We start from the raw sequence: 139,011 nt of genomic DNA on the forward strand, positions 1-139,011 counted from the left end.
ATGCTTCCTGTGTTTCTTTAACAGCTATATAAGAGACAGAACTTCAACAGGTTGACTTAAAGTGTGACTGTCTGGAAATGACATAAGAGCTCTGCCCAGGAAAGGTAGCAATCTTCAATAACCAGCCAGGGATGGCCAAACTATGGCTCAGGAGCCACGTGTGGCTCTTCCACACATATCGTGTAGCTCTTGAAGCCCCCACCGCCCCATCAGCCAGCTTGGAGAATGCATTTGTCTCTAAATCACTTCAGCATGCCAGCCAACAGCTTGAAGGAAAGGAGAATGCATTTAAAATTGCTTTCTTTCCACCTCTCTCTTCCTCCTCCCTCCCCTGTCTGTCTATCTGTCTGTCTATATCTTCCTTCCTTCCTTGTCTTGCGGCTTTCAAACATCGGATGTTCATGTCTTGCAGCTCTCGAACATCTGACATTTATTCTATGTGACTCTTTGGCTACCCCTGGACTATATGGCTGCTTGGCATATAAAAACTTTGGTTTTTTAGCATTAAGTTGCTATTGAAACCAAAGGAGCAGGCAGTTTTGAAAAAAGATGGCAGCTGGGAAAACCAGGGGGCTTAATGAGGAAAAAGCTGTTCCCATTATCTTCTTTTCAAAACTAAATACTCTGGGAAAATAACTGATTGTCTTAAATGTTTCTCCCACATGAAAAACTTAAGAGTCAACACATTCCTTACATGGCAGGTAAGAAGGGAAGTTGGACTTGAATCAGAGGAATCAGATCTTTTAAAGATCTTGTCTGAACTAGCAGACGTATCTGTAAAGATAGTGCGATTGCATGTTCCTCCTTCATTTAGTCTCCCAGTGGGCTAAGCACTCCAGAAATGCAGCACCCCTTAAATAGCTGAAAAGCAATGAAGTGGACTGTTCGAGAGGGAATTTACTCAGCTTTGGCATGAAACTGAAGCACGAACTTTAAGCTCCAGTACTGAATAAGACATGTGCCTGTACTGACTTTAATAAACAATAGTGAATCTTAATCTTCTGGCAAATGTTTGCTGTTACTCCAGTAGAATTTCCCCCCTTAGTTTGCAAAGGTGACTTTATGCAAAATAAAAGTAAACCATTCAAATCTGAACAGACCCAAACTTCTTACAGAATAAATAAATAGTAAAACACATAACACATATCTTTCTCCCTCCAAAGAGTTCAGCGTTCTGCTTCCATCCTCCATTTTAACCCCCTAAATGTTTAAAATGGAAGACTCTGCATTGGTCCTTTGCACAGAGCACACTGGTGCTTTACATAGGGCAGTGGAGCGAGCAAGGCTAGATAGGTCACTTCCTGTGCTCTTCACTTCATAACTGTCTTTGCTGCTCTCTCTTTATTTACCCAGAATGCTACTTTTAGGGGTTTGCTCTGGCTAAGTCCTGTCCCTGACCATTGTGAGGGTAAAAAGTACTGGGTTCGATGCATGAGGAGACTTGGTTGCAGTTGATCAAAGCTCTTTATTAACTATTACAGCATGGCAACAGTTAAACTAAGATTGACTAACTGGACCAATGGGGCCAACTATATACACTCAAAGTTCCCAAGCTAGAATGCCATTGGATAATTTGAACCAGCAGGAGCTATCTATTGGTCAGGGAAGCAGAGATTTGGATCCCGCTTCCCATAGTTTGAGTGTCCCCAAAGATTTGGATCCCGCTTCCCATAGTTTGAGTGTCCCCAAATATTTGGATCCCACTTCCCATAGTTTCAGCGTCCTAAAAGGCTCCAATGAGCCAGGCAGGAACTAGCAACCCACATTAAACACAGAATCCAATACACAATGGAAGGCAAGTAGGGTTACCAACCTCCAGGTGGTGGCTGGAGATTCCCTGGGATTACAACTGATCTCCAGGCAACAGAGGTCAGTTTGTCTGGAGAAAATGGCTGCTTTGGAGGGTTGCCAATCCCCAGGTGGGAGCAGGGGATCCCCCGGTTTGGAGGCCCTCCCCCCGCTTCAGGGTCATCAGAAAGCGGGGGGAGGGGAGGGAAATGTCTGCTGGGAACTCTGTTATTCCCTATGGAGATTTATCCCCATAGAAAATCATGGAGAATTGATAGGTGGGTATCTGGGGCTCTGGGGGGGGGCTGTGTTTTGTGGTAGAGGCACCATATTTTCAGTATAACATCTAGTGCCTCTCCCCAGAATACCCCCCAAGTTTCAAAAAGATTGGGCCAGGGGGCCCAATTCTATGAGCCCCAAAAGAAGGTGCCCCTATCCTTCATTATTTCCTATGGAAGGAAGGAATTGAAAAGGTGTGCTGTCCCTTTAAATGTGATGGCCAGAACTCCCTTGGAGTTCAATTATGCTTGTCACAGCCTTGCTCTTGGCCCCACCCCTAATGTCTCCTGGCTCCGCCCCCAAAGTCTCCTGGCTCCACCCCCAAAGTCCCCAGATATTTCTTAAATTGGACTTGGCAACCCTAACTCAATGGCACTGTATCTTGTCACCGACGTTTCTCCCCAAACCCCACCCTCTTCAGACTCTACCCCCAAAATCTCCATGCATTTCCCAACCTGGAACTGGCAACACCAAGGGCAAGACATGTTCTCTGAAGTCTCTCTCCAGTCCAGCTTACATAGCTAGAACCTTTTTCCTACCATTCCTAACAGGGTTGCCAAGTCTGTGTTGGAAAAGACTTTGGAGGTGGAGCTGGGAGAGGGTGGAGTTTGGGGAGAGGAGAAGCCTCAGCATGATACTATGCCATAGAGCAGGGGTGTTGAACATGCAGTTTGGGGGCCGAATCAGGCTCCTGGAGGGCTCCTATCAGGCTCCCAAACAGCTGGCTGTCATCTGCTTCCTTCTCCCTCTCTCTTGCTTCCTTCTGCATAGCAGCTTGCTTTTCAAGGCTTGCTCAATTGCACAGCAGAGCTAGGGTTGCCAAGTCCAATTCAAGAAATATCTGGGGACTTTGAAAGTGGAGCCAGGAGACTTTGGGGGTGGAGCCAGGAGACATTAGGGGTGGAGCCAAGATCAAGACTGTGACAAGCATAATTGAACTCCAAAGGGAGTTCTGGCCATCACATTTAAAGGGACGGCACACCTTTTCAATTCCTTCCTTCCATAGGAAATAATGAAGGATAGGGGCACCTTCTTTTGGGGCTCATAGAATTGGATCCCCCAGTCCAATCTTTTGAAACTTTAGAGGTATTTTTGGGAGAGGCACTAGATGCTATACTGAAAATTTGGTGCCTCTACCCCAAAAAACAGCTCCCCCCCCCCCCAGAGCCCCAGATACCCGTGGATCAATTCTCCATGATTTTCTATGGAAATAAATCTCCATAGGGAATAATAGCATTCCCAGTAGACATTTCCCTCCCCTCCCCCCGCTTTCTGATGACCCTGAAGCGGGGGGAGGGCCTCCAAACTGGGGGATCCCGTGCCCCCACCTGGGGATTGGTAACCCTAAGCAGAGCTACTGAGCCAAGCCTTTCTTCCTTCTATTGGCTGAGGCTCCTCCCCCCTCCAGTTCCCTGGAAGGAGAGAAGGAAGAAGCCAGAGCTTCCTTTGCCCAATTCCCTGGATCCCATGGGAGAAATACAAAGAAAGCATCTTTAAGACCAATGAGTGCTAACATTTTAAGCATATTTTAAGTTTTTTAAAAATATAAATTTGTGTTTGTCTGTGTTCTTTATAAAATTTATATCTCTGCTACCTGATCTTAAATAGGTACACACATGGCCCAGCCCGACATGGTCGAGCCCAACCCTACATGGCCCGGCCCAACAAGGTCTCATATATGTCAGATCCGGCTCTCATAACAAATGAGTTTGATATCTTTGGCTTAAAGTCCACCCTTCCAAGCAGCCATTTTATCCAGGGGAGCTGATCTCTGCCAGCTGGAGATCAGTCAAAAAAGCAGGAGATCTCCAGGCCCCACCTGGAGGCTGGCAACCCTAGGTTCCTTCCACAATAAAGAAAGCCAATACCAGCCTGGACTGAAAAGATGAGGGGAAGGATGGTGGCTCAGTGGTAGAGCATCTGCTTGGGAAGCAGAAGGTCCCAGGTTCAATCCCTGGCATCTCCAAAAAAGGGTCCAGGCAAAGAGGTGTGAAAAACCTCAGCTTGAGACCCTGGAGAGCCGCTGCCAGTCTGAGAAGACAATACTGACTTTGATGGGTCTGATTCAGTATAAGGCAGCTTCATACGTACGTTCAGATGTGTGATACAGATACTCATCCTTCAACCCTGTTCCTTCCTTCCGAAGGAACTGTGATGGACTCTTACAACTGTCAGGTTGGGTTGGGGGACAAGTTTATTGCATCAGAGAATGCATTTGCATGAGTGACTGGCTACACAAGCCTCTACAGTCTCCCATCTGTTCAGTTCCAATATAAACAACTTTAAAAAAAAAATCTAAATGCAAAATGGAGAAAATGAGATAGATAGGTTTCAGCTGCATGGCTGTAACTAGTCTAGCTAAAAGGAGCTGTGTGAGATAAGGTAACTAGTTGCACAGTAGGAAAGGGCCCCTGCACTTTTAACAGCTGTGTTGAAGAGAAATTCCAGCAGACGCTACTTTCCTCACCTCTGCAAACTCAAATTACTCATGCAAGCTATTAATAGCTCAGGAGACCTTGCCTTCCCTTGCCTCTGGTCAGTGTTGAATTATAAGATGTTTCCTCTGTGTACCCAAAATGTAATTTATCTTAAGGAATAATTAATGCTGGAAGGAACCCATAATCTTATTTGTATGTGTTATGTCTTGCATTTCAGTCTTGATGTTACAACACAGCGAACGCTACAGAGGCGACCAGTGGAAACCCACTGGTCCCCAGATGTAGCTCGCTAATACGCTCCGCCAATCAGGATCTGTGACGGGAAGTTTAACTGGCCAGGATTGGACCTGGCCAGACGGAGGGTTGTTCCGGGGTATGTATATAATCGGGACCCGGCCTGCGTTTCTCTCTCTTGTGATGTACTCGCCAATAAAGTACGTTGCCTTCAACACGTCTCGTCACTCAGTACATTACAGTATGCTTAGCATACGGGGGTGAAAGACATCTCTGTTTTCTAAGGGAAAGCTGAGGTTTTTTAAGAGCACTGGACCTGGGACATGCCTTCAAAGTCCACCAGAAGATGCAGAGGAGAACGCAGTGCATAGAGGTGTGGAGGTGGTTTGAAAGTGTTCCTATTATGGTGCCTTCCCCCCCCTTTCCTGAGGCAAGTGTTCAGCAAGGTTAAGTAGCTGAAAGTTCGCTGTTAAAAATGCTCCAAATATCATTAACCCTCTTCCGTGTGCCCAGAGCAATTTTGGGATTTTGTTGAAATGTTGTCGCATAGATGAATAGTCATGCATAATTCCCCTTATAACTTTTTAAGGGCTTGCAGTCCTGATGCACATAGGAAGAGAGAGACTGGCTGATTCAGGATAGACTGCATGGTATGTAATGTCTGTAATGTTCATCGTGGGGTTAGACCCCTGTTGTAAGCTAGCTAGCTGCTTTTAAAGATTTTGCCTGTCTCCAACCTTACAGTGTGCTACAAACCCCACAGCTTCTCACAGAAACCTCTTTCTATATTATTTCTTTACACAGAGAGTGATTGAAATTGTGAGATTCACTGCCCGAGGTTGTAGTGAAGTCCACAGAAATAAATAGCTTTAAAAGGGGATTAGAGAATAGGGCATGGAGAATAGGTCAGTGGCTACTAGCCAGGGCTGGATTTGGTGGGGGGGGGGAGCAGAGGGGGCTCTTGCCCCAGGCGCCTCCGGAGGGGGGCGCCAAATTGGAGTCCATTCTAGTCTATGGGCTCATAAAATAGATTGAGCCCATAAGGGGGAGTAATTTTTTAATTTCCCCCCTCAAAAACATGTAGATCCGGTCCTGCTACTGACTGTGGTGGTTGAGGGGAACCTTCACATTCAGAGGCACTAAACCTCTGAACCTCAGAGGCAGGAGGCAACGTCAGGGGAAGGTCTCAGCCTCTGTGTCTTGTTGTTGGCCATCCAGAGGAACTGGTTGGCCACTGTGTGAGACAGGATACTGAATTAGAAGGACCACTGGCCTGATCCAGCAGGGTTCTTCTTATATTTTATACCTATCCCTCCAGCCTGGAGGAGCCCTTACACCTCCTTTCTTTCAGCATCTCAGTTGCCAAAACCCAATTATCAGCTACAGGCAGATAATTTCATTAAGAATGTCCCCCCCCCATGCAAAGTTTTATCGAGACTCTCCTCAAATGAAGCAAAGCCACTACAAAGTTCCAGGCACAGGCGTGCCCCGAGCTATGTTAGTTACTGCAGAAAAGGCTGCTGCCTAAGCATTTTTGGATGCCACTGGATAAACTGGAACAGCAGCACTGAAGAGCTTGGATATCTGTCAAAGGCGTATCCTGTACCAGACCCATCATGCAATTGTGGATAGTCAGGTTTGGGGGTGGGGGGGTGGGTGGGAGAGTTATTTCAAGCTATGTTCTAATATATTACGTCAATCCCTCGGAGTCTGAGTGGAGCCAGAAACAGCTATCCGTATCCTACCACGATGTTCCCACTCTCCAAAATACTAAGCTAAGACTTTTAATATGGAACAGCTTATCAGATTTTATTTATAGTGACAGCTAAATGAAACCTCTGTGTACAGGTAAAGTACTGAGGACAAAGAATAGGAACTATGCATCCCATCCATTCCCTGCTTTTAAACATCTGGTTAGTAGCTACTGGAAACCAAATGCTGGTCCATTTTGTATGGACTGTCGAAGCAGTTCTGAGGGTCTAACATTCTTTCATGTCATATCTGTTACCTGTTACCACTTTGCAGGGGGTTTTTTGTAGCAGGAACTTCTTTGCATATTAGGCCACACACCCTTGATGTTGCCAATCCTCCAAGAGCTTAAAGGGCTCTTAGTACAGGGCATACTGTAAGCTCCAGGAGGATTGGCTACATAAGAGGCGTGTGGCCTAATATGCAAAGGAGTTCCTGCTACAAAAAAAGCCCTGCCACTTTGCATTTACTATATGAATTCCAAAAAGCAGAGGTCTTTGTGTACAGCAGCGGCCTTTGTACATAGAACTGCAGGCAAGCACCTCTCCCACCAAACGCAATTTTATTGATGTTGACTATTCTTGAGTGGAGATGGCTAAGTAGGCAACAGAAATCAGGCTCGTCACCAGAACCAAGCTCTGACCATGCACAGATTATCCCGTTTCAAATGTAAACACAAGGGCTTTTTTGGTAGAAAAAGCCCAGCAGGAACTCATTTGCATATTAGGCCACACCCCTGGCACCAAGCCAGCCAGAACTGTGTTCCTGTGTGCTCTTGCTAAAAAAAGCTCTGGTAAACACTGTTGTGTTTATTCATCCAAAAGGTCAACCTCACAATTAAAATAGTTGTTGAGAACCCAAGCTTAGGATCTTAAGAATATGTGGAGGCTCTTGTCACATCATAGACTTGAAAATAGGACCTGATCAGCCCCCAATGCCATCATATGCCAAGTCATACCACGGCAGGCACTAGAGAATATACGCCAGAGCCCTGAGGGCAGCAGAGAGGAACAGTTACAGAGCCTTGAGAAGGAGTCAGGAAAGTGGGTGAAACCTATGCAACTAGGGCATCCCACCACAGTTTACTTTCCCTGAGATGTAATAAAGCATGCTGTTAACTGTGTTCTTGTAACCCATTGGATGCATGCGTCAATATGGTGCGGGGGTTTGAGCATCACTGAAGCTAAGAACAGTAATTTAGACTCTGGGCTCTTCTGCATTCTCATTTTCCTTGCTTGCAAGTTCCTGTTTCTTTGGGGGGGGGGTGGAGGGAGGTTTGTGTTCCACATGTGTTTTGTACCCTCTAGTGGTGATTTGATATTACAATGTTTTATTTGATATGTGATATTAAAGTGTTACTGAATGGAGTTATGCTAGACATAAACCAATATAATATAGAATTAGCCACTAGAGGAAGCAAACCATGTGCAGAACAGAACTCCCCTCCCCCAAAGAAACAAGAACTTACAATAAGAATGTGGAAAAGCTCAATAATTTGCATGGGGCTTTGCTTACTTGCCAGTTTGGTGTAGTAGCTAAGTGTGTGGAGTCTTATCTGGGAGAATCGGGTTTGATTCCCCACTCCTCCACTTGCAGTTGCTGGAATGGCCTTGGGTCAGCCATAGCTCTGGCAGAGGTTGTCCTTGAAAGGGCAGCTGCTGTAAAAGCTCTCTCAGCCCCACCTACCTCACAGGGTGTCTGTTGTGGGGAGGGGGGAAGGTAAAGGAGATTGTGACCGCTCTGAGACTCTGAGATTCAGAGTGTAGGGCAGGATATAAATCTAATGTCTTCAATATCTTCTTGAGTCATGCCAGCAGCAGACTCATGGAAGCTCTGTGCACCCTGTTCATTGCTGTTTAAAGGGGCCTCCTGAAACTCAGAACTGACCCCATATAGCTTAATTAGCAGCCATGATTAGCTGGCTCCTTCAGCCCACACTGATTATCACCCTGAGCTTGTAACTATTTCCTCGTAAAGAATCTCCTTTTAAGGCACAGAAAAAGAATTTTTGCTTTCTAACAAGCTCTCACTGCTACCTTCACATTAAGACGTGCATTTTGCAGATTCCATTTCACATGCTAAACTCGATGCTGTTGCTTAAATTGGCTTGAGCAGAGTCACAGGCTTATCACAAAAGTCAGTGTGAAAATATTTGGAGGATGAGTTCATAGAGCAACAAGCCTGATTCACCATCATGGTTAATGTAAGACACTGCAATCATGCAGGAAGACGCGGATGGCCTTTTTAATAAACATATAACAACTTTATCCCGGAGAAAAAGAGGTTTGCCAGTCTCCAGGTGGTTAAACAGGAGAGATGTCACTTCAGGAAGATATATACAAACACAACCAAAGGTTAGAGCGACCAATACAACTAGGATATAATTTGTGCATTATCAAACATAACAAAAGGCAAAGTTTAAAGACATATCATTCGAAGAATAATTCTTTCAACAAGGAGTCCCGATGTGCTGGCAGTTGACTCAAAGGGTCCTGCTTCGATTACTCTTCCAGCATCCTAGTTATATTGGTTACTATAACCTTTGGTTGTGTTTGTATATATAGTCTCCAGGTGGTGACTGGAGATCTCCTGGGCTTTTGCAACTAATCTCCAGGCGACAGAGATCAGTTCATCTGCAGAAAATAGCTGCTTTGGAAGGCAGAATCTTCATTATGCCCTGAAGTCCCTCCCCTTCCCAAACTGCACCCGCCCCTCGTTCCACCCCCCAAATTGCCAAGGTATTTCCCAAACAGGAGCTGGCAACACAGGAACCCAAGACTTGCAAGAGTCCTTCATAGTTCTTTGACTTGCCAACTTATCCAGAGATAAGAGCCAGTTTGGTGTAGTGGTTAAGTGTGCAGACTCTTATCTGGGAGAACCGGGTTTGATTCCCCACTCCTCCACTTGCACCTGCTGGAATGGCCTTGGGTCAGCCATAGCTCTGGCAGAGGTTGTCCTTGAAAGGGCAGCTGCTGTGAGAGCCCTCTCAGCCTCACCCACCTCACGGGGTGTTTGTTGTGGGGGAGGAAGGTAAAGGAGATTGTGAGCCGCTCTGAGACTCTTTGGAGTGGAGGGCAGGATATAAATCCAATATCTTCTTCTTCTATCAATATGAGTAAAACCTGGACTGGAATTATTCCAGATATTCTAGTATCTGATAATAAAATAAAACATGAAACGGACTGATAAAATTACAGTTAACTGTGCAGCAAGGGTCCTGGAGAAAATGGTCTGTATACTGTTTTGCCACTCCTTTGACCATCATATGTGTTCAAGATGGTGGCAAGAGTGGACCTTGAACCTGCGAAGATCTTGAGCTACATCCATGGAGACTGGAGGTTCCATGGCAGGGTTATTCCATCCTCGGTCTGAGTAACTTGTTTTCTTATAAAGGCCTCTAGAAATTGTTGGATGAGCCCCATGGCACAGAGTGGTAAAGCTGCAATACCGCAGTCCGAGCTCTCTGCTCACGACCTGAGTTCGATCCCGGCAGAAGCTGGGTTCAGGTAGCCTGCTCAAGGTTGACTCAGCCTTCCATCCTTCCGAGGTCGGTAAAATGAGTACCCAGCTTGCTGGGGGGGAAGTGTAGATGACTGGGGAAGGCAATGGCAAACCACCCCGTTAAAAAAAAAGTCTGCCGCGAAAACGTTATGATGTGATGTCACTCTAGAGTCGGAAACAACTGGTGCTTGCACAGGGGACTGCCTTTACCTTATTTAGAAACTGTTGACTGCTAATTAGACTGTTAAAATGTTCAAGTTAATAAAAGTGCTGAAAATGTAGTTTCTTCATAGTTATTTTTGTATATACTTATTATAGGAATATTTGAAAAAGGAGGTTTTGGGTTGGTCGGTTGGCAGAGTACTCCCAGGCTATTTGAGCCCATGGGGATAATCTTAAACTCAAAATCCTCCTCTAGTCTGTTCACTTCTCCCAGGAAAATGTTCTTTGAATTGGACTCCCTGTTTCTTTAAACTGTTCTTGAGAATGGCATGATTACATTGGAAAACAAATGTCACTGATTCGGGAAGTAGATAGAAGATGTTTACTATGTTATGCTTAAACCACCCGAATTTCCAGCAATGATAATTTCCAGCTATTTCTAATGACAGGTCTCTGCAATAATGGCCTCCTCCAGGGGAGGGAAGCTGTCTAGTTGCTGATAATTCTCATTCTTTTAAAAAACAACTTCATTCCATTCCCAATTTGTAATTGCAAACTTTGCAGTTTTGTGCTTCTGCGATCCTCTAGAAGGAACATATATCAGCAGGACTTATCCATTGGCAGCGAGACAAAGTTGAACACAGTGAATGTTTTCCTTTCAAGAAAGGGCAGCAAGTCTACAGCCATGGGAACCGAGCCACATAGTAAAAAAGAAATAGCAAACAAATAGGTCAAAGCATCCAGTGGCTGATTTAGCGCTAACTGTGTTGGCTTTAAAAAAATAATAAAGGAGATAAGATGCTAAGTAACCTCTATATGTCTCCATAGTTACAGCCAGGGGTCGTTTTGTAGAAAAATAGGGGGTGGAGCTCATCCAGGGATTGTTATGCAGCTGCACCTACTATTCGATGGACAAAGTAGGTAGGTGGGGAGGTGGAGGGGGAACCCTCAGGAAGGTTCAGGACCTGCACTCCTGAGAGCTCCCGCTGAATTCAAGGCCTGGTTTTAGTACAGATTTGTTTATTTCTGCCCCATTTCTTCTTCCCAATAGGGATCCAAAGTGGCTAACAATATTACTGCCTTCTTTCTGTGTGCATTCACACTACACTAAATAATGCATTTTGCAACTGAATTTCTGCTGTTCTTACACAATAAAATTTCTGCTGTTCTTACACAATAAAAATCCAGTTGCAAAACGCATTATTTAGTGCAGCACGAACGCACCCTCAGTGAGGCAGGTTACGCTAAGAAAGGATGACTGTCTCAAGGCCACCCAGTGAGCTTCCATGGCAAAGTCCGCGTCTCACACAGTCTAGCCTGGTCCTATAACCACTGTTGTTGTTGTTGTTATGTTGCCCGCCAGCTAATTACATTTCTTTATTATGTAGCCTACATATGAATGTTGTAACATTGCCTCCTTGATGTATTGAGACCTGGGGACTGGAAAACTTTAGAGTTTTAGAACTCGGAAGCAATCACTAGCATAGCAGTGTACAGGGCTTTTTTTGTAGCAGGAACTCCTTTGCATATTAGGTCATCCCCCCCACCCCGATGTAGCCAGTCCTCCTGGAGCTTACAGAAGGCCCTGTACTAAGAGCCCTGAAAGCTCCAGAAGGATTGGCATCAGTGGGGTGTGGCCTAATATGCAAAGAAGTTCCTGCTACAAAAAAAGCCCCAGCAGTGTACATACTTTTTTGGCTGAAATTTGGACTGCAGAAGAAGAAGATATTGGATTTATATCCCACCCTCCACTCCGAAGAGTCCCAGAGAGGCTCACAATCTCCTTTACCTTCTTCCCCCACAACAGACACTCTGTGAGGTGGGTGGGGCTGGAGAGGGCTCTCACAGCAGCTGCCCTTTCAAGGACAACCTCTGCCAGAGCTATGGCTGACCGAAGGCCATTCCAGCAGGTGCAAGTGGAGGAGTGGGGAATCAAACCTGGTTCTCCCAGATAAGAGTCCGCACACTTAACCACTACACCAAACTGCAGGTAGAGTTGTCAACCTTCAGGACGTGGCTGGAGTTCTCCCGCTATTACAAGTGATCTCCAGGCAAGAGGGATCATCTTACATGGAGAAAATGGCTACTTTGGAATGTGGACTCTATGGTATTATACCCTACTGAAGTCATAAGAACATAAGAGAAGCCATGTTAGATCAGGCCAATGGCCCATCCAGTCCAACATTCTGTGTCACACAGTGGCAAATTTTTTTTTTAATATATATATATATATACACACACACACACACACTGTGGCTAATAGCCACTGATGGACCTCTGCTCCATATTTTTATCTAAACCCCTCTTGAAGGTGGCTATGCTTGTGGCCACCACCACCTCCTGTGGCAGTGAATTCCACATGTTAATCACCCTTTGGGTGAAGAAGTACTTCCTTTTATCCGTTTTAACCTGTCTGCTCAGCAATTTCATCGAATGCCCACGAGTTCTTGTATTGTGAGAAAGGGAGAAAAGTACTTCTTTCCCAAACCCAAACCCTTTCCAAACCCCACCCTCACCAGGTTCCACCCTCAAAATCTCCAGGTATTTCCCAACACGGCGGTGGCAGCCCTAACTGCAGAGGTGGTAGCTTTTAGGCAAGCACTTTGTGAATGACTGAGATTTACATGGAGAGACAAAACTGTAGGACCAGTCATTTATGGTGCCATAGGTCAAAAACATACAAAACTATGCTTGCTGCTTGTGTTTATCTTGATCAGGGCAATTTGAAAAATAAAATAAACTGATACCCACTTTTGACCGCTGAAGGGGGAATTATTTCTAAATAACATGCAAAAAAGGAAGCAAACAAGCTCAGAGATTAGTTAGGAAACAAGCTCAGAGATTCCTTCATCGTGTGGTGAAGGAATCATACCAAAATGGAGTTTAAGATAGCTTCTGAAGTTCTGCACTAGCCATTTAGTGTGGAATTGACATGATTAATTACTGAGGGTTTAACCAAGACTCCAGATGATGTAACTGACAATCTGTTACATTCTGGCACTTCCCTCTTTGTTCTCCTGTCTTTTTCCAGACCAGGTCACTTTGCAGGCAAAGCCACTTGCATTTTTAAAGACTCTTTATGAAAGTGAAGATGCTTTAGGATGTAACCAGAATAAATATGACGCTGCCGGATAAACAGAGATTGTAGCACCACTGTATTGTTTTAACTTTTTAAATTAATTTATATTTGTACTTATATTGTTATTGATTTTATCTGTCATTTGCGATACCATGATTTCGTATTATGTTCTGTAAGCCGCCCTGAGCCTGCCTTGGCAGGGAGGGCGGGGTATAAATAAAAATTTACTTACTTACTTACTTTATAAAATTGCTGGGACAAAAATTAGCAATGACTTTCCCTGCCAATGGAAAACCAATGTTTTACCATCTCCCTATAGAAGAATGGGTGAATAATGATTGGTTGCTAAATATAATGGCTGGCTGTGAAGGGAACAAGAAGTATTGAGGAGGAGCGGGCTGAAATTGAATCCAGCGAAGACAGAAGTCCTTTGTCTAGGTCGGGGTGCTCGGGGAGGGGAAATACCTCTCCCTGTCTTCGACGGGGCGCCGCTAAAAGCGGCGCACCGGGTTAGGAGCCTGGGAGTTTTACTGGAGCCTGCACTGTCAATGGAGGCCCAGATTGCAGCCACTGCCAAGTCAGCCTTTTTCCATCTAAGGTGGGCAAAGCAGTTGGCTCCCTTCCTAGAGCGCCAAGATCTGGCAATGGTGCTTCATGTAACGGTCACCTCGAGACTGGATTACTGTAATGCCCTCTACATGGGGCTGCCTCTGTACCGAACCCGGAAGCTGCAGCTGGTGCAGAATGCAGCGGCCAGACTGTTGCTAGGGCTTCCTAAATGGGAACACATACAACCTGGGCTGCGCGAACTGCACTGGCTGCCAGTTATATACCGGGTTCGTTACAAAGTGCTGGTCATTACCTTTAAAGCCCTATATGGTCGAGGACCTGTCTACCTTAGGGACCGTCTCTCTCCATATGAACCCCAGAGAGCACTGAGGTCAGCCGGGAAAAACTTGTTGACTATTCCCGGACCAAGAAAGGTGAAGCTGCAATGTACCCGTAACCGGGCCTTCTCCTCTATAGCTCCGAGCCTATGGAACCAACTTCCAGAGGAAATGCGGGCCCTGCGGGACCTCGAACAGTTCCGCAGGGCCTGCAAGACCTTCCTCTTCCGACTTTCGCTGATGAAAATGGAAATTGCTAAGGAAACCGCCATCATAAAGCAAACATAGCATTAGCACTTTTACTAATTTAATTTAATTTAATTTTAAAACTTAAGCAGATTTTTAATTAAATGTTCATGTTGTTTAAATGTAATTTTATCTATTTGTATAGTTAAACTTGAATTGTGTTGTTAGCCGCCCTGAGCCTGCTCCGGCGGGGAGGGCGGGATACAAATAAAATTTTGTTGTTGTTGTTGTTGTAGTTAGGCTGCACTAATTTCCATCAATTGCCCCCTCAGGAGTCTCTCTCCTCAAAAAAAAAAATGGCTGGATAAACTCTATTGCAGGGGTGTCGAATTCATTTGTTATGAGGGCCGGATCTGACATATATGAGACCTTGTCAGGCTGGGACAGGCTATGTTGGGCTGGGCCACGTGTGTACCGATTTAAGATTAGGAAGCAGAGATATAAACTTTTTAAAGGACACAGACAAACACAACTAAAGATTTAAAAAAAAACTTAAAATAAAACATGCTTAAAACATTAGCATTTGTTGGTTTTAAAGGTGCTTTCTTTGTATTTCTCCCATGGGATCCAAGGAAATGGGCAAAGAAAACTCCGGCTCTTTCCCTCCCTCCCCAAGGGACCAGGAGGGGGAGGAGCCTCAACCACTGGAGAAAATCGATGTTTAGCTCCATAGTTTCCGTGCAATTGAGTAAGCCTTGCAAAGCAAGTTGAGATGCAGAAGGAAGCAAGAGAGAGGAAGAAGGAAGCAGGCAAGAGCCAGTTGCTTGGGGGCCCGATAGGAGCCCTCCGGGGGTCTGATATGTAGGCCCTTGGGCTGCATGTTTGACACCCCTGCTCTATGGCATCATACCCTGCTGATATCCTTGTCCTCCCCAGGCTCCATCCCCAACTGAGTTTCCCAACCTGGACTCAGTTGTAGCCAGGGTTGCCAAATCCACCCTGGTCACTAGTGGGGGATGGCCAGGGCTTTTTCGTGTGGCAGGAACTCCTTTGCATATTAGGCCACACCTCCTGATGTAGCCAGTCCTCCTGGAGCTTACAGTAGGCCCTCTATGAAGAGCCCTGAAAGCTCTTGGAAGATTGGCTACATCAGAGGGTGTGGCCTAATATGCAAAGGAGTTCCTGCTACAAAAAAAGCCCAGGGGCTAGGGGTGAAAAATGCCACCAAAGAAAAGCCTTGAAAGCAGGGGTAGAATTCTAGAAGGGGCACCTTTTCATATTAGGCCACACCCCCTGACATAGCCGCTCCTCCAAAAGCTTACAAGACTCTTTTTTTTGTAAGCTCTTGGAGGATTGGCTACATCAGGGTGTGTGATCTAATATGCAAAGAAGTTCCTGCTACAAAAAAAGCACTGAGGCTGGGGGAGAACAACGCCACACACACAAAAAGCCTTGAGTAAATGTATCGGGAGAGGCATAGCTGGATTTGGGGGGGGGGCATGGAAAGGGGCTATAGCATTATTAAGTTCTCTGTGAAATCTTAATTTCATTTCTGCAGCAGCTGAATATGGAGTACAACTGAATGGGCAAAGCAAAAGCATTCCAGTGAAGAAGCAGAGAAACTAAAATGCAATACCTCACTGCAGCTTTTCATTTAAGTCTGCAGATAAACTGTTTATAAACATAAACATGTGATATTTCCCTAGTGGCTGGCTTATGTTTTGAAGAGAGAAAGTGACACACACCCCTCCCCGTGAACCCAGGGCCTCCCATATGACCTCTGTAAACTTCACATTTTTTAATCCTGAGTACGTGTTGTTATGCTTTCATTTGGCAATTTAACTCAAATGGGTGATTCTTTCACTGTCTGACTTTTCCTGCTGCGTTTCTGTGGAAAAGGGTGTAGGAAGTGGGCTGCACTGAGGGCAGAGATAAGGCAAACTTGCTTAGGGGTGAATCAAAGGAAGTTCCAGCAGTGTGTTTGTTTTACAGTCATATATTACTCATGTTGGCTGTAGCTGCTCCCAGTGGTGACCATAGAGCATTGTCCCTGGTACAATCACTGATAGGTATACCAGTGCTCTCTGCATTGGTCTATGTATGACTGCAAAATATCATTGCACTGTTTTCTTGCTGGTTTTTTAAGTGCTCATTTTCTGTTTTGCATAGATGGTTGACAGTAGGGTGGCAGCTCTGGGTTGAGAAATACCTGGAGATTTGAGGGGTGGAGCTTGGGGAGGAGAAAGAAGAAGAAGGAGGAGGAAGAGGACGAGATTGGATTTATACCTGCCCTTTGCTAGCCAATGGAGTCTCAAAGCGGCTTAGAAATCTCCTTTCCCTTCCCCTCCTCACAACAGACATGCTATGAGGTAGGTGTGGCAGAGAGAGCTAGCTCTCCCAGAACAGCTTCTGAGTAGAACAGCCTTGAGAGAACTTGTGGCAGACTCAAGATCACATAAGCAGGTGTATCTGGAGGAGTGAGAAATCAAACCCAGTTCTCTCAGACCGTTTTCGCACACAGCTTATCACGCAGTCATGTCCCTGTTCTCTCTGCAGCGTCCGTCGGATTTCCCACCATCTGCGCCGAAGTTACAGGAAGTGCCGCGGCTTTTGCGTAGCAAACGTAAACTGCTAAAACCTAGTTTAGTTTGTATGTGGAGTGCAGAGTTCTGTTCCTTCCTCCTGATTCCCATTTGAGCAGAGCCTGAAAACCCACTTGGCTGTAACTCCGGCGCAGATGGTGGGAAATCCAACAGACTCTGCGGAGAGAACAGGGACGTGACCGCGTGGTAAGCTGTGTGCGAAAACGGTCTCAGATATGAATCCACACACTTAACCACTACACCAAACTGTCTCCTGGAGATCAGTTGTAATCCCAGGAGATATCCAGCCACTACCTGGCAACTCTAGTTGAAGGTAAGGACTGAATAGCTCTTCACAGGGCCTTGTTTTGAGCAGGAACGCACAGGAAAGCAGTTCCGCCTGGCTTTGTCAGGGGGTGTGGCCTAATATGCAAATTATTTCTGATGGTTCTTTTTCTACAAAAACACCTGGGTGAAACAATGGTGACATCAGGGAGTGTGGCTTAATATGGAAATGAATTCCTGCTGGGCTTTCTACGAAAAAAGCCCTGGCTCTTAAAGAGCGCATGCCATTAAGACCACCAGAGAAATACTGGGGGGCTGATGATCTGGGGGACTGCTGTCCTCATCAGGGCCACCCCTGCCCTGCATGGGGTGGGGAGGAGCCTGCTCTTTCTTCCTCCCCTCCTGTCAGGGGGTGGGGCCCTTTTGTAGGGCTGTTTTTGCCAGTCTGCCCCATGCCTTCTATTAATGTTCGCTGTGCTGCACACAAACACTCACACAGGAATTCTGCAAGCCAAGTGGGTTTTCAGGCTCTGCTCAAATGGGAATCAGGAGGAAGGAACAGAACTCTGCACTCCACATACAAACTAAAGTAGCTTTTAATCAGATGCTCAAAAAAAAAAATCCATGGATAGCCCAGATCTCAAAAGCTATGCAGGGTCAGCCCTGGCGAGTATTTGAACGGGAGACCACCAAGAAGCCCAAGGTCCATGACATGGAGGCAACCCAATGGCAAACCACCTCTGAATATCTCTTGCCTTTAAAACCCTGCAGGGTTGCCATAACTCAGCTGTGACTTGGCAGCAATAAATAAATTCCAAAGTTAATTGCTTCTGAGAGGGACAAAAGGCATCGCCTCAATCTAATTGTGGTTTGGGGGGAAACTTAAGGAGAATCATTCTGGCGAGCCTTGCAGAAACCCTCTTAAAACGAGCAGCACATCGAACAAGAGCGAGCAGACTTAGTTGCAAGAAGCAAGCTGCTACATGCGCCGGCCCATGTGTGCTTCTTTTAATTTTTACTGCCGGTGAAGGGAGGGGTAGAAGCTGCCTGCCTCCTTTCCACACCCACTGCTAAACTGTGAGAAAGGCAGCGCTCAGGAGGCGGCTGAAGGTTATGCAAGGCAGACAAAGAGAAGTTCCCGGCAGCTCCTGCCCCAGAAGGAAGGGGCGTGCCTGTGTTCCTAGAAGGGCTCTGCCGTTTTGCGAGAATAAAGGCGAGATTCTTTGCCCAGGAGGAATTTCAGGTCGACCCTAAGTGTGTGATCCGCTGTGTCAGAGGCTGATGCTGTTGCAGTTTTCCTGCTTGTGGACTTCCTTTAGAGGCAGCTGGTTGGCTGCTCTCTGAACAGAATGCTGGACTCGATGGGCAGGGCTGGATTAACAATTAGGCCAAATAGGCACTGGCCTATGGACCCCCACACCTGTAGGGGGCCCAGGACAGCTTCCCCCCACAGTTTCCCCCCTGCTTGCAGCCCTCCCAGCCTGCACACACAGCCAGCAACTGAGCCACTCTTTGCCCAATTTGCCTGGTGCAGCTGCTGCTGGCATCATTGCCAAGTTTGCCTCTCTTTGCCTCTCCCCCACAGCTTTTTCAGAGGGGCTTTTGAGAAGGTGCCTGCAGGCCGTAGTGGGGGCTGTGGGTGGCAGGGTGGGCACTTCAACTCTGAGATAATTTGCGAGGGGTTCCCCAATATTTCAACTGCCTAGGGGCCTCCACAGGGTTTAATCTGGCCTGTCGATGGGCCTCAGGTCTGACCTTATGAGCATATGAAGCTGCCTTACACTAAATCAGACCCTCAGTCCATCAAAGTCAGTCTTGTCTACTCAAACTGGCAGCGGCTCTCCAGGGTCTCAAGCTGAGGTTTTTCACGCCTACTTGCCTGGATCCTTTTTAGTTGGAGATGCCAGGGATTGAACCTGGGACAAGCAGATGCTCTGCCACTGAGCCACCGTCCCTCACTGTTCCACCCACCTTGCATGGTTCTTCTTAAGTACTTTATATCTGGAGATGCTTAGCAGTTCTTCACTTCTAATCCAAACGAAGTGCTTGACCAAATACATAAAGAAGCAGCTCTAGACCTATTAGGAGGTTGTAGGGATGCCAGCCTCCAGGTGGTACCTTGGGATCCCCTGGAAACACAGCTCATCCCCAGACCACAGAGATCAGTTCCCCTGGAGAAAATGGCTGCTGTGGAGGGTAAATTCTATGGCAGGGGTGGCCAAACTGGCTCGGGAGCCACGTGTGGCTCTTTCACACATATTGTGTGGCTCTCAAAGTCCCCACCACCCTGTCAATTGGCTTGGAGAAGGCATTTCTCTCTTGAAATCACTTTTCCAAGCCAGGCCAGCTGGTGGCTTGGAGAATGCATTTGAAATTGCTTTCCTTCCACCTTCCTTACCACCCTTCCTTTCTTGCGGCTCTCAAGCATCTGACATTCATGTCTTGCAGCTCTCAAACATCTGATGTTTGTTCTATGTGCTCTTACACTAAGCAAGTTTGGTCACCCCTGCTCTAGGGCATTATACCCTGCTGATACCCTTGTTTTCCTCAGGCTCCATCCCCAAATATCCAGGAGTTTCCCAACCTGGACCTGACAACCCTAGGGCAATGCCACCCAGGGCCGGATTAACAATTAGGCCAACTAGGTTCCGGCCTATGGGCCCCCACACCTTTAGGGGCCCTGGGCCAGTTTCCCCCCTCAGTTTCCCCCGTTTGCAGCCCTTCTGCCTCTCCCCTCCAGCTTAGTAAGAGGGGTTTTTGAGAAGGTGTCTGCAGGCTGCAGTGGGAGCCACGGGCGGCGGGGCAGGCACTCCGACTCAGAGATAATTTGCAAGGGGCCCTCTGAGATTTTGACTGCCTAGGGGCCTCCACAGGGTTTAATCCGGCACTGATGGCCACCTGTTCCTTAATAAACAATGTCCGCAAAGTACAGCCAGTTTTCTTTCTGTAGGCAAAGGTGCACTGAGGGTTAGCTATGCCTGGCCTTGAAAGGGGCTCTTGAGTCTTCAAATATCTATGAAGATATCAGGATGGGGCAACTCTCTCTGCAGGGTTGTGTATATTCCTTTGCAGCCGGGTTCCTTGGCTCTTAACCAATGCCCAGACTAGCACACATTTCAGGGTTGCTTTTTCCCATCTGAGCATCCCATCTGCTTGCTAAGAAATTCTTGACCTGCTGGAACGGGAGGACTATTATTTTTACAAGCTGGCAATCCCTCTTCAATGAGATCAGAAGTCGGAGTAAAAGAATGTACAGTGGTTTCTGTGTGCTCCCTGCTTTTTGCAAGGAGCTCTATGAAAGAAAACAACAGCCTCAAGGCTGTTTTACACAGTGCAACAGCTTAGGAGCAACCACTGTGCAATAGCCAGGAGTACACCCCTGGCACTAGCCAAGGTACTAATTCCAGAGGGGCAGCGGTGTTAGTTTACTGGAGCAAAATACCACAGAACTCCCATCAGTTGGTATCAGACTCCTCTTGGCTCCAGCTCTTCCCCACCCCCGTTTTATGATTTTTGTTATAAAAATTTGGAGGGGGAGGTTCTTGCCATTTGCATCTGAAGGAGTGAACTTTGCTTCATGCTGGAATAAAATTGATTAGCCCAGGGGTGGCCAAACTGTGGCTCAGGAGCCGCATGTGACTCTTTCACACATATCATGTGGCTCTATGGCCACAATGGCCAACTCGGAGAAGGGATTTGTCTCTTTAAATTACTTCTCCAAGCCAAGCCAGCCAGCATTTAAAATTAAAGTTGATTTCTTTCTACCTCTCCCTCCCACCAATCGATTTCCTTCCTTCCTTCCTTCCTTCCTTCCTTCCTTCCTTCCTTCCTTCCTTCCTTCCTTCCTGTCTTATGGCTCTCAAACATCTGGCATTCATGTCTTGCAGCTCTCAAACACAGGACATTTATTCTATGTGGCTCTTACATTAAGCAAGTTTGACCACCCCTGAGTTAGTTGATTAAGATGCAACTAGACTTCTGATTTATTTGCCAAGGAGAACATGTAAAACCTGAAGGGAGACCCATATCTTCAGACACTCAATAGACATTTCCCCTTAAATCTTTGCAATGAAAAGGTCTAGAGAGTTGCTTTTCTTAAATAAAAAGCTGGGAATTCAGATAATCTGACTTATAACACTGTAATGTCTTCAGACATTCAGTAGACAATTACCAGTAGGCAATTCAGTAGACAATTCCAGGAGCCTTTGACCTCTTAGAGTTCCTGGTGTGTCCTGAGGCTTTGCCGATGCCTGTCTCCTGAGCCAAGTTATTGCTGAACATGTAGCTGGAGCATTGGTGGGCCTGACTCGCCATTTAATAGGATGCTGAAGAAGCTACTGGATTTAGCTCTTGGAAGGCTCCAGAAATGCTTCCTGAAGCTCTTTCACAGCACAGCTGTGTGATCCATATGGCCAGAAAATGGGGGGTGGGGGGAGGAGAGAAGCCCAGCTGTACCAAGAACAGCTGTTTCTTCCGCTCTGAGGCTAGGGTGTGGTCTGCTCATTAATTTCTAAAACCAGAGGTGCTGGGGCTTCAAGCATTCTTGGAATGAATGCCCCCTACTTTGATAGCTGTTCCTCCAGTTCCAGATGTGTGTGGGCTGGTGGTGTTTACAGAACAGGGAGAAAAGATTGTGCAGGCTCACAGATACCCTGTGTGTGCATTTTTTAAATATATATATATTATTATTTGCTGTTTCAGGATTGTGTTCAGGTGCTGAAATAAATTCTGAAACAAATATCTACTGAAAGAAACATCTGGGCAGACATGAGCCTCAGCTGGTATTCTTACCCTTGAGTTGGCATTCGGAAATTTTAATTGGAGTGCAGAACCACAGTGAGATGGAAAGGGGGAGATTGCTTATCTCTGATGCAACATCAAAGTATAGCCTCACAGTCTGGGCGAGAAGTTTGTTTAAATAACTTTTAACAGCAAACCATCATGATTTATAGGATGGGAACTATTTAAATAATACCCATCGTCTTGGATCCCACCAAAACATCTTTGTGAATTAGATTTATGCCTGTGGGGTGCAACTCTGGAGTTGCACACATGGGGACATGCTTATGTGGTTTCCTCATTGCTGCTGTTTTCGTGCAGCAGAAGGGGACTTCGAAACGGCATTCCCCTACATTTTCCCTGCCCTAGCCCCCCCCCCTGCCAGTAGCAACCCCCATCCCTATGCCACTGAGGGCTTTTTCTTTAAGGCAATGGACATATGATTATAGTGTTATAAGTCAAGTTGTCTGAATTCCCAGCTTTCATTTAAGAAAAGCAACTCTCTAGACCTTTTCATTGCAAAGATTTAAGGGGAAAGGTATGTCTTTACAAAACTGGGAAACCTTGTAAACAGATTGTTACAAAGATATAATCAGGGCTTTTTTTGAGTGGGAACGCACAAGAACGCAGTTCCGGTTGGCTTGGTGTCGGGGGTGTGGCCTAATATGCAAATGAGTTCATGCGGGGGGGGGGTTCCTACAAAAAAGCCCTACATAGAAGAATCAGACTTTGGGTAATTTATAATCTTCTTCCAGAGAACAGCAGCATGTGTCAAGCATTTATTGAGCTGTCTTCTCTGAGTTAAACTATGGTAAATAAGTAAATCAAGGAAGGAAGGAAACAATAAAACAATCAGTGTTGTATATCTGGCTCATTGTGTTCCAATATATTTCTGTAACTAGTTTTAGGGAGGGTATTGTCAGGACAGGATGGTAAGATCAGGCTCAGAGTGGGTGGCTAACAAGTCTCACAACCACCATTATTTCCACACACTTTTCTACTGCCACTGGGGGGGCAACTGGAATGCGAGGTAGTAGGAAATTCTTAGGAGTCTACATTTGCCACACATTTAGCCCTTAGTAAAACAGAGTCATGATTATTATGGAACTTTAAAAGGGGGGGGGGGTGCTCCTCAGGCTGTGTTTAGGCCGCATTTCTGTCAGAGTAGAATCTGACAGACTCACATTTGAATCCCTGCTCCGCTGTGGAATCTTGCCAAGTAACTTTGAGACAGTCACACACTCTCAACTTAAGCTACTTCACAGGGTTATCATGAGAGTGAAATGGAGGAGGGGAGAAATGGAGGAGGCCACTTTGGGTCCCTGCTGAGGAGTAAAGGAAGTTTAGGCAATTTAATTATTTTGGGCACATTTTTAAAAAAAAAAAAACAATTCATTTTTAAATAGCTGAGAAGAAGAAATTGGATTTATATCCCGCCCTCCACTCCGAAGAGTCTCAGAGCGGCTCACAATCTCCTTTACCTTCCTCCCCCACAACAGACACCCTGTGAGGTGGGTGGGGCTGAGAGGGCTCTCACAGCAGCTGCCCTTTCAAGGACAACCTCTGCCAGAGCTATGGCTGACCCAAGGCTTAAGAATTGCTCTGAGGGAGGGGTGTGTGACATCACAAGCTCTGGCCCATCACTGCCATGCACAGCCAGTTTATTTTCCAGGAGTACAGAACTGGTTTTCCCCAAACCTAATCCTGGTGAGGAGAATGCATGCATGAACAACAACAACAACACACACACACAAAATTCCACCACTGGAAATATGTATGTTTCGACACACCTTTGTATCATCATGACAACACTTTACCTCAGAGTCTCAGGGAAAAGCTGCTTTCTGGCTGTGTGGTCTCTTCTAATCTTTACTACAATTAATTTACAAGACAGACTTTTTGCTCTAAAACTGGTGTAATTTGAATCATATCACTCCCTTTCTGTGAGCCCCTTTACTACATTATTCCTTACCTTCTACTTAAGTTGCAGAATCAAAGCCCAAAGGCTTTTTGGCCGTCCTCACTTTTGATGTCTATGGAAAGCTCCACCCTGCATAACTCTTGGGAGTCTCATTTCTTCCTTTTCTTTCCTGTGAGTTCCCCAAGGGGTTTTGCTTTCTTGACACACTGCACTTTTTATTTTCAATTTTTATACTCCTGCCTCCCTAATTTGATCTTTATCTTCTAACCCGTGAACACTTTCTGTCTTTAAATTCACCATTTAAATCTTTAGGCTTTTCAGACTTTGCTTCAGAAGTATTAAAGCATCATGAGGGTTATTCTACACAAACAGGGTTGCCAGCTCTCACTTGGGAAACACCTGGAGTTTTGGGAGGTGGAGCCTGAGGGGGGGCTAGGTTTAGGAAGAGGAGGGACTTCAATGTGGTATAACATCATAGAGTCCAAAGCAGTCATTTTCCCCACGTTAGTTTACCACTGTCATCTGCAGAATTTTTGTAATCCCAGGAGATCTCTGAAGGCTAGACAATAGGACAGCTGTCACTAGTGAAGGAGCAAACCACAACCGACAGGTTATAGTGACATAAATAACTAAGAAACTTATACAAATCTAATCACACTTTTTATAACTTGTGTACAATGCACTTGCAGGACCCCCTGACCCCAAACAGCGACATGCCCGCGTGACATTGCCAATGTGATGATGTCACATGGAAGTGATGTCATCACACCGGGGGGGTGTCCCATGATGTCCCTGACATGATGATGTCACTTCCTCATGACAAAATTGCATCAATGATGTTGCTATTTGGGGCAGATCCCCGCCCCCCTCATAGAAGACTCCCTCCCATTGCTGATAAAGATAAGGACTTGGCAACCGTACATGTGCCCGCAGACTCAAAAAGCTCGGGAACCTCTCCTTTTCCCTTTTAAACTAAGGCACATGTTAGAACACTTTTCTCAGTGGTGTCCCAGTGAGCACTTTACTTTCTCCTGTGTACATGGCTCTCTCCAGTGAAACTGGGTGTGCTGGCTCTCATTATTCAGGATTGTGCATATGTGTTTCTATAGCAGGGGTGGCCAAACTTGCTTAACATAAGAGCCACACAGAATAAACATCTGATGTTTGAGAGCCGCAAGACACGAATGTCAGATCTTAGAGAGCTGCAAGCAGGGCCGGCTCGCCCACTAGGCAAACTAGGCGGTTGCCTAGGGCCCCGAGAGGCAGGGGGCGGCAAATTGGGCTCTTGCCCCCCCTCCAGTGCCCCAGGCAAGCGCTCAGCTCCCTCCCCCCTCCCCGCCACTGCTGCCGCTAGCCCCCTCTGGGCCGCCACTGCTGCCTGCCCACCCCCCCCGGTGCGGCGTCTCACCCGCCCCCACGCTCTGCTCGCCTGCCTGCCACTGCTAAAAGCGGCAGTGCTCCACTCGTTCGCTCCCTTCCCCCTGCTCACCGGCTAAAAGTAAGCTTAGCCAGCTTCGCAGCTCGCGCCTGTGTGTTTTGTCTCTTAACAAAACACGCAGGCATGGGCTGCAAAGCCAGCAAAGCTTACTTTTAGCCGGCGAGCAGGGGGAAGGGAGTGAGCGAACGGAGCGCCACCGCTTTTAGCAGCGGCGGGCAGGTGAGCGGAGCACCGGGGGGGGCAGGCGGGACACCGTGCGGGGGTGGAGAGTGGGTGGGGAGGGAAGGGGGCGTGAAGTCATAGGGGGGGAGCTGTGGGGGAGGGGCACCAGGCAGCAAGTCTGGCTAGGGCGTCCCAAGGAGTCAGGCTGCCCTGGCTGCAAGAAGGAAGGAAAATAGATGGGGGAGAGGGAGGTTTAAAGAAAGCAACTTTAACTTTACATGCATTCTCCAAGCTGCTGGCTGCCTTAACTTGGAGAAGTTATTTAAAGAGACAAATGCCTTCTCCAAGCCAGCCAGTGGGTCAGTGGGGGCTTTGAGAGCCACACAATACGTGTGAAAGAGCCACGTGTGACTGACGAGCCACAGTTTGGCCACCCCTGTTCTATAGTGTGTCTCTGTGAGTCCCATATATAAAAGTCCACCCTCCACACAACCCTGCCCATCATAATGACAGGAATTTTTGCTACTGGATGAATGAACAAATCAAAAGATTAATTGATATTAGCTTCCTAATGCACAGAAAAGCAGATGTATGCACTGATTCAACAACTCCCATGTACACGTAGAAAGTGTGTGGTCAGGAATTGCACCATTCCTTTCAGTGTTGAGCAACTTTCAACATACATGATGGGCACACTCGCTTAAAGAAGAAGCTCTGATACTGAGAGAAGAGAATAATGCCAGCATCAGAAGCCAGTAAACATTAGAACTCAAGGGAATTTTGGATTATGATTCTTATTTGTTTACATACTGCATTTTTATTCTGACCTTCCTCCAAGCTCATTTGACCCTGCGAGGTAGGTTAGACTCAGTGAGCGTGATTGGGCCAAGATCACCCAGCAAATTTCATGGCAGAGGGGGGAATTTGAACCTGGCTCTCTCAGATCCTAGTGCAGCCCCTTAACCACTACACCAGGGATAGCCAAACCTGCTTAACGTAAGAGCCACACAGAATAAATGTCACATGTTTGAGAGCTGCAAGACATGAATGTCAGATGTTTGAGAGCTGGAAGGAAGAAAGATAGATTGGGAGGGGAGAGGTGGAAAGAAAGCAGCTTTATCTTTAAATGTATTCTTCAAGCCGGCCAATGGTGCAGTGGGGACTTCGAGAGCCACACAGTATGTGTGAAAGAGCCACATGTGGCTCCCGAGCTGCAGTTTGGCCACCCCTGCACTACACCAAGCTATTCAGCTGTGCTTTACATATTCATTCTGAACATGTTGCAAGACGTTTTATGCTGCTGTGACACAAGCAGATTAAACTGTTGCTCATGAAAAGGGCATGAATGCAGAATGAATAAACACCCCATTTTTTTAAAAAAAGAGAGATTGGCTGTATAATTGAGCCTCTCTCTGCACAAAGCTTCAAAAGGTATTCATTCAATGTGACAGAATCCTATGCTTTAGAACAGAGACGCACATTATTTTAAAGAATTTATTGCAGCAACACACACCCAGCAGTGCTTCAGCACCAGGCATTTAATGTTGCAAGCAAGCAGGGTGGACACCCAGCTAGCTTTAAACTGTCCCAAATACTTCTCTTCCTCAGATCTTTCAGTTTATTACAACAGAATAGAAAAGGCTGTGATACTTGGAAGCATAACGGAATTTTCTAAGTAAAAAAAAATTGTGCTTTGTGTGCTGGGAAAAGATTATATCCAATGGTGCCTGGACCTCAGGCAACAAAGAAATCACAACTGTCCATTTATATGCATGAATTTAAACAAATCTATAAATGCAAAGGACGTATGCAGTTGTTTTTTTGGGAGGTTGCATTAGAGGAAGATGGCAAAAACTCTTATACAATTTATATATATGCAGGGCTTTTTTGTAGAAAAAGTCCTGCAGGAACTGATTCGCATATTAGGCCACACCCCTGACATCACCATTGTTTCTTTTTGTAGAAAAAGCCCAGCAGGAACTCATTTGCATATTAGTCCACACCTCAGGGCTGGATTAAACCCTGTGGAGACCCCTAGGCAGTCAAAATCTTGAGGGGGGGGTCCTCACAGATCATCTCAGAGTTGGAGCACGTGCCCCGCCACCCGTGGTCACTGCTGCAGCCTGGAGACACCTTCTCAAAAGCCCCTTTGACAAAGCTGAGGGGGAGAGGCAGAGAGAGGCAAACTGCACCAGGCAGGTCGGGCAAAGAGTGGCTCAGTTGCTGACTGCACATGCAGGCTGGGAGGATTGCAAACGGGGGGAAAACTAGGGCCCTGAAGGATGGGGGCCCATAGGTCAGTGCCTACTTGGTCTAATTGTTAACTCAGCCCTGCCACACCTCCTGATACCAGGCCAGCTGGAATTGCGTTCCTGTGTGTTCCTGCTCAAGAAAAGCCCTGCTTATATGCAGGGCCGGTGCTCGGCTTTCTGGCGCCCTAGGAGAATTACCCACTACTGCCCCCTCCATTATTAAAAAATATAGGGAAACTGACGAGCGCCAAACTTGAAACTGTTCACTTTTTTAATTTACTGATTTTTTTTTTTAACAAATGTGATGTTATAAAAAAAAATTCTGAGAATAAGTACTTGCCGGCCATGTTAGGAAGGAGGGTGGCAGGATAGGATGAGGTGGGAGGCCAAGTCACACATCGGGGAGAGGGGGGTGGCATCACTTTGTTGAGGGCAGCTTGGTGATGGGAGAGGACAAGGTGACAGTGGTCAGGAGCCAGAGTCATGCGTCTGGGAGACGGCACCCTGTGGTGCCCCCTAGGCCAGGTGGCACCCTAGGCGACTGAACATATGAACATATATGAACATATGAAGCTGACTTATACTGAATCAGACCCTTGGTCCATCAAAGTCAGTATTGTCTTCTCAGACTGGCAGCGGCTCTCCAGGGTCTCAAGCTGAGGTTTTTCACACCTCTTTGCCTGGACCCTTTTTTGGAGATGCCAGGGATTGAACCTGGGACCTTCTGCTTCCCAAGCAGATGCTCTACCACTGAGCCACCGTCCCTCCCCACTGCCTACTCCCACGCACCAGCCCTACTTATATGATACTGGAATTATATCTGGACAGAATTGCATTTTGGATATTAGCCGCATTCACTCTTTGCCAGTGGCTACTCAATCCTAAATCTGGAAGAAAAGGCAGGGAGGAATTAATTCTGATTCAGTATCTTTAGGGAATATCATAGCACTTTGCTTGGGACAACAATATAAGTGATCAACTGATTCATAGAAAGGGTAGCTCCATAGCAAAATCCAAAACAAAAGAAGTGTGATGCTTTCTATTATAACTGGACAAAATAGCACAGCGCTTCACAAAGTGATGTATTTATCTTGCTGTTGGTCTTTGAACACTGAGGCTGCATTCCACACAGGGAAAGCAGAGAGTTCCCGGATTATATGTAGTTAAAGCAAAAATGCCACCAGTCTCCAGTGCTCTTTCCTCCAAAGGGGGCCAACGGACGTAAGTGACGGCCTTGGTTTCTCACTGCATGAAGTAGAGATTGTGTAACAATGTGAATGTGTGCACATGTACACACCTACCTTCTTGGAATGAAGTTGTTCAAGACCTCATGTCAACCGGGAACTAAATTTGGTGATGGATGGAAGATTCTACTTCTGTGACGGTTTTTATCAGACTTCAAACGCCATGAGATTTATCAATATTAAATAGGCACACCTGATGTCTGATGAAAGCTTTAATCAATTGGCACACCCACATTGCTCAAGACTGGACATTACCTCACCCTTCTTCGTAGCTACGCTCAGAGTGCATCACTTTGAACTTGTGATGAAATCCTCTGGGCCCTAGAAACAGACGTAGAGGATAGTCATGCCTCAAATGAGAACAATAAAGGCAGCTATGAAGCTATATGTATCTACAGGCGTATATCTATAAAGATATATGTTAAATTGTGCCCTCAGGGGTCGTTTCTTAGCCAAAAGAGATAAGGCCTGAGAAAGGCAAGGAGAAGAGGGAAAATAGAACTGCACTCCTTGAGGACCGAGAGCTTAAGAATTAATATGGTGGTAAGGTTGCCAGCCTCCAGGTGGGGTCTGGAGATCTCCAGTTTAGGGTTGCCAAGTCCAATTCAAGAAATATCTGGGGAGTTTGTGGCTGGAGCCAGGAGCAAGGTTTTGAGAAGCATAACTGAACTCCAAAGGGAGTTCTGGCCATCACATTTAAAGGGACTGCACGCCTTTTAAATGCCTTCCTTCCATTGGAAATAATGAAGGACATGGGCATCTTCTTTTGTGGCTCATAGAGTTGGACCCTCTGGTCCAACCCTTTTGAAAGTTGGAGGGTGTTAGGATGCTGTGCTGCAACTTTGGTGCCCCTACCACAAAAAACACCCCTCCCAGAGCCCCAGATACCCACAGATCAATTCTCCATTATAACCTATGGGAATCAGCCTCCATAGGGAATAATGGAGTGCCCTGCAGACATTTCCCTCCCCCTCCTGCTTTCTAATGACCCTGAAGCAGGGGGAGGGCCTTCAACCCAGGGGATCACCTGTCCCCAACTGTGGATTGGGAACTCTACTCCAGCTTTGACAACTGATTTCCATTTGGCAGAGATCAGCTCCCCTGGAGAAAATGGCTGTTTTGAAGAGTGGACTCTGGCATTGTACCATGCGGAGGCCCCTCCCTTCCCCAAACCCTATCATCTCACAGATCCACCCCCAAAGCCTCCAGGTATTTTCCAGCACAGACCTGGCAACCCTAGGGGTGACTCATTCATGTATTTTTGTCCTAGAAGAAGCCACGCCTCTTGAAATAGTTCAGTGTGCCAGACAGAAAACTGCTGGCGCAAAAGCTACATGGTTTCAAGTTAGAACAAGTCCTCCTGTGGTTTTCTGCCACCATTCGCTTATTGAGATGCCTGAGGACAGTCAGAGCCTTTGACCAAAGAACATTAATGTTTCTTAATTACTGTGGTCATTTCCCAAATGGGCCGTTCATCTTAATGACAGGGCAAAAGAACAGGACCCAGGAGATGAATGAATGAGAAACAGAAATGTTTACAGCTGGAATTAGCATGTGCATGTGCATGCGCACACACACACACACACACAGAGAGAATGCGTTGTGTGAGTAAGCTGAATGCGAAGCACTTTGCTTCTCTTTCTGTGAATCTGATAGAGTAGCGCATCTGCTGTCTTTCAGTTTTTTCTTTCTACACATTCTGCTTTTATACTGAGGAATAAAACAAATAAGTCTCCAGTGCTCTCTTGTTCTAATGGAACTAGGGTTGCCAAGTCCCCTGCGTTCTCCAGTGGGGGACATTGTACCATAGAGTTTTCCCTCCCAAATGGCTAGAGTGGTCGGGAAAACCATAGAGTTTTCCTGGAAATGCCTAGAGCGGCTGTACGTGATGTTGGCGGCGCAATGATATCACTTCCAGGTGCTGTCATCACACCGGCGACATAAGGGGAGGTTCCCCCCACCATCCCAATGTGGGCCAGTGGGTTGGGAACCTCCTGGGTGGTTCCCTGATATGTATAAGCCTAGAGAACCACAGAATAAGTGCCTATAACAAAAAACAAAAACCCTGTGGAAAAATAATGAAACAATATTTTACAGAATGAGCACTCTAAGTATCAAAATACTCTTTATAACATTAAATACCAACTTTACATATCATAGCAAGGAATTCATCACAATCATGCAAAAAATTACAATATCTAGGAAGAGAAATAGCGAAAGTTCATAGATTTATTCATGTGTGTCAATTTCTGTTCAAGCTGGGAAGTCAGAAATCGACACACATGAATAAATCTATGACCTTTCACTATTTCTCTTCCTAGATATTGTAATTTTTGCATGATTGTGATGAATTCCTAGCTATAATATGTAAAGTTGGTATTTTAAAATGTTATAAAGAGTATTTTGATACTCAGAGAGCTCATTCTGTAAAATATTGTTTCATTATTTTTCCACAGGTTTTTTTGGTTGGTTATAAACCTGATATGAGCAGTAAACACTGAAAGAAGCAAGCTGTTGTCTTCTTGCCCTGCTTGTAGCGTCTTGGATGTATCTGGCTGGTGGTGCTGGAAGCAGAATACTGGTCCTTTTGGTCAGTCTTCCTACATACATAATTTATTTCTACAGTCATTGACCAAATACATAAAAGAGAAGTAAAAGATCTCATATCAGCCAATACATTATCAAAATTAATACAGACATTATCAGCAATATCAGTCAGTAAAGTATTAAAAGTGAAATACTATTAAATAATTAAAATAATTAAAATCTCTGTTTGGGCTGACGGTTGATGGCTTGTTACTAGATTTTAATGGCCTGCATAGCAAATTTTGCCATGTGTAAAGTAATTATCTGCTCTTAGTCAGCTAACAACTTGTCTAAATAAAATCCTTCATTTCTCCCAGGGAATTGAGAGCAGATCAGAGTTATATAACTGGTTCTTATGAGACCTGGAAGCAAAGTTCTCAGCGGTGACCCCCCAAACTGGAAGTTCCTGACTGAAGAAAGCAATAATGTTAAAAAGACAATTGTAACAACTTGCTGTTTGTAAAAACAATCAATTTTTCACATTTATCTAGCAGTATCTCCCTTAGCAAGCAACTTGTCTCCATACCTTCCCACAGAAATATATCTTTAATCATAAGTAGCGGGAAAGCAGAGGGGAGTATAATCGAGCGCCAAACAGGTCTTTGATCTTACTGAAGACAGAGTTCTCCAGCTAATAATTCTTGAAAGCTTTTAGGGAATCTTTGCTACAGCTGCAGGCACCAGCACGGTTCTGTCAGGCAAGCGTGACAGATGGTTGACTCTCCACGGAACACCCTTTCTCAGCTTGATCTACCTCTCTAGGAACTTTATCCAAGACACACTCTTTGGTAGTTACAGTGTTCATAAAGAAGGTGCTGCTGCTAGTACATTGCTCCTCTCACACAATCATATTAATCTCTACAATCACAGGCCCAAATGGGCATTATGTCCCTGTAGCATTGTTTCGGATGGGACAGAACAGGCCCACTGTGGCCTACAGGCCCTGTTCTACCCTGCCCACCAAGGTTTCCCCAAACACCTGCAGAGGCTTTTCTTTCTCTCTTTATCGCCACTTGACCTTTGTAAGGAATTGTTCTTGCATGTCCTGCGGAACTGCTTTAAGTTCTTCTGGGCACAGATGTGGTCTGGCAGAGAGTTCCACCAAGTTGAAACCGGGATAGAAAATGCCCTGGCCCTGGCCAAGGACAGCCAGATATCTTTCGAGCTGGAGACCTCCAGCAGGTTCTGGTCTAGGGTTGCCAGGTCCTTCCTGGCGGCAGTGTTCTCTCTAAGCTGAGTTAGTGCGAGCCAGCTCACAGTTTTTTTAGCCTCTGCCTCACACATTTTTGTCTTAGCTCAGTGAAAATGACCTCAGAGCAAACTAATTTATGCAGTAGCTCCCAACTGTAATGCCAGTAGGGTTCCCAAGTCCAACCCCAGAAATATCTGGGGACTTTGGGGGTGGAGCCAGGAGACTTTGGGGTGGAGCTAGGGGGAGGGGGGAAACGGCGCCGGGGAGCGGGGGCAGCTGCCCTGTCTCGGAGCGGGCGACGCCGCTGTGCAGCTGCCGCCTCTTCTCCGCTCACCGTGGCTGTTCCTCCAAGATGGGCTCAGCCTGAGCCCATCTCGAAGGAGCAGCCACGGTGAGTGGAGAAGAGGCGGCAGCGGCGCGGCGGCCTCACCCGCTCCGCCTCTGGGGTGGAATCAGAGGGGGAGGGTGGAGGCGGGCTGGGGGCGTGGCGAGCCGCGAGTCCGGGTCCTAGAAGGGCCCGGATTCATGGCTCGCCATGCTCCTGGCCTGCCTCGCCCTCCCCTGCGCTGCTGCCGCCTCTTGGCTGCTCCTCCAAGATGGGCTCAGCCTGGGCCCATCTCGGAGGAGCAGCTGTGGTGGGCGGGGATGGGGCGGCTCGCCATGCTCCCCGGCTCCGTTTCCCCCCTTTCCCCGCTTCCATTTTTTGGGGAGCGGGAGAAGAGGGTGGAAATCCTGGGGTCCCCCGCCAGGGCGGGAGGGTTGGGAAGCCTAAATGCCAGTAGCTCACAAAGTAGAATTTTTGCTCACAAGACTCTACAGCTTAGAGGGAACACTGCCTGGCTGGTGGTGGGTTGCATGTGTGGTGCGATGACATCACGCAGAAGTGACATAATTGCACCAGGCATGTTGCACGGGGCATGCTCTAGGATATGGGTTTAAAACTCTATAATGCCATAGAGTTTTTAACCAAATGCTAGAGTGTCCCCCACATGACATGTATGTGTGAAAGCAACCAGGGAAAAGGAAGCACTTTGAATACCCTGAAGTGCTATGTATATTTGTAGTTTTGGTTTCTCCTTCCATGGCTTTTAAACTAAAAGGTTTTGTCAGGCAGGCTTGGCTGAGAGAGCTGGTGACTCACCCAGGACTAACTAGAGAGTCTCATAGCTGAGCAAAGACTGGAGACTAAGTTTCCCACACCCTAACTACTCCACCACAGTGGCGGCTCCTCTCAGCTGGTACTTTGCATCCTCTTTACAATCCTCACTCAGCCAAGCTATACCTGGGAGGCATCTCAAATGCCTTTTTAAGGCCTGCTTTGCTTGAAAAATGACTGTGTCTTTTCAACCTTACACAATAATAAAAAAAGCAGAATTATCTTGGGTTTCTACTAACCACTTAATACTCTTTAAAGAGGCAAAAAAGCAATGGCTAAATAATAAACGGCTTTTTTCAGTCCATTCCTATCTCTAATAATGAAAAAAAGACATGTGATCTCTGCAGCAATATTAATCCAAATGTACATTTTTTACGCTATGACAACTGCCTTCAGATTAAGGCTGTGATAATTAATAGTGGGAAGGAGATAAGGTTGTCAACTCCAGGTTGGGAAATTGCTAGAGATTTTGGGGCTGGAGTCTGGGGAGGATGGGGTACGAGGGAGGAGGGACATCGGAGCGATACAATGCCATAGAATCCACCCTCCAAAATAGCCACTTTCCAAGGGAACTGAGATCGCTAACTTCTAGGTGGGGGCTGGAGATCACCCAGAATTAACAGCTACTCTCCAGATGACAGTTCTCCTGAAGGAAATCGCTGCTTTGGAGGATGAGCTCAACGGCATTATATGCTGCTGAGGTCACTTCCCTTCCCAAACCTCATGCTCCCAAGGCTCCACCCCCACATTTCCAGGAATTTCCCATCAATTTCCAGGAACTTCCCATTCAGCCAGCAACCCTGTGGGGGAACTGATCTCTGTAGTTGGGAGATCATCTTCAGCCTCTACCTGGAGGTTGGCGACCCAAGAAGAAGAGAAAGAAGCAGGAAAAGGTTATGGGGCCTTTCAGGAAAGGGAAAGTAGGAATGGTGTGGGAGTGTGAAATGAGATGCCTCTCACAAGTCCTTGTGGGTTCCCCCTTGTGTATTCTACTTGATAACCATGTGCATTTTGCCCATTCTACACACACACACACACACACTACTACAAAGTTTTATCACAAGGTTAACCCAATTAGATTAGGCAGATTTTTTTTTAAGTGTGCTTTTTACACTGATAGTTTGTGACAGTCTATCACCGCATTGGAAACTCACCTTTTACATTACCTAACATTCTCACAACTGTTTTGCATCGTTGCTGCCTGAAGCATCTACATTTGTTTCGGTGAAATGCGTTTTGGAGCTGCTGCTACAGTGTTTTTCTCAACACTAGTTTTGATCTGGTCTTTTCTCTACAGGTGCTTCAAACTTGTATTGTAGAAGTTTTCATGCGTTTTAAAAGAATCCTCCAAAAGCCACAAGGTGCAGTAATTTGCATGAGAAATGACAGCACCTGAAATGTTTACATATCATTGCTTGCCTCATCTAGTAATTTAAATTTGTATTGTTTTTGCAGTGTTTACACCATTCCCAAACAATCGTATACATTTAACTAAGCACTGGTATTCTGGCTGCCCTCTAATCAGAGACCGCCCCCCCCCACAAATTGAAATGCTTAAATGTAAAAGGAAAATAATTAAAGTGAAACAGTGGCAGGCGATTTGAAGACTCTAAAACTCTGGATCAAACGGAATGTAAAAACACCCAAAATAAACCTTACTGTGACTTTTTACTATAGGCATTTTTTAAAACTGCAGATGGCAAGCACCATCTTTAAAAAGAGAAATGCTGGAGAAAATGCATCTTCTAAGACTATAAATCATAGAACACATTTGTGTATTCTCATAAAAGGTATGTTTCTTCCTTCAGAACCATTGGTTTTATTCATATGCAAATAACCATTAATTCATATGCAAATATCCAAGTCATCATCTAAATGCATACTATTTATCTATTAAGATATCTTTAACTGAGTGATTACGTCTAATTAACATTCCTTATAGATGGCATTCTCAGCACTACAGGCTCTCAAAGTAGTTCACAAACAACTATAACAATCTTTCTGAGGCAGACAGCGGAACAGGCAATACGTGTCTTGGAACGGTAACAGTAATTAGTTAGAATAAACACTTTCTATAATCTATTAAATTAAAGTTGCTTTTTACACTTATACTGCATCCCTTCTATTCCAAGAATGGTAATTTACTAATACTAGTATTACTAATACTTTCAATAAAGAACAGCTTGCATAACCAGTCAACATAAATAAACCTACTGGGTCCATTGTGAATTAATTTCAGGATGCCTTATACATCAGTAAAAATGATCCAGGCAGAAGGTATAGTGGGGTGGATTCTACCCCCTATCCTACTTTCCACAGAGCAGCAAACTTGGGAGTCTTTCTTAAACTTAAATGGCTAATTCCATTAGAGGAAGAGTTGAAACTTCAGTGGAGTGGCATGAGAGGGGGTTAGATCCACCCCACCATTTTCCTTTTGTACTTCAAAACACCCTTCTTCTGGAATAAGGCCAACAACAGTTCTGTGTGCTAAGCCATCCTTCTTAGGCAGCACTAAGATAAAAGTGGTATCTTCTAGTTTAATCAGTGTTCTGCAGCTGCCAAGTTTTCCAAATGAGGTGCTATCAATGCAATGGTAAGTGTTCATACACCAAACGGCACACCCTCTTCTATGGTATTGGCATGGCCTCAGGGTTCTCTGCTCTGCATGGGTGTTGCAAAAGGAGGACACACATATAGATGGGAAAACTCCACCCTGCCCCCCCCTCCCCGCATAAGCATTGCCAAGATTCCTTGTGGAGGCAAGAAAGCAGGAAGAGGAGAGACTCCCAAAGACATCTAGAGAGCCTTTTCTGCTCAAAAGGATCCATTCTATAGCTTCCTTGCCCTTCCATGAAATCTCCCTCCTTGTATTACCATAATGAGAAGAAAAACACAAACTACTGCACCAGTGGAAGATCTGAGTATCTAGCTGAGACTGCTGATGCAAGAGACAGCTGATCTTAACAGTGCAACCTAAGTGCAGTTGAAGTCATTTGGTTTACAGCAAGGGTGGCCAAACTTGCTTAACATAAGAGCCACATAGAATAAACATCAGATGTTTGAGAGCTGCAAGGAAGGAAGGAAGGAAGGAAGGAAGGAAGGAAGGAAGGAAGGAAGGAAGGAAGGAAGGAAGGAAGGAAGGAAGGAAGGAAGGAAGGAAGGAAAACCGATAGGAAGGGGGAGGGGAAAAGAAAGCAACTTTAATTTTAAATGCCTTCTCCAAGCCACAAGCTAGCTTGGCTTAGAGAAGTGATTTAAAGAGAGAAATGCCAGCTGATGGGGGCTTTGAGAACCACACAATATGTGCCATAGAGCCACATTTGGCCACCTCTTGTTTAGAGTTTTCTAACTCTGTGTAGGGTGCCCCTAATTCAAAGTGGGTCATCACCTTCTATACTGCACCACTGGTTATGGCCCTGCACTCCCTCCTTTTCAGCAAAATCTTCAAAGAGCCTTATAGACAATGCCAACAGACACACCCTTCACAATGAAGTCAGGGGTAGTTTGGGCACCCTCAGACTGCTCGCTTGCCTCAGTTCATCTTTTGTGTGCAGGGGTGGTGGATAACAGTAGGCCAGATAGGCAGCTGCGTAGGGTGCCACCTGGCCTACAGATGCACTGCCGGGCACCCCCTCCCCTTGCCCCACTGCTCTCACCTTTCCAGGTCTGCCTGGGGTGGGGGCAGGGCCTAGGGTGCCAGGAACTCTGGCACCAGGTCTGTTTGTGAGGTAAGAATGTAGGCAGGCTACCTGCTGCCCACAACTGTGTTAATAAAGATTGCAACATTCATATTGTTTCTAAATACCTTGTATTGACTACGGCAGTCATTATAACTGTCAAAACTTTGCCCAAGACAAGCAACCATTTTAGCAGCAAATAATGAACCTTGCTGTTTCATGATTGAAAAAAAGCCCTATGTGAGGCATGTAAAGTGATAATACTGGCTATTGTCCATGAATGACAAAAGGAGCCAACTGTCTTCCTCTGCTCCACCTGAGGCAAAACTGTGAGGTGTGACAAGTTTTCAGCGGAGCTGTCAGTCAGGTCTGACAAGACTGAAACAAAATCCACCACACCCTTCGTGAGCAGCATTTGGGCCTTTGATGGAAGCAAGCCATTTTAAAACGTTCCTTACTTGCAACTGAAGATGCAGTCCCATGAAGCCATTTCTTAAATGTTCCTTACTTGCAACTGAAGATATCGTCTTCAGTGTCTACCTTATGGTACAGCTACATCAAGGATTTGAAGCCACATTAGGCTCTGGAAAATGGTGGCTTGTAATCACAGAGTGAAGGTTGGGTGAGGTTGGGGTTTTTTTGTCCATCTAAGTAATTACTCTTGGGAGCTAATTTTCTTACCACAAAGTCAGAACTTTGGCCATGATAATCTGTGTATTGCAAGAACGCCTCTAAAGCTATACTGGAGAGCCAGTGTGATGCCATGTTTTAGAATGTTTGACTACTCTGGAAAATGCAGGTTTGAATTCCCAGATTCTCTCATGGAAGCTTGCTGGGTGACTTTGGGTTAGTTACACTCTAATCTTCCTCAAAGACGAGGGTGCAGAATCCTTAGTTTCATAGGTAGGGAGGTGTAGGGCCAAACCTTGCCCAGACCCATACTTTGTGACCTATATTACATTAGGTGAATATGAAATTATTTATACTTCCAAAAATCACCTGCCATCTACAATTAATCATGTGGCTTGTTAAAAAATCATGGTTGTTTTTTTTTACTCATAATAGTCTAAATCTTCAGATGAGAACATAAGAACATAAGAGAAGCCATGTTGGATCAGGCCAACGGCCCATCCAGTCCAACACTCTGTGTCACACAGTGGCAAAAAATTTTACATATACACACACACTGTGGCTAATAGCCACTGATGGACCTGTGCTCCATATTTTTATCTAAACCCCTCTTGAAGGTGGTTGTACTTGTGGCCGCCACCAGAAGGAAAGATGTTGTGAATTCCTTCACTGAGACAATTAGAATATTTAATTTGTGCATGAAAGGAAATACTTCCTTCTTAGGTTTGCCCTCTCACTGAGTTTCCGGAGGGGGGCTCCCAGGTCCGCCCCAGAATCTTCTTGTGTGCACACAAAGCTCGTGCAGCATGATGATGTCACCCAGAAGTGATATCATTGCACCAGGCACATCACATGTCAAATCATGGTTGTTTATTTTACTCATAATAGTCTAAATTAGGGGTGGCCAACGGTAGCTTTCCAGATGTTTTTTGCCTACAACTCCCATCAGTCCCAGCCAGCATGGCCAATGGCTAGGACTGATGGGAGTTGTAGATAAAAAACACCTGGAGAGCTACCGTTGGTCACCCCTGGTCTAAATCTTCAGATGAGAAGGAAAGATGTTGTGAATTCCTTCACTGAGACAATTAGAATAAATATTTAATTTGTGTATGAAAGGAAATACTTCCTCCCTAGGTTTGCCAGCTCTCGCTGAGTTTCCGGAGGGGGGCTCCCAGGTCTGCCCCAGGATCTTCTTGTGTGCACACAAAGCACATGCAGCACGATGATGTCACCCAGAAGTGACATCATTGCACCAGGTCCATCATGTCAATAGTCTAGCATTTTGGCCAAAAACTCTATGGCAACCATAGAGTTTCAACAGCACCCATAAAGTTTTGGCAAAAATGCCAGAGCACCAATGTGCGACATGCCCGGCACAATGGCATGATCACCGACAGTGATGATACAGGAGGGGGCTGTTCGGGATGGAGCTTCCCCCACTGGCCAGCTGGCCGGCGGTGAATTGGAGCACCCAAAATTGAGGGAACCTCCACTCTGACTAGAGACTTGGCAACCCTATTCCTTCCCCTCTCCCTTTTCCTCACAACTATCCTACAAGGATCTCCTTCCCTCCCCCCCACCCCGCTGCTGATCAGCTGGCCAGAGGTGGACTTATCAGCCCAGTGGAAGGCTTAGCCTGGCATGGCAGCATTATCGGCAGTGACACAGGATGGTCTGGTATTTGGCCAAAAACTCTATAGTATAAACAACTTCATAGGGTTGCCAGCCTCCAGGTGGGGCTTGGAAATCTCATGCTTTTACAATTTATCTCCAACTGGCAGAGATCAGCTCCCCTAAAGAAAATGACTGCTTCGAAGGGTGAACTCTATGGCATTGTACTATTAGGTGTGAAATGCAGAGGGGTAGTAGGCATGAAAACATCAGCATTGGTAACAAGGCAGAAAGCAGCAGGAACCCCAGGGAACCATGGAGGCATAGAGTCAGAAGGGATCTCCAGGGTCATCTAGTCCAACCACCTGAATGCAGGAAATTCACAAATACCTTCCCCACCCCCCACCCCACCCTCCCAGTGACTTCTGCTCCTTGCCCAGAAAATGGCAATAAACCTTCAGGTTCCCTGGCCAAACTGGTCTGGAGAAAAATTGCTGACTGACCCCAAAACGGTGATCTGCACTTTCCTGGATATGTAAGAAAGGGCCACAAGAACTAAGCACTGATGCAACCCTTCCTGTCTCCCCTTTCATGATCTGCCTAAGGTAACTGTAAGGAAGAAGAGAACAATGAAAGCTGTTTTGGATCCCCAATGGGGAGAAAGGTGGGGTACAAACGAAGTAAATAAATGACTAAAGACCAGCATATCAGGACTGCCAGTTTCCCACAGGTGCTCCTGCAGCCAGTGGGAAAAAAATAATTGGGGGGGACCCAGAAGTGTTGTCAGTCCTCTCTAGAAATTCAAAAACTCTATGGTTTTATCACAGAGTTCTTGGTATTTCCTTGAGAGGTGAGATATCACTTTTGGCCTTAGAAGACCTGGCATCCCAATTAGGGGGTGTGGTTTGGTTTCCTGAATGGATACATTCTTCTTTGGAAATTCCCTGCTGTTCTGGTTCCCTATTCTTTCCTCTTCTTGGTCTCACATTCAAGTTGTGCTGTCAACATTCACACACCTCATAAACCATGTTGGCTGACTTGTTTCATTTCGTCTTACCTCAGGAGAAGTCTGTCAAGAGGGAGTGTAATAAGACAGAGGCATGGGAAGAAACACCTTGCTGAAGTGATAACTGATGTTCATTGTGGTTGTTAGCAAACTAATTAAAACATTTCATCATATTTTTTCGTTATCTCTTCACTTATATATCAGAACATTGTACAGTCGTTTAACTCATCTAGAGGCAAAAGTTTAGTTTCTAAAACGAGTCTTGCCAGTTCTCAGGCCTGCTTTGCAAGACACCCCTTCTGACCTGAAAACATTTCTCCTAGCTATTGGGGTCAAGTAAATTAAATGAAAAAGGGCACTTTGCACATCCTCAAAGTGCTCTCATCTTCATATATTCACATGTCCAATCAATAAGATTGACATTGTTGGTCCTCCTTCATAAATCCCTTACACGCAGAGGTGAAGGGGTGGTGTCTGTGGTGATGTCTTTCTTGTGAAACCTTCCCAGACCAATGTGCTTGTTATCAGATTTTATGAAATTATGTTTATTTTCCTAAGCCTTCTGTTGTCTCCCCACCCTCCCTTTTCAGATGGTTTTATTGGACTGCTTCTAATTTCGGGTTGCCAACTCCAGCTTCAGAAATCTTGCAGCTTTGGAGTAAGTATCTGGAGTGGTTCGAGTTTGGGGAGAAAAGGGAGCTTAGCAATAATGTTCAGGTCAAAGTCAGTACCTCTAACTTCTCCTCTTCCTGTGAGATCACATCCTCTAACCAAAATATAAAGTTCAAATTCAAATTTCCAGTTTTATATAATTTTACAGTCTTTTCCTCTCATCTCACGTCACTTGTGGGCTTCTGTATACATACGTTCTTTATGCCATACTAGGAATTGATCCTAAATAGCTGTTCTGGTATAACAGGCTTAGGGTTGGCAAATTGGAATGGGAAAATTCCTGGAGATTTTGGGGTGGTTGAGGGTAGAGTTTGAGGAGTGTTGGGAACGTGACGATAGGGTTGCCAGATGGCTTCAATAATACAACAGGGCATCTTTGATAAAAACTTGACCCAAAACCCACATATATGCGATATAGGAAGTGTATTGCTGACAATCTACATTACGATTGCGATCACACACACTAAATAATACACTATCCAACTGCATTTTACTGTGTGAACTGGCAAAATCCAGTTGGAATGTGGATTGAAAGTGCATTGTTCAGTGTGTGTGATCACAGCCTACATCTTCTATTTTGTATGAGACTGTTGGGACTTTTATCAACTTTTTATTTGAAAAAACTCATATTTTGCTTCTAAACAAGTGAAATGTATATTTAAAAAACCCAACAAATTTCATTTCTTACTGACACAGCCGTCTGTGGTGTTCATCAGCCCATAGATTATCAATTTATTCCATACAAATGCTTGACAGAGGAATTGAAATAGAATATTGAACCAGTTTTAACAAAGTTGGAGTAGCAGTTTCTTCACTGGAAAAAACATTTTGTCAAAAGAGTTCCTGGGTGTCAACCCGATGGAATAACATGGGACTTACTTCTGAGTAGACCTGTTTAGGATTGTTCTGATTGTCTAAAATGTAGTTAATTCCTCTAAAGCTCAGCTAATTCTTAGGCCTGAGATATACAACCATGGGTGGGTAAATATGAATCATAGCCTCTTTTATGCAGGGGGACATCCAATAGTGCAAGTGGTAATCGTATTTTTCAATGCAACAAAGCCAGCTTGTAGTAGCGTTTTGAAAAGAACGTATGTAGAACTCCTTGCAAGCCCTCAAAAATTTATGTTCTATGCATCTATGAGTATACTTGGACTCCCCGATGTTTTTAAGCATGTGGGCACCTTTTGGATTCTGACATGGGAGTGGTGGGTGCTACCATAAAATGGCTGCCAAGGAAAGTGAAGCCATACACACACAAGGAGAGGAAGTTCAAGTACAGGGGAGAAGAGGGTGTTTTTAAAAATACGTTAGGAAAGAGGGGAGAGAAAAAGAATAAAAACGGCACTGGTGACAGCTGCCAATGAAGCAACATTAGATATTTTCAGATGTTATTTTCATCTGCACAGCCAAATTAAAAGGTGACAACTCTTGAGGTGCAATCTTTTAATTCCTTAATTGCGCCATAAAAGGAACCTCCAAATCAAACAACAAGAGTAAAGTGCTTCCCTTGCAGGTTAGGATTTTTTTATATACTTGTAAGCTGCAATCTAAGAACATTTTCCTGGGAGTAAGTCCCACTGAACAACATGGGACTTCTGACTAAACCTGTTCAGGATTGTGCCCCTAGTGATATAACTGATCTGAGGTTATTCTAGAGCAGATCAGGAGAAACGTCGTCAAGGAGAGCGGCATCTACCTTGTGTAGGACAAGGAGCAGGAAAATGAGGACGAGGAGGACCAGGTTAGCTTTTGATGGATGGGATGCACAGCTAGGAGAGCATGTGTTATCTTCCTGCTGCACAGGAAGATAACACATGCCTGCCTGGTACACAAGGGACTGAGGGTTCTATGGTATACCATAGGAGAAATGGAAGACCTCGAACAACCACCCATTGTAGGGTGGAAGTCCTAGAACACCGCTGTAGTCACTAGTTTCTGTTTCTCCTAGTCTCTATGCCATGGTATACCTCTGAAAGGTGCCATTTCTTGCTGGAGGAACTCATCTTTGTAGTCTACAGACCAGCTGTTAATTCCAGGCCCCAAGTCAGTTGGTTAGCTAACCCTGTTTTAACTGTAAGTTTTGTTCTACATTCTGTAGCTCGTTAATGTAATTTTATACGATTCCCATAAAAATGCTGATTTTGAAGCTCTTCAACTATACTTTGGTTATAACATTTTATATTTTTATGCAGCGATTTTTATGCTTCTTTACTCTTGCTAACTTTTTATTGTATTGTTTTCAATGTTTTAACTTGTTCACCATCTTGGAAATGTATGGAGTAGCAGTACATAAACACATCAAAGAAATACGTTACCATGTACTGACCTGTGTCAATGAGAATGTGTTTTGTGGCTAAATCCTGACAAACCCCCTCAACTGGACAAATAGAATCTATTGCGGGTCACCTCAAGCACTGGATGCAGGGGAGAAGAAGAGGGTTATTGTTCAATCGCACAGTCGATTCCTACTCTTTGCAACCCCGTGGATCGAGTCACGCCAGGCCCTACACTGTGGTCTAAATTGAAATTAGCCCACTGTGAAACTATTTACAAAAAGGTATTTCCTTCACCTCATTTAGTTTACCCTTAGAGGCTGAGTGAATGAACTCACTAGATGATATTCTCTCTTTGTGTCTTTGTTTCTAACATATTGAAATGGCACTTGGCATTAATATTCAAGAAACAATTCTCTATTTTAAGTTTGAATACTGGTTTGAAACCTTAATTAAAGGGTAATGGCAGAAGACAGGTTATATAGTACGAAACAAGAGCTGGTATGTATTTTGGGACATCATTCTATGCATGAAGACAGACAGGTATAACCTGGGGGCAGATGTGCAATTTTCAGCTTCAGTTGAGCCCAAGAACAAGAGAGCTCTAGAAGAATGCTCTAGTTGGTTGGTCTTTGTGACAATATTGAAGCCACTGCCCGTTTACTCAGAGTAATGGTTCAAGGTTTTATTTTGTTTTTAGACAGGAGTTGCTAAAAATTAAAGAGCTTGAATAAATGAGCAGATATCCCAAGCACTTTGGAAAAAAAATACAGAAAGTCAGAACCACGGGGTTGGGGGGAGAATACATTCATGATTCAAGCCAGGTATGTGTTTCAATAAAGGAGTGAGGCTAGGAAGAACCAGAGCTTGTGTGGCATCTTCTCCTGGAGAGGGGGACATCTGTGTTCATCCTGTGTTCAAGTCTGAAAAGCAACACCATGCCTCTCTTCAAGAAAGCCAGGAAAGATTCTAACCACACTATGATGTGTTTTCTTTCTGGAAAACTGTGAGCCATCACAGTGGAGCTTGGTTTGTGACATCTGTAAACAACATTCAACTCTTTATTGTGAAGTGAAGCCTCTTTAACATTTGATTATACAGGTAAATCTAATTCAAATTACACATCCGATTAAATTAAATATAACCAGTGCCTGCTTAAACCGTGTTAGCTGAAAGCCAGAGGTCAAAGGAAAATTTTACAGCTCTTCCAGAAGCTACTAGTTTTGCAGGGCAGGTAGGTGTTCTGCAACTGTGGCCAGAATGCCTTTCCAGGTGTTTGCTGAATTAACTTACTGTACAGGTAGTGCAGTCAATAAGGTGCTTTCACTTAAGGATGGGCATGAATTTAGGGTACCATGGCACTTCACATTAATTCATCTAGAATAACTATTAACTTTATTTCCTCAGCTTTCAAACACAAAAGATCAACCTACATCATAATATTTTTAAAAGGACATTACACAGACTTCCTACATAGCACTTCAGAATGCTGATCTTTATCAGGCTGTTCTAGTATGGAGTCGGCATGTAGCAGTTAAGAGTGGCAGATTGTAGTCTGGAGGACTGGGTTTGATTCCCCACTCCTCCTCTACATGAAGCCTGCTAGGTGACCTTGGGCCAGTCACAGTTCTCTCAGAACTTTCTCATCTCCAAGGTGCTTATTGTGGGGAGAGGAAGGACAACACAATTGTAAGCTGCTCTGAGATTCTTTAAGTTGGAGAAAAGCATGGTATAAAAACCTACTCTTCTTCTTCCCTCTGTGCTGTGGAAAGAAAGGTTTATATTAATCTATATTAATCACTGTTTATATTAACGCCTATAATTCCAGAGTCTTAGCTATGTTAGTTTGTTGCAGCCAAAAGCAAACAAAACTGGCACCCTAAAGACTAACCAAGTGTATTCCAGATTTGGATTTCATGTGTCACATCTTGTTTTGTCAGTGCTATTTTCACTCCGCATGCAGCGTCTACCCTATGGAGACATTAATGTCTGATGCTGGAATAAACTGCCGCTTCACTTTTGTTTTACTAATAAATGCATTAGTGTTATCATTTCATATTTATATAGTTAGCTGCTTTGGAGAATAAAAATAGAGAAAATAAAATGACCGTGTTTGAATGTTCCTTTTAAAAAACTCAGTCTAAGAAAACTCTGTCAGGGTTTGTGTGTGTTATGTACTGTCAAGTCGCTTCCCACTTACGACAATCCTAAGAATTAATGACCTCCAAAACTTCCTTTCATTAATAGTTTTCCTCAGGTCTTGCAAACTGAGGGCTGTGGCTTGCTTTATGGAGTCAACCCATAAAGTGTTTTAGATTTCATTCTATATCCAAGTTATCTGTTGTTTATACTTTGTACCTACATTTTTGTGGCCCACCCTGAGCCTTGCAGAAGAGGGTGGGCTAAGAAATTTTAAAAAATGAAATTAAAAAATCCATCTCATGTTAAGTCGTCCTTTTTTCCTGCTGCTTTCAGCTTCTCTTAGAATTGCCTTTACCAGTAACTTTTCTTGGAATGTGACCAAAGTAAGATAGTCATTGTAGCTTCTAGGGAGACTTCAGGCTTGATCTAGAACCCACTTATTTGCCTTTTTGGTGGTCTGTGGTATCTGTAAAACTCTCTGGCAACACATTTTCAAGTGAATCAGTTTTCTTCCTGTCAGGGTGCTGGGTTCTTATTCTTTTTGATACGACTTTACTAAACTTATAGCCCATCTTTGCTCTTGGTTCCTTAGCTAATTTCCAGGACACAGGTAGTTAATGAATGTGACATCTATCACTGGCCTTGTAAAGTGGTACCCTCTCCTTCTCCTGCCAGAACCCTGGCGCAGCAGTATAGCATCTGCTTGGAGATCCCGGAAAGTCCCAGGTTCAATCCCCAGCATCTCCAGTTTTAAAAAAAAGATCAGGTGGGAGGTGAAAGACCTCTGCCTGCCCAAGACCAGTCTAAGGAGACAACAGCGACCAAAGGTTGTGGGGGTGAAAAATCCCAGTGACAACACTTTGTAATTCGATCTCACGTTGCTGAAGGGCGGGAGCCGCTCTCCCAGGGAAGCCACCTTTCCCCAGTGCGCCTTTCAAAGGCGCCTTGTTGCTAAGGGTGGGGCCGGGGACTCTCTGCCTCTCCCTCCCTCCCTGGCGTAAAACAAGCGCATGAGGCAGGCGTTGGCTCCCTCGCCTCTGGGTTGGGCCCAGGTAAAGGGGAAAGAGAGAAGCCGCCGTGGAGGGAGGGCTGCGCAGGGGCAGGCTTTCTGAGTCAGGCAGCGGCGAGGTCTGGGAGGCGCTTCCCGGGCCCTTCCCTTCCCCACGCCCAGGCTTGTCCGTTCAAGAAGGCTTCCCAAAAGGTGCGGCTGGCTGGGCCAAGCAGGGAGGGGCCTGGCAGATCTCCTCCCTCCTTCGCCGCCGCCTCCACCACCACCAGCCGCCTCTCCAGCCGCCGGGCTCTCTCCCCTGGACGCAGCCGCTCAAGCACCACCACGACCTGCCTCTCTCTCCCCTCCCCTCTTTTTTCTTTCTTAAAAAAGTAGGTTTTCCCACCCCCGTCCCTAGTTCGCCTCCCCTCCTCCTCGTCCCTTCTCCTCCAGAGCCTCATCGACCCCCTTTCCTTGCCCCTTGCCCCCCGTCGCTCTTTAGAAATTGGCCTGTTTGGTTCTGGTTTCCATTGGATAGGGGACTCCTTGGCTCGCTTCCGTGGCTTTCGTTTCCTCTCCTGTGCTTCGCTCGGGACTTGCGCCTTGCAAAGGCTTGCCGGGAAAGAGAGAGAGAGGCAGCTGCAAGAAACTCCCACTCGCTTCTCTTCTTCTTTTTCTGAGCCGGCGTCTTGCTTTCTTTTTTTACCTGAAGTCCTTCGCTTTGCGCTCCCTCGGCCACCATGAGCATGAATGGCGGCGGATCCCACCCCAGGCTCAACACCTTGGGGAGGATGGTCAGAGCCGACTCCGGCACGGATATGCGCTATGAGATGAACTCCCATATGATGATGGGGGGTGGCGGAGGAGGTGGTGGCGGCGGAGGCGGCGGCGGCACCACCAGCCATTCCCATAAAATGTATTACATCCAGAAAAGCTACGGAGGGGACATGAACTCGGAAGGATACGCGTAAGTGCTAGTCGACTTTTGCATGCTTGCCAAATAACCCATATTCGTTGTTGGGTTTTTATGTTTTGTTTTGGCGGAGATTTTGCAGTTTGCGGTTGGAGGGGTCGCGGTTTCGTGATCCCTCCCGCTCCAATTCGAAGGCGAGGGTGCGGAAACAGACTCGGAGGTCGGCCCCGCGAATCTGCTCCCCGCGCGTCCTTTGCTTTTCCCCCATGCTACGTTTGTATTGGAAGCACAGGGAATTGCGGTGCATTGGCAGCGGGGGCGACGAACAAATAACTTAAACAAAAACCTGCGCGCACGGCCAAGTGCGGCGCTCCTGCTGGAACTTCGGCTTGCAACTAGGGCTAGTTCCTGCAGGCGCCGGTGGGTTCGGCCCAGGCTCAGTGGAGGCTTGTTATGAGAAGGGGAGATCGGAGCCTTTGGGAGGAGGGGAGAACGCAAAAAAGTGACTGCGAAGCGGAGAGCCCGACGCGGTTTCATCAGGGGCTCCTCTGTTTGCTTGTTCTGGCTGTATCAGACGTCGGGGAAGGGGAGGATTTGGCTGTCGCTTTGAAAATGGAAGGCAGCCCGGAGACTGGCGGCCCCCCCTATCTCCTGCGCGTCTCTGGTTGCTGTCCTTGCAGTTGCAGCTTCCCCAGATAAAGGTCACTCTTTGCAACTCCTACACCAACGCGCCCCCCTCCCCCAAAGATGCTTCCCTTGTAACCGGGGGAGAGGCGAAAGAATCAAGGCTGAGAAAGGAAGGCAGTGATCGCACACACCAAATAATGCACTTTCCAACTGGATTTTGCCAGATCACACGGTAAAATCCAGTTGGAAAGTGGATTGAAAGTGCATTATTTTAGTGTGTGTGATCACAGCCCAAGTGAGGGTTAGGGGCTCCTAACTAGCTACCAAAGCATAATTTCAATCCTGAGAATCCTACAAAAAAAGGGAACTTGTAGTTGAATGCCTACAGAAGGAATGCCTACAGAAGGAAGCTGTATGCGTCATTTGTATTTTTCCTATGTAAATAAATGTTCAAGAAGATCACAGGAAACTCACATCACATTTTTAGATGGACAAAGTGTGCAGGTGCACAGAACAAACATCTACAAAACACACGCATACGGATAGGATGCAGCAGTCTTTTGGGTGCACACACAGTGCCAAGCCAGGTTTGCCTCTGTGAAAGCCATGCAGAGCTTGCATGCAGACCTGTGGCATGTCTGGGCCATTTGCTGGAGTGGGAAGTCAACCAACTGTGACTTGGCAGTGCATATACAAACACATGTGATTTGCTCGTAGGGCAATCTGTGTATGGATTGCATGCCATTTTCAGCATGGAAATGCTTTTTGTGTAAGAAATATGCCGGCAAGCTGTAGAACATATGCAGTGATCTGGAGGAGTGTGCTTCTGAGCATGTATTCCCTTCACAACCAAAGTCTGTTCCCAAGGGGACACCAGATGAGCGATTGCAGCTTCTGGAGAGTTTTTTTTTAAGCACTAGCATTTCTCGTTTTGAAACTAGCCCCTTCTGGTTGAACATGTTTTTATAGAACAGGTGTGGCCAAATTTGCCTAATGTAAGAGCCACATAGAATAAATGTCAGATGTTTGAGAGCCACAAAACATGAACATGAGATGTTTGAAAGCCACAAGATGAAGGAAGGAGGGTAGATGGGGGAGAGAGAGAGAGGTGGAAAGAAAGCAACTTTAACTTGCTGGCTTGGAAAAGTAATGTAAAGAGCCTTCTCCAGACCAGCTGATGGGGCACTGGGAGGCTTTGAGAGCCGCACAATATGTTTGAAAGAGCCACATCTGGCTCCTGAGCCAGTTTGGCCACCCCTGTTATAGAACATGTTTTTATACAGGTTTCCCCCAATTGTTTCTTTTTCTTTTACAACAACATGAGGTTCAGGAGGGTTTTACTGCATGAGGTTCAAGAGGGTTTTACTTCTTTGTTCTAGAATAACAAAAAATGTTGATCTGAAGCAGCAGAACAAAGTTTGAGCCCAGTGGCACCTTTAAAACCAACAAAGTTTTATTCAAGGTATAAGCTTTTGTGTGCAAGCACACTTCCTCAGATTCCTTGTACCTGAAGAAGTGTAAGGAGCATATACCTTGAATAAAATGTTGTTGGTCTTAAAGGTGTCACTGGACTCAAAAGATGTTGATGTCCTGTTAGGTTGGAAGGGCTGCACTTTCCATCATCCAAGAATCCTGACGACATCTCAATAATGTTACCTTGATAATATTCATAATGGTCAGATGTTCATAGCTGCAGCAGGAAAGCAGCCTCAAGTACAGTTTCCTGCATTTACCTTGGGGGAAGTTCACAGTCCACCTTGCAAGGCAACTGTTTAACTTTTGAAGTCGGCCTGTGTGGGTGTTGCATTCACAGGCAACTGGCGCAATAGGCTGCTTGTTTTTTAACCCCCTTCTGTGTTCTGTGTTTGGAAAGCCATTCCTTTTCAGTCCCTCCCTGCCTCTCCCTGAGAGAATCCTTTAAACTCTCTCTGTGTGTGTTGAGCTCCTTACATATGTGTTTTCTCCCCTGAGGGGCTGGGTGTTGGCAGCTGATTTGAACAATTTCCCACAAGCCCTTAGCTGGCTGTTAAAAGTATGAATGGATACAGATATCAGACAGTATTTTTCTTGAATAGACCCTGCTTGTAAGCATTGTTTTTTTGTGAACATCTCTTGAGACCTTGTAGGAGCGCTGGACACCTAAACAAACTACTAGCACCTTGAAAGGCAGTAGCTGAGCTCCATGGTATATCCTCTGTGCTGGTTTGTTTAAGACAGGAAGCCAAACTTTTTGCTTCAGATGGAACACATCCCCTAGTTTCAGATGGAACACACCCCCTAGTGTGCGGAGAGCCGGTTTGGTGTAGTGGTGAAGTGTGCAGACTCTTATCTGGGAGAACCGGGTTTGATTCCCCACTCCTCCACTTGCACCTGCTAGCATGGCCTTGGGTCAGCCATTGCTCTGGCAGAGGTTGTCCTTGAAAGGGCAGCTGCTGTGAGAGCCCTCTCCAGCCCCACCCATCTCGCAGGGTGACTGTTGTGGGGGAGGAAGGTAAAGGAGACTGTGAGCTGCTCTGAGACTCTTTGGAGTGGAGGGCGGGATATAAATCCAATATCATGATCATCTTCTTCTTCTAGTTCATCCTAGAGTCCCATGAATCTTTATTTTTTATTAATGTGGAGTTGTGTCTGAGAGAGATTTCTACAACATTTTTTCCCTCAGAGTAAATTGATGTAGGCTGGTCCCCATAGTAATTCTTATTGGTTGATCATTGCAACATCCAGTGGTACCTTGTGCATGTTAATTTACCACCACAAATCAAACACCACTATCAGATCTTTTGTAGCCCAGCACATCAAATTCAGGCATTTTTCAGGGAACATGTTCAGTTGCAAGCAGTAATCAGGCAATGAGAAGTGGTGATCTCTGTGCATGTATTGGACCACCATTGTCTGACACTCTCTCTGCTGAACCAAAGTACTCCAGTAACAGTTGTACAAAAGCACCGGTAATACAGTACGCTCTTTGGTGTACACCTACCTAGTACATTTTTTTTGCCATTTTCCCCTCACAACAGCCTTGTGAGGTAGGTTAGGCATCCCTTTCCAGGTTGTTGCATGGCAAGCTAGAGTTCAGTAGATGAAACTTTTCCCAACTACTGGCATTTTATGTTGTGCAACTTTTAAAACCTTTCTATTTATTTATTTATTTATTAAATTTGACTTGTTAGATTGCCTTTCCTGCAAGCAGGGCTCAGGGTGGCTTGCATCAGGGGGAAAGACAATAAATAACAGAAATAAAACAAGATTAAAATTACTGAAACATTCACAATAAACCAGTACACTGTCCAAGATAGGGATACAAATTTCAGTACCCGTTTGCCCCCTGGGATAGAGGGAATGTGGGGAGGTTAAAGGGGCGAGGGTGGGATGTGAGAGTACCAGACTTTCACTGTCCTCAACCAAATGCGTGGTGAAACATCTCTGCCTTGTAAGCCCTATGGAAAGGTAATAGAACCCGCAGGGCCGGAAAAAGTTAGAAGAAAAAAAAAGAGGAGATTGGATTTATACCTCCTGCCCTTCACTTGGAGAGGCTTACAATCTCCTTCCCTTCCTCTCCCCACAAACAGACACCCTGTGAGGTAGGTAGGGCTGAGAGAGCTCTGAGAGAACTGCTCTTGGAAGAACAGCTCTACAAGGACTGTGGCTGACCCAAGGTCACCCAGCTAGCTTCAAGTGGAGGAATGGGGAATCAAACCTGGCTCTCCCAGATTAGAGTCTGCACACTTAACCACTACACCAAAGCTGGCTGTTGCTTTACTCTTTCTTGAGCCCTGACATATTTGCTCATGATGTCAGCCTGGTTGTTCAGACATGCATGGCCAGGTCAACATAAACGTGGTCACGGGTGGTCGTGAGACCCAGTATGATGCAGGGGTCAGAGTGGTCAGACTTGGATTTGAGAGACCCAGAATCAGATCCTGTTTGGCCATGGCAGTTTGCTGGGTGACCTTTGGCCAGTCACACACATGCAGCCTAACCTACCTCACAGGGTTGTTATGAGGATAAAATGGAGTAAGAGAGAATGATAGAAACTGCCTTGGAGAGAAAAGTGAGATTATAAACGAAGCAAATACATAATAAACAGGCAGTAACTGTAGTAGTGATGGCTTGGCAGCCTGTGGGATTATGATTTTGTGTGTACGATTCTGAATTTTTCTATAAACTATTTGTTCTCATTAGTGAGTACTCTGCTTTGCAACAAAACTTTCCCTTCATGCAAATATTGTTTGAACAAGCACAACACAGGCTGGTGGATACAATACAGTGCAGGAAGTGGCTCTGTTTGGGTCATTGTTCCCCTAGTTCCCAGTTCTGTTTGAATGCCATACAAGAACATTTCTTAAATTATTCAGCATCAACCCTGACCTGGATACCCCAAATTAGCCCAATCTCATAATATCTCAGAAGCAAATCAGAATTGGCCCGAGTCAGTCTTTGTGTGGAAGACCTCCAAGAAATACCAGAGTTGTGATGTGGAAGCAGGCCATGGCAAACCACCTCTGAACGTCTCTTGCCTTGAAAATGCTACAGGGGTGAGTCAGCTGTGACTTGATGGCACTTTCGACCACCATTCAGCATCTGCCTTTTCTCATTTGTATTAGAGGCTGAACTCAGTTCAGTTCAGGTAAAATCGTCCAGTAGAAACTCCTTGAAGAAAGTTACTTGCAGCTTTTGCGGCTGTATGATTTTATGTCCTTTCACTCTCCATCTTAAGGAGGAAGCTGAAGACAGTTTTATTCATGATGGCATTTGATTAGTTCTGCCTGTCTGCAGTTTTAAATTACTGATTTCAACTTAGTGGATTTTCTGTTTTATTATGTATGTATGATGGCTACCCCACCTGCATCTATGGTAATTTGCATTGTAAGCCATGTTGAGTTCATATAAGCAGATAAATAAACTCACCCACACCTTGCCAAAATGTGCATGGGACAAAAAGAGTCTGTCTGCTCCGTCTCTCATCAAGAGTGGTCATTTGGTCATTTTTCTGTATTCCCCAGACAGATTATCTGGGCCTCGAGTCTGTTCCTGATAAAACTGTAAACAGATTTGTGTCAGTAAACCTGCCAAATGTCAGTAATTCAGTGACTCTCCTGTTTGACCTCAGAAGAATAGCCCTTCCTCCTGCTTCTGATTTCATTGGCTGAATTAATTTCAAAGTAGGTAAATGCAGTGAAGAGCAAAGAAATTGGTAAGGAAAGACTAAAAATAAATCTACCCAACACTCACTGTCTACAGTGGCTCTGGATTTCACCAAGTGATTGTAACTGTATTGCAACCACTTTTTCCTTTATTATGTGGCTGTTTTCTTTATCAGGCATAAACAGCTTCATGCTTGCAATATTAAAACTTCGCAGGGTTTTTTTGTAGCAGGAGCTCCTTTGCATATTAGGCCACACACCCCTGATGTAGCCAATCCTCCAAGAGTTTACAGAGTACAGGGCCTACTGTAAGCTCCAGCAGAATTAGCTACATCAGGGGTGTGTGGCCTAATATGCAAATGAGTCCCTGCTACAAAAAAAAAAAGCTCTGGTAAACACTGTGTACAAATGCTGGGATTCATATATGTTCTAAATGCACAAGCAGCTGTGCCTTAAGCTGAGTTTTGGCAGTGACCTTTAGGGTTGGGCCCTGATCCCTTTGAGGCTCACCCTCATTCATGTTTTAAGTATCACCTTCCTCAGAGAGGTAGTGTCAGCCTCTCCCTGCCCTAAGGGCTGAACATGCTGTCTCTGTCGTGTTCCCAGCTTCTGTAATCCTGGGAACTGAGAAAGAGTCTGGTTTCTGTTCTCAGTCACTTGTTCTCAGCCATTAGTCTTTTGGGGCCATTTTTTTGGATGGCAGCTTTTAGCACAGTTATAAACCTTCAGTGCCATTAACCCCTTTTGGAATGGCTAAGACGTGCATTCAGCAGTGTGAACAACTACTGCCCAGTTGTTTGTAGACCAAACTTTACACAACACTTTTCACTGAATAACTACTGCCCAGTTGTTTGTAGACCAAGCTTTACGTGATTCTGTTTTCACTGCGGTTGGTTTGAGCTTTTGTAACTGCAGAATTGCCACCTGTACATGCAAAGGTTTTGCAAATATTTTGTACGACCAGCAAGAGAATACCATCAGTGCTGGTATTTGGACATTTGTGTGCGTGTGTTTGCCTTCACCAAAGTTAACTTGGCATAGAATCCACATCAGTCCTGCTGAGTGAGGTCAAAATTACAAAGCATTGTATGCTAGGAAAGCAGTTAATAAGGATCATCCTGTTTAGATCCCGTGGTGCTTTTTCATCTGTATAATGGTGCTTAAGGTAGCCGAGGGGCTGGTTTTCTCCTGATCCTTCTGGCCTTCCACTGCAGACTGCATTCCCCCACATACAATTTGTGGGTGTACTCTGAATTTCAGGGGGCTCAGTTGACAGCATCATTGCTGGGGAGGGGGGGGGGGGAGATGAAGGATCTGTTCTGCAAGCTTCACTTCTCTTACGGTACTTCGGGTCCAGCCCTATGCAAGCAGAAATACTTTTACTACTATTTAGAATGGATATAGTCCTTTCAAGGTAAGATGACAACTTTTGTATTGACTCCCTCTCTCTTGGCTCAGCTGCCGCTGTGGTAGGGGTAGGGTTGCAAAGTCTGGGTTGGGGTGGAGATTTTGGGGGTGGAGTCTGAGGAGGGTAGGGCTTGGGGAGGGGAGCGACTTCATTGGGTTATAATGCCCTAGAGCAGGGGTGGCTGAACTTGCTTAATGTAAGAGCCACATAGAATAAATGCCAGATGTCTGAGAGCCACAAGACATAAACATCAGATTCTGAGAGTCACGACATGAACATCAGATGTCTGAGAGCTGAAAGATGTGAACATCAGGTGTTTGAGAGTTGCAGGACAGGAAGGAAGAGAGGGAAGGAGGAAGGAAAACAAATAGATGGGGGAGGGAGAGGTAGAAAGACAGGACTGTATCTACATGTTTTTTGAGGGGAGGCAAAATTAAAAAATGACGCCCCCTTATGAGCCATTCTGTCTTATGGTCCCATAGAATACAACGGACTCCATACCCAATTTGCCCCCCCCCCCGGTCGGTGCCCAGGGCAAGCACCCCCTTTGCCCCCTCCCCCAGATCCGGCCCTGTAGAAAGAAAGCAACTTTAACTTTAAATGCATTCTCCAAGCTGCCAGCTGGCTTGGCTTGGACAAGCTGGCTGATGGGGCAGAGTGGGGGCTTCAAGAGCCACACAATATTTATGAAAGAGCTACATGTGACTCCCGAGCCACAGTTTGGCCACCCCTGCCCTAGAGTCAGTTTTCAAAGTGGCCAGTTTCTCCAGGTGAAATTATCTACTTGGAGATCAGTTGTAATAGTGGGAGTTCTCCAGCCACCATCTGGAGGCTGACAAACCTAGGAAGGCGAGACAGTGGTTTTTCTACATTTAGCGTAGATTTTATACAACTTTACAACTTCCCTGTAAGTTAGGTCACTGTTGCTACCTTATTGCAGATGAGCTGAGGGATACCTTTTTGCATAAACCATCTAGCCACTTTTTGAGCAACTCTTCCTAGTGAGATTTAACTGGGAATTTCTTGCGGCATAGTTTCAGTCTGAGTCTTGATTTAAATGTGACCCTAGCAAGGCCAACTAAACTCTCGATTGTAACTTTGCATGAGGATAAAATGGAGTAGGAGAGAATAAAGATAAACTACTTAGGTTCCCCAGCGGGGAAAAAGGTGGGGTATACATGAAGTTAGTCAATTCCTCCAGATGCTGCCGCCCTTGCAGTTCTGCTTTGCGTGCTTGGTGGTGTCTGGTAGCTTGGATGGGTATTGCATTGCTGTCTGCGTAGCTGGTTTGCATAAGTGGCGTCAGGAGAGCTGTAAAGGTGTAATGGCGATTTCTTTTGCCTAGCCAGCATTATGTTTAAATCAGGCCTCAGTTGCTCCAGTACATCTGTTGAGCATCAGAAATGTTTAAAGGGCCTTCTGATTCTCTCCTGCAGATTTGTTCAAGGGCATCACAAAGTGGTTCCGTATTCATTCGAATACACATAGTTAAAATCACAACAGTAAACACCCTTTTGACAAGAAGAAACAGTAGAGTGTGCAGCGTTCGACGGAAGCCTAGTTTAAATAATAATAATAATTAGTATTATTCTTAAAGGAAGATTGTCCTGTGTCCTGACCACAAATCCTTCATTTTAGAGAGCCCTACCCTATGTGAATAAATGCCGTTCACCACCCCATTACAATATCCAAGATGTGAATGAGGAGTGGCCCGGGTACGCCATGATTAATGAACAGATCATATGATTAAAAAGCATCAAGAGCTACCCACATGCCAAGCACACTTCAGAGGAAGAGAGAGTGAATAATTAGGAATGAAAGACGGAGACCTCAGCCTTTTATTAGAAGAACGGGCGAGGTCTCTACCAGAAACTATGGAGGAGCATTCAGTTTAAAGGGGTCCCCAATAATCTGGCATGCTTCTTCACCCTGCCTGATAGCCAAATACTGGGCCTGAACCAGTGCTGTTTTCCTTAGGCCAGATGGTAGACTTGCAACTTGCAGGATCAGTGCAAGTGACTCAATTCTGAGGAATGCAGCCGTGCAGACAGATAACTTGATTGACAGAAATTAGACTACCAGTAAAGCCCAGTCCTGATGCAAAGCTGCTGGTGATTAAGGGATTAGAAGCAGACTGGGGGCTTGTGGGTTTCCTTCCCTTTTATCTCTTCTTTAACTGTAGTCCTGTGTTTTGTGTGTGCACTGGCATAGCAGCATTGCTAACCATGGTTTGATTACAGTCAGGTTCTCTCCAAAATATATATTTGGCTAGAGATTGAGGTGTGAGAGGAAGCAGGAAACCTGTGCAGGGTTTTGGGCTGAAGCATGCGTTGGAGGTTAAGCATGCACCCATGTGATGGATTGTGGCAGGCAGGGCTCTTTTTGAGCAGGAACGCACTTTGTGTCAGGGGGTGTGGCCTAATATGCAAATGATTCCTGCTGGGCTTTATCTGCAAAAAAGTCCTGGTGGCAGGTATCCCTGTTCTCACATTAGATAGTACACATATACAACTGTTTGTAAGAAATGACCAATATGCATTCACATTAAAAAACCCCTGATAAACAGTGTTCCCTCTAAGCTGAGTTACTGTGAGTTAGCTCACAGTTTTTTAAGCCTCTGGCTTCCATTTTTTTTTAAATCTTAGTTCAGGAAAAATGGGCCCAGAACAAGCTAATGTATGCAGTAGCTCACAATTTTATTGCCAGTAGCTCACAAAGTAGAATTTTTGCTCACAAGTATCCTCAACTTAGAGGGAATATTGCTGATAAACCAATTCCTGCATAAAGTACTGGTCTGAGAGCTGGTATGCTGTAGTGCTTAGAGTGTTTGCACTAGGAAGTGGGAGACCCAGGTGCAAATTCCCACTTCAGGGGCATTGCCAAGATTTTAAAAATTGGGGGGCTTTTTAAAAAAAACAGGGGACACTTTTTCCCATTTACTGTAGGGCCTGCCACTTCTCAGAAGCTTTCTTCTGGCAAAAAAAAAAAGGGCGGGGAAGCAGGCTGACCCCAGATGCCCCCCTGGAGGTTTAGGACCCTGTCGGGAAGTTACAGGGCAGTGCCCCCATGGCTATGGGCCTGCTCCCCTCTACTTTGGAAGCTTGCTGGGTCTCAGCTGAACTTATTTTACAGAGTTGCTAGGAGGGCAAAATGGAGGAGAGGAAAATCATCTAAGCCACTTTAGGTGGTGAGCCGCCCTGAGCCCGCTTCGGCGGGGGAGGGCGGGATATAAGAATAAATTTATTATTATTATTATTATACAGAATATACTATTGGTATCTGAGAAAGGGGGCGTCAGCTCTCAAAAGCTTCTACCCTGGAAACCTTGTTGATCTCTAAGATGCCACTTCCTTCAAATCTAGCTCTTCTACTCAGACTTGATAATCCTGGGGGCCCACAGAGATGGGCAAGACATGTGATTTGCTTTGCAGAAGAGCCTACAATGGCTCCTGGCAGCCTGGCCCTTGATATTCCCTCCAGCTCTTTACCTTGGTTACGGAATTAAATATGTCTCCTGAGACATTTTGTGCTTCTGGCTCAGATCCTCACCCACTTAGCTCTGTACACATCCTGAGACACTGATAATTGTTGGTTAAACATTTGTGTACAGAAAAATGAGAATGTATCATACATAATAATAATGTTCCACACACCCTACTTTCTTTCTTTCTTTTTTGCATATTTTACTTCAGAATATATATTAGGGTTGTGATGTGTAATTGGATGTCCAAAGTCAGCTCTTGTCAGAATTACCTCAGAATCCCATTTCAGGGACACATCAGTGACAACATACAGTACTTCAGCATTTTCAAGTGTGGTGCGCTGTGTTTGTTCTTTGCGTTTAGAATCCAGTTCAGGCTTTTCTGTCCTTATACTGTAATCCTTTTGCGTGTTGAAACAGGTTTGTTGGGAGGTGAAAATGGAAAATATGAGTCTCTGCTCAGGTGTTGTCTTTGGAGAAGGGAATTGCTTAATTATTTGAATGGAAACAATAGGATTTTGCCAAAAGTGCTCTGGTTAGAATTGCATCCACATATACCAATCAAGAGTGTACTTGCATCTTTTATCTGAAAGCATCTTTTGTGAGTTCTTGATGCAAGGGTCAATTTTTTGTTTCTAACTCAACACCTGAGTCTTGAGGTTGTGCCGTGAGACTATTATGGCCTCACAGACTCTTCCTTGGGCAGCTGAGAGCTTTCTCTCCACCCCACCCGCATCCAGGAAAGGGTGTGCGCCTGAGTACAGCTTATATATGGTGCCATTAAAAGTTAACAGTTTGGAAAAGTGATCATTATGGATAGCTTGTGGTAGACTTTATGTGAAAGCATGAAGACGAGAGAAGCTCTGTCCTCATCTGTCTTGAGCACCTATAGACCCTATTTTTGCTTAAGAAGCAATACACATATGTGACTTTGACCTAGTTTTGCCTGTATGTTGGGAGATGAGTTAGGTGTTGTCCTTAATGGTCTCATTAACATCATCAATATCTTAGAACTCGTTTTTGGACTCTTTAAGGCCTCCCCAGGCTCCATCACCAACATCTCCAAGTACTGTCCAACTTAGAGGCGTCTACCGTGAAATTTGGTGTTTACCACATGAGGAAAACTTACCTGAAACTGAGTTCATTCTGACATGCTAAATGGCATGTATTCTACCTTAGGCTGGAAGTTATTTCGGTCTAACGTGCCTTCCTCCATTAGAGGGGTCATTAGGGTCCTTAGATAGTAAGATACTGTTCAGATGTGAAACTATAGCTAATTTTTAGGATTTCATCTGCAGGGCCCTGGACTTTTACCCTAAAATCCAGTTCTGATGGCCCCTTGAATGGTAGACAGATAAAGGTGTGTAGGCCTGGTGTAGGTGGTGCCCTTTGAGGGGGCTGTGTGTATTGTAGTGTCATAGGTACTAAAAGCATTGTTTCCAATATGTCTAGTTGAGCTGGGCTTGGAGGTGGAGCAGAATTTCTTGAGTGGCCAGTGCAGTCTACAATGCAAACTTGAGAATTGCTTCAGTTCTCCTCCAGTCCCTTGTCTAGCTGCTGATCCAGAATATATTGACCAAATATTTGGGCTTTCTAATTCTGACCTAGAGAAAATTGTTTTCTTCAGTGTCCATTGCCACCAATGACTTTTGGGGTAATTTATGGATCTGAGCCCTTCATTTAGGAGTTGCACCTATAAATTTAACCTTATGGTTTACCATAGCCTTAAAAATGTGTTACAGATGTTGGTAGAGTTGCGTAAGTGAATAAGTGGGCTTTTTGCACATTCCTGCTGATGGATGTTTTCAATAGTTCAGCTGCATGCTTTCCTTCCTGCCCGCTATAAGACCATCCTTCAAAGTGGGAGGAGGATCATAGGAAGCCTCTAAGAAGGGCATTATTATTGCTACAGTGGTATTCAGTTTCGTGTTGTGGTTAAGTGTGCAGACTTTTACCTGGGAGAATTGGGTTTGATTCCCCACTCCTCCACTTGAAGCTTCTGGAATGGCCTTGGGTCAGCCATAGCTCTTGCGGGAGTTGTCCTTGAAAGGGCAGCTGCTATAAGAGCTCTCTCAGTCCTGCCTACCTCACAGGATGTTTGTTGTGTGGGGGGGGAGGTAAAAAGGGGATTGTGACCACTCTGAGATTCAGAGTACAAGATGGGATATAAATCCAATGTCATCATCATTCCAAAACTCTCAAGTATGAAAATATTTGGTAGCCTTTGATGACTTGAGATGGCTCAATTATCAGTAACCTATCAGTTATGAAAGCTAAATAGAGAGGTGATTGAGTTGACCTTGATATTCTTTCTACCCCTTTTCCACTCATTTGTGAATTTTTGGTCTGTAGCTGTTCTTGTCATTCCCTGCCCTACATGGGCAAACTGGTCATTTAATTTACAGGGAATTTTCTTTGTGAGTCACTTCATTAAAGGGCCTCTGGCAGCCAGGAGCAAGCAGAGCCAAGGCCCAGTAACTCGGCCCAAGACTCGGGAGACACTTGGCTCAAGTCTGTCATCGGCGATGGCAGTTTCTGTCAACTCACCAATTGCCTCCTCCTCATCTGCTTCTGGTTTGGGAAATGATGCAGTGGGTGAGCTAGTCAGAAGAACCCTGCTGGATTAGACCAATGGTCCATCTAGTCCAGCATCCTCTCTCACACAGTGACCAACCAGTTCCTCTGGAGAGCCAACAACGGGGCATAGAGCAGGGGTGGCCAAAATGTGGCCCGGGAGCCACATGTGGTTCTTTCACACACATTTTGTGGTTTTCGAAGCCCTGTCATCCTATTGGCTAGCTTGGAGAGGACATTTGTCTCTGTAAGTCCCTTCTCCAAGCCAAGCCAGCTGGCAGCTTAGAAAATACTTTCTCTCCACCTTTACCTCCTTCCTCCCTCCCCCCATCTAGTTCTCTTCCCTCCTTCCTTCCTTCCTTCCTTCCTTCCTTCCTTCCTTCCTTCCTTCCTTCCTTCCTTCCTTCCTTCCTTCCTTCCTTCCTTCCTTCCTTCCTTCCTTCCCTCCCTCCCTCCCTCCCTCCCTCCCTCCCTCCTCCCTCCTTCCTTCCTTCCTTCCTTCCTTCCTTCCTTCCTTCCTTCCTTCCTTCCTTCCTTCCTTCCTCCTCCCTCCCTCCCTCCCTCCCTCCCTCCCTCCCTCCCTCCTTCCTTCCTTCCTTCCTTCCTTCCTTCCTTCCTTCCTTCCTTCCTTCCTTCCTTCCTTCCTTCCTTCCTTCGTAGCTCTCAAACATCTGACATTCATGTCTCTCAAATATCAGATGTTTATTCTATGTGGCTCTTACATTAAGCAAGTTTGGCCACCCCTGGCATAAAGGGCCTCCTGATGTTGCCTCCTGACTCCGGGATTCAGAGGTTCTCGGCCTCTAAACATGGCGATGTCCCTTGTAAGCCCCACTGTGCTGAGTGACCCTGCAATGCTGCATTGTAGTACATCAGGAGTCACCCAACTTGATGATCCAGGGCTGTTTTCACTTCTCAGTCTACTTTTCCTTCTCAATCTACTCTTCCTTCTCTGCCTCATACTTAGTAGTTGCCCAAAAGGATGGCCAGTAAGATGTTAAGAGAAGACTGTTTACCTGTTGTGAAATATGGCAGGTAGATTAATAAAATAAAATGCAATGTGTCTGAGCTCATGTAAGGCAATACGGTGTTTGATCTGTGATGGCTGTTTCATAGGTATCCGTCATCACTTGATCTCGCTTTCATTAAGTGAGGAACATGCATGTGTAAACACATGCTCATTAAGGCTGTTGGGAAGAAAAACACAGAATTGATGGCTGCAAAAGGCAGAACACATCCGGTCCTTTTGATAAGTTGGTTCTAAACAATCTGAGTCTTTGGCGTAAAATAGGAGCTTGATATCTTTGCTGCAGAAAAATTCCAGTGTGGTATACACAATCCCGGATTAGCTTTGGAAGTTAATTACTTTCATAAGGAATCTATCTATACAGTGGCGTGTTTCTGTTCTTAATGGCAGGTGCCTCTGCTTGGGAAATGCCTGAGCTTGTTTCAAGAGCTCTGATCCATCGGTGAGGTGTGGTTCCTAGTTTTGTAGCACCTCACCCATAGTCAACCAGTACTCTGGCCTTGCCACTGTGGCTGAATACCAGCATGACCAAGTTCTGGCAAAGCAACTTAAAACACGGAAAGTTTTGGTTCACAGCATATTATACAAGATGTTGTCTTCAAAGGCTACCTTGGTCTGATACTCCTATTAGAAGCACGATGATAACAGCAATCATAGAGCAGTTTTGTCCTGTAGTACTTTGATTACATGGGGGCTCACTAAGAGTATAGGGTTTTAAAAATTAATAGGGATAATGATCAATAAGAGGATCCACGTTATGGAGTAACCACCACACAAATGGAGTAATAGAAGACTGCAGATTTATACCCTGCTCTTCTCTCTGAATCAGAGTCTTAGAGCGGCTTACAATCTCCTTTATCTCCCCACAACAGACATTCTGTGAGGTGGGTGGGGCTGAGAGAGATCTCACAGCAGCTGCCCCTTCAAGGACAACCTTTGCAGAGCTATGGCTGACCCATTCTAGCAGCTGCAAGTGGAGGAGTGGGGAATCAAACCCAGAGATTGTAAACTCCCAGATAAGAGTCTGCGCACTTAACCACTACACCAAACTGACTCTGAATCCATTCAACTCTCCTAGTATGCATACAACATCCAAATTCCCAAACGGGCTGTAAATTTCACACGGTAATCAGAATCCTGAGAAACCGGTTCACACAATTAGTTTACCTAGATTATACTAATGTGGGTTAGATGATTCCTATCACCTACAAAAAGTGTAACATCTGAATCTTGGCTTTCTTTTTCTCTTTTCAAACCTTGTAAAGTCTGGGCTTGTAGTTTATTATTACTTGAAAGTGAGTTGGGTACCATCATCACGTTATCACTTATTTGAATCTGTGATAGTGTCTGGTTTTATAGTGTAGCACAGAAAACTCGTTTGTTCTCACATTAATTTTCTGGTCAAATTTCCAGGGTCCGACTCATTATAATTACAACATACGGGTGTCAGATGTTACCTTGAATAAGGCTATGCTGGTCTTGAAGGTGCTAGTGGACTTGGATTTTGTTCTGTTGCTTCAGAGCCAGTGTGGTGTAGTGAAGAGCAATGATCCAGAGAACCGGGTTTGATTCCCCACTCCTCCACATGAAGCCAACTGGGTGACCTCAGTCACAGTTCTCAGAGCTCTCTCAACCCCACCTACCTCACAGGGTGTCTGTTGTGGGAAGAGGAAGGCAAGGCAATTGTAAGAACCTCAAGGCTACTCACCTGAGCCCAGGTGCTGCAACTTTTGAGTAGAAGCTTGAACAATTATTATTGTTACAGCACAGGATGCTTCAGGGAATAATTTAAGCGAAAAGGCAGGTCCCTGCCTAGAGGTGCTGGTGGTGGAATGTGCTGTCAGGTAACAGCTTATTTATGGCAACCCTGTAGGATTTTTGAGGCAGGAGACATTCAAAGGTGGTTTTGCCTGCCTCCACATCTTGGCCCTGGTATTCCGTGGAGATCTCCCATCCAAATACTAGCCAGGGTCAACCCTGCTTAGCTTCTGAGATCTGACAAGATCACGCTAACCTGGGCTATCCAGTTCAGAGCTCCTAGAGGTGCTGCCAGCCAGGATTTAGTAATTTGTGAAGCTTCCTTTTGGTTTCAGATCAGGGGCAATCAAGGACTTAGGTCTTCTAGAACAGTGGCTCCCAACCTTTTTGGCACCAGGGACTGGTTTTGTGGAAGACAATTTTTCCATGGACAGGTGTGTGTGGGGGTGCTGGGGTTTTTCCACACCAGGCTGCCCCCCATGCAGGACCGGATCTACGTGTTTTTTTTTTGGGGGGGGAATTAAAAAATGATGCCCCCTTATGGGCCATTCTATCTTGTGGTCCCATAGAATACAGTAGACTCCATACCCAATTTGGTGCTCCCCCTCTGTTCGTCCCCGGGGCAAGCAACCCCCTCTCCCCCCCCCTAAATCCAGCCTTGCCCCCATGCCCCATCCCTGGCCCCCATTGGGGTCTTTAAATGAGGGGTAGACAAAGGTCCCTGCCACGCTGCCCCTTCTGCCCACCCGGGACCTGGGTGGATAAAAGAAGTGGTGCTCCCCTGCAAGGGAAGGCAGTCTTGGAGTGAGGCCGCACTGCCTCTTTCATCCATCTGGGTCCCGGGTGGGCGCTGGCAGTAGGGGCGGCAGGGCTGCTCTGCCTCGTTTCAAGGGGAGGCAGCCTCAGAGTGAGGCCACGCTGCCTCTTTCGTCCATCTGGATCCCTGGAGGGCAGAAGGGGCGGTGGGGCTGCTCTGCCTCGTTCTGAGGGGAGGCAGCCTCGAAGCAAGGCTGCACTGCTCTTTTGTCCGCTCAGATCCTGGGCAGGCAAAAGGGATGGTGTAGTGCTTCTGCCTTGCTCTGCGACCTAGTTGCTAACAGGCCACAGACCGGTACTTGTCCGCGGTCTGGGGTTTGAGGACCCCTGTTCTAGAAGATGTGCGTTTTGAAGAAGGGCTTGAAGGATGGGAAGCACTACCATGTGTCCCCCAGCTAATATTTGCTTTAGTAAAACTTCCACATTTATACACCTACCAATTTCATAGAGCCATTGCAACTTCTCACAGTGGTTAATATGAGGCTGCTGACCCAGCATTATAACTCAGCTAGGAGACCACAGAAGGAGGGGCCGGCATATCATGTGGATCTTTGCAAAGCCACGCGGATTGCAACACTTTCATTTGAGCAAGGTGTGCCGCTTTCCTATGGAAAATATTTAATTTGTGATGGATTACAACAGAGTGATTAATTCAGCTGTTCATGTATTTCTTCTTTCCTCCCTCCCCAGTCAAAATGGAACTGGCACCATATCCAGAAGCCAGAACACCATCCAGGAACTTCTGCAGAATTGTTCAGACTGTCTCATGCGTGCAGAACTCATAGTGCAACCTGTAAGTGTTGAGTCTAAATGAATGCATAAGTACCTGCTGCTGCTTCACTGCTTTGAAGAAACAAGCATGGACACAGACCTTAGAAAAAGTGTACTGGAATGGTTTGTTAAAATGGAGATATATGTGATACTCCAGCTTGGGTTGAGTAGAAGCACCTACATTTATTTTTCTTCTCTGTTGCTCCCCAGAAAAACTAATTTATTTCTTTATTTTTATATATATACCCCACTTCGCCCACCCATGGGGGTCCCAAAGCAGCATACAACATCCGTCCTCCATGTTATCATCTCAGCTTGTGTTAGGCTGAGAGCATGACTGGTCCAAGGTCACTAGGGCTGCTATCGCACACACTAAATAATGCACTTTCAATGCACTTTGCAACTGGATTTTGCCGGTTCGCACAGTAAAATCCAGTTGGAAAGTGGATTGAAAGTGCATTGAAAATGAGCTTCCATGGCAGAGTGGGGATTTCCCATGGCCTAGTTGCTTCCACACACGTTAAATAATGCACTTTCAACCCACTTTGAATGCACTTTACAACTGAATTTTACTGTGTGAAGTGGCAAAATCCATTTGCGAATGGTCACTGAAGTGGATTGAATTAGCATGTGTGAAAGCACCACTCTAATTAGTACATCATGCTGGCTTTCCAGTTTATCCTTAACTCACATTGGTTACCATAGGCATACTAAACTAGGGTCCAGTTCCAGTGTCATTGCAAGGTCTGCATCCTTGCCTACTTCTCCTTTTTTGATGCACCTTTCTTTCTTACTTGCTTTCTTGCTTTGGCAGTCTGCACCCTGTTTCCTGATCGCATTGGCTGTAAGGGAATGATTACTTTCTCAGTTGGTATGACAGAACTTTAGAGAAAAAAATCCAGATGGAACAAACTTGATCACTAAATCTTGCTTCCATGCAAACATTTAGAGTGCTTAGGTTGTACAGAGGAAAAATGCAAGGAAAATGAAAATGGCCAGATTGCTGTCGGGCTGGCAAGAGGATAATGTGGTTGTGGAGATATCCGGCCTTAATTAGGCTGATTTTGCTTCTGCTGCTACTCCACCCAAGTTAATATAAGTGCTGCTGTGACAGACTGTACATAACACAGGTTTCCTAGAGCAGCTATTTTAGAGTGCTGGGAGGTAGAGTCAACACCTCACTCTAATGCAGAGTTTGATTGACAGGCTGCTACCTGTGTGCATCCCCCCCCCCCCCCAGCACCAGCTGAGGAGAACTTTAAGAGCAGATGTGTGTCTAGGAAAGGGGTCTTTTGAGGCTCTTTGTCCTCTTTGGCAAGTCAGTGGCCAGACAGTTGGAGTTGGTATGACTGTCTAAGGGAATCAGACAAAGTCACTTTTTAAAGTGAAGGAACACAACTCCTTGCCCTTATTGAATACAACCTGAATGTGAGGAAAAGTTTAAAATAGGAACTGTATTCTAAGCATCAGCCAGGCTAAAAACCATTTATTAACTATGTTAAGAACTGATGATCAGGTTTGGCAGAAGAGATTGGTATGTAGTTTGAAACTGCCAGTCTACCAAAATAAAAAAGGAATATTGCTTCTAGGAAACTATTTCTTTCTAAGTTATTCAGTGGGTTCATCTCTGACAGGACCCCTAGTTTATGTTAAAAAAATAGTCTTAGATACCTCCAGAGTCAAAGGGAATGCTACAATCTCACAAGGAGAGAGATAAGTACTGGAAGAAAGTACTTGCCTCCCGGAAACTAAGTTAGTTAAATTAATCTTTATGAACACATGTTGCTGGTATGAAGAAATCTCTTAAGACAAAGAAATCTTTCACTGTTAAGAACCGCACATTTATGAAATAAGCATCAACAATACCCTGTAGTCTGTTAAAAATATTATAACCTGCAAATACAATAACACTTACCTCAGCTTTCTCAACCCTTGCCTATCCCTAACCCAGCCATGCCTGTTAAATAAAACTTATTTCAGATTGAACTTTACAATGTTCCATGTGGCATTTTAAATGAAGGGATTCTCAAGAGGCCTACTTCTTATCCTCAGCAAGTCTCTGAGCTAGGCAAAAGCCAAATCACTTTTCTGACAAAAAAGGGGGAGGTGCACATACATTTTACAATCTTTTATTAACACATGCTACCGGGGAGTGCTCATTCAGAGTGCAGAACAGCATTTTAGCATTTTTGGTAAGAAAATTTGCCTCACTAAAAGAGGCAGTAGTGGTCTTGTCAGATGCCTTTGTTCTTTGGTATCTCCTAACTTCAAGAACATATGAAAGGTGCCTTATTTGGATCTCTATTAGTCCTGCCACTGAGATCCTTTCAAATGAATACACTAGGGATAGAATCAGGGGACTTCTCTATGTAAACCAGTGTTCTACCACAGATCTGTTGCCCTGAAGAGAGCAACATGCAGCTTACATACTTAGGTTCTATTTAACACTTTAAAAGGGGATTAGACAGATAGTTCTGTCAGTAGTTGGTAGCCATTGTGACCAAAGAGAACCTCCACATTCAGAGGCATTAAGTCTCTGAATATAAACATTGGGAGGTGACATGAAGGGAAAGTTTGTTTGTTGTCCCCTTGGGGCATCTGGGTGGCTACTGTGTGAAACAGGATGTTGAATTAATTGGTTTAACCCCAGGGGGGTTCTTCCTGTGTTTATTTAAAACTTGCAGGAGCTGTTCTGTCATTGACCTGTTTAGCATCAGATTGTTGTTTTTTTTTGGGGGGGGGGGCGGGTCAAAGGGTGCTTTCATATGGTTCAGCCATCTTATGAAGGCCACTTAAAACTACCTTGACCCACATAGATCAGCCCCTGCCTTAGTTTATCTTTCCAGCACAGGCAGACAGACTCCATCATGAATATTAGGTGGCACTGTGGAGAAAACTGGTATGAAAAAGAGCTCTGCTTTTGACCATTGCCAGAGTACTATGGCTTCATTTTGCTATGCTCTTTTTTTACTGCCCATTTAATTTATGTTCTTGAAAGTCCATAATTTCCTTAATTTTGGAGGAGGAATATAAATAACTTGTGGTTGTGGTTAGAACAATGTTGGGAGCAAGAGAATATAACGAACATAAGAGAAGCCATGTTGGATCACACCGATGGCCCATTCAGTCCCACACTCTGTGTCACATGGTGGCCAAAAAACCCAGGTGCCATCAGGAGGTCCATCGATGGGGCCAGTGTGGCAGATGCTCATTAAAAGCACAGTATATCTAATAGTACTTGCTTCATTAGTTCAGTGTATTTCTGACAAGAGGCTTGCAAATATTTATAAAGTGGAATACTTCCCTCTGGTGCAAGGATATTTCCATAGCATCTATTTCTCTATGGTTCAGTCTGTTGGTCTGTTGTGCTCTTTGGGAATTTTTAAAAGTTTGTTCAAGTGTCATCGCTTTTGCACTTCTTTGACATCATATAACAATTAGTTCATTCTCTCCTGTCTAGGAACTGAAGTATGGAGATGGTATCCAGATTAGCAGAAACAGGGATCTGGACGATTGCTTTGCCCAGGCAAACGAACAAATGAGCATCCTTGATGGTCTAATCAGAGAGATGAGACAGATGGGGCAGCCTTGTGAGCTCTACCAGAAAAGGTATTACGATTGTCCCTCAGCCTGTTACCAGTTCTGGGACACCCTTTAAATGTCTTATTCCAAGCAACAAGCTCAAGCGGTTTTCATGTAACTGTCCATTGCAGTGGAGCTTGTTATAGGCAGAGCCACTGTCCTGTTGAATCCCAAAGTTAGCATGGCCTCCCTCGTGTCTATGGCTTAGTTATAGTCTTTTGTCATCTGGCGTCAGGTGGGACTTAACATCCAGTCAGGGCACTTGTGTACTGGAACCCTCTAGAAGATTACACTGCTCCTCTCCCCCACCCCACTCCAATCTGTCTACAAAGTTGACTACAAAGTTCTGATGATTAACTAATTACAGCAGTTCTGAATCTGGCCTTGAAAGAGATAAAGATGGTGTAGGCAGGGAGGCCCAATAATGGACACCTGCAAGATGAAGTAGGCCTGCTAATATTCATATCAACCCTTGGGAGGAAATCAGGGTACTTTGCCTCACACTCTTTCTCTTATTTTTTTTTGCCAAATAACCATTGATGTTCTTAGCTATCACCAATATGATTCCTTATCCAGTTTGGTGTAGTGGTTAAGTGTGCGGACTCTTATCTGGGAGAACCAGGTTTGATTCCCCACTCCTCCACTTGCACCTGCTGGAATGGCCTTGGGTCAGCCATAGCTCTGGCGGAGGTTGTCCTTGAAAGGGCAGCTGCTGTGAGAGCCCTCTGCAGCCCCACCCACCTCACAGGGTGTCTGTTGTGTGGGAGGAAGGTAAAGGAGATTGTGAGCCACTCTGAGACTCTTCGGAGTGGAGGGTGGGGTATAAATCCAATATCTTCTTCTTCTTTTAGGCTGCTTCAGCTTCAAGAGCAGATGCGTGCACTCTTCAAAGCCATTAGTGTACCCCGCGTTCGTAGGGCCAGCTCCAAAGGTGGTGGCTATAGTTCCCAAAGTGCATCAGGATGGGATGAATACACCAGACGTGTGACCACTGATTGTCTGAACTGGATGAGGCAGCAGAAGGTAAATCTCTGTGAATATCTAAGTGGATTGTCAGAACCCCAAGGTGATGTTATGTTATGTGTTGTAGTTGCTAGTATTTTTGGAGACCATTCAAATGTATTTGAGTCTTTCCCCACAACTCAGCTAATCCTCCTGCTTGCTGAATTGAGGAGGATTACCATCAAAAGAAAGAAAAGGTAGAAGGCAGAGAATAGCAATGATAAATTAGCAGCAGGCATTTTCAATTCTCTGGGACTGTTTTAGCATGTTTCAGTATTTAGTGGTGTATGATACTTATTTTTGGTGTCCATTTTTTCTGATGGAATAAAATTGGATATCCAGTCTGTTCCAAAGAGCTTGAGTGGATTTACATAATCATTCTACAGGGATTTGTTTATCTTTCATTTTCCTGTTTTTGCTTTTTTCTTATAACTGCATCCCAAGATGTAAAATTTCAGTGAATTCCCAGTCTCATACAGACTTGGGACCTTCTGTTTGCAAAGCAGAGGTTCTTCTACTGACTCACAGCCCTAGCCCCATGTGATTGCATCTCTGTTTTACACATGAAGGTACCAATGAAGAATAACTTCTCCAGGGAGTGCTCCCTTCCCATTTGGTGGCCAAAGTAATTGAGCTTCAGCATCTGTCCTTCCAGGGAACAGTCTGGATTTCCCTTAGGACTGACTGATTTGATCTTCTTGCAGTACAAGAGACTCTCAAGATTCTTCTCCAGCACCACAGCTCCAAAGCATCTATTCTTCTGTGCTCAGCCTTCCTTATGGTCCAGCTCTCACAGCCATACATTACTACTGGGAATACCATGGCTTTGACTATATGGACTTTTGTTGGCAGGGTGATGTCTCTACTTTTATACTACCCAGGTTTGCCATAGCTGTCCTCCCAAGGAGCAAACGTCTTTTAATTTCATGGCTACAGAAATGTGAAGTCTGTCACTACTTCCATGTCTTCCCCTTCTATTTGCCAAGGTGTGATGGGGCCGGATGCCATGATCTTAGTTTTTTTGATGTTGAGTTTCAAGCCTACTTTTGTGCTCTCCTCTTTCACCCTCAACAAGAGGTTCTTTAGGTTCTCCTCACTTTCTGCCATTAGAGTGGTGTCATCTGCATATCTGAGGTTGTTGATGTTTTCCCCAGCAATCTTAATTCCGGTTTGTGCTTCATCTAGGTCAGCATTCTGCATGATGCATATAAATTGAATAAGCAGGGTGACAATATACATCCTTGTCGAACTCCTTTTCCTATTCTAAACTAATCAGTTGTTCCATATCCCGTTCTGACAGTTGCCTCTTGATCCTTATACAGGTTTCTCAGGAGACATGTGAGGTGGTCTGGTACTCCCATCTCTTTAAGGACTTGCCACAGTTTGTTGTGATCCAAACAATCAAAGGCTTTAGCATAGTCAATGAAGCAGAAATAGATATTTTTCTGATACTCCCGTGCTTTCTCCATAATCCATTGAATGTCGGCAATTTGATCTCTAGTTCCTCTACCTCTCCGAAACCCAGCTTGAACTTCTGGTAGTTCCCGATCTACATACTGCTGAAGCCTAGCTTGTAGGATCTTTAAGATGACCTTGCTGGCATGTGAAATGAGTGCAATGGTGCGATAGTTTGAACATTCCTTGGCATTACCCTTCTTTGGGATTGGAATATAAACTGATCTTTTCCAATCCTGTGGCCACTGTTGTGTTTTCCAAATTTGTTGACATAATGTGTGCATCACTTTCGCAGCATCTTTTAAAACTTTGAATAACTCAACTGGGATACCATCATCTCCGCTCGCTTTGTTGTTAGTAATGCTTTCTAAAGCCCATTTGACTTCACACTCCAGGATGTCTGGCTCAAGGTCATCGATTTCACTGTCATGGTTGTCCGGGACATTGAGATTCTTCTTGTATAATTCTTCTGTGTATTCTTGCCACCTCCTCCTGAATAATAATTAAATAATTATATAGAATTTAAAGTCTTGACAGAGGATCAGACTAAATGATCTATCTGAGCAGAACAGAGGATCAGACTAAATGATCTATCTGAATCTATTATAACTTTTTTTTCCTGGCAGCGATTGTGCTCATGAAGCGGCTATTTCATTAACAACATATTTCCTCCAGCTGAGGGACTGTGCACCTTAACTATGGTTGTAGCAGTCTTTTGGGAAATCCTTTAGGGTTTTGCACCATATCAAGCTATGGACAGACTCCATCCTGTGTAAATACAATAAACATTGTCCTGGGAATACAGCATCATGTATATTGGGGTCCTGAAGGACAGGCAATTTGTACTGTGTCTTCACAGGAACTATAGGGAAGCTGAGAGCCCTTTTAAGCTCCCTTACATTAACCAGCCATAAATGGATCTCTTCAGTTTGATTACTTAGGTGCTTTTGACCTCCTTATCTTATCTTGACCTCCTCTTGTTTTGCGTTCCCTTGGCATCTTCACTACAGCTTAAAAAGTCCAGTCTGCCAAAGCAGTGTTTGCAATCTGAAATGTGGGAAGTCCCTCCTCCTAGAGTCTGCTTTCTCACCAGTGTTTTGTTTTACTTTCCTAACAGTTCTGCAGATAGTAAAATAGCAGGTCTGGGTCAGGTTTCTCTGGCGTACAGTGGGGCTGGGCTGGGGTCACCCTTTGTTCACACTCACACACTTTGATAAATGGTTTGTTTTGTCACTTCTTTTGGTATTTGAAGTCCTGGCAATCGGAAAGGAGGAAGGTCAAAGTCCTGTGTAACTTTTAGATGGCTGACTACCTAAAATGGCTTCACTTGTTGGAGTCATTCCAGCTTCGCTCAAGCACAGGTGTGGCTTGTAGCAGTGTTATTGCTGTCTGAGTCACATGGATTTTCTGAAAGTCTGCTACTTGGTTTTGGAAAAAAAGAAAAAAAAAAGAAAAGCTCTCTCATCAGCCTAGTATTAAGCTTGGGAATCAGCTACTGGATTTGCTGGATGATGGTGAGCAAGAAATTATTGTCTACCTCAGTTCCTCATCCATAAAATAGGCATGTGAAAGGAGTGCCGTGAAAAGAAATGGGGTAAAGATTGTAAAGTGCTTTGGGCAGTGAAGGGGCTATAGAAGTTAGCAACAGTGAATTGATTTCTGTGTGTATCTTTGTCCCAGCCCCTCTCATTTATAGAATGAAATAACCAGACTCTCAAAATCAAGTTATTGCAAATATTCTTACTTTATTACTTACACAGTTTGAAAGCCCTTCTGTCAGGAGTAGCAGCGGGAGATCAAACTGTGGCCCCCACTTGATTGCTCTACTACTGTGGAGAAAAAGAGGCTGCACAGGAATGGATTTGCGCAGGGGTTTTTTGTAGCAGGAACTCCTTTGCATATTAGGCCACACACCCCTGATGTAGCCAGTCCTCCAAGAGCTTCCAGGGCTCTTAGAGGATTGTCTACATCAGGGGTATGTGGCCTAATATACAAAGGAGTTCTTGCTACAAAAAAGCCCTGGATTTGCCCTTGCGATGGGAGCTTTGTATCCTGACTCTTGGGTGCCTCTCTAATTCAGGACAGTCTGGGGGAGATTTGTCGGAACGTCTCAGAAGACTTCCTGCACTTGCCTGCTCTGCTGTTGAGCAGCTTTGTCCTGTTAAAGTTTGAGCTGCCTTAGTCCTTTTTGGGAGAAAAGTTGGGAGAATTTTTTGGTCTGTGACCGCACCTATTTTTGCACCCCTTTACTGTTTAATTTGACTATAGAGATGCTTTTATTGGTGGGATGGACAACTGGTGTAAAGCAGTTATGGGATGTATACCTTTTCTCATGGGTCCCTTTTCTGTTTCTGTTTGCACATGTGCCTTGTGAATGACTTGCAGATAACAAGCCTTGTTCTTCCTTTCTCTCCCCACCCCCACCCCCCAATTTGCCATCAGGCTGAAATGGAGGCAGTGAAATGGGGGTTTGAGGCGGCAATCATAGAACAACAAATTGCTGAGCACAGGAGATTTCACAACTCCATTGGAGACTATCGCTGGCATTTGGACAAAGTCAAAACTGATCTGGTAAGATATTATAAACCACAGCCTGTTTTAAACTACTGTCCGGTGCCTGTTGGTTCCACTGCTAGTTAATTGTTGAACAACACAAATCAAGGAAAAACCATGTACAACACATTCAAAAAAAGCACGAAGCTCATGGTTGATACAAACTGTACATTAGATAATATTAAAGAGAAATAAAGATAATTATAATACAAATGTTCAAACACTATGTGGGAACAATCCCGTCTCTGCATTGTACTTGGTCTCTTTTAGAGACGGGATTGTTCCCTCATAGTGTTTGAACATTTGTATTATAATTATCTTTATTTCTCTTTAATATTATCTAATATAGAGCTTGTATCAACCGTGAGTTAAATGTTGAAGTCTGGCTAAGAGAAAGGCTCTATTTCATCAACACACAACACCCTTGCTTTGCTCATTTTCTGCATTAAGTTAGAATATTTGTGTCTCCCTTGCCCCCTTTTGTGTGATTGGTAACAGGACCTCCTTCATGCTTTTCTCCTCTGGCATCCCCACCTTGCTGAGCCTGCAGTCTTGTTGGAAACATTGAGACAGAATGTTGTGCACCTCCACAAAATAGTTGCCATGGGGTGGGTGGTGGGTGGGGAGGATGGTTTCTTTGCTTTGGAGAGGAGGAAGCTGTGCTTGATTTCAGTTTTCAGAGAAAGGGGAGGGATTGCTTTTTGCACAGCCGTACAGGTAGAGGTTGCCAGGCACAGAGACATAAGAAAGTCAGTGTCTGTGGCCAAACTGAGGGCAGTTGGCTGTGATTTCTTTGATCAGCATGCCTTCCTAGCCAGTAAGGTGGTACAGAGTGACCTAAAGCCCCTTGTTTTCTTCCTGTTCTATCCAAGACCTTTTGGGTTTTTCTGCAAACTGGTACCAAGAAATACACTGGGTAGGTACCATGTTGGAAATTGCTGTTCCTCTCCCTTAGCACCAGCGCTCTTTCTTTGTGATGATCATTGGTCCCTGCCTGTTTGCCACCAGTCACAATGAGCTGTAACCTAAATATGCTCCCCTAAAACAATGTTTCCCTAAATCAGGGGTGGCCAAACTTGCTTAATGTAAGAGCCACACAGAATAAATGTCAGATGTTTGAGAGCCACAAGGAAGGAAGGATGGCAGGCAGGCAAGCAAATAGATGGGGGAATGGAGGGGGGGGGTAGGAGAGGTGGAAAGAAAGCAACTTTAAATGCATTCTCCAAGCGGGCTTGCAGGGCAGTGGGGGCTTTGAGACTCACACAGTAGGTGTAAAAAGAAACACATGTGGCTCCTGAGCTTCAATTTGGGCACTCCTGCCCAAAATATCCGGACTTTTTTTTTTTTGAGGGGGGGTGGTTTCTACCAAAACCCCTTGTGTGAAAATCAAAACCTCTAGGTCTCCTGTCTTTTCTTTCTTGAAGAAGATATTGGATTTATATCCCGCCCTCCACTCTAATCTCAGAGTGGCTCACAAGTTTTTTTATCTTCTTCCTCCCCCACAACAGACACCCTGTGTGGTGGGCGGGGCTGAGAGGGCTCTCACAAAGCTGCCCTTTCAAGGACAACCTCTACCAGAGCTATGGTTAACCCAGGGCCATTCCAGCAGCTGCAAGCGGAGGAGTGGGGAATCAAACCCGGTTCTCCCATATAAGAGTCCGCACACTTAACCACTACACCAAACTAGCTCTTGGTCCAGCTTACTAGCCACAAGAGTTACTCTTTTTCTTTTTTCCACAGCGTGAGAAGTCTGCTGTTCATCAGCTGGAAGAGGAGTACGAATACCTCCTGGTAAGACAAAATGCATTCTTAATTTCTGTAGTATGTTTGTTCTCCAGTATGTGTGTTCTCTGCTCAGCAGCAGAATGTTTGCTATCAGCCATGTTGTCCAGGACTCTTATAGATTCCAGAAACAGGGCGATGAGGGCGGATGTGCCACATTTGCTCTATGCGCTTTATTCATAATTTGTAAAACTTAAGTTTTGTGCAGGGTTTGGTGTTCATCTGTGGTTTCCAGACTGAAGTCAGGAGAGGGCTCTGGTGCTGTTTGTTGAGTAAATGGACTTCTTCTGTCCATTAGTAGGAGAAACCATACTTCCTGAAATCATCCCATCTGTCCTTAACCACACCCTTCTTCGTCCTAGCTATAACTGTCTATTATTACCTGGCTTGATCACGTTTGCCATTATCACACCTCTTCATCCCTTTTTAAGTTCATTCCCAACCATCAGACTCTAGCTTGTAAGCTCCATGATGGGCAGATGTCTGCCTTTTGCAGGGCCCACTGCTTTAAACTAGGAGCCCTGATGGCCCAGACTGGACTGAACTCAACAGAGCTCAGACTCTAAGCAGGTTCTGTACTTGGGTGGGAGACCAAAGAAGACTGAGGTTACTATGCAGAGGCAGGTAATGACAAACCACCCACCTCTGCTCATCTCTTGCCTTGAAACCCCCTTGGGTCGGGTGCAACTTGATGGCACAATTTACTAATTTAAAATATCTATGACTGTTCACGTTTTTAAAAAAAAATCAGACTTCCTCTCCCAATATTACAGTTCTTAGGTGTGTCTGAAAACTTTTTGACAATGCTTGCTGAAATACAAGGGCCAGCCAAACCAGAATAAATTGTTCAAAGCAAACAGTTTTGCTTGATTTCTATAACTAAGTGATGATGCAATGTTACCTCAGTGTACAGTTTGAACTGTAATAATATGGCCAGAACGCATAAATTGCTGAAGCCAGTTGCTATCTGGAGTGATATGTTTTTATCAAATTTTATGGAATTCACTGCCACAGGAGGTGGTGGTGGCTACAAGCATAGACAGCTTCAAGAGGATTGGATAAAAATCTGGAACAGAGGTCCATCAGTGGCTATTAGCCACAACATATTGTTGGAACTCTCTGTCTGGGGCAGTGGTGCTCTGTATTCTTGGTGCTTGGGGGACACAGTGGGAGGGCTTCTAGTGTCCTGTCCTCACTGATGGACCTCCTGATAGCACTTGGGTTTTTTGGCCACTGTGTGACACAGAGACAGTGTTGGACTGGATGAGCCATTGGCCTGGTCCACCGTGGCTTCTCATGTTCTTATCGTTCTTTGTCACATTTCATTCCAGTTGTGCCACTGTTTGTTTTTCCATCTTTAACACTAAAAGCTTCATGACTTCTGTCGTTCTGGTTTTCGTAGAGGTTCTCCTTTGAAAGAATGGACCAGTTGCGCCAGCTGCAGAACATCATCCAAGCGACTAGCAGGGAAATCATGTGGATCAATGACTGCGAGGAGGAGGAACTCCTTTATGACTGGAGTGATCGGAACACTGACATTGCCCGGAAACAGGAGGCCTTTTCTGTAAGTTACCTTTAAGAACAAAAGAAATCACTGCTGTGGATCACATGATCATAAATGTTATTTTTTTGCAAATGACTTTTATTTTTAAAAATATTGACGCTCTATAGCTGCTGAAGATATATACTTAGATCATTTCTAAGCAGCCTTCTGAGAAAGCACGGTCCACAAGGTGGCTTTACAGCGCAGTATATTAAAACAAACTGTTAAAAACCATCCTAATAAAACATTTAATGCTTAAGATAAAACATGCTAACTTTATTCTAGAGCAGGGGGTGTCAAACTCATTTGTTATGAGAGCTGGATCTGACATAAATGAGACCTGTGTTGGGCTGAGCCATGTGTGTATCGATTGAAGATTAGGTAGCAGAGATGTAAACTTTTTAAAGGACAGACAAACACGATTAAAGATTTTTTGTAAAAAAAAATTAATAAATCATGCTTAAAACATTAGCAGTTGTTCTTAAAGGTGCTTTCTTTGTATTTTCTCCATGGGATCCAGGGAACTGGGCAAAGGAAGCTCTGGCTCTTTCCCTTCCTCCCCAGGAGACCAGGAGGGGAAGGAGCCTCAACCAATGGAGAAAATCGAGGTTTCAGTCTGTAGTTCCTGTGCAATTGAGCAAGCCTTGCAAAGCAAGTTGAGATGCAGAAGGAAGGAAGAGAGAGGAAGAAGGAAGCAGACAAGAGCCAGTTGCTCAGGGGCCTGATAGGAGCTCTCCAGGGGCCTCATTCAGCCCCTGGGCCGCATGTTTGACACCCCTGTTCTAGAGTATACCTAAAACAGTTGTGGGGTAATCTTATTGGTTTCAAGACAAAAGAGAGCAAAACAACACACACATTGAAATCAATGTTATAGAGGAAGATCTTAGGAAAGGCTGTTGGTCTTGCCCCTTCTCCACGCACAGTTGGTAGCTTGTGAGCCCAGAACATACATGTGTAGAAAGTGTGTGCTCTGCCCCTATGACTGGGCATATTAGATGAGATGCTGGGAGATTCATGATAGGATCCTCCCAGCAATTAAGAAAAAAGTTGTAATGGAAGCTGTGTGAGGAGCTGATTAGGACTGGGACTACTCCCAGGGATAAATGAGGTTAAGCTCTTTGTTTTTGTATGGTTTCACCAGTCTAAGCCAACATAGTCTGATATTAACTCTCAAGGTAAAAAGTATTTATTTATTTACTTTAAATTTGTGTCCTCCCCTCTCCGCAAGCAGACTCAGGGTGGCTAACAACAGCTAAAAATTACATTAAACAACTAAAAATTACATTTACTAACAGAGATTACATTAAAATTGCTAACAATGCAAAACTAAAACCATAATACATCACTATGATGCTAATCACAAGTACAGGCTGACATACAAAGTCGTATGATACTGTATACTGGTTTTTGTAGTGATTTCACTATATATGTGGCCACTGATTTAAGTTGTGTTTAATGCTGAGTTTTCATCTGCAGAAACGCATGAGCCAACTGGAAGTCAAGGAAAAGGAACTCAACAAGCTAAAGCAAGAATGTGACCAACTGGTGCTCAGTCAGCATCCTGCTTCGGATAAAATTGAGGTGCGTTTTAGGCTTTCAATGTTCTGGTTAGACAGAGTCCACTGTAAGGGAAGTTCTGCTGATCTAGGAAACTTCAGCATTGCCAGAGACTGCACTTGCTGATCAAGATCCTATTTATAAAAGTCACTGGGGCCTCCCTTTGAGGCAGTGCATTAGTCACTCATCATGTGGGTGACAAAACCCTCTTTGTAGTGGTGGCCCTCCTTGAATTCAGATGCTGAGCTAGGTTCTTCCTTCGGTGACTGGCCAGCATAAAAACATAAGAAGACACCAGCTGGATCGGACCAGTGAGCCATCTAGTAATAATAATAATAATAATAATTAATAATAATAATAATAATAATAATAACTTTATTTTTATATCCCGCCCTCCCCCGCCGAAGCGGGCTCAGGGCGGCTAACAGACATGGAAATCCCATGATTCATATAAAACAATGTAAACAATTTTAATATATCAGTTGTATAATAAATTAATTTAAAATAGATAAAATATATAAAATGGGTGCTAAAATACTGTGATCATAATATCCATAAGATGGCTAGATGTGCATACGTCAGATTAATCGGGTTCCATCTCGAAGGCAAGCTGGAAAAGAAATGTTTTGCAAGCCCTGCGGAATTGGTTCAGGTCCCGCAGGGCTCGCACCATCTCTGGAAGGTGGTTCCACCAACGAGGGAAGTCCAGCATCCTGTCTCCCACAGTAACCAGCCAGTTATTCCAGAGGGCCAGCAAACAGAGCATAAAAGCCAAGGCTTTCCCATGACGTTGCCTGCTAGCACATGGTTTCAAAGGTTTGCTTCCTGTTAATTTGGTGTTTCCCTTGACCCATGAATCTGTCCAACCTTCTTTTAAATCTTTCTGTGCTTTTGGCCATCTCTACATCCACTAGCAGTGAATTCTACAGTTTAGTTAGTAATTGAGTAAAGAAGTATTTCCTTTTGTCTGTCCTGAATCTGTTGCCCTTCAACTTCATTGGATGCCTCCCAAACTCAACTACCGCTTCCTATATTTGGAAGGACGGGGAAGGACAGGTCAGAGACAACTGGTCATGAGATGATATAGCCTTTTGCTTATGTGCTTTGGTCTTGATGTAATTAAAATGGGTGCTGCCAGTCCCGAGGATTAATTGTGATATGTATGTTTTATCTTTAATTTTTAGGCCTACATGGATACACTGCAGACTCAGTGGAGCTGGATTCTCCAGATCACCAAGTGTATTGATGTCCATCTCAAGGAGAATGCAGCATACTTTCAGGTGTGTTTTGATGAACCTTGGCAATGGATGTTGCATTCCAACTTGATTCATTGTTTTAACTGTGTAGTTGTTTGTTTGTATAATTGAATAAAGAAATATTAGGGCACACGCAAGGTCTCATTTTCTTGCCTATTTTAAAGTAAAAGATTATAGATGGTGAGTTTTTCTTTTAAAGTAAGGGACGCCTGATAATAAAGCATCTAGAGTTAGACTCAGGTCTTCTGGGTTATTTTCCGTTGGTTCCTTTTACTCATTCTTCATAAATCCGTGCTCAAAAGTGAATTGTATTAATAGGTGAAGGTGCTACATTTCATATTCATCTATATTGGTCCAGTGTAAATGTTATTTGCTCAGGATAGCTTGTCTTTGCATGCCATAAATCTGAGATTTTGAGCTGTGAGTGACAATGTGATGTTAGAGCCATCTGTGAGCTAAATGGGGAATCTTTTGTTGAAAGACTTCTTCCAGTCCAGTCTTTCACTGACAGAGGTTTACATCTGTAAGAGAAAGACTCCTTTTGTGAACAAAAAAGTCTGGTAAGCTGAAAAGCATGTTTGGAACCAACCCATGTCATCATTGTTATAAAAATACACACTGCAGTTTTAAAGCTGTCATGTAATGGCGATCACTCCCCCCCCCCTTTCTTTTGGTATAGTTTTTTGAGGAAGCCCAATCTACAGAGAGCTACTTGAAGAATTTACAGGATACCATCAGGAAGAAGTACATCTGTGATAAAAACATGTCCTTGCAAGTTATTCTGGAGCAGATCAAAGAGTTAGAGGTATTATGGACACTATTATTTGAGATTCCATCAGCTTTAATGGGTTTGAGTTGATTCACACGCATTATTCTGTTTCTCATTACTCAACACCTTATGTAGGAATGGGTGAACTGTTTTTATTGAAAGGTGTCATGTGTGTCTGTGACCTTCTAAGCTCATAGTAGTTGTTTTGAGCATGCTTACTTCATAGTATAGTTTCCTGAAAATTCATTCACAAAAAGGGTGTTGGGAAGATGCGAGAGGTTGGGTGAAATAGGGAAATATAGATGTGGGACAGGGCTTTTTTTGTAGCAGGAACTCCATCACATATTAGGCCTCACCCCCCTGATACATCCAGTCCTCAAAGAGCTTACAGTAGGCCCTGTAAGAAAAGCCCTGTAAGCTCTTGGAGGATTGGCTACATTGGGGTGTGTGGCTTAATATGCAAAGGAGTTCCTGCTACAAAAAAAGCCCTGATGAGAAAGACTGTAACTTCCTAGCTTTCCTGCAGTGTACTGATATGATAAAGATAAGCACCTACTGCTTTCCAAAAGTATATTTACTTTGTACTATAATATGTATTTGGAGTCATAGTATTTTTCATAGTTGTCAAGCACTCATTTCAGGAACTCCAGGTTCATTTTTAAAACTGTCTTGTCTCATCTCATTGTTACCCAGGGCAATCAGTTTTTCAATTTTGTGGCTAAAGCTAAGGTTTAAACCCAGGTCTGTAATGTTCTGCTTTCTACTGTATTTTATTGGATATCACCACCAAAGTCCATTCAAAGATTTGCATATAATTTCTTGAAATATTGGATTTGGCCCATCGAAAATACAACTCTGTGGGTCAGTAGTGCTCTTGTTTTAATAAAATTTCAAAACGAACATTAACTGTCTTTCCAGAATGAGCGAGAGAAGATTCTGGAATACAAGAGGCAGGTTCAAAATTTAGTGAATAAGTCTAAGAAGATAGTGCAGCTGAAGCCGAGGAACCCCGACTACAGGAGTAACAAACCCATCATTCTCAAGGCCTTGTGTGACTACAAACAAGATCTGGTAAGAGGTGACATTGTGATTCATTGGTGCCTGTTAGGAGCGCTGTGGGATCGGAGTGCTTATCCTTGGGTTGCAGCAGTTCCCTGGGGAAATAGTTGGTGGAGCTTCATGTCGAACCACTCATATAGTTTGCTAGTCATGGATTGTACTTATTGCCAGAGCTTTTTTTGTAGCAGGAACTCTTTTGCTTATTAGGCAACACCGCCTTGATGTAGCCAATCCTCCAAGAGCTTACAGTAGGCCCTGTAATAAGAGCCCTGCATGCTCTTGGAGGATTGGCTACATCAGGGGTGTATGACCTAATATGCAAAGGAGTTTCTGCTACGAAGAAAGCCCTGCTTATTACGATTTCTAGATCAATCCTATTGACTGGAGCCAGGCTGCAGCATTTGAAAAACCTGCATTTACAGTGTTCAGCTAAATTCAGTTTAAAATAGCTACTATCCCTTGTATGGCTTAACTGTAGCAGCTAAGACCCCGCTTACATAAGGAGTCATTACAGTGCTTCCAAAATTACATCCGGTACTACATTTGAAACTTACATGGCATAGCCCTTCCAGGATTGTACCACTTCAGAATCTCATGGTTGAATGGAGGATACTGGTTTAGTCATGATGCCTGATAGATTTTTCTGTGTGCAGTGAGTTGTCAGCGTTAGCCATCGGAGGAATATTAAAGCATTGTTCCTTTAGTCCATTCTGTTTTTAAAATATTGATGCATGTTCTAGCTGGCATGTGCCTGCATAGTACAGTGTTCTTTCCCGCTTTCCCTGCAGAAAACAATGAGGAAAGGAGATGAATGCATTTTAAAAGATAACAGCGAACGCAGCAAATGGCATGTGACTGGACCGGGAGGAGTGGATATGCTGGTGCCTTCTGTCAGTCTCATCATCCCTCCCCCTAATCCCTTTGCTGTGGATCTGGCAACCAAGTGAGTTTGCAGCATGGCCCTGAAACTGCCTTCCTTGAAGCAAACATGAGTTCTTTGACTCAGGCCCTCCTTTTGTAGCTGGCCACCTTTGTTTGATCCCAAAAAAGTGCACTTGCAATCTTCAATGATTAATACGAAGTGGTTATTAGATCCGCAACAGGCACTGCATCCCACCATGTTATTCTTGTCAAAACCTGAGCAAACGATGGTTTTGTGTTTGGGTGGGAAATGTTGACTTGGAGCAGATGCTGCAGGTATGCTTCCAGGATCCCTCCAAATTCCTGATTTCTAGAAACTTACTTCTTTTCCAAATGACCACTGGGATTTTTTAAAATTAACTGTTGCCCCAATGAACCAAAGGATACCCTCATCACTTAAAGTTATCAAGAAACTGGGTATTTCTCAGGATTTTTGTATATTTTCTATATTTTTAATGCATGGTGTGACTTAAAGAACTACTGTGGTGAATATATTTTGGCTTAAATTTTTTCCAAGGCACGTTTCAGCCTTTCTCCCTACCGAGTTTGGAATTCCTGTTTGGGGAGCAAGCTATTCCTTATGAATGTTTCGTACTAAGAAAAATAGCCCAGAGTTAATTTCCTTTGGAATAATCTGATTTCTTCAAGGTTACAGTAGTCTATTCAACAAATTTTGTTTATCAAACAGGAAACATGCGTGTTTTTTTCCACCTAAATAATCATTCATTGCTCCTTAGGATTGAGCAGTACTACGATGCTATTATGGCTCTCTGGAATCAGCTGTACATCAACATGAAGAGCCTGGTGTCCTGGCATTACTGTATGATTGACATTGAAAAGATCAAGGCCATGACTATTGCTAAGGTGAGCATTTCCCCAGCTTCTGTTGTTGGAGTAAGCAGGAACAAGGGTTTCTTACTTCTCCATTCGTATGCAAACTTGCAGTTCTCAGCTTCCTTTCTGGGCAAGGTTCCTGAGCCTTTAATGGCTTCTTGTAATTACTGCACTGCTTTGATGGGAGTCACACCTGAGCTCTGAAAGGAGCAAGAGGCCTACCTGGCAGAATCATCTGGCTACTGAACTGCATTAAAAAAAATCACACCCTTGATTTCCATCGCATAATACTCCAGGCTAGGTACCACCCCTGGTTTCCTATATAGCACAGTTGCTCATGCTATTTAGAATTCTCTATTTCTCCATAGGCATGCAGTAGAAATTTGGGGAAAGCTCTCCCTTTATCACTAGATTATCATCTAGAATAAAACAAGAATCCAGTGGCACCTTAAAGGCTGTCAGAATGTATCATAGATTTAAATGTTCATGAGTCAGATCTTGCTTTATCAGATGCCTGGAATATTTGTCCATAGCAGCTATAATTCATATGTGAAGATATATCTCTCCATGCATCTGGTGAAGTGAATTCTGACTCCACAGAAACTTAAATGTTGGAATAAGCCTTGTTAGTCTTTATGGTGCCATTGGACTTCTGTTCCGTTTGCTGCTGTGGACTAAAGTGGCTATCCATCTGTAAGTATCATTATCAACCAGGGCTTTTTTGCTTATTAGACCACACCCCCTGATGTAGCCAATCCTCCAAGAGCTTACAGGGCTTTTGTACAGGGCCTACTGTAAGCTCCATCAGGGGTGGCTCCATCAGGGGTGTGTGGCCTAATATGCAAAGGAGTTCCTGCTACAAAAGAAGCCCTGATTATCACAACAGAATAGTTAAAGAGAGTTGCGGTATAGTCCTATACAGACATATTCCTATCTAAATTCACTGAAAGCAGGGGGATTAGGCTTGAGTAAAACTGCATAGGTTGATGTTATAATTGATTCAGATTAAATGATCTTTCATATATGTACCTAATAGATTATGGACTTTGCAATTCAAGCTTTTTACATTATTATTATCTGGAAAACCTCATGAGCTATTTAAACACAGACTGAAACATGAACAAGAGCAGGATTAGTGTTCTGGGAAAACCAGTCTGACTGGATAAGTTTACAATCCTGCAATACACTCTGTAAAGTGAGTACACAATATAGAAAAGAAGGAGAGTGAAGGAATTATGAGATCATGCACCTCTGAGGTCTTTTAGGTTGCTTCTCTAGATGTACCACATAGTTAAAATCCACTTCTAGGCCTGTCCATTTTAATTTGACAGTGGCAACATACCTGCATTTGTTAGTGGAAACGTAATCCAGAATACTAGGAAGCAGGGCTTTTTTTCTGTAGCAGGAACTCTTTTGCGCATTAGGCCACACACCCTTGGTATAGCTAAGCCTCCAAGAGCTTACAGGGCTCTTCTTACAGGGCCTACTGTAAGTTCCAGGAGGATTGGCTACATCAGGGTTGTGTGGCCTAATATGCAAAGGAGTTCCTGCTACCAAAAAAAGCCTTGCTTGGAAGTAAATCTCATTGAACTGAGTGGGACTTGCTTCAGAATAAACATGTGTAAGATCAAGCTGTGCATGTGACTTAGGACATACATGTTAAAGTTAGCCAAAGGAAAATAGCCAGTGTCTGGTTCCCCCATAACAGGCACTCTAGAACTATATAGAACATGTAGTTCTATAATTTTTTCTGGGTAGTCATATTTGAACAATGAGACCCATCAGACAGACAGTATAAGGGAAAAGGTTAAACACCCCTTTCTGTTCCCACTGCTTTTCTTACTAAACATGAGGATCTGCATCAAAACTGTTTAAAAAGAAAACAAACCAGAGTGGCATCAGGGTTTTACTATGTGAATCTGAGTGATTCACCACTTAGTGGGGAATAGCAAATTAAAGGCACGTAGGATGCATATCTAGTGAACTACACAGCCATGCTTCTTGCAAATGAGTGCGTTTGTTATCTGCATCACAAACACACATATAACAAGAATTAGGTGTATACATTCCAGACTTTGCAGAGGTTGCCTGTCTCGTCTCAAAGGCTTTACATACTGATAACATGATTTCGCAGGCGACTCTATTTTAACCGATACAGGCTTTCCCTATTGACCTTATCTGCACATTCCAGTTTGTGACCTTAGATTCTTCACACTGACATAAAGCTCCTTGGTTAACCCATTTATCACTTTTAAGTCTTACCAAAAGAAATGCAAATCTGCTTTCCAGATTTATTACTGCCAGTATTACATTGCTCATTTGAAGGATTATATTGCCTGGCTAGCTGATGGTTCAAAAACAAGAACAAAATCCATGTGATGCCTTTTACTAGGGCCACCAAGTCAACACATAACATTGGGAAAGCCTCTAAGCTCATCAGAAGTCTTCATCAAGCTTGTGAAGTCCAAAGTCTGCACAATGTTTTGTGTTGATTTTACTGGTCCTTATGAAAAGTGTTACATGGATTTCGTTTTTGGATTTTGTGTGGACTAGTAAGACTGTTCACAAACTTTCCCCCTACTTAACAGATGGTTGTCAGCCCATCTTGGTTGGTGTAGTGGTTAAGAGCATGGACTCTTATCTGGGAGAACCAGGTTTGATTCCCCACTCATCCACCTGCACCTGCTGGAATGGCCTTGGGTTAGCCATAGCTATCGCAGGAGTTGTCCTTGAAAGGGCAGCTGCTGTGAAAGTCCTCTCAGTCCCACCCATCTCACAGGGTGTCTGTTGTGGGGGGAGAAGATATAGGAGATTGTAAGCCGCTCTGAGTCTCTGTTTCGGAGAGAAGGGCGGGGTATAAATCTGCAGTCTTCTTTTTCTTTCTTAAAAATTGTTTCTCCCTATTTGTTTCAGCTGAAGACCATGCGCAGAGAAGATTATCAAAGGGTGATAAGTGACTTGGAGCTCCATTACCAAGAGTTCCTCAGGCACAGCCAAGGCTCGGAGATGTTTGGGGATGATGAAAAGCGGAGCATTCAGTCCCAGTTCAGCAATGCCCAGAAGCACTACCAAACCCTGGTCATCCAGTTGCCAAGCCATCCTCATCCACCAACACCAACTCAACAAGGTTGGGTCCTCCCCCCCTCCCTTTGGGGATGCTAGTAAATGAGCTGTTGTTGGTGCTTTATGTTGCAGGAACTCACCTTGTGTGACCATAAAGCCAAATATTGGAACATATGCCTGGCAGTCTGCGTTAGGCTAACTTAGGTTTGGTGGATCATAGATTGAGCTGGCCACTCTGTCTATCTGTCTGTCATCTATCTATCTGTCTTCTATCCAGGCCTAATTTTGGGCAGGAGCTCACAGGAGCAGAGCTCCAGAACCTCTAAATTTTATTGTGCTCTTTCTTTCTTAACCCCCCCCCAAAAAAAAACCCCCAAAAACCTTGCTTCTGGGCTCCATTGTTCAAACCCCCTGTGAGAATTTTGCTGAGCTCTAAGATTTGACAAACTTTCTAATATTTTTCCCCCACAAAAAATGGGAAAATAACCAAAACATCAAGCAGACAAATGGAAATCTTCATCATGCCACTGTGGCCACATAGGAGAAAGTAATTTTAAAAGTATGTTGGGAGTAAGGTTTTATTATGACAATTATAATTCAAGAAGCATTTTAAGGTGGATGCTGAGCTGATATAATTTAATACACCTTCCATTAATGTCAGGGGTGTGTGGCATATGCAAATGAGTTACGCAAATGAGTTATGCTAATGAGCTCCAGTACCTCTATTTCTACAAAATGACCCCTGCATAGATATCTCTCTCCTATCCTTTCTATCCAATCTCTCTATTCTGTCCTATCTATACCGTCCAATCTATCCATTCTGTCTGTCCTATCTAATCTATCTTTTTCCATCCATCCAGTACTTGGTGCTTCTGCAAGAAATAAGATGCTTGTAGTACCTGCTTTTTCATGACTCAGAGCATGGCAGAGGCCAACCCAACCCCTTTCACTGCATTTTGCTTGCCAGGTGGGAGGGAAGGTGAGATGAAGAAAGACTTCTTTTACCACATTCACCAAGTGTGCCAGTTGTTCCTAGTTTGGTCCCAAAAGTTCATTGTTGACCACAATGTCCTCCTTCTCTCCTGTTCATGGGGATGAACCACACAAACCTGGAAGCTAGTTAACCCATTCATTATCTTTTAATATATTTTTTTCCAGTTGTCACTGAAGTCACTCGTGTCGATGAAGGTCATCTGCGTGATAGGACCCGGGACCAGGAAGCCTGGCTGCTCATGGAACTCCAGAAGCTTCGGCGGCAAATAGAAAACTGTGAGGTTCGGACAGTGCAGAGGACCGCACTTCAGCTGGATCAAGGGGCTTCTCACAATTTGTCAGTCAGAATCAGTGAATTAGAGGTATACCAGTTTTGCAGTCAACAGGCATAATGTGATGTCTATGAGTCTAGATGAGGGGGGACCCCCACCCTTGATGAGTCCGTGGAATTTTGAAAAAGAGCAGTTAACGCCATCACAAAATGGCTACTATGGAAGGCGGGACTAATCACAAAATGGCTGCCATGGGGGATGGTTTTAAAAGGTTGGGAAGTCCCAAGCCAAGTGTCCCCCTATGGTGAGGGCAGCTACTTGCAAATGGATGCTTCCTTCTCCATTGAGGTAAAGAAAGCCAGGACTGGTTTTTGCTTTGGGGAAGAGGCGTTTGGGGCAAGAAATAAGTGGGCAGTGGGAAATTGGACACTATCTTGCTGATCACTAATCTAGATCAGGGGTGGCCCAACTGTGGCTTGGGAGCAACATGTGCCTTTTTCACACACATTGTGTGGCTCTCAAAGTCCCCACTGCCCTGTTTGGCTGGCTTGGAGCAGACATTAAATCACACTTCCAAGCCAAGTCAGCCGGCAGCTTGGAGAATGCATTCAAAGTTAAAAGTCCCACCCCCATCTATTTGCTTCCCTCCCTCCCTCAAACATCTGATGGTCAGGTCTTGTGGCTCTCAGACATCTGACGTTTATTCCATGTGGTTCTTACGTTAAGCAAGTCTGGCCACCCCTGATCTGGATCAACTATGAAAATCAAAATCCTTTTGAACCTCCCTCCATGTCTCTAATTGGCCAAATTAAGTATCGCTCATGGTACTGAACAATGAATTAGAATTGCATGAAAGTTACCACAGGTGGCATTCCTGCATCACAGTAACTATTAAAACAACTGGCAGCTATCCCTTTGCTTGGTGGCTTTAAGGACAAACAACATGGTTTAAGAGAGACAAGGTTAATCTTTTTCCTCTTGGGAGACATTAGTTTCAGCTGATTTTTAGAAGAAAGGGTCAGCAATGATACGGTATGGTTTTCCATGCAAAGACTCCCCACTCCAAGAATGCAGTTGCGCTCATCTTTGGAGGCAGATGCAGGCCAGTACAATCCCATGCAGCTCTGCTGTCAAGGGGAGGGATGGTGGCTCAGTGGTAGAGCATCTGCTTGGTAAGCAAAAGGTCCCAGGTTCAATCCCTGGCATCTCCAACTAAGAAGGGTCCAGGCAAATAGGTGTGAAAAACCTCAGCTTGAGACCATGGAGAGCCGCTGCCAGTCTGAGAAGACAATACTGACTTTGATGGACCCAGGGTCTGATTCAGTATAAGGCAGCTTCATATATACATATACATATCTAATCTTATCTATCTAATCTTATCTATTTTATCTATCCTCCCTCTCTCCCCCTCTCTCTCCCTCTCTCTCTTCCTCATTCTGCCCTACATAGGTGTTGGTAGGGAGAAACAATATGGGTTGGATCCAGCATTGCATGCAGGAAAATGTACTTGATAGAAGCAATAGCACAAGAACTACAGCAACACCGAGTACATTAATATAATTCTGCATGAAATAATATACATAAAGAGCAATGGAGTAAAGGTGGTTTGCATGATCTTCTTTGATTTTTTTTTTTTAAATGTGTGATTAAAATTACCCTGCACTGTGATTTGTGTAGAATCACAGAGTTGGAAGGGGCCCTACAGGCCATCTGGTCCAAACCCCCTCTCAGTGCAGGATCAGCCTAGAGCATCCCTAACCAAGTGGATAGAATTTATAGAAATGTGTAAGCGGAAAATATAGGAGGGATATGGCTGCTTTCGTTTAATGCAAGCTGACAGCAAGAAGTAATTATAGCAGTTCCTCTTGTACAAGGACCGTTCTGCATATGTAATTTTGTGGACTCCATCCCATCATATTGAAAGAGTAAAACAAGAGCACTGACTTCTTGTACGTTTTGGAGCCAGTTTAAAGTGCTGGCTTCAGCTTTTAGGGCCTTAAATAGCCTCAGCTCTGTTTATAATAATAATAATAATAATACTTTTTATTTATATCCCGCCCTCCCCGCCGAAGCAGGCTCAGGGCGGCTGATAAATGCATCAATAACCTTTTCCTAAATTAAGTTCAGAAGATACCCTGATTAAGGGTTCATCTCTCAGTCAAGCCAACTGGGTTTGCCAACTGCCCAGTTTTCTACTAGTGTGACTGGGGTTTTCTCCTTCTGGTCAGTTGCCACATGAGGGTGGTTATTTTTCGCTCTCCAAATATTGGTGAGAATAGGGATAGACTGCTTTTGAAGTCTTTGGCAAAGGAAATTACTGTGCTTTGCCATTAAGACCTTTGCAGCATTAGACTTGCAGCCAGCTTGAACTTCCATTTTCAGCCCAAGCTTTTCTGTACCTCAAAAGTAGCTTATCTGAACACTGAAACCATCTTTGGCTGCCTCTTTCTGCTCCCCTTTCCTGCCTGGTATGTTCTCCACCAGAGTGAGTGAGCTGTGCATTTTAGATGATTTTTCTATTGGCTCTGTTTTTTAACATCTCATCTCTGTTCCTAAACACACAGTCTGTGCCCCTGTGATCTCACTGAGCTCCACTAATCTGATCTTAATCCTGGGTGGGATCTGGGCCAGGGACCACCCATTGCCATACTTGTACCCAGGGATGGAATTCTAGCAGGAGCTCCTTTGCATATTAGGCCACACACCCCTGATGTAGCCAATCCTCCAAGAGCTTAGAAGGCTGTTTTTTGTAAGCTCTTGGAGGATTGGCTACATCTGGAGGGGTGTGTATGCAAAGGAGCTCCTGCTAGAATTCCACCCCTGCTTGTGCCTTCCAAGAGCTGGCAACCCTACACATAGTAGGTCCTTCTCTGCAGATGTCCAAGGGGTTTGGAATTGTGGGGCTGTGTTGGCTCCGTCTTTGCAGACAGTCTCTTGATGGGGGAAAACCTTCATATTTCTGTCACTAAATTTGTTCACAGTCTGTATTTCTGTTGTTGTTCCTATCTGGTTTTAACTATAGTAGAAATTTTTATGCTGTTGATTGATGTTTAATTGTCCCCCTCCCTCCTGTTGAAAAAACTGGACACTGTTTATGTGTTATGTTGTATGCAGTGTTCCCTCTGAGCTGAGTTAGTGTGAGCTAGCTCAGTTTTTTAGCCTCCAGCTCACACATTTTACAGACCTGCTGTCAGCTGGACACCATCGAGTCTTAGGAGTGAACCTCCAGCTAGCATTTCAGTCTTTCCCAGCTCACCTTAACCATTGGACTACTGCATCCAGGCATTGGGATAGTGCCAAGAGCCCTGATGTTTTTCTAACAGGAGGAAGAGCTGAGAGACATCAGCATATTGATGGCACCCAACTCCTAACAATCTCAGCAAGAGGGTGCATATATATATTCAGGAGTGGAATTCTAGCAGGGTACAAGTCTCTTTTTTGTAAGCTCTTGAAGGATTGGCTACATCAGGGGTGTGTGGCCTAATATATAAAGGAGCTCCTGCTAAAATTCCACCCCTGTATATGTTTAAAAACATCTGAGAGAGGATCGAACCCTGGGAGACCCCATGATTCAGGTCTCGTCAGGAAGACTCCTCTTTCCTGATAGCCCTCTGAGAGCATCCCTGGAGGAACAAGGGTGGTGCCCCTTTACCCCCAGGGAAGCAAAGCAAATGATCAGGAAAAGTAGTTTATAAGTTCATCAACAAAGTTTTCAGTGGCAGATTATTCATCTGATCATAATGTATCACAGTTACTGAGTATCTGTCTTTCTTTTCTTAGGGCATACAGAATGAGTCCCAGTCCTTGGCTGATGCCCTTAACCGGCAAAAGGATTACCTTCCTAACTTTAGAGGCACTGAAAAATACATCTATTTGCAATCAGAAATCAGTGCTTTGTTTCAGAAACTTGAAAATATTAATGGGGTCTCCGCTGGTTATTTGGACAGGTAAGAAAAGTGGCATCTGTAGCAATTCGTATTGCAGAAATTTGCTTCAGTAATAAAAAAAATTATTGATAATATTGTCAAGAAATTTACAAGTGGAAAATATCCGGAACTATGTAGTCTATGCTAGGTATCCCCAGGCCTTAGATTCAGTGGGAGCTCACAGGAGCGCAGCTCCTGAATCTTTCTGACAGTTCCACCTCCTCCTTCCTATCTTGTCCATTGAATAGTAGGCGCAGCTGCATAACAATCCCTGGATGAGCTCCACCACCTTTTCCCCTACAAAACGACCCCTGGGTGTCCCCAACATGCCCCTGGACATATGGTGCTCTGTGACATTTTTCCTGGTGGCCACCAAGTGTTTTTAGAAAGTGGGTGGAGCCAGATGGCACTTTTGCCAACCAGAGCTTCTGATTGGCTGTTGAAGATCTGATTGGCTGTGCAGTTTTTTAAAAAATGGTTGCTTTGGGAACAGCTGCTACCACAGCACAAGGGTCTTCTTAGCTGCATAACTAAATGTAAGCAAGAAATGTTTTTAAACAGTATGTTCCTTTTAAAAGGCATCCCGTCAAACAGTTTCTGCCTGAAATGTCGATGAGTTACTTTTTCAGTTATGCAAAACCTCATGCCCTGACGTTGGTTTTTTTTTTTTTTCAATCAATGGTTTATAAAAGTCTGGGACTATTTTATATTTGATAAAATTGCTGAAAATATTAATGAATCAGAAAGCAGTCCTACTTCCTACCTAGAAAAATGGCTTCCATTTTTGGAGAAAGATCAAACCATCTCATTGTTGAGCTAATCTAGACAATCGCATCCTTCACTCAATGTTTTAGCCCACTTCCGACTTGATTATTATTATTTATAGATTATAAACTGGTTGTATTTTTAAATTATAACTATATATTCTTTTTTTAAAGAAGAAGAAAAATGTCCTGACATTTTGTGCTTGTCTCCTCCTGTGGTGGCCATTTTGGGGGTTGCTCCCCCCACCCTGTCTCAGAATTCCAGAGGTGCTCCTAGGCTGCAAATAGTTGGGGATCACTGGTCTGTACTAAGAACCCCCAAGCTCTAAACAAAGGAAATCCGTTTTTTCTTTAACAAAATAAGCCATACAGAAAACTATCATTTATGTAGACCGTCCCTAGTTTTCCATAAACATTACTGTGTCTTTGAGGTCTTTATTTCTGTTTGGAGTATGTTTTGCTTCCTTTTGTGGTTGATTTGATGTTACACTGGTTTATATCTGGCATAAAAATTTGTGTTTTAATGTGCAGGAAAATACACTGGACATAAATGCAGGGCTTTTTTGGTAGAAAAAACGTAGCAAGGACTCATTTGCATGTTAGACCAAACCTCCTGACACCAAGCCAGCCAGAACTGGGTTCCTGTGCGTTCCTGCTTTAAAAAAAAAAAAGCCCTGCGTAAATGTAATATCAAATTGAGCACTAGAAGGAGCAAAACATATGCCGAACCTCCCCCTCTCCCAAAAAAGAACAGGAACGTAGAAGTGAGAAAAATGAGTGTGGAAAAGCCCATAGTCTCATGAGTTATGGAAAAAAATATTGCTGAGATGACATATAGTAATTTGCTGCCTTCCTTCTACTGGGGGCTCTGGGAAAAGTGAACTAATTTAGGCTTTCCCCCCCTCATGCTTGAATTTTGTATATATGATAGCTTTTTTGATTCCTTTAACTGATAAAACTATGATGGATTATAAACTGCTTGTAATTTAAAATGGAACCGTTTGCTGCAGTTTAAGGGCACTGAAATCATTGCTCCAGAGCATTCTCCAGACAGAAGACATGATCCGCGTGTTTGAAGTCAGGCTGACAGAGGAGGACACCCTTTCATTGGATCCTGACAAAGTGGAAGCATACCGGGCTAACCTGAAAGTGAGAGTGAACCTAAAATAAATAAAATCAATCCGGGATTAAGCCATGATTTCGTCACCCATTTAACATTTACATTGTTTTTATTATCTGTTTAATTTTTGTATTAGTTTTTCTTAAATTAGCAACTGTATCAGTAATTTGCAGACATGGCTTTTGAGTATAAAATGTTGTCAAGGAAACCATAAAGTTTCTATTCATCATGTAAATTGGTCCATAACGCAAATTAAGAAATGTTAAGGAGTAAATTTGGTTTCTTGTGTGGAAAAAAAATCCTGTTTGTTTTTTTGTAAATGTGCTGTATAAATAGACTTGATTGTGTGCAATATAGACCACCCTCTGTGTTGTTACTGTCTGCAGATTCCCAAAAGCTGGTTTAATTTTTTTAAAACTGTATTTGTTGTTGTTTGTTTCCAGAAAATGAAAGCAGACCTTAGTTTGAAAAAAACATTGCTTGGCACTTTGGAAACGGAGCTGCAGAAGGTCCTGCAGATTCACTCTCAGTCTTCCCAGGCATATGCACTCTACGACTTGGATCTTGGGAAGTACAGCGAAAAAGTTGGCCAGCTGACAGACCGTTGGCAAAGGGTGGAGAAACAGATGGACGATAGGTTGGTCTGTGTTTTCTAAAGGTTGTCCTCAGTCTTCTCCCACCATCAGTGGCGTTTCTACTAGAGCTTTAGTTGCCTGATTGCATGCTTTTTTTGTTGCCTGACTAGCCAATGAGCAGACCAGGATTTATGAGGAAGTGACTTTTGAAGCTGTTTCGAATCAAAAGTTTGAAATTGAGCAGAGCGTTCCAAAGCAGAGTTGCACTGTTTTAAGCAGATTGATTTCAGGGAACTTGGGTGTAACTCTGCCAAGGAATGCAGTGTAAATTTCTGCTACAAATTTGGTCCCACAGAATTCCCTCTGAATGGTTCCCAAGGTGAGTTTTGAGTTTTTGCCTTGTGATCCTAAGGCTGGATTTTTAATGGCATGCCTTCAAGTACTTCCTGTAAATTTAGAGATAGAGAATGAAGCTGATTCTTAAAACTGACAAAGACCATGCATTCGTGAAAATACTTTGCAATTTTGGAGTAATTGTTGCATGTTGTGGAACTTGTATGCTAAGTGGAGAGGTGAAGGCTAGTTGCAAGAGGAATATTGTTTTATTTAGAGCAGGGGTGGCCAAACTTGCTTAACATAAGAGCCACATAGAATAAACATCAGATGTTTGAGAGCTGTGAGGGAGGGAGGAAAATAAATGAGGAGGCAGGAGGAAGAGAGAGATGGAAAGAAAACAATTTTAAATGCATTCTCTAAGCCGCCAGCTGGCTTGGCTTGGAGAAGTGATTTAAAGGAAGAAATGCCTTCTCCCAGCTGGCTGATGGGGTGAGGGGGGCTTTGAGAGCCGCATGGTGTGTGTGAAAGGGCCACATGTGACTCTCAAGCCACGATTTGGCTACCCTTGGTTTAGAGGAGGGGTCTGGGTGTGGGCCAAGAACTCAGTCCCTGGGATTTCAGTAGCAGGGATGGGAAAGGCCTCTTCCTTGTATCTTGGAGAGCCTCTAGGCTAAATATGATATGACTCAGCATAATGCAGTTTCATGTGTTCATACTTTTTTGGGGGGTTTTGCATGCTTTGCAGAACTTGGGATTTGGAAAAACAGGTGAAACAGCTGAGAACCTATCGAGATCTTTACCAAGCTCTCAATAAATGGATCTGTGATGCAAGGCGCCGGCAAGACACCATTGAAACCATGAAGCTTGGAGATGTCAGCACGGTCATGCGATACCTGCAGGAACAGAAGGTATTGTTCGGCCCTGAATAAATTGGAAATGTTTTCCAAAGAGAACTGACTCCTGTGAAATTGTTTCTACTGACCAAACCAGAAATCAGTGAAGACTCAGGAATCAGACAAGGTCTTGTCACAGTCCCAGTAGAGGCACTTCTGAGGCCACTGTTGTAGTTAAGAGCACAAGCTAGGAGTCTGGTAGTGTAACCTTAAACAGAATTACATCTTTTTTTTTCAGTTTTCGAATACTTTATTAAAGTTTTTTTGATAGTTACAAGATGCAAAGTTCAGTATTCAAAATTCAAGCTAAGCATAGACAGGCAGCATGAACATATATCATTGCACAATAATAAAAAACGAAAGTATATACAGATATATAGAAAACAGGGATACAAAATCAAAGTATCAGTTGACAAGCCAAAAGTATATCATGATGTAATCCACTAGGGCTTGCATCATTACCAGAAACTTTTGCGATAAAAGGTCGCCAGAATTACATCCTTGCTAAATCCATTGAAGTCAATGGGTGTAGAAGGGGGTGTAAATCTGTTTAGGATTGCATGGTTATAAAACCTACTTCAAAGCTCAGTTAAGCTCACCTTTTATTTAGGCTTTAAGCAGCATCTATGTCATTGGTACAGTTTTGATGTAATGTCCAAACTGTGGCTTGAACACTGGCCTTGAGCCTTGGGTTTTGACACTCTTTCCTCTGCTTTGTACTCTTCTCTTCGCATACTCCAGTTTCCTGTCCCTGATTTACAAATATCATAATTTGCGCGCTGTCCAAATCTGTCCAGTGGTGATTTCGGCCAACCATGCTTTGCATCCAAACTAAACTGGGAAACCCATTTCACATTAGTTCTGATTTACCGAGAAACTGTAGTATGGAAACCAGAGTTTGGTTTTGGATGTCATGGCAAACTCTGACCCCCCCAAGTCATTTTATGACTCTGAGGACTCTGGGGAGGGACAGTGGCTCAGTGGTAGAGCATCTGCTTGGGAAGCAGAAGGTCCCAGGTTCAATCCCTGGCATCTCCAAAAAAGGGTCCAGGTGTGAAAAACCTCAGCTTGAGACCCCGGAGAGCTGCTGCCAGTCTGAGAAGACAGTACTGACTTTGATGGACCAAGGGTCTGATTCAGTAGAAGGCAGCTTCATATGTTCATATGATTTTGTACATGCTTCTCATACGTCTTTCATTCAAGCTCTGCAGATGAGATTTAGTAGTCCACAATAGAACAAGCTGATAGATGCTTGCTATTCTCCTGAGCTGGTAGACATCAAGACTGTTGGAACTGATAGAATTCATGTGTCTTTTGTCTTTTTTTGACAGACCTTACATGGTGAAATAACAAGCAAACGGGACAAAGTGGAAGAGGTGGTCAAGAATTCAGAGGTGTGCTCGGCAGCAATCAAGGTATAGTTATTTATTTTTACAATTTATTTTAACTTCCAAGGCTCATCCAGAAAGATTTGCTTTGTCCCAGGTTAAACTTGTCCTAGTCTTCCATACTTGTTTTTCAACACAGTAAGTTTATTTAACTTGCACAGTCAAGCCAGTAACACATGATCTCCCACTGAAGTTCACTGTATTTCTGAAAAGTTATATATGGCAATCTGGCTGGCTCAAAATCTTCAGTGTGCATTTGGAAAAGCGTAAATGCTTATCACAGTTCAGCAAAGCAAGAGCGTATGGAAGGCATTTTTAATTATGACTTGACTTAGGTGTTTTAATGGTGCTTTCCTCTCCAGTAGGGATCCAAAACAGCTTACAAAAAGGCAATTGAATAAATAATATTTAAACATTTTAAAATTTAAAAAATTAAAACAACAACAAAAGGAGTGCAATCAACTACATCTTGCAGTAGTCCTGGATACACTGCGCCAGCTCATTCAGAGTCACAGGAGAGCCACAAAGAGCCAAGGACCAAGATCTCGGTGCTTTTTGCCAAAAAGCCTTGTGTTGCTGGCCATGCCCACCTTTACTAGAAAGGGAAAACAGAAACTTAAGCCTGGATTTCATACAGCTGACAAAGATGTACCCAACGGTTCTCCCTTCTGAAGCTGTGCCAAGGTCAAGGAAATGCACACCTCAAATCATATTATAATGTTTTGGTTCTGAACCCGCTTCTGATACACCTTCTATTCAGATTGCGATCTTGAGCAGATTTACTGGAAAATAAATTTGTTTATATGAAGTGGGTCTTAACTTACAAGTAAATATGTTTGAATCACTCTGTCGTTCATATCTACCAAATATACTGTTTTTCTGTGGGGCTCTCCTAATGGGAAACTTTGAGACACATCATTTACTTATATTTGAGTCTAGTAACATCTCAGAGACCAAAGAGATTTTGGGGGTATAATCTGTTGAGAGTCAAATCACCTTTCATCAGATACTTTGACTTTTGAAGGCTTATCTTCTCCCTCCTCCCCCACCTCCGCCGAAATCTTGTTATACTCTAAGGTTCTACTGGACTGAAATCTAGCAGTTCTACTGCATACCAACACGGCTATAGTCCTGAAACATTATTTGTCATCAATCTGGTCTCAGAGAGACCTTGCCTGTCTTCCGCCATTAAAATATTTTGGCTTCTTAAATATTTTCATGTAAGGTGAAGAATAAAGTAGCTCTCTTCAGCTGTTCCTCAATGCCACCATACCTCTTTTTTTTCTTTGTGTCCTTTGTAACCAGCTTTCCCCTCCACTTTACTGGCTTTTTTTTCTTTATTAGCTCAGTACAAATGCACAAAGGCAGATCAAACACAAAATATACATGGGGATAAAACAAAAACAAAACAGCAGATGTATAGTGCTCTCTTCCTGTTTTCATTGACTAAGCAGTTTGAATATGACAGGAAACCTTTTCCCACCCTAGGACCCGCCCTCCTTTCCTCAAACCCATAACAATAAATTCCAACCTCCCAACAGGAGAGGGGGGGGGAAGCCAAACTAAGACGCCTTCCTCCCCCATGAACTCCCTATCCCGACAGGTCACAAACTGCCTTCCCCCCCTCGGTGGTGGTCCACCCCCAATTTCCCCAACATAAGAAGAGAACAGTTCCAACAGCCCGATTCTGATCTGAGCTGAGAAAAAGGAGACTGTGTCTAGGGAACACACTTTACTGGCTTTTAAAGGAGAGTATTGCCTGCCTTTGCTTCTGAAAAATGAGATCAGGAGAAAATAGTAACGGCTCATGCAGAATTGTACTTTCCTCTTCTTCTACAGGATTATGAACTCCAGGCCGCAGCCTATTGCTCAGGGCTGGAAACGTTACTGAACATTCCTATTAAGAGGAGCTTGGTCCAGTCTCCTTCTGGGTTAATTCTGCAAGAGGTACCTTGCCTTCTCTATTGTTACATTTGTGACCCCTTTCTTGGGAAAAAATTCTTAATTATAAAATCTTTCAAAATCCTGTTGATTAAGGCTAAAAATGATGTTTAAACTAGGCTTACATTTGGTGTCTGTCCTTTCCCCCCCTTTCCCATAGGCTGCAGAGATTCAGTCTCGGTACATTGAGCTTCTGACAAGATCAGGAGACTATTACAAGTTCTTGAGTGAAATGTTGAAGAACATGGAGGATTTAAAGGTAATCCACCTCTTTCCGTGTCTTAGTTTCCAGCTTCAAAAGATCTTACCTGCCATGACTTGTTTCCTGTATTCATTGTTGCAGCTGTGCATTATGTAATTGCCTCATTGTACCGTGCCTAGACGTTTTAATAGCTTCATCAATAGTACTTCTATAAAATAATCATAAATAGCATTCAAAGATTGTTGGCTAGAACAGGAGTCCCTCATCTTTTCAAGACTTTGGAATTCTGACATAGAGTGGTGGGCTTGACCATAACATGGTTGCTGCAGGAGGTGGAGCTTACTGAAAAATGTCAGGAAGTGAACTTATGCATAACTCTTAAAATATGTAATGCTGCCACCAGGAATTTAATTCCAATCTTGTTAACCTTTCCCTCAGTATTGTGCCCAAGCTCTAAGGCTTCTTCGTTGGACTATGTGGTCCTGAGGATGAAACTCTTATGTTGTTAAAAATATATGAATCCAGGTTTTAATAAACCTTTATTTGTATATGAAGTGTATTAGTTTCAGGATGTATAACTACTTACATTTTCAGTGGATAAAACAGTGGACATTAATAACTACTAACTGAGGTGTCACAATTCACTTGACTAATACTCCTCGCTCTCAGATCCCCCTTTTTCTTCCTAACTCAAATATCTGTAAGCTTCTGTCTCTCACACTCCTGTAACACTCTGACAATATTAGGTTTTGGCTTTCTTGCTAGACCCTAATATGCCATTTGAGTATTTTCTACTTTTCTTCTATAGAATCTTAATGCTTTTCACAGCACTATGTGGATTACATGAAGCCACTTAATGAAGATGGAGTATGTACAACTTTAGTTTTTCTCAGCCCTGAAGAACCATCAAACTAAGAACATAAGAGAAGCCATGTTAGATCAGGCCAATGGCCCATCCAGTCCAACACTCTGTGTCACACAGTGGCAAAAAAAATTGTATATATACACACATTGTGGCTAATAGCCACTGATGGACCTCTGCTCCATATTTTTATCTAAACCCCTCTTGAAGCTGGCTATGCTTGTGGCCGCCACCACCTCCTGTGGCAGTGAATTCCACATGTTAATCACCCTTTGGGTGAAGAAGTACTTCCTTTTATCCGTTTTAACCTGTCTGCTCAGCAATTTCATCGAATGCCCACAAGTTCTTGTATTGTGAGAAAGGGAGAAAAGTACTTCTTTCTCTACTTTCTCCATACCATGCATTATCTTGTAAACCTCTATCATGTCACCCCGCAGATCAGCTAGATCAGCAATTTGCAATGCAGCAAATCCAGCAGGAATTGCACCACTTTAGGGACAGTGTGATTTGTAGCCATCTCTTTCTCCTCCCTCTTCTTCCTTTTCCTCTTCTTTCTCTTTGCCATCTGTTACCAGTTCAACCATGATATATGAACAGCATGTTACTGTATGTTGGAATGTCAAATTAAGAGGTGTAGGGCTTAATTAAGTCTTGGGCGTGGCCCTAATTCTGTTCTCGGCACCAGTCTTAAGATTCTTAAACACATGGGGTACAATACATTTTCTCAAATACAGTAAATTATTCCTGTTGTGTAGGGGATATTGTGTCCAGACTTATATTAAATTGTGTGCTTGAACAGTAAGATCTGGTCTTTTAGGATTAAACAAGAGAATGCAAATAACTCATAAAAATGCTTTCCCCCCCTCATTTTTTCACTGTGCTTTAAATGGCACATTGTATTTTATGCAGTGGTCAAAATGTCATCTCATATAATGTTGCCTCTCCCTTTTGGTTCTACAGATGAAAAGCACCAAAATAGAACTACTGGAAGAAGAGCTCAGATTGGCCAGAGATGCCAATTCTGACAACAGCAATAAGCACAAATTCCTGGAGCAGAACCTACAGAAATTCCAAGTGGATTGTTCCCAGCTGAAAGCCAAACTCATGAGTTTGGAAGAAATAAAGAGACAAGTTGAGATGGATGGCAGTTCTGCCAAGCAAAACTTGGACAAATGCTATGGTCAAATCAAAGATCTGAATGACAGGATCACAAGGCTGACTTACGAGATTGAAGATGAGAAGAGGAAAAGGAAGCTGCTGGAAGACAGATATGAGCAGCAGAAGTCTGACTTTGACCAGTTGCAGAAAACAAGGCACAATGAGAAGGAAACTCTTGGTTGGCAAAAGATAGAATCTGAGAAAATCATCAAGGAGAAAGAGTATGAGATAGAAAGGTTAAGGGTTCTTCTTCAAGACGAGGGGACACGGAAGAGGGAATATGAGAATGAGCTGGCTAAGGTAAGAAACCAGTTTAATGAGGAGATGAGTAATATAAAGAACAAGTATGAAACAGAAATTAACATTAAGAAGACCACAATCCACCAGATAGCTTCCCAGAAAGAGGAGGATGCCAAGGGCCTCCGAGGCCAGATCGATAGACTGCAAAGGGAGAACAGAGACCTGAAGGATGAGATTGTCAGGCTCAATGAGGCCATTTTGGAAACTACGGAACAACGGAGAAGGGCAGAAGAAAATGTGCTTCAGCAGAAGGCCTGCGGCACAGAAGTAATCCAACATAAGCAACAACTGGAGCTGGAGCTGAAGCAGGTCCTTCAACTACGCAACGAGGACAATGCGAGGTACAAGCAGGCGCTTGAAGATGCTGCTATGACCATCCAAGACAAAACCAAGGAGCTTGAACGATTAAAGATTCAGCTGCAAGAAGAGGCTAAAGGCCGATGGGAACTTGAGAATGAATTGGCTAAGGTAAGGAACAATTATGATGAGGAAATGATTAGTTTAAAGAACAAGTATGAGACTGAGATTAATATCACAAAGACCACAATAAATCAGGTGACCATACAAAAGGAAGAGGAAACTGGTAATTACCGAGCACAACTCGACAACGTTGTGAGAGAAAATAGGAGCTTGTGTGAGGAGATTAGGAGACTGAAAAACACATTAAGTCAGACCACAGAGAACCTTAGACAAGCGGAAGAAAGTGTCCAGCAACAGAAAGCAGTTGGCTCAGAGATCTCCCAAAAGAAACATCACCTTGAGATTGAGTTAAAGCAGACCGTTCAGAAGTACTCTGAAGAGACCACACGGTACAAGCAGTCGCTGGACGACGCAGGGAAAACAATCAAGGAGAAAAACAAAGAGATTGAAAAGCTGAGAAAGATGTTGGAAGCAGAAACAAACCAGAGGAAATCCATGGAGGAAGAAAATATCCGGTTGCAAAGAATCCAGTTTGATCTGGAGAAAGTCAACATCAGCGCAACAGAGACCATCAGCAGACTTAAAGTTCAGGAGCAGGAATTGGGGCGCCTCAAAAGCGAATATGAAAGAGTTACACAAGAGAAAAAAGGGAAAGAGCAAGACAACACCAGGCTCCAGAGCACCATGAAAGAATTGAAGCACCAGAAGAGCAAGCTGGAGGAGGAGCTTAGTAGGCAGTCTAGAGCCATAACTGAAGAGATTTCCAAACGGAAAAAAGTAGAAGAGGAATTAGAATCGATGAGGCGGTCTTACAGGGAGCAAACAATTAAAGTCACAAACCTCACTCAGCAGATAGAGGAGGTCTCGATTGTAAAGAAAAGGAGTGAAGATGACCTGAAGCACCAAAGAGATGTGCTAGATAGCCACATGAGAGACAAGCAGAGGTGCATGGAGGAGATAAGGAAGTACACTTCAGAGATTGAAACCTTGCGCCGCCAGCTTGTCCAAGAGCAGGACAATCTCAAGCAGGCTCACATACGCAACGAGCACTTGCAGAAGCTGATTGAGGATAAGAGCAAAGGCCTCAATGAGTGCAAGATAGAAATCGAGCGGCTTCAGTCTCTTACTGAGAACCTGACCAAAGAACACTTGATGTTAGAGGAGGAATTGCGCAATTTAAGATTGGAGTATGATGATCTGAGAAGGGGCAGATGTGAAGTGGATGAGGAAAAAAATGCCACAATTATTGAACTAAAGAGTCAGCTACAAACAAGCAGCAAGCATACCCTGGAGCTCCAGGGTCTGATAAATGGTTTACAGAAAGAAAGGGAAAATTTGAGACAGGAAATTGAAAAATACCAAAAGCAGGCTTTGGAGGTATTCACAAATATTTGATTGCAACTTTGCTCTCCCTCAACCCCCGTAATTTAACACCAAATGCATTTTCAAATGCATTCTCGATCAAATTAACACACACAAAAATGAATCAACGAGAATTTTAGTTTAGTGATTTCCCCCTTGTGATTTGCCTGCATGTCCACATTTTGACCCCTTCTACAGACTGCATGTACTACAAGCTAGTGTAAAGAAACAATATAGCTTGTTAACCAGCCTGCTGGGGATATGAGGGATCCTTTGTGTCCAACCCTCAGTTTTCCCTGCCCTGCTTTTGGCTGTATTGGTGTAAAAACTCTTTGGGTACTATTTGAACCAACACATTTTAGAGCAACCCAAAGGCTCCTCTATGAACCATAGCAGTCCTTAGAAAAGAACAATTTAAAAGACAGAGAGAGCTCAGTTGGCTGCCTGTACCATCACTAAACAGGTTTTGCTAGACTGGATGATCAGGCTAGGATCCAAAATCTGCCTTAATGCCTTTATCTTTCCCAAAGAGAGAATTACACTTAGAACTACTTATCTAATGGCTCACTCTGGTGGGATATACAATATGTGACTCATGAAGTTACATATTGAAGACAGTCCTCTGCTTTTTCCAAAACCATTATTCTCTTACAAGGTATTATGCGTGTATACTGTGTGTATATACACTGGCTCTAAAGCATGTATATACATATGTATACATAATTATATTGGGGAGAGAGATATTTGTGATGCTTGTTATAGATGTTTATGTATATATACCTATATATTTTATATATACGTACATGTATACATAGTTATATTGATTTCCTATAGTTGTTATAAATATCATGTCTTTTTATGTTGAAGAAATGGGCCACAATCCAACACAGTGAGCTAGACTAAGTCATACGGAAATCAGTGAGCTTAGTTGTACGTAACTCTTGTTAGATTGTGGCCATTGGTTCGGGCAGCGTGTATTGGGAGTCCTTAAGTAAGATGATCTTATCTTCCTGGCTTTGTCCTTGCTTTTCTTTTTTGATGGCAGCTCTTCAATTCTAAGCTTTGTATCAGCATATGAATCTGCCTGGTCCATCTAGCTCAGGATTGTCTAATTTGACTGGCAATCTCTCTCCAAGCTTTTAAAGAAGGGTCTTTCCGAACACCTACCCTGTGAGATCCTTCACCCGGAAACGAGACCTTCTGCGGGCAGGCAAAGCTCATGTTCTTTGATTGAACCGTGGCCCCTCCCCTGTGTCTCCAGAACACCCATGAAACTCAGAAATTAATGAGAACAAGCCAGTAAATATTGTTATGGTTCAATTAATTAATTAATGGAGGGTGTGCCTTAGCTGTGTTTGGTGAGCTGCATTGTTTTGCTGGTGCAATAAGTCTTAGAATTGGTCTAGAAACATTTTCTTCAATGTGTTATCTATTTACTGTCTTAATCACAGTCTCCCTCTTCATACCACATGCACGTGCCATCTCCGCTTCTCTGTTTTGCATTCGTTCCAGTTAACTATACAAATTGGTGATGAAGATCCTTATTCCTGATGGTTGGATGTTTAACATTGAATCATCAGTATAATGGCATTCACAAAATTCAGACTTCCTGAAATTATGGCATCAGGAATCTGACCCTACATTTTATATTGATCTGATTATAACCATTTAAATTCCAGTCAGGCCAGCCTGAAGTTCATTTTTTGTTTCTCAGGCTTTGCAGATTTGCAGCACTGTCCTAAACAGTTAGTTCTCCTAAGTCAGGGGTGGCCAACGGTAGCTTTCCAGATGTTTTTTGCCTACAACTCCCATCAGCCCCAGCCAGCATGGCCAATGGCTGTTGCTGATGGGAGTTGTAGGCAAAAAACATCTGGAGAGCTACCATTGGCCACCCCTATCTAAGTCTATTGAAGACAGCTGCCTTAGTAAAGTGTAACTTTGCTGAGATTTCTGCTATTAGACAAGACTGTAGATGAATGCTCTTGCATGGTCCATTACTGCTGCAGGCCATATCCCTATAACATAAATTTTCAGATGGTTCAAAATCAGCCCAGTGCTAATTTCAGCCATATGAAATTATTCCTCATTTATTTATTGGAAAATATCTGCATGCTATGCCTTTTAGGGATCAGCTACCAAGGCGGCTGTAATTAGCACAAAAATCGAAACTAAAAAGCAAATTACAACAAAAACGCAGCTTACTTTAAAACACAAAAACTTTCAATTATAATTTTAAAAATGGTGATGGGGCCTTATTTGGCACCAGAAGGTTAGCAAGTCTCATGCTGCAGAAAGTTTCAGGACGAAAGTTCCAGAGATGAGGCACCACAGCAGAGGAGACCACGTCCTTTACAGCCCCCTTTCTTGCCACAGAAAGGAAGAGCGAATACAGTTCTAGCTCTTTTAGTGTTATGCACCACTAGGTGGCGAGCTTGATTTGTTTTTAAGGCAAGAGACATTTCAGAGGCGGCTTACCAGTGCCTGCCTCTGCATTACAGCCCTGGTATTCCTTGAGGTCATCCTTCCAAAAACTACCCTGCTTATATCATAGCTGACCTTACCCAATGGGCAGGCTCATATAAGAGCAGTCCTGAAATAACTCTGTAGCAGTTGTTCAGTGCTTAGAGCACTTTGAATTGTACCGCAAAGAAAGGGAGCCAGGGTTGCAGTATAGCAGGCTGGCTGTGCTCCTGTCAGCAGTTTTGTGCTGACTGAAGCTTTCAGTTCTCAGAGGCCACCTGAGTAGAATGCAGTCTAATGTGGTACTGCAAACGCAAAAACGATATATTTAATATAAACAAGGAATACAACATAAAGTGGGGGGGGGGAGGGTGGAATTCCTAGTTCACTTAAATGCAAAAGGAAGCCATGTAGATCACATTCTCCATTTAAATTAATGAAGAAGTTCTTGCACAAGAGATCCATGTGTCCATCAAATCCCACGCACTCCCTTGCCTATAAGAGCTCTTTAGCTATGGGTGCTGTTGTGAAATTTCTGATTTATTTCTGCTGAAATTTTGCAACTGAAATCTATTCGTTCAGGAAATATCTCACTCCTTTTTGATGGGCCCAGGATTTTGTCCAAAGGAACATGTTCTTTTAAAACATTTTTTATTACTATGAGAACATTTTCTATAACTGCCTTCTTACATATGAGATAAAATAGAGAAAAGAAAAGCAATCTGAACTGCTTTGGGTCCCCATTGGGGAGAAAGGCAGGATATCCGTGAAGTAAAATAAACAGATTAGATATTAAAGCAATCCAAAATTGCTTCAATAATACCGTACTAATTACTCAGGTGTGCAGTTATCCTGTGCCTTTATGGGACAGACTGAATTATAGCGAATGAATAAAGACTGTGGTTAGACACTGAAATAGAAAACTAACCTTTTCCTTATTTCCTTTATTACACAGTCATCCCATAGGATTCAAGAATCCAAAAACCAATGTAATCATATAATGCAAGAGCGAGAAGCATTGCTGATAAAAATAAACACCCTGGAACAAGACAAGGCACGGCTCTTGAGGCTGGAAGAAGATCTGAATCGTACTAAAGGAACGCTAGAATCAGAATCTCGCTTGAAAATGAGGTTGGAGAGTGAGAAGCAGCAGATCCTGAATGATCTAAATCAGTGGAAGAGCCAATATTCCCGGAAAGAAGAAACAATAAGGAAGATCGAATCTGAGCGCGAAAAGAGCGAGAGGGAGAAGAATTCCTTGTTGATAGAAATTGAGAGGTTGCAGGCAGATATTAAGAGGATTGAAGAAAGGTATCGGAGTAGGTTAGAGGAGACAAGCAGGAAGAGCCAGTCGGAGATGGATGCAGAGCGCCTCAGACTGCAGAGAGAGATTGAGAAGCTTAAGCAGCGTCCCTATGGGGCCCACAGAGGCACCCAGACGGAAGAAGACTTTGTTATCGATCCTTCCAAATTGCTTTTCAGTGGCCTTCGGAAAAAAATAACTGCTGTCCAGCTGTATGAATGTCAGCTCATAGACAAAAGCACTCTGGATAAGCTGCTGAGGGGGCAGAAGTCAGTGGAGGAGGTTGCAGCAGATCTCGAACCATACCTTAGAGGAGCTGGGGCTATAGCTGGAGCCTCTCTCAGTCCCAAGGACAAGTACTCTCTAGTGGAGGCAAAACGGAAGCAGCTCCTAACACCAGAAAATACAGTCCTGCTTTTGGAAGCCCAAGCAGCCACTGGAGGTGTGATTGACCCCCACCGGAATGAATTGTTGAGTGTTGACAGTGCCATTGCTCGAGACCTGATCGATTTTGACGATAGGGAGCAAATCTATGCTGCTGAAAAAGCTGTCACTGGGTTTAAAGACCCGTTCTCAGGGAAAACAGTGCCTGTGTCAGAAGCCATCAAGAAAAATCTGATTGACAGGGAGACTGGTATGCGTTTGCTTGAGGCCCAATTAGCTGTGGGAGGGTTTGTTGACCCCATCAATAGTGTCTTCTTGCCAAAAGATATTGCTTTATCCCGTGGGCTGATTGATCGAGAGTTGTTTAGAGTTCTGAATACTCAAAGTTCATCCAAGCACTTCATCGATCCAGTCTCTAAGAAGGCCATAAGTTACATGCAGCTGAGGGATAAATGTAGAATCGAACCGCACACTGGTTTACTCCTCCTCCCTGTGCAGAAGAGAAGTATGTCATTCCAAGGGATCCGGCAGCAGGTCACAATTTCTGAATTGGTCAACTCTGGTATCATTCGAGAATCAACAGCAAATGATCTTGAAACGGGGGTAATCACCGTTGAAGAAGTCACTGACCGAATTAAGGATTTCCTTCAGGGCTCCAGTTGCATAGCTGGTATCTATAACGAGGCCACCAGAGAGAAGCTCGGCGTTTATCAGGCCATGAAGATAGGTTTGGTCAGACCAGGGACAGCGCTTGAGCTTCTAGAAGCCCAGGCAGCCACTGGATTCATTGTGGACCCTGTTAGCAATTCAAGGCTTACAGTGGAAGATGCTTATAAGAGAGGCCTGGTAGGAATAGAGTTTAAAGAGAAACTTCTGTCAGCTGAAAGAGCAGTCACTGGATACAAAGACCCAGAAACAGGAAATATCATCTCCTTGTTCCAGGCAATGAACAAAGAACTCATTGAGAAAGGTCACGGTATCCGATTGCTGGAAGCTCAGATAGCCACTGGTGGGATCATTGACCCCAAGGAAAGTCATCGTTTGCCAGTCCAGACTGCATACCAACGTGGGTTCTTCAATGAAGAGCTCAATGAAATTCTGTTGGATCCCAGTGATGATACCAAAGGTTTTTTTGACCCTAACACAGAAGAAAACTTGACCTATCTGCAGTTAAAAGAAAGATGTATAACTGATGAAGCAACTGGGCTTTGCCTTCTACCCCTGAGAGAGAAAAAGAAAGTGGTACAGACTTCCCAAAAGAATACACTTCGGAAGCGCAGAGTTGTCATTGTGGATCCGGACACAAATAAGGAAATGTCTGTCCAACAGGCATACAACAAAGGTCTCATAGATTATGACACTTACATGGAGCTTTCTGACCAGGAATGTGAATGGGAAGAAATAACTATTACAGGGTCAGATGGAAGCACAAGAGTAGTCCTTGTTGACAGAAAAACGGGCAACCAGTATGACATTCAGGATGCCCTTGATAAAGGGCAGGTTGACAGGAAATTTTTTGACCAATACCGTTCTGGATCATTAAGCCTCACACAATTTGCTGATATGATTGCCAGCAGAAATGGTGGGGATGAAGTCTTTCGGCATGAGTCTGTCACTAGGTCTCCCACAGTAGTGAGTGTCAGAAGCTCCTCCACAGTGTTGAAGAGTGGTTCCATTTCAGAATCCTTGGATGAAACAACTCCCATTGCCGCCATATTTGACACTGAAAACTTGGAGAAGATTTCCATATCAGAAGCTGTGCAACGGGGCATCGTTGATAGCATCACTGCTCAGCGCTTACTTGAAGCTCAAGCCTGCACAGGAGGCATTGTGTGTCCTACCACAGGTCAGCGGCTTTCCCTTCAGGAAGCAGTTTCCCAAGGCATCATTGACCATGAAATGGCTACACGACTGAAGCCAGCTCAGAAAGCCTTCATAGGGTTTGAAGGGATCAAGGGTCGAAAGAGAATGTCAGCGGCAGAGGCAGTGAAGGAAAAATGGCTGCCTTATGAGGCTGGCCAACGCTTCCTTGAGTTTCAATTTATCACTGGAGGCCTTATTGATCCTGAAGTAGGTGGACGAATAAGTACTGAAGAAGCCATCAGAAAAGGATTGATTGATGGCCGAACTGCCCAGAGATTACAAGACACCAGCAGCTACACAAAGATTCTGACCTGTCCAAAAACAAAGCTGAAGATCTCTTACAAAGATGCGATGAATCGCTCCATGGTGGAAGATAAAACTGGGCTTAGGTTATTAGAAGCGTCTTCTGTTTCGTCCAAAGGCATATCCAGCCCATACAATGTCTCCTCGGCACCAGGGTCCCGTTCAGGCTCTCGATCTGGTTCCCGCTCAGGTTCTCGCAGTGGATCAAGGAGGGGAAGTTTTGACGCAGCCACAAATACTTCATATTCTTATACCTATACAACCATCAGCAGCAGCAGCTCCCTTGGGCGCTAGAAGCTAAACCAGCAAGCTTTTTCTTAATTTTTCATCTTCACCTGTATGAATCTCTTTAAGCAAGAAAATTAGCAAAAACAAACCAAAAAAAAAGGGACTGGTTGGTGGTAAACTTAGTACTGGCTTGGGTGCAATAGCTAAGCTGCAGAATAGAATCTAAACCAAGATGCAAGCTACAAAGAAAGTATTGCTGCTGCTTTTCTCCCCAATATTTTTTAAACCATTCAATTGTTTTGGGTGCAGACTTGTAAAGCCATGGTGATATAAAGCAAAAAATTGTAGTATCTTCTTTAATGCATTTTGTTTTGCATCTTTTCTGTTGTACTTTGCATATGTTGTCCATTTCCTTCCATTGGCCATGTTCTACAGCAAATTGTTAGCCTAAATCCCATGTCAGTTTTGTATCACTGGATTTAGTTTGGATGTTGCAGTGAATAATTGCTTGTGCACTGCGGTTGCCATGGGCTGTGTCCTCCTCTATCACTTGATGGCTGAGGGAGGATGTACAAGATTGTCCTTTCTTTTTGCAGTGGCCAATCATTTCTGTTCATTTCTGCTTGCTTATTCTTTGTGTAACAAAGTACAGGCCTGACAGCATAACGTTTACTATTCTGGCAATAAAATTTTAAACCTCCTTTAATATACTTGTGTAAAAGTTTGACATTAAATTTATTATACGAACGTAGTCTTGGCCATAGCTTGGGGTGCTTGATCGTATCCTGAATATGAATGGGACGCTCCAGTTTTCGATAACTCTTTCCACTCACACAAGCTATAAAAAGGGCCAAATCCTTAAAGTGGTAGAGAAGTTATACCATTGTCTTGTGCTAGCCTTAACTGCAGCAATTGGTTGACTCAACCAGGGAACTGGATGTTCTGTTTCTTCCAAATTCTTAAATTTTGCAACCAGAACCAGAATGATATGGTAGTAATAAATCAGACACATCAAGTACATTAGGTGATGTACTTACTTATCAGTAGACATATTAGAACTAGGACAAGATGAAAACAGTACTAAATAGCTTTATAGACGTCTGGTAGAGAGGCTGCTACTCCTTAAGTGCTCGTCAGAAGTAGTCTGTATAAAGACTTCTGAAGCGACATCTTACTCTTGTGCCAATATTAGGATATAGAAAATTCCTCATTACATCCATCCTGAAGTTCTTTGGCTTTTTCCTTTTCCCCATTACCTAAACATTGATGGGGATCTGGAATGATAAGGTATAGCCCAGTTTTGTCAGACCTTGGAAGCTCAGCAGGGCTGGTACTTGACTGGGAGACCACCAAGGAAGACTATGTAGAGGGAAGCTATGGCAAGTGACCTCAGCTTCTTGCATGCCTTGAAAACTTGCTGGAGTTGCCATAAATTAGTTGTAAATTGTTAGCACTTGCTTACATAAGCATTGATGAGGTCACTCTAAGGTTAACTTTTATAACCAGAAGAAATGTATTCCTGTCGATTTGGTAAAGGCAGGGTCATATTAGAGAAGATGCATGGGTTAATTTCATAAAGTACAGACAGTTCAATGTAACATTCCTCATCAGAAAATGAGTTGGGGGGGGGGGGGGTAAGAAAACTGCAGATTTATACCCGCCCTTCTCTGTGAATCAGAGACTCAGAGTGGCTTACAATCTCCTATATCTTTTCCCTCCACAGCAGACACCCTGTGAGGTGGGTGGGACTGAGAGGGCTCTCACAGCAGCTGCCCTTTCAAGGACAACTCCTACCATAGTCATATTTATTTATTTATTTGTTTGTTTGTTCGATTTATATCCCGCCTTACCCCACCAAAGCGGGCTCAGGGCGGCTTACAATGGCCATGGCTAACCCAAGGCCATTCCAGCAGCCGTAAGTGGAATCAAACCCGGTTCTCCCAGATAAGAGTCTGCACACTTAACCACTACCCCAAACTGGATAGGAGCCACTGTTAGCTAGATTGCTTCTCACAATGCTATCTTAAGCAGCTGCACCCTTCTAAGAACCCCATTGCCTTCAGTAACTTAACTATGGAATAATGGGTGGCACTGTCAGTTACTCTTGGCTGTATGCATGTATAGGTATTACGTTTTGAAAACAATAAACTGAACAAGAATATACACACCTGAAACATCTGTGACACGAGAAAAAAAGATATTTGGGTTTTATTCATAATAGCTTATCAGAATCTCATTTGAATATATTACAACAACAATACGAGTTTTTCCACATTTTTTAAGTTTCTTTTTTTAAACTGTTGGTCCTTTCGCTAGTCCCTGCTGAACCAGTGGGGTGGGAATGTAAACATCACAGTCTTTTGCTTCACACAGGCCAGGGATTCCTGGTGGACCAGAAGGTCCGGGATGCCCTAGCATTCCACTGTATCCAGGGGGCCCTGATATCCCTGGTTGGCCATTTCTGGAAACTGCAGGATAACCAGGAAATCCTGGGGAAGAAATGTCATAATTGATGGATTACTTCTAGGAAAATGCAATAAGTGGCTTTTTTAAAAAAAAACCCATTAAATACTTGACATCTCAAAAGTAGAAATGTAGACAGATGTGGAGCAAACCCTGTCTTCATTTTCTTAAAGTTTCTAAAAGAATGTGAAAAGAACATTCCCACAGAAAGTTGTTCCAAGAAGATCTGTTTTCTGTTAGAATTATCAGTAGAAAAACCACCATTGTTGAGGGAAAGTATCAGGAAAATGAAAATGTTTCTCAGTGTGTAATGCAAACTTTTGACTAACAGTGTAATACTAAAAAGCGTTACGTTGGAGAGTTGGCTTCAACAGACTTCCAAGAGTGTAATTCTTTTTGGATTACACTGCAAATGATCTTTAATAAGTATATTTTATTTAAAATTCCGCTTTTCTGCTCACACACAAAGACATTAAAACATTTGAACAATTAAAAACAACATTTAAAGTTATAATTAAAAACACAAATGCCAGGAACCAGGGAGGAAAGCTAGTAACCATTATTAGGGGGATGCCAAATAAAACAAGAAAATCACCTGTTAGCAGAAGACACTGACAGAGATGAAAATCCCTTGGGAGGGAGTTCCAGTGTTATGGTATCATGACGTGAGAAAACCCATTCTTGGATCACCACCTATCTAGCTTCAGATGGTGGAATACCTGAAGCTGGGCCTCCAAAGATGGCCAATATGAACAAGGGGGTTCATATGGGAAAAGGTGGTTTTAAGGTATATTGGTTCCAGGGTTGTCACACAACAGGTGACCAGGAAGGGCCTTCCACTGGCTGCCACCACTCTGGTAAGGGTCTGCATGGGAAGGCCCAAAGTACCCAACCACCCCTGTCCTATTAGCAAAACCTTTTATTTGTGACTGAAAAGCGAGGACTTGTGGTTTGTAAAAACTTTTTAGTGCAGTAGCGAATACAGAAATAGTAAAGGTTGGTACAAAGAAATAAAAATCTGACACAACTACCTAAACGGTTCCCTTCCTTTGACTTCAACTCACCCTCCTTGGATGAGGGATCCCTCTCCAGCTACAACCTGCCTCCAGCTCAGCCTTTTCCAGAGAGAACAACCCTGTCTAGCTTGGCCTTTTCATGCTTTCCTCCAGGTCCCACCCCTCTTGGCAAGTTTTCCCTTCAAAACTGCTTTTGCCCAATCAGGGACAGAAGGGATCCTGGGAAATATAGGCCCGCTAGCAACTCCTAAGTAGGCTTCTCCCCGCCTTCTAGGCCACACTAGGTCTAAGATCATGACAAGGCCACACAGGGCTTTAAAGGTAAATGGAAGCACCTTTACTTGGGCCCAGAAGCAAATTGGAAGCCAATACATATGGACCAAGACTGGAGGGATATGTTCCCTATGGCCCACTCCAGTCAACACTAGCATTCTCTATCAACTGCAGCTTCCAAACCATCTTCAAGGATACCCCTATGTAGAGCACATTATAGTAATCTAGATGTTACCAGGGTACACATCACAGTTGGCAAGATCTTTTTTGCCCAGGAAGGACCACAGCTGAGCCATCAACTGAAGTTGCAGAAAGGCACACCTGGCCACTGCTGTTACCTGTTTATCCAACCAGAGGTTAGGGTCCAGGAGCACCCCTAAGCTGCCAACTTGTCCTCCCTGAGATCTGCCGGTAGCGTGAGAGCTGAATGACATCTGCTTATTGGTGATATTCAGTTCAAATCTCCAGGTAATCTCCCTAAGCAGTTTTACATAGATATTGAAACGCATAGGGGATGAAATAGAATCTTGAGGAACCCCTGAGGCCAAGGGGCAGAGAGCAGTCCCCCAGAACCACACGCTGAAACCTACCCTTGATGTAGGACCAGAACCCCTGTAGAACAGTGCCTCCCAGTCCCAGTCCTGAAAGGCAATCCAGAATGATACCATGACTGATGGTATCGAAAGCTGCAAACAGGCCCAGGTGAGTTAACAGTTGTACTCCTGCCCGTCTTGCAGTATATGTCATCCACCACGAGTTATAGTCTGCCTCTTCTCCCAGCTTGGAGTTTGGTAATAACAGATCCCAAGACTGTTGCACAGAAATCTGCAGTACTATTGCAGAGTAATCCAGAAATATTAATCATAATAGGTGATTTGTATTTCTTGTGGTTTGATTACATTTTATGATTACATTCCCAAAGATTTGGTCTCAAATTGGTTGATCACTGTTGTTTTATGTTGCTGAAATGAACCCTTTCCTTTTAGGAGTAAAGACACTACAAGGCAGGATAATATGTACCTCAAGCATAGCCTGTAATTATCCACCAATACTAAGAATGCCATGAAATACATTTTGAGAGGAAGTGGCTGGAAAGCAGGTGACAATTAGGATTAAAATACAGCATTTTACCTGTTACACCTTGGTGTCCATCAGGCCCAGAAAGGCCTGTTCCTAGTTCTCCTGTTTCACCCTTCTGGCCCTTTTCTCCTGGTCAGTGAGAAACAAACAAAGCAAACATGCTAAGTGCCAGAAACAGGAATGGATAAATATGTCCCTTTTTGGTTTCTATATATGAATGGTTTTGTTCTGCTTATGAAGCTGTCAGTACTGAAGATTCATCGGTTTCAGTATGTATACGTACATATGTACATACACGTAAGTTATGTATAGTGTACAAACGCTGGTTTTTGGAGAGACACTAAACGTTAGGTGGTGCACACATTTTACAGAAAAAACTGAAAATGACTCGGGTTTGATTCGCATGAGGAAGAAGCAAAACTGAAAGGATATCTGATTCGAACCAGGAAGCTTACAAAATTCTATACCATCCCCAGTTAAAAGGTGAAAGGGGTAATTAAGATCTCACAAACATACAATTGGGGTCCTTACCTGGTTCTCCATCGGCTCCTCGAGTTCCAGGAGATCCATTAGATCCCATGGGTCCAGAGGCACCTTCTAGTCCATCAAGACCTGGCTGACCCTGTTTCCAGAGAAATACAGGTTTTCATTTTCAAATGCCAAAACATTTCAAAGCTACCTTTCCCCCAAGGTTGCAAAGAAAAACATTATTTAAGCACATAAGTATATAAAAACAAAACACAGACAGAAGGATCAACAATAACTAGTGAAGGAAGACAATAGTAGAAAAGGACAGACTAATTTCCCCGGAGAGGGAAATCCCTAATTTTGGTGCTGTGGCTGGTCAGGTCCTTTGCCACAGTTCTAGCCGCATATAGCAGGGGCACCCAAACTTGGGCCTCTGAAAATGTCTGCATGTAGGTTCACTGTGGCATCTGATCATAGGACATCGTCAACACTAATTGCAGAGAGATATAGAGGACCTAAAAGAGCTCTGTGGTGCAGAGTGGTAAAGCTGCAGTACTGCAGTCGGAGCCCTCTGCTCACTACCTGAGTTCGATCCCAGCGAAAGCTGGTTCAGGTAGCCAGCTCCAGATTGACTCAGCCTTCCATCCTTCCGAGGTCGGTAGAATAAGTACCCAACTTGCTGGGGGGGAAAGTGTATATGACTGGGGAAGGCAATGGCAAACCACCCTGTAAAAAGTCTACTGTGAAAACGTGAAAGCAACGTCACCCCAGAGTCTGAAACAACTGGTGCTTGCACAGGGGACTACCTTTACCCTTATAGAGGATCAGAAACTGAGTTACAGAGATCTGCCTTGTATCTGCTTCATGGTAATTTGATGACTGCAATATCACGAATGCTTGCGTCTGTGAGTGGGTCATCATGGATATAATGCCGCAGTTAGAACTTTCACACTTACTGACGTGACTCGAATCACAATGTTTTTCGGTGGAGTCAATTTACACGTTCAGGTGCTTATCGAGTGTATTTGTGAAATAAAGTTGGGTCAGACCACTGCCTTTTTTTCTGGTGCTACAGTCCTTTCTGTTTGGAAATAGTCTGAGATATTCAGGTCTTCCAAGTGTGAATGTTCTAAGGCGGTTGTCTTAAATCTTCCCACGTCTCAGACTCACCCTTTGCAGCAGCATTGGATCCACACAGCAGGAAGTCATGTGACGTCAGGATCCCATGATTGGAAATGAAAAACCTAAAGTATGACCTGTCCAATGTCAAGGTCAGGGCAAAACAGCTGGGGACAAACTGAGTGTTAGGAGGTATAACCTCACCTCATTGTAATTCTCTTTCCATTAGAGATGCTAGAATGCATCGTGCCCTTCCCCTTCCTACGTGCATAGCAGCAGCAGGTTCTTTTGAAAAGCAGCAAAAAGTTTCCACTGTGAGCCTTGTGACCCAGAGGGAGGTCTAAGACCACTGTTCTTAAAAGCACAGGTTAAACTTTCTTATACAAAAGAAAAATAATTAATGGAGGCTTGTTAATAAAGACCATCAAGAACTGTTATAGTGTAGTGGCTTGGAGTAGCTATAGATGCTGGGGGAATGAATTTGAATAAAAGCATGCATTGTAATGGCTCTTGAATTAACCAGATAAGGAATCCAGCTTCTTGCTGTTCCAAGTGTAGACTTCTATACATGCATAAAATTCAGGATACTGCAAAAACTCTGAAGCAAATCGCTCAGTGGTGTGAGGCTCCAGAATGTTGCCCACATACAGTACCCTGGTCCTTTAATCCCACAGTAAAGTTTCTTCTCTATTGCTGGCCCATAACTTCTTCAGTATATTTGCCAGTATGTTTCTGGGTTGAGAAATATCTGGAGACTTTGGGGGTGGAGCCGGGTGGGGGTGGGGGAGGGGTGAGACCTCAATGGGGTGTAATGCCATAGAATCCATCTTCCAGAGCAGCCATCTTCTCCAAGTGAATGGATCTCTGCGACTGGAATCAGTTCTGATCAGTGTTCCCTCTAAGCTGAGTTAGCATGAGCTAGCTCACAGATTTTTAGCCGCCAAGCTCACACATTTGTCTTAGCTCAGGAAGGATGACCCCAGAGCACACTAATTTATGCAGCAGCTCACAACTTTAATGTCACTAGCTCACAGCTTTAATGCCAATAGCTCACAAAGTAGGATTTTCGCTCACAAGACTCTGCAGCTTAGAGGGAACATTGGTTCTGATCCCAGGAGATTTCCTGCCAGCACCTGGAGGCTGGCAAAAAGAGATTCACTTTATTGCACATGCGTTATTGCACAAAACCTTCACCTTTTCTCCTGCTGGCCCTGCTGGCCCAGCTGGTCCCAGGGGACCTATCAGTGTCAAGTTGGCGGAAGGACATGCACTGGCGCATTTGTATCTGACACCAGCTGCAACCTGGGCTACGTGGGCAAGGAACACAGCACGACACAACTGATACAGTTGTTCATCAGGCATCACTGGACCCTAGGAGGGAAATACAGGCAGTACAGTTGTGTCAGGGTACCTTCAAAACACGCTTCCAAAATGAATTATCTAATTATTCATGCATTTCTTTATAGTTGCTGAGTGCGTCTCTTCACTGCAGGCCTGAACTACTTTACTGGCCCTTCTCTTTTGCCACAGAACCCTGGAAAGTGTTCTATGGAAGAGTCTAGGGATCTCTATCTGAAAATTCTCAGCATCCTGACCAAACTATGAGAGCAGGGAGAGAAAAGGGGGGTCACAATGCCTTGCCAGTTCAATGTTCAAATGCCCCGCCAGTTGGTTTTCTAATGGAACTGAGTGACAAGCAGATCAGCCAATCATTTCCAGATATCAGTTTTGCCCTTCTCTGTCCCTTCCCACTTCCTGCCCCACCCTGCAAGGAAATGAAGAGGGGGAGACAGCAGTCGCGAATGGAGAAGGCTAAAACTGTTCGGTAAGTTTGTATATCAGTCATTTAGTTGTGTGCACTATAAATCCGTATGTTCAGTTTTCTCCCTGAACTTCCAAGGACTCCTTGGGGGAAGCTGTGGCAGTGGTACAGAATATTAAGATCTGTCTGTACACGTTTGGGGTTTGAACCTGAATTGACTTCCACTATGAACGACACTAACAAAGATGAACATGGAAGTTCGGCAGAAGCAATGTTTTGCAGTGGCTAAAGGTTTGGACTTTGATCAGGGAGATATTGTGTCACCTCACAAAGTTGTTGCAATAATAGGGGGAATGGTGACAGCCACAAATACCAACCTGGTATAATAATAAATAACAGTATTGCCATCCCAATGAAGAAAAAGGTTTTACATCCTGCTTTTCTTTGCCCCTTTGGCGCAGAGTGTTAAAGCTGCAGTACTGCAGTCCAAGCTTTGCACACGACCTGAGTTCGATCCCAGCGGAAGCTGGTTCAGGTAGCCGGCTCAAGGTTGACTCAGCCTTTCAGCCTTCCGAGGACAGTAAAATGAGTACCCAGCTTGCTGGGCGTAAAGTGTAGATGACTGGGGAAGGCAATGGCAAACCACCCCGTAAAAAGTCTGCTAAGAAAACATCATGATGTGATGTCACCCCATGGGTTGGTAACGACTCTGTGCTTGCACAGGGGAATACCTTTATCTTTCCCCCCCTCTACCTCAAAGCAGCTTTCAGTTGCATTTCTTCCCCCTCTTGTCCCCAACGGGCACCTTGTGAGGCTGGTGGGGTTGAGAGAACCACAACTGGCCCAAAGTCACCCAGCAGGCTTCACGTGGAGGAGGAGGGAAGAATCAAACCCAGTTCTCCAGATAAAGAGTCCTGGCTGTTCCCAATCACTACACCATGCTGGCTCTACACCTAGAAAAAGGTCAGCCTTAAAAAGTCACAATTAATAATTCAGATCACAAGAAACCAGTAGAGTGCCAAAACATGGTGAAGGAAGCAATATTTTTAAAAAGAGGGCATCAGAACATACTTCTGGGCCTGGAGGACCCTGCGATCCAGGAGGCCCAGGTGCTCCATTCTCTCCAATTGGACCAGGCAAGCCTCTTGGACCAGGTAATCCATCTATACCTCTTTGTCCCTTGGGTCCAGGTACCCCAGGAAAGCCGCGTATGCCTTTCTGTTTGGGGAGATGGAAGATGATCAACAGAAAAACAGCAATGAAAAACCAGATGCCCATTTCTGTTTCTATTGTGGCCAACAAAGATATAAGCTCAGATCATGTAGGGCTTTCCCCGCCCCCCCCCCCCTGTAGCGGGAACTCCTTTACATATTAGGCCACATGCCCCTGATGTAGCCAATCCTCCAAGAGCTTACAGGGCTCTAAGGGCCTGCTCTAAGCTCCAGGAGGATTGGCTACATCAGGGGTGTGTGGCCTAATATACAAAGGAGTTCCTTCTACAAAAAAAGCCCTGCTAATGGGACAATCTGGGTTCATGCCACATGGATCCATGTCACAGAAACCTCAAGGCTAGACCACAGTACCACACTCTTTATGAGACTGCTGTTGAAGAAACTTCGGCTGGTTCCGAATGCCACAGTTCACTTTCTGTCAGAAGCTAGACAGGTGAGCATATTCTGTTACCAGTTAGCTTTTGGGTTGGATTCATGGTGTTTTTTATCATTATCACCTACAAAGCCCTGTCAGGAACCCTTCCAGGAAGAGACTCTTAATCTGAAGAGGAGAAAAGGAGACAGGGGCCACCCCAGCGGAAGATAGGGGGCAGCTCATGAGACCCCTAACATCACCAACCTTCCCAGAGCCCCGTATATCCATGCTGTTTCCTCTTAAAAGAGATCTTCCTAGCAACGAAGGGTGCTCCTCTCCAAGGCTGGAGTGGAGGGGGGCATGGCTTGACACCAGGCCCGGTGCTGGAGTTTCCAGCTCCCCAGGCTAGATGTTGCTCCTCCGCCGCCCCCACCCCCATAGCTTGATTCATGCGCACAGAGTGCAAGCACGCTGATGACGTCATGATGACATCACTGCCACACACCCCTGACTTTGTGGAGGCTGCCCAAGCCTCGGGAAGCCTTCACAAAGTCCCAAAGGCAGCAGGCACACTTAGAGTGCTGGCGCTGCCATTGTTCCTGACTTTGTGGAGGCTGCCCAAGCCTCGGGACGGCAGCGGGGCATGGGGAGAGGGGGCACCTTGTGGCGCCCCTAGGCCAAGTGGCACCCGAGGTGGCCACCTACTTGGCCTACTCCTACACGCTGGCCCTGCTTGATGTGCCTGAATTTCCAGTGGCCATAGCTGGAAATTCTGGTGCTTTAAGCCATGGATCTTCCTAGCATTGAAGAGTGCTCCTCTCCAAGACTAGAGTGGAAAGGGGAGAGGGGCATGGCTTGAAATTCAGATGCTTCAAGCCGCGGATCTTCCTAGCATCGAAAGGTGCTTTTCTCCAAGGTTGGAGTGGAAAGGGGAGGGGGGCATGGCTTGACGCGCCTGAATTTCCAGCGGCTATAGTGGGGAGGAGGCATGGGCAGCGCTGCTTTTTCAGCGGTGGCTCGCCCCCAGCGCTGATCATGAGTGCGCCAGAGGGACATAGGACCCCAACCTTTGATATGGTTTTTCACACCAATCAGTTGATGGGGAGGCAGTTGGCCTTTAAAAAGCCTGGAAGGGGGCTTCACAGCACCTTCCTGGGCTTTAAAACTTTGAAGGGAGGGAGGAGGAGGCACCGCGGGGGAGGGTGTGCGGCAAGGCTGCCTGGGGCACTATGTGCCCTGGGGCTGGCCCTGCACGGTCCCAGCGGTTGGGGACTTCTGTTCTAGACAGAAGAAAGTGTGAGTTTGTCCTACTAGACTTTTGTGTGAGTCGTACTTAAGTTTCGGTGCTCCATGTTTTTGTTTCAGCTAGAGTGTTCATACCTGTCCTTTGTCTCCTTTCTCCCCTACATCACCCTGTCAAGAAAATAATTGAAAAGAACAATTAACTAGGCTTATCGGTATGAACAAGAGTTGTATCTGACTCTTCTTTCTATGGGCAGTAAGAGAGAGAGACCGCTAGAGTCTTTACCTTGGGGCCAGTATTACCAGTGTTTCCCTTTTCCCCCATTTCGCCCTGTGAAAGAAAAAAGAGAAGTCACCAGTGTGCAGATTATTATTATGTCAGGGAACAATTAATGTATGGAAGAGGCTTAAGAAAGCAAGGGGTGAGCGAGGACGGTATATATTGTAAGTGAATGGGTGAAATTTAACTTTCATGAAAACAGATGCTTGCCAATCCTCCAAGAGCTTATAGGGTTCTTAGTACAGGGCCTACTGTAAGCTCCAGGAGGACTGGCTACAACAGGGGTGTGCGCCCTCATTTGCAAAGGTGTTCCTGCTACAAAAAAGCCCTGCTAGTTCCACCATTACTATTGTTATAATTAGGGTTGCCAAGTCCAATTCAAGAAATATCTGGGGACTTTGGGGGTGGAGCCAGGAGACTTTGGGGGTGGAGCCAGGAGACATTGGGGGCGGAGCCAGGAACAAGGGTATGACAAGCATAATTGAACTCCAAGATGGACAATTATGCCACTGATGGACCTCTGCTCCATATTTTTATCCAATCCCCTCTTAAAGCTGGTGATAAGTCCTCAAGTGACATGTGGATCCACCCCCCAATGCAAATCTGCATTCTGCCATGGTCCTGCATCTGGCTGAAATCCCAAAGGCTTTGATGACCAACCCTTTCCTATTGGCAGCTCTTTACTCAAAGGCTGCCGGGGGGGGGGGGGCTGCAATTTGCGGACGCTAAAGCGGGGAAGCCAAAGCCCAGCGACTGGCGCCCTAGAAAAAGGCTGATGTTTTCCCAGGAGCAGGCATTGCTAAGCGGCAGGCGAGCGGAAAAGGCCGGCGCGTTGAAGGGAGCCAGGCCTGGGAGTGGGAGGGGAGCTGAGGAGAAGCTGCCGGCGATTCCGGCAGGGCGAAAGCAGGTGGGCGTGTGTGAGTGGCAGAAGCGAGGAGGGAGGCGCTAGCGGGAGAGCCGAGCGAAGAGCCCTCGAGCCAATCCGGCCTGTCTGGAGCACCAGCCAGCACGAGAGGGAACGGGGCAGGGAGAAAAGTTGGGCCCTCTTGGCCTCCCTTTGGGCGCCGCCGGGGGTTCCTTCTCCTCTTCCTCAGCCAGGCCTTCTCCCTTCGCTTCCTCCTTCCCCACCTCATCACGCGATCCCCCCTTCCCTGTCGCCGCTCAGCGCCCGCTCTGCCAGGGGTTTCCTGAAGTGGCTCTGCTGCAGCCCCTGGTAGGAAGCGAGGGCACAGGGGGTGGTAATGCGGCTGGAGCCGTCGATGCCTGCGGAGTGGCTGCGGGCGCCAAGGCGCCAAGCGCGGCCAGCAGCAATGGAGCAGGGGCTTCCCCCTCTGGTCAGCTGACGCGGCGGCGGCGGCGCGGGAAGCAGTTCCCCCCACCCCCCACCCCCGCCTCCAAATGTTGGTGCGGCGCTGGTGTTGCTGCGGCGGCGGCGGCCCGGCGCTGTGAGGGGGAAGCATCGTCCCCCCTCCCGCTTCCGAATATTTGCAGACCGGGGGAGGAGGCTCAAAATCCAGTGTTCTCCCGCCAGGGCGGGAGATTTGGGACGCCTAGTTATAATCAGGGGTCATTTTGTAGAAGAATAGGTGGTGGAGCTTATTAGCATAACTCATTAGCATATGCCGCCCCCCCCCACCAGCCAAAAGCAACCCAATACAAGAAAGGAGAGCCCTGGGCAAGCGAGGCCTGCTTGGACTGGCTAGAGATCCAGGCAGCCCAAGCAGGCCTTGCTCACCTGGGGCTCTCCTTGGCTGCCCCCCCACCCCCGCAAGTCAAAAGGCCAGCAAGCCACGCTCCACCCAAAATCACATAAGAAGTGAAGAAAGGGTGGCACAGGCTTCTCCAGGGGTTAATGAGGGCTACTGGGAGCGTGGCAAAGCCCCTGGTGGCTAGCTGGCTGCCCGCTCTCCTAATCCAGGGATTGTTATGCAGCTGCACCTACTATTCAATGGATGAGGTAGGTAGATGGGGAGGAGGAGGAGGAGCCATCAGAAAGGTGAGCTCCTCGTGTGAGCTCCTGCTGAATTCAAGGCCTGGTTATAACACAGCTCAGGAACCATGGCCTGGACCAGGCCATCTGTACATGGGACAGTATAATGCCCCTTGGGGAAAATATCTATAGGCACAGTTTGAAATGCAAAGGAAACTTGCCTTTGGGCCATCCTCTCCAGGTTCCCCTTGTGGCCCCTGAATTAAAGAAAAGAGAGGGGATGCCATGACTCAGATGAAGAATCAAAAGCAGCTTTTCAGTTATCGACTTCCAAAAGGTAAAGGCAAAAACACATCAGCTCCAAGCATGCTATAACCAGAATGGCTTTGTGCGTGAATGGAGAGAAATTGCATACATGTGTTTTAGGTGGGCAGCTGTGTTGGTCACAGTAGAAGGAGCTGGATTTGAGTCTACTAGCACCTTAAAGATCAATGTGTGCATGCACATACAAATCTGGATGGGTTTTCAGTTCTCTGTCCTATGGATTCATTTTCTCTGTGATTAGGGCTTATTTTCTTAACCGATTTGCTGTTTTATCATGGATTCACTGTTTGTCCTGCCACTTGGCTTGCTTTTTTGAGAGGTCTATTTTGTGCGGCTTTTGAATTCTCTTCGGTCCGCTTATTGTCTTTTGAAATAGAGACTCACCGCTTCAGTTATTTCCCATCCATAAACTGTTTTACAGAATATGTTTTAAAGCCTTAATGCCGAACATTTCTTTAAAATATTTATACAATGATTTTTCAATTAGTTCAGAATGCTTTAATTTTTTAAAAAATATGCTGCATATGTGTATTTTGCTAAACCATGGTGTACTTACCTGAAAAAACCTCTTAGTCCTTAGTTTGTGTTTGCAACAGAATAAGATCTGGACTGTGGTGGATTTCTGTATTGGTCTTTTATCAAGTACGGGTTTATTGCTTGGGAAAATTTGTAAGCACATAAAACAGTTATGCATCTTATATAAAACAAGCACTTTGACTCCATTTTATCCCTCGTCTCTGCCCCTACTCTGGCCCCTAACCCTACCCCTGAGTGGGTTTGTCCTATCCTAGGATGCATTTCTAGGCAGAATCCAATCTGTGCCTGACGACTCTACCGGCTGCTGTGCTATGGGATGACATTATTGGTGACATAGGCTACTGAACACTTATTGGCATGTATTCATTAGATAGTGAACATTTATGCATTAGAGTGGTGACACTTTACCCTTTGACCTTTTCTCCCTTTAGGGCCTTGTCTTCCTGGTAAGCCTGGATCACCCATTAAACCTTGAAGTCCCTACAAAAAAGGAAGAATAAGTGAGGTATTATACACATATACATAGTTGCTACTCAGTTCTAAGTTCCACTGTAGTGAGAGAACTTCATTTCGACCCTGCCTAAGAAGAAAGCAAACTAAGTCCAGATCAGATAAATTAATTGAGACCAGCTTTCCACCCAGGAAAAGAAGAGTTGGTTTTTATACCCCTCTTTTCTCTATCCTACAGAGCCCCGTGGCGCAGAGTGTTAAAGCTGCAGTACTGCAGTCCTAAGCTCTGCTCACGACCTGAGTTCGATCCCCGGTGGAAGCTGGGCTTTCAGATAGCCGGCTCGAGGTTGACTCAGCCTTCCATCCTTCCGAGGTCGGTAAAATGAGTACCCAGCTTGCTGGGAGGAAAGTGTAGATGACTGGGGAAGGCAATGGCAAACCACCCCATAAAAAAGTCTGCCGTGAAAATGTCGTGAGAGCAACGTCAGCCCAGAGTCGGAAACGACTGGTGCTTGCACAGGGGGCCTTTCCTTTCCTTTCCTTTCTCTATCCTAAAAAGTCTCAAAGTGGGTTACAATCGCCTTCCCTTCCTCTCCCCACAACAGGAACCTTGTGAGGAAGGTGGGGGCAGAGAACGTTCTGAAAGAACAGTGGCTGCTCCAGGTCACCCAGCAGGCTTCATGTGAAGTAGTGGGAAATCAAACCCACCTCTCCAGGTTGAAGTATGCTGTTGTTAACCACTACGCTTTGGTGGCTCTCCCATTCCGGATACAACCGGGGCTTTCTGGCTGGCTTGGCATCAGGGGTGTGTGGCTTAATTTTTATTGTTATTTGATTTTTAGCCCGCCCTTCCCGTAGGACAGGCTCAGGGCGGGTTTCATCATAAAAACAATCAACAAAAAAAAAACCAGCAAAAGACCAATTTAAAGATATAACATCTAAAACTACAGAACAAGTGACAATAGACGAAAATGGCAAGTTCTGCCTCACAGACATGGCCCATTGTCCAGGTCCGGTAGATCTTATAGCACTGGGATGGAATTAATATGCAAATGAGATCCTGCTGGGCTTTTTCTACAAAAAAAGCCCTGTGTGAAACAATGGTGGCATCAGGGGGTATGGCTTAACATGCAAATGTGTCCTTGCTGCCCTGGATACAGCTATTCCACTACAGCGCTGATGTGCAAACAGGAAATAAAAAATGATGCAACTGGATTTTTTTAAAAAAATGCTTTTAGTGGATTCAGCAAAAATTTGACCACTTCTTACCACATTGCCGGGTCTTCCAGGTGGACCTCTCAGACCTCGGGCACCTTTATCACCCTGCAATGATATTTATTTTCTTTTTAACAGGGAAGCTGTCATGTTGTTGTTGTTGTTAATTGGATTTATAGCCCTCCCTTACTCAGGGCTCAGAGCGGGTAACAGAATATGCATAGAACAAAATCTATAATTTTCAAATATTAAAACAATTCTGATGGAATATCATAAAGGGAGCACAATCTAGTAACCTTTACAAGGAGGGAGAATAAATACTCTACAGTTAGCTAATAAAGATTAACAGGGAAATTAACAGATGCTGAAAGTGAGTGGGAGGGAGGGAAGGGAAAAAAGAAGCGGAAGCCAGTCTAGAATGGAAGAAGAAGACATTGAATTTATATTCCTCCCTCCACTCAGCATCTCAGACTGGCTCACAATCTCCTTTATCTTCCTCCTCCACAACAGACACCCTGTGAGGTGGGTGGGACTGAGAGGACTCTCACAGAAGCTGCCCTTTCAACGACAACCTCTGCCAGAGATACGGCTGACTCAAGGCCATTCCAGCAGGTGCAAGTGGAGGAGTTGGGAATCAAACCCGGTTCTCCCAGATTAGAGTCCACACACTTAACCACTACACTAAACTGGCTACCACTGGAAACCATTCCTGCCCTCAACCACAAGCCTGGTGGAACATCTCTGTCTTGAAGACCCTGCAGAACTGCATCGAGTCTTGCAGGGGCCGGATTTCACTCAGCAGAGCATTCTACCAGATTGGAATAAAGGTTGAAAAAGCCCTGACTCTGGTTGAGGAAAGCCAGGTCCTGAAGGTTGTGTTGGTCCCAGACCATTTAGGGCTTTAAAGGTTAACACCAAAGCCTTGAACCTGACCCAGTATTCAACCTGGAGCCAGTGCAGCTGGCAGAGTATCAGTTGACTAAGGGCCCTAAAAGAAGTTCCAGTAAGAACATGTGCAGCTGCATTCCAGACCAGTTGCAGTTTCCAGGTCAGTCTCAAGGGCTGCCCTGTGCAGAGCAAGTTAAAGTACTCTAATCTGCAGGTGACCATTGCATGGATCACTGTGGCTAAGTCAGGGTGAGACAAGAAGGGAACCAACTGCCTAGCCTTGCACAGGTGGAAAAACGCCAGTCTGGCCACATTTGCAACCTGGGCCTCAACTGAAAGGGAGACATCCAGAATCACACCGACTTTGGACAATTGGCACTGGTGTTAAAAGCACACTATCAAGGGCCACCTAACCCAAATCTCTCCAACCCAGCCACACAGGGCTGGCCCTGCCATTAGGCAAACCAGGCAATCGCCTAGGGCGCCGGCCTTCTGGGGGCACTGAATTGGGCGCCCACCATATGACTCAGTGACATCATTAATGGGGGGGACAAAAGGTTAACCTTGCCTAGAGTGCCAGACGGTCTAGGGCCCATCCTGCAGCCAGAGAACCTCTGTCTTAAATGGATTTAGTTTCATCCAGCTGTATTTTAACCAACCAACCCCATCCTCAGGCTCCACCCCCCCCAAATATCTAAGGAGTTAGTCATGTTAGTCTGACAAAGAGAAGGGTTTCTCGAAAGCCTGTGCTACAATAGCATTTGTTAGTTTTAAAGGCACTACTGGACTCTTCACTATTTCCCAAATATCCAAGTATTTCCCAACCTGGAGCTGGCATATGTCTCTCTTTGTGTTGTGGGGGGGGCAGTAACAGGTAGTGTCTCCTCCCCTTTATTTCAATAGAAAAACATACAACTATACTATAAAACATAAAAGAATACCATCAACACTCTGTTACAAACCCTAAATTCACAGTGACCAACCATCTAGCTTTAATTGCATCTAGGGAATTATATCCTTATCACACAAGACTGGTTTCCATGTTTCATCATATTCTGATAAGGGAACTACCACACGACAGTCCCCCAAAATGGATTATGCATAATCCTCCCCATGAAAAATTGTCCCCAGAGTTTCTGGTACCATTGTCTAAGTAAAGAACTTGCGGGGACTTCCAGTTCCAAGCAAGCAGAAGCAACCAGTGCTGAAACAAAAGTTTGGATGGTTTTATTTATCAGTGAATCAGCCCCAAAATCCAATAATAAGAATTCAGGGGAATAAGGCAATGGAAGACCCACCATGTTGGAGATCTTTTTATGAACCTCCCTCCAAATATCTGAACAATATGGCATTCCTACCACATATGTAAGATATTGCCTTCCTGCTTACAAGTATTGTCCATTTAGATTTTAGATTTGCCAGATCTGGCTTGGGAAATACCTGAAAATTTGGGGGTGGGGGTGGAGCCTGAGGAGGGTAGGGTTTGGGGAGGGGAGAGACCTCAGTGGGGTATAATACCTCAGAGTCTACCTTCCAAAGCAGCCATTTCTCTAGGCGAACTGATCTCTGTTGCCTGGATATCAGTTGTAATCCCATGAGAACTCACCACCTGGAGGTTAGGCAACAATACAATACCGTGATTGACCAAAAATACCACCTACACAGAACTGTAAATCTTGGGGTGCTTGTAATATTGAAGAAATAAGAAGTGTTGGAGTTTTGAGTTTCTTCTCAACCCTTCCTTGATAAAGACTTCTTTGAAATGGAGGATTAGTGAGACTGGTACCTCCGTAGGAAGAGGCATGAGAAGTTCCTCACTCATAAGAAGAGTGGATATGTGAACACTACAAGCACTTTCTGTTTCAGTTTCATACCATTACTGGCATAAAAGCAGCGGTAATTTACAATTTCTGCTACAAGCACTTTTTGCCTTTCGAGGAGTTTGGACTGCATACATTTGTCTGGATTTTAGGACCTTATCTATCTAAAAAAAATGAATTGTTGTATTGAAACCTCAGTTACAAACAGATTGGAGCTTTAATACATAAGAGATTTACAATTCTGTGTAGGCAGTATTTTTGGTCAGTCACGGTATTGTATTTTTGCCTTACCTTCTGTCCATAATTCTCCTTCTTGGTGGGTTACCACCTGGAGGTTGTCAACCCTCTTTATTGGAACCTGGTGGCCATTACCCTGCTGTGGTCTGCATTCTGGAAATAAGCTAGAAATTTTCCTCTCATGACACTCTGTGTTTAGGCTACAACTGGGGAGCGGGGGGGCCTGTTACAGGTTTATCCTAGGCCCAGAGAGAGGATGCTGGGGAGCTGAGCACCCGCTAGTGACATTTCTTCTTCTTCACCTGCATGTTCTGTAAAGTTGTCATGCCATGAAGGACTTGTTTTAATTTCTCACTCAACCCTGCCTTGGAAAATAATGTGTGGTTCTTATTATGCCGTTGGAATGACAGATAAGCAGCACTGGCTCTAGAGTGAATAGTGCCCTAGGCAGGCGCCCCCCAGCCCCTGCTGCCCCCCCCGTACCCCACTCGCCACGACTAAAACGGAGCCCTACCAGCTTCTCGCAGCCCACGCCTGCGCATTTTGCTAGGAGACAGATGGAGGAGGTACCTCCCCTCTCCTTTCCGGAATGGGAAGTGAGGGGGGAGCAAAGCTTCCTCCATCCGTCTCTTAACAAAATGCGCAGGCGCGGGCTGCAAGAAGCCGGTAGCGCTCCGTTTTAGTTGCAGTGAGCTTCGGGGGACGAGCGGGGGGGGCAGCTGTGGCGGGGGCGGGGCAGCTGTCGCGGGGGGGAGGGAAGCAAAGTAGGCAGTTGTCTTGGGTACCGGAGGGGGGGAGCCCAATTCAGCACCTGCTGCCTCCTGGCGCCGTAGGCAACCGCCTAATTTGCTAAGTGGGCGAGCTGGCCCCTGCTGGTAAGTGCATCCATGAAAAACATTTCAAGGTTCACAGAAAGATCTTTGATGAACTTATTTGACCATGCACATTACAATGCTGTTATCTAAACAAATAGTGCTTTATTTGAAAGAAAACATCAAACTTCAACAGCTTCAGAGGTCAAGTGTAGCCCTCCAGAGTTCAAAATTCAGCCCGGTGGAGTCAATGAATTTAGAAAGTAAAGCATGCCACGGCAAATCTTAAACCGTGTATCATCCTAACAAAGTGTACTGATAGCTCTGTTCATTCAGACAAGCTGCTTTTTACCTTTGGTCCCTTGGGTCCCATCTTGCCTTCTAATCCGGGTATTCCTAGAGGACCCTAAAAAACAAATGTATTTAATGGGGGAGCTCACAGCATACGTCAGTGCAGCACAGAAACAATAACATAATCATCAAAACCCATTCCAAACTGTAACAGCAGAAACATCTAAGAGAATTTTAAAATGACCAAAGGCAGACCAAAATCATCAGCACCAAAATGAACACAGGTTAAAAAAGCATTTTATTTATTTGAGTTTTTTATTTGTTTACCTTCGATTTATATTCCGCCCATTCCAAAAGCGGACTCAGGGTGGTTATAAACCAGCAGAGCACTAAAGAAAATCAAATGGATTATACAACAGAGAACAATTAAGCTGCAGAGGACTAAGATGCCAAGGAAATTATAATTAGTAAAGCAACCTACAAAACAAACTGGTCAACAAACATCTGAGTGAACAGATATGATTTCTCCTGCTGGTGGAAGCTCTGTAAAGCCCAGGTGAGCAACTCAGGGGGTGCCACAACTGAAAAGGCCTTGCTTTTGTCACTTCCCCATCCTTTCAGTGTCAGGCAGGGCAGGGCCCCAGGAAAGGATGGAAGCAGGCAGTATTTCACATATCCTTAGCCCCAGGCAATTTCAAGTTTTTTAAAAAAGCTCAAAACCAGCACCTTCAACTAGGCTTGGAAACAAATCAGCTCTGTGTAACTTTCTTAAGATCAGCGAAATATGTTCTGCATAAGCAACAGCGGTTAGCAATCTGGCTGCCACATTTTGCACCCAAGCACAGCCAGAGAAAGAGAACCACGTGAGGCAGAGAGGGCAGTGGCAGGCTCAGCTCCTCCCAGGAGGGGTCGCTTGTGTGTAGCTTTGCATCTCTCACTCTCTCCGCAAGCCTGATGGAGGCTGGAGGCGGTAGAGAGGATGGAGTGCACGGTCTGGGAGCATGAGGCTGCCTAATGTCTTCCCTCTGCCAGAGACCTTTTTTTTTGAGTCGGAGCCCTGGCTAAGCCACCTGGAACTGCGTTTCTGTGCGTTACTGCTCAAAAAAAGCCCTGGCTGTTATTGGTCAACACCATCTTCCGTTTAATAGGGTTCATTTTATTGATTCGCCAGTGTCTAGTGCAGTGTCTCTGAACCCTATCTGTGCAGTTGCCGGAGGGTCTAGAAGGATACTACAGCTGATTATTTCCAAGGCCTTTGAGATATCCAAGAGATTTCATGCTCTCCATTCCCATCTGCCAAAGGAGGTCGTCCAGCAGAGCAACAGAGGCAGTTCCTGTTATAACTGGGCCTGGAGCTACGCTAAAATAAGCTCAGATAGACTGATTTCATTGACATTTCACTTTGTACAATAGTGTTGCTGTATTAAGTAGAACTCAGAATATTGAAAAAGATCATACGTCGTTTCCTGGGATGCCACTGTTGCCAGGAATTCCTGGGTATCCTTCATCCCCCTAAAAATAGTAAAGGGTCATAATCAGCTATAAAATCCCATTTACAGCAGTTTAAGAATATACTGAACAAATTAGTAGTAGTTAAAAGATACAGTCAAATCTCCTCAAAACACTTTAACATACAACTTAAATACAGCTTTGACTTACTCTGTTGGGCAGATGCTATATGCTGCCAGGGTCTGGAGTGGAGCAGTATCAGACTGTATTGATAAACTACTACTAAGATTCCTGCACAGTATCTTAGGAGTCTCTCAGTGTGTTTCTGGAATAGCTCTGGGAGGTGAAGTTGGGGAGATGTCTTTTGAAACAAAGGCCTGTTGAAGAGGGTTTAACCTGAAATTTAGGATACTTGGATTTAAACCCATATGTTGAAACTCTGCACATAATTTCCCCCCACTAGAGAAGTAAACACTGGTTGGCAATCCATGGTAGAAAAGCCATTTGTGCTACATTTCCTATATCATAGTATACACAATTTTGCCTGCATAGAGATTATGACAATACAGTGAAAATGTAATGGATAACTGATCTTGGATTAAGGTTATAATGACTGGCTACACAAAGAACTAATGGATCGGATCCAGCCAGCTTTGGTGGTGGAAAGTGCCATCAAGTCACAGCTGACTTATGATGACCCTGTAGCGTTTTCAAGGCAAGTGATGTTCAGGGGTGGTTTTCCCCTTCCTGTCTCTGTGTCACCACTCTGGTATTCCTTGGAGGACCCCCCATCCAAATACTAGCCAGGGCCAACTCTATATAAATAGATGGTGCAGCCTCTTTTGGAATACTGTGTACAATTCTGGTCACCAGACCTCAAAAAAGATATTATAGCATTGGAAAAAGTGCAGAAAAGGGCAACTAGAATGATTAAAGGGTTGGAACACTTTCCCTGTGAATAAAGGTTAAAGTGCGTGGAGCTCTTTAGCTTGGAGAAATGACAACTGAGGGTGATATGAAAGAGGTTTACAATATTATGCATGGGACAGAGAAGGCAGATAAAGAAGTACTTTTCTCCCTTTCTCACAACACAAGAACTCACAGGCACTTAATAATAATAATAATAATAATAATAATAATAATAATAATAATAATAATAATAATAATAATAATAATAATAATAATAAGTTTTTATTTATACCCCGCCCTCCCTGCCAAGGCAGGCTCAATGAAATTGCTGAGAAGTCAGGTTAGAATGGATAAAAGGAAGTACTTCTTCACCCAAAAAGTGATTATTACATGGAATTCACTGCCAGAGGAGGTGGTGGCAGCTACAAGCATAGACGGTTTCCAGAGGGGATTGGATAAACATATGGAGCAGAGGTCCATCAGTGGCTATTAGCCACTGTGTATCGATGGAACTCTGTCTCAGTGATGCACTGTGTTCTTGGTGCTTGGGAGGGGCAACAGTGGGAGGGCTTCTAGTGTCCTGGCCCCACTAGTGGACCTCCTGATGGCACCTGGCTTTTTGGCCACTGTGCTGGACTGGATGGGCCATTGGCCTGATCCAACATGGCTTCTCTTATGTTCTTATGTTGTTATGCTTAGTTTCTGGGATCTGATGAGATGGAGCTAGCCCGTACAATCCAGGTCAGGACCTAACCAGCTTTACCACTGGTAAATAAGAGAGGAGGGCCCCTTTGACCCTCAAAAGGCTATGCTAGGGATTATGGGACTTCCAGAGATTTAAAAACCCATGTAGGATGGGGGCTGTGGTGAGAATGGAAACTGGTTGAGATTAAATGGAAAAACTAGCTGCGTTTCATTTGTACCTTTGGCCCCTCTTCTCCAGGCTCTCCTCTAATTCCTGGATATCCCTAAATGAAAAAAAGAGATTACAATAAGACTATTGAAAGATATAAAGTAAACACAGTCACTTCTGAAATATTGTTTCATCTCCTCTGACAAAACTGATCTGTTTGGTTTAGGCTTTATTCATTTCATCAACACAATGCTCACTTGTGAATGAATCGAACTGTTATTGCAATTATGGAGAGATTCATGGCTTCATCAATGAATAATACCTACATACAGGGGTTTTTTTGTAGAAAAAGCCCAGCAGGAACTCATTTGCATATTAGGCCACACCCCCTGACACCAAGCCAGCCAGAACTGCATTCCTGTGTGTTCCTGAGCCCTGACTACATAGCCTCCTTCCTGTACTTTGGTTTTACCTTCAGTAATCTGTTTTTTTAAACTGCTAATTTACGCAATTGCAAACTCATTTACATGCTCATTTCATAGCTTTAATGTAGAGATCTGTAAAATGCTGTTGCAGCACTGCATTCTCATCCCTTCTTCATGTGTTACAGACAGTGGTCATGTAAGTAACCACTCATGTGAGCTGTTAAATGTGTAGGTAACTAACTGATTGTAATATAGGATGGCTTTTAGTAGGTCTTGGCTCTTGAATGGAAGAAACTCAGGAGCAACAAATATCAAGGTGAATGAATAACAGATATGAAAACTACACTTCATTCTTAACTACAGCAATAATTGACGTGTATTGTAGCTCATGAACATATGACTCTTGTTTCATACCAAGGTCTGTCCAAGGTTACTACTGTTTTCCCTGATTGGCAATGGATTTCCATTATCTTAAGCAGAGGTCTTTCATGCCACCTACATCCTGACTGTTTTTTCTTTTTAACTGGAGCTGCTAGGGATTGCATGTGGGAGGGCCCAGGGTCCAAGCAGATTCCCTGCCAGTGAGATGTGGCCAGTCTCCATGTCGTAATCTGCATGGTTGAACATTTGCTCTCATTGGGCAGCCCCTGCCAACACCAACAGTCAATAGGTCACCAATAGACTGAAACAGAATAGAACAAATCAAGAACCGTTTAATTTTTGTAAATGTTCTATGGTTCATCATGTCCTATGGGCTGCACAGGGCCAGCTTGCCCACTAGGCAAACTAAGCAATTGCCTAGGGTGCCGGGAGTTTGGGGTGCCGAATTGGGCTCTCCCTGCCCCCCCCCGCCCAAGGCAATTGCCTGTTTGTCGCTGCCCCCTCCTCTCCCTTCCCCTCCCCAGCACAGCACTCTGCCACCTCCCCCCACCCCCATTCAAAGGAGGGAGAGATGAGGCTGGGCCCTACCAGCTTCAACAGGGCCCAGGCTTCTTCTAAGTCAGGGGTCCTCAACCTACGGCCCGCGGGCCAGATGCGGCCCGCTGAGGACGTTTATGCGGCCCGCCGGGTTATGGCAAAATCAGATCGGAAGTGACGTTCGACCTAAACTTGCGTTAGCAACGCACACTTCCGGCACTGGGCTGAGGCGGCGGAGACAGAGTGTGAGGTGATACCGGGGTGAGGTGAGTTCCCAGGCCAGGGTGTGTGGTGTGGGGAAGGGAGAGAGATGCAGAAGACGGAGAACTGACGGCCCGCGGCCTTGTACAGTAACGGCGGTCCAGCCCTCCAACAGTCTGAGGGACAGTGAACTGGCCCCCTATTTAAAAAGGTTGAGGACCCCTGTTCTAAGTTCTTTGAAGAGCACACTGGAGGAGGAGTTTCGCCCCTCCCTTACTTCCGGAAGCCTGCTCTAGCGCCCTCTTAGAAGAAGCCTGGGCCCTGCTGAAGCCGGTAGGGCCGACTCTGAGCCTCGTCTGTGCTGGGAAAGGGAAGGGAGGGGGCAGGTGAAGGGGAGCCTAGCCTCGTCTTGGCACTACTCGCGAGTAGGCGAGAAGCGCCCTCTTCAAACAACTTAGAAGAAGCCTGAGCCCTGTCGAAGCTGGCAGGGCTGATCCGAGCCTCGTCTGTGCTGGGGAAGGGAAGTGAAGGGAAGAGAGGGGGCAGGTGGGGGGGGGAGCGAGCCTCGTCTTGGCACTACTCGCGAGTAGGCGGGAGGCTGGCAAATTGGGTGGGGCAAAGCTGTGCTGTGCCTTGGTTGTTAGAAGGGCTAGTGCTGGCCTTGGGGCTGCATTTTGTAATGCATTTATTTATTATTCTATTTATTTATTACATCATATTTCTATCCCACCCTCTCTGCGAACCGTCTCAGAATGCATTTATTACAGAACTCTGACGGTCTTAAGGCTGGTTAACACATGCATCTTCATCACTTGATGACTACTGATGATTCGCATGGATGCTGTCACTGTTACTTTCTTTATCGGTTCATCTCACTTTGGGAAAAAAATACTTGCCAGTGGAGTCAGTTCACAAATTCACCTGCCAATCTCCTGAGCATCTCAGTGATCAGAAATCACAAAATTCTTGCATGTGTTAGGCCTAAGGAGAAGTTTAACACTGATGACTTCCATGCTTTTTTATCTACGGTGGATCTTAACTTCACATTTACCATATATCCTTGTTCTCCAGTCATTCCTTTATGGCCATCAATGCCTGGAAAGCCCTTGAATAGAAATTCATGTGTGTGAAAGAGATACAGAGAGACCAGCATAGCCCACTGTTCTAGTACATCTAGTATATGTACATCTAGCACATCAACCTAATTTTTCATTAAATTAACTTCTTTATTTCAGCCAGGTTTTTATCACACCAGAGAACCGCTTAGATTTGTGACCACTTAGATCATATAGAATAGATGTGAAATCCAGGGGGGTTTTTTGTAGAAAAAGCCCAGCAGGAACTTATTTGCTTATTAGGCCACACTCCCTGACACCAAGCCAGTCGGAGCGGCATTCCTGTGTGTTCCTGCTCAAAAAAAGCCCTACTGAAATCTATCACGTGACTACCACAGAGACCAGGATTCCTGCTGCACCTGCAAGTTGCCCTCTGGGAACACCCTTCCGAAGTGTCACATGGGCATCTGCAGGCCCTAGTGGGGGAAATAACACTGTTCAAAGCCATTTTGGGTCCGGAGAACTGCACTGGGGAAGGCTGAAGCCCCTCCTCCCTGGTCTCAATTCTTATCAGGCAACTGAAGCATTTAGGATTAGGGTTCCCAGAGGCAACTCCAAGGGGCAATGTGACTGCCAGTCTGTCAAGAGTCTAACGCACAATGTATCCTCCTGCCATGAAACAACATGTAACTGTTTTCGGAGACAGTCTGCATTCCTGCTTTGCTTTCGCTCATCCCTTAATAGCTTATTTTAGGAGCTTGTTAGCCTGGCAGTTTCCTGTGTAACCAAGGTCAGAGGCTGGAGCAGAAAGGAGCAGAGAATAGATAATGCACCTGGGACTCTGTAGTATAGGGAGGGGGTCCCACCAGAATTGCCCGCCGTTTTCTGCCTCGCTTTGCTTGAATTGATAACGGTTAACCGAGGGTATATAAGAAGAGCCTCGGGGCTGTGACGTTCGTTTCAGCAAACCGTTATATTGCCTTAAGATGTTTGGAATAAAAGACTGAGTTAACTACCTGCATGTTCCTTGACTGTGGAAGTCACATGGTAGATATGGCCCAAATTTGACCCTAAGTCTTTAGTAATGTAGACACAAAATATCTTCAAGTCTTTGCCACTTTCCCAAAGTGGCTCACTCCAGTACATACTGTGTTCTACTATCATAGGGGTCTAAGCAATGCATTTTTGGACATCATCTGGGGATTATATATGGATGGAAATATCTGCTAGGACCAGATTTTAGATGCATGTGAGCAACTTAGCCAAGAAACAGGAGAAGGGTATATGGAATGGAATGGTCAACCATGCATAGAGAATAACATAGGGGAATTTACCTTGGGCCCCTTAGGTTCTTGTTTGACTAATGGTTCTTGAGAACCCTGTAACAATAAAGGGAAAAAATCCTGCTACCATTAAATGAAAAATTGACATGGGCTAGTATGTTTGAAAACGTGGTGCTCTAACAACAGTCAGTGGAATGGAGTTGGCTTTTGCAGAGCAGATTAAGAACTTGGGGTGCTCATGGATACAGCCTTCATGTATGGAAAAGCAGATTGGCACATTGACCTTCTATCAGCTGCATCTGGTTTGATAACTCTGTCCTTTCTTAGATTTATTTAATCCGGCCACATTGATCCATGCTTCTGTAATCCCATGGCTGGACCACTGCAAGATGTCCTAACACTGAAAGCAACCCAGAAACTGCAACTGGTATAAATGTAACCACCCAATTACAGTAGCTAGCTGATGGGGACCTATCTTGCCTATCCTAAATCTACTACACTGACTGCCAGTTTGTTTCTGAGCTCAATTCAAGGTGTTACGGCCTTTAAAGCCCTTCACAGCCTGAGGCCCACATATCTGAAGGACAGTCTCCTCCTATATGCTCCTGTGCTTCAACTGCAGGCTTTAGGCTGCTACTGCTAGCTGTTTCCCAACTGTTCAACCACTTAGGATGACCTACCTGGCATCAACCTGAACCCAGGCTGTGACTTCCATGTTCTGGAATGGGCTTCCTGCAGAGGTGAGAGGAGCCCCCTCATTGTAGGTCTTCTGAAGGCACTCTGCTTGCGGAGCTGGCCCTGCCACTAGGCAACCTAGGCAATTGCCTAGGGCACCAGCCTTGTGGGGGTGATGGTTTGGGTACCCCATGAGACTTGGTGATGTACAGTTGTGCGGGGCCTCAGAAGTTAACCTTGCCTAGGGTGCTAGTCTAGGGCTGGCTCTGCCTGCTTGTTTGCCAGGACTTTTGATAACAGTGTGAACAGCAGACATTTTTAAGGGAGGAAATTTGCTCTAATGAAGCAGAAGTCACAAATACCTGTTCAACAGGAGCTCCTGAGCCACCATCTCCGCCACTTTCACCACCATCTCCCTGAAATACAAAATGGCCCTTAATTCTGACTGCAGATGCCATGGACTGAAAACTCTGGCAATTCTGCCTCTCTCAAATCGCAGAATGTCAGCAGTTAGTGCAGTTCAGAGAATGCGCAGTGCTCTTGTGCGCCACTGAAACCAGTAGGATTTAAATGTCCTTAACTTTCTTTGAACGACTTCCAAAATGTTAGTTGTGACAAAAGTTCCACCATTAAGTTTCAGTGACTTGTCACTAACATATTCCATCTGTTTCAGTGGGACTTTTTCACATCCCCAGTTCAAAAGATCAAACAGTCGGTGATGTGAAAGACCTCTGCCAGACATCCTGGTGAGCTGCTGCCAGACTGAGTAGACAGTGCTGGCCTTGATAGACCGCTGATCTGATTCAGCATATGGCAGCACGAAGTGTTATTTGCATTCTCTATTAGCTACTTACCGTAGCTCCTGAACACCCAGAAGCTCCCTCGTCTCCTGAAGTACCTGGATCTCCCTGTCAAACAGAAGTATGCATACAATCTGTAGAGACAGAAGTGCCATGTTTGCACTGAAGAAAAGATATATGCTGTGCATGTTCATACATATCATATTAGAGACATTTATTTCACAGGTCAGCCATTGTTCATTTATAAAGTGTTATGTAAAGGAGCTTCAAGAACAGAATTGAGAGAGAAATGGCTGAATTACAAATTACTATGAAACTTGGAACAAACACCTCCCCAGGACTGAACAGGGATATTGGTTTTTTTAATCACATTACATATACTAAACCGTCTCTCACTGAGTATATTTATACTTCCACAGTATTCCAATGTATTTTTCTTTTAGAACAGTGTATCAGAATACTATGGACACTATGAATAATAATAATTTATAATAATAATTTTTTATTTATACCCCGCCCTCCCCGCCGAGGCAGGCTCAGAAAGAAATGGGCCTGGCTCTGCAAAGTCAACTTTGCTTTGTAGTAATAAATGCCCTTAGACTATACTGCCATGTTTTCATTTCTCTGGCAGTCAGGTTTCGAGATGGTGACTGGAACAGGTCATCGACACAAAGAGGGCCAATATTCTCAGGTTGTTTGCTGTTATCCAGGATGTCTGAATAATTGCCTGTTACCTATAGACACGGTAAGGTGCATATGTGCTCGGGCAATACCTTTAATCCAGCATGAACTTTGACAT

The 139,011-nt window shown here is 44.5% G+C and overlaps 2 protein-coding genes across 4 annotated transcripts; one reads left to right on the top strand and one right to left on the bottom strand.

The window, feature by feature from the left end:
• The first annotated feature begins 47,243 nt into the window (after positions 1-47,243).
• DSP (desmoplakin) lies at positions 47,244-110,554 on the top strand. Of its 3 annotated transcripts, none has more exons than XM_060244201.1 (24): positions 47,244-47,869; positions 65,341-65,443; positions 68,882-69,030; positions 69,855-70,026; positions 73,903-74,031; positions 75,754-75,804; positions 77,198-77,359; positions 78,815-78,919; positions 80,080-80,175; positions 80,831-80,956; positions 81,839-81,991; positions 82,768-82,922; positions 83,638-83,764; positions 86,648-86,861; positions 87,956-88,152; positions 91,843-92,009; positions 93,763-93,901; positions 94,316-94,509; positions 95,529-95,691; positions 97,008-97,091; positions 98,904-99,011; positions 99,166-99,264; positions 101,030-103,324; positions 106,725-110,554. In XM_060244201.1, the coding sequence occupies exons 1-24, from the start codon at positions 47,643-47,645 to the stop codon at positions 109,914-109,916; spliced, it is 8,607 nt and encodes a 2,868-aa protein (XP_060100184.1). In that variant the 5' UTR covers positions 47,244-47,642; the 3' UTR covers positions 109,917-110,554. The 3 variants fall into 3 exon arrangements, with proteins under 3 accessions (XP_060100184.1, XP_060100185.1, XP_060100186.1); XM_060244202.1 differs by having other exon boundaries at positions 47,623-47,869; positions 101,030-101,995; XM_060244203.1 differs by having other exon boundaries at positions 47,623-47,869; positions 101,030-101,527.
• A 1,476-nt stretch (positions 110,555-112,030) lies between these two features.
• Positions 112,031-121,185, bottom strand: LOC132574759 (collagen alpha-1(IX) chain-like). The gene is made up of 7 exons (XM_060242997.1): positions 121,147-121,185; positions 120,999-121,031; positions 119,103-119,249; positions 117,464-117,640; positions 115,214-115,304; positions 114,734-114,811; positions 112,031-112,339 (listed from the first exon to the last, which is right to left on the bottom strand). The coding sequence occupies exons 1-7, from the start codon at positions 121,183-121,185 to the stop codon at positions 112,143-112,145; spliced, it is 762 nt and encodes a 253-aa protein (XP_060098980.1). The 3' UTR covers positions 112,031-112,142.
• Between the last annotated feature and the right edge of the window lie 17,826 nt (positions 121,186-139,011).

This window comes from Heteronotia binoei, chromosome 7 (assembly GCF_032191835.1).
Source record: "Heteronotia binoei isolate CCM8104 ecotype False Entrance Well chromosome 7, APGP_CSIRO_Hbin_v1, whole genome shotgun sequence".
NCBI lineage: Eukaryota > Metazoa > Chordata > Lepidosauria > Squamata > Gekkonidae > Heteronotia > Heteronotia binoei.

What these genes read in the sequence shown, in the direction of transcription:
- LOC132574759 (XM_060242997.1), bottom strand. Translation starts at nt 121,185, where the DNA reads ATGGGGGAAAAGGGAAACACTGGTAATACTGGCCCCAAG. An exon ending in CTGGTAATACTGGCCCCAAG is followed by an intron (nt 121,032 to 121,146) that starts GTAAAGACTCTA and finishes TTTTCTTGACAG; the next exon opens with GGTGATGTAGGGGAGAAAGG. An exon ending in AGAAAGGAGACAAAGGACAG is followed by an intron (nt 119,250 to 120,998) that starts GTATGAACACTC and finishes CTCCCCAAACAG; the next exon opens with AAAGGCATACGCGGCTTTCC.
- DSP (XM_060244201.1), top strand. Translation starts at nt 47,643, where the DNA reads ATGAGCATGAATGGCGGCGGATCCCACCCCAGGCTCAACACCTTGGGG. An exon ending in ACAAAGTCAAAACTGATCTG is followed by an intron (nt 74,032 to 75,753) that starts GTAAGATATTAT and finishes TTTTTTCCACAG; the next exon opens with CGTGAGAAGTCTGCTGTTCA. An exon ending in AGGCCATGACTATTGCTAAG is followed by an intron (nt 83,765 to 86,647) that starts GTGAGCATTTCC and finishes TATTTGTTTCAG; the next exon opens with CTGAAGACCATGCGCAGAGA.